The 125419-nt window shown below is 37.4% G+C and overlaps 1 long non-coding RNA gene and 1 pseudogene across 1 annotated transcript; both read left to right on the top strand.

Moving 5' to 3' along the window:
* Window positions 1-33022: 33022 nt before the first annotated feature.
* On the top strand, window positions 33023-77168 carry LOC118801078 (annotated as a pseudogene).
* Window positions 77169-86596: 9428 nt separating this feature from the next.
* LOC118801079 lies at window positions 86597-92876 on the top strand. The gene is made up of 3 exons (XR_005006447.1): window positions 86597-86649; window positions 88134-88169; window positions 92819-92876. It is a non-coding gene; the product is annotated as an uncharacterized LOC118801079 (long non-coding RNA).
* Window positions 92877-125419: the final 32543 nt, after the last annotated feature.

The raw sequence follows: 125419 nt of genomic DNA on the forward strand, positions 1-125419 counted from the left end.
TTACATTATATATATTTTAATGTGCTTTAACACCCAATTAGAGATTACTCAATGTGACAGGTCAGGAAAAAGAGGCTTTAAATAACATCTCAACATTTAACTGTTCATCTATGCTGTGTGTCAGTCAGTGCAGTTCTAGTAGTCTTTTAGTCCGTCTGACAGAACAGATCCACTTCTGAGAGGAAAAGGAGCTAAAATCCTCCTGAAGCAGTGGAATGTGATGCAGTTTGTGATGCAGTTCGTTGCAGTCTAAGTCAAGCTGATATGGATGCCTGGCAATATTTATGATATATTCATCTAAATCAGCTATGAATTATTTCTTGATTTTTTAATGTTTTTCTTTCTATTAAAAAATAACTGTTCTATCTAAAGACCTTCTGTGATGTAATTCATTTTAAGCTTCAATCACTTTGGCTTAAAAAGATAAAGCTTCTGAATAAAAATGGGTAGAGACAGAAATACCAAATTCATTCAAATTATTCAGGCCAGAATTATGATATATATTTATCTTATAAACTTTATACCTACTTTTCCTTGTTAAGTAATTATGTTTCTTCTTTGAGCTTCCTTTCATTTATATTTTTCTTGTTTAAGCTTTTTTTACTATTAGAAACACTGAACTTTCAGCAAAAATATTTGTTTTCACAAATTCAGTAACTGAGCGGTTTTCAATATTTATTTTGACTTTGTAAATGCAGTATTATTTTTTCACTTTTTGTTGTTTTTATGGAATTTTTATCATACTTCATTGTATTTTACCTGTAGTAACTATCTTTTTTTCTCAGAAATATGATAGACTTGTTTTTTTGTAATCTTTCTAAGAAACGTTCTGTTTTATTATTGGTTCAATAAAGATAAAATGAATAATCTGAATGATAAATTGTGTTGATTGTGTCTATTCTGAGTGACTCAGTCATGGGAAATATCTTTATTTAGTGTCCAGATTCTGGTAACTTCTAAGGGCCTTGTTTGTTCTACTTTCACTGTATTCGAAAGTTCAGAACTGACATCTCTGTTCAGTAACATCCCATTTTCCAAAGATTCATAACAAACGACAACCATCATCTTCTACTCAACAGAATGAGGCCTACAGTAAAAACTGCACACTGCAGGAGGAGCATGTATGCAAACTGAGCTCACTGTCAAAAGTGACGTCCAGATTCTTGATATATTTTTCAGTTTTCATTGAATAATTACATTTAGATAAATGATTTCAGACATTTTTGTTTTACTTCCAGTGCATATATGCACTTGAAATTTACATATGTAATGTCTTTAGACACTGTATTGATACAAGTTATCAAACACGTATGTATTCATCAGCATGAGCAAAGACATTTTAATTAACAGCATTTGTACTTTTGAAAATTCTGCAGAATACAAAATGTTTCCATTGTGTATCAGTCCATTTAAGATGATCTTGAGCTCAGAGATGTCAGCAGCATTTCTGGACAGTCTAGACATAATACAATATTGAACACATTATGCCTTCGGCTATGCAAAGCTCAGTCTTAACATGCATTTGCGGAAGCAGTGATGAAAAGTGTTTATTGGCAATTAGTCAAAGAGTTCTCCAGCCCATGTCGTGATTTTCATCACAGAGACATGGCTGTTTTTAATGCAGTGTTGTCTGGGGGATCATAGGTCACAGGTGTGCAGTTGTGGTTTCTGGCCTTTCTAGCACTTCACCACAAGACAGGTGGAAAATATGTACTATTTAAGGCATGGTGCGACTGTCTGAGTGCTGCTGACTGTGTGTGTCTCCAGAGTTGATATGATCTTACACTGACCATTGTCTCTCTCTCAGGTGGGGACCATTTAGGGGGTCCTTTCTTTCCCTTTCTTTCACTATTTCTCTATTTCTATTAAAAGGAAGTAACAAAATTATCCAGCATATTGGAGCACTATTCTATACCTGGGCAATAGATACCCTGTATGATAATAAACAAATTGAATAGTTGCCTATCATCAGAACAGTTGCTTCCAGAGGCAGTTTGGAGCTCTGTAGAGAGTGATTTAACAGAAGATGTAGTGCGCTTCAGTACTCGTCAGCCTTGCTCCGTGTATTAGCCTGGTCTACCACTTTGTGGCTGAGCTATTGCTGCGCTTAAACACTTCCATTTCACAATAGTAGCACTTGCAGTTGACTGAGGCAGATCTGGCAGGACAGAGACTTCACAAACTGACTTGTGGCAAAGGTGGTGTCCTATGGCAATCCACATTTAAAATCTCAATCTTTTCAGGACAATCCATTCTACTGCCAGTGTTTGTGTAGTGAGACTGCAAGGCTATGTACTTAATTTTATCCTCCTGTTAATAATGGGTGTGGCTGAAACACCTGAACTCAATAATTAGGAGGAGCGTCCACATAATTTTGACTATATAGTGTATGAGGAAGATTAATTTGATTAGCTAGGCTCTGAATGATCACAGACAAAAAAAGCAGCAGGTTCTATGCAGAACTGGACCTTAGCATCATTGTGACAGTGTGGATGGGGCAAGCCAGCGAACTCTTTTTTCTTGTGTTCAGGTAATCTGTAGGGGCAGCTGAAGGTGTTTGGAACCTTCAGCCCCAAGTCAGCTCTCTCTAGGACGGCCATCATCAGAGCAACAGCGACCACCTTCCTCCAAGGTTTAAGGCAGTTGAGGTGGTATGCCTGGAGTGAACCACCTCAGTGGGACCATTTTACCTCATATTCGACCTCTCTTACTTGTCATGCAACCTCAAAGAGCCCTTGCCACTTGCTGAGTAATTTATAGCTTGTCGTGGGCAGAACTTTATCTCCCAGTGTAAATTTCTCCTCTCACTCTGAAGCCACAATGTCACACACCATCTCCCACCACGGGACCCATCCTCTATTAATTCCTTAATTAACATCTTGTGGCCTAAGGACTAAATGCAACCTTGAGACTAGGTTTTTCTCCCTGAAAATCAAAAGTGACCAACATCAGTGGATATTCATGTATATCCCTGTGAATACAAATACACTTTCACGTTTCGAACCAGGCATTGATGGTCTGGTTGCAACCCAAAACCACCAAGGCTTGATATGTACCCCCTTTCATACTCACTGCTATACAGTACGTTCCAGTTCGATTGGGAGAGGTTTGTAGTGAGTCAGGGATCCAGATCAGAGTCTCCACCTCCATGTGATGACATTCATCCTGGAAATGGCTCGGCTCCCCGCACTGTTATATCTTTTTTTACTTCAGCTAACATTACTGGCTTAGTCACATTTTACCTTGAGTTTGTGAAGAATTAGTTCATTAGTTGGTTTATCAAAATTAATGTCCTGAATATAAAATGTAAACTTATACTGAACGTGAGCTCGTATGTACTGTACTATAGCTGCTGTCCAATCTGCTGTGTGATGTTGCGCTGCTTCTTCGATAGAGCCTCGGTAAAACCATTAACATCACCAAAACAACAAACTGTAGTCTACTATTTGATCTGCTTCAAATATAAAGGTCAAAGGATTATCTTGTAAGAACATCACGTCAAGGTCTTGGACATATTAGACAGTTAGCAAACAGTTCTCACTGTCGACGTGTTGGATCTGTTAGAAATAGGCAGGTTTGAAGAGCTGAGCTGTTTTAAGAAGGATCAAATCATTGTGGTCATATAACTGAGTCAGAGCATGTCCAAAACAACAAGGCTTGTGCAGTATAAGTATATAACGACAGTGGTCTGAGGTGGGACAAACCATGGACCAGTGACAGGCTGTTAGGTCTCATCTATGTACAAACACAACAAAGAGGGCAACACCTGGTCAGAACTGACAGAAGGGCTACTGTGATATTGCAAGAAAAGTTTAATGATGGTTACAGGTGCCTACAATGGACAGGTGAGCATCACAACTGGACCGAGGAACAATAGAAGACAGTCCTTTTTCTCTTTCGTCATGTGAATGGCCGAGTATGTACGCTCTGTTTAAGTGATGGCACCAGGATGCACTGTGAGAAGAAGTCAAGCCAGTTGAGGGAGTGAAATATTCTGGGCAATGTTCTGCTGAGAACAAAACTCTGGGTCCGGACCTTCATGTGGGTGTAAGTTTGACACATGCCACCAACCTAAACATTGCTGCAGTATAAGTCCATTTAAGATGATTTTGAGCCCAGAGAAGTCAGCAGCATTTCTGGACAGTGTTGACATAATACAATATTGAACATATTATGGCTTCAGCTGTGCAGAGCTCAGTCTTAACTTGCATTTGCGGAAGCAGTGACGAAACGTGTGTATTGGCAATGTTTAGTCAAAGTATTCTCCAGCCCATGTTCTGATTTCCATCACAGAGACATGGCTGTTGCAGACCAGGTATGCCCTTTCAGTGTAACAGTATTTTATGATTGCAGTGACCTCTTTCAGCTGGATAATGCACCCTGCCTTTGACTGAAAATATCTAATAATTATAATTTTTAATTTCATTAAAATGTGTTCAACAGTATTTTTTGTTCTACATTACAGTGATTATACTGTTTGTGTATCAGGTGTATGCAGTTCAGGAGCTCCAGCTGCAGCGCTCAGTCTGCTCAGTCTGCTCAGTCTGCTCAGTAGTTTATTGGCAGCGCCTCCATATTTGCTGGTGTCCATTGTGCTGGGGGTCAAATGCTACAGAGCTCGAGGTAAGAACTCAGTCTCCCTGTGTGTTTCTTCAAAGTGTCAGTAGTGTTTTTTACTACTATATAAAATTTGATGAAAGACTGATGTGAAATGTTGATCATTGTGTTTTTCACAGCTAAACCTGATGAAGAGACTAGAATATAAGCAGTAATGGAAGCTGGAGCGTCTTGAGTGCTGAATACCAAGTTTGTACATTATAGTTATAATGATTAGAAACTGCTCAACAGGCACGAGTGACAAGTAGTGGTTCTAAACTATAAAGATTTCTTATACAGATATACAGATTTTTCATTATTCAGTTGTTGAGATGCAATGTTAATAACACAAATATAGCCATTTTATTTACTATTCAAAGGGCTGGAGAATCTATGTGTTTTTGTAAGTAAAGTTGATAATGGTAAAATCTGTTCAAAAAATATGTTTTCTTTGGGGAGGGGTGTTTCAAAAATACGTATTAGCCCAAAACTATCATAAAACAATGTCTCAGGCATGAAGCTGTGCATTCATTAGCATTTTATGTAGTAACTCTCTGTGCAGCGGCTTTTAGAGGCATTAAACTCTTACGATATCTGGGGCCGAATTACAGAAAAATCCTAACCCTGAAATCTTATGTGTTTAGTCCCCAAGATCACCTCAGTCAGGACTGAATTTAGGACAGCAGCTACTAGTTACACCTCCCTCTGGCTCTGTAGTCTCCAACATTACACTCTCCAATCCTCTTTCGAACTCCAACTCCCAGAGACCCCCGGGAGACCATCTGACCATCACACCACAGAAATCATCCAATCACAGATCCTCATCACCTAATGTGAGGTCCTAATGTGATGCACCTGTAACCAGCCCTGTAAAGACTGTTTGTTGGACTCATTCTTTGTGAACTATTTCCACAGATCCTCTGAGCAAACTGAGCGGTTTTGTTTCATGTTTATTCCTCTGTGTTTTGTCCTGACTCGTATTCGTGAATCTGTTTTTTGGCTTTTCCCTTTTTGGCTCTGTTTGCTATTTTTGTACTCTGTGGTTTTTGTTCTCGCTTTGCCCTTGACCACTGTTTTGATGTCTGTGTTATTAGGTACTGATTTGTTCTGGTTTTGACCTTGGCCTGTTTCTTGACAACATGTTTGGGTTGTCCTTTTACAATTAAAGCCTCAAAGCTTTCTGTCACTTTACACTTTGATAGAATAACAGTTCTTAAATTTATATCTTACACAGACAAAATTTCCTAAGTCCTATCCTCACTTTAGGACAACTGAAGTGCTAACTTCTGTTTATCCTTCTTAGTTAATGTTCATAAAAAGTCATCAAATAAAATACTGCAGTGACGGGGCTGAATAATGAGGAGAGTTGAATATGTGGCTGTTTATTTGGAGGAATAATGTTCTAAAGGCTAAAGTTTTATGAAATGGAAACTGAAACTGCAGAGCTGAGATGCCTTGTTAGGCAGAGGGTGGCGCTGTCACAGTATTTTTAACTTTCAGTTCATTAGACTTTTTTTAACATTGTTTTGATTATGTGTTGTTCGAGTACTGTGATTGAGTAGTTTCCAGACTCTAAGATCAGATATAATCCCTAAATTAAGACAAGATTTGTTTCCTGGTTTGGGTTCTAAAGAGTGCAAACAGAAGAGAACCTGAAAACATTTAGACTTAAGAAATGATCTTTACTAAGTATAAATAGATATTCTAAACTGACATTGGAACAGCAACGTCATTCATGCTGATATTTGAGTGTATTAGGTAGTAAAATTTAAGGATGTAGTGATTTTAACGAAGTATGAAAAAAAAAAGATTGTTTGTGCATCAAAATGTAAAACCGTATTGTTGCTCACCCCTCTGAGTTTTTCAGTTTCTCAGACTTAGATTAAGCTTAATACTCAACTCAGAAGTCTTTTCAGTGATAAATCACCATTAACATTACAGTTTAGATCTAGACTTAATCTCTGTCCAGGAGACAGACTCAAAATATTGAGTGTTAATTGAATGTTGACCTCAGAATCGAAAATTGCATCAAACCTGAAAATACAGATGTATGTAAGGTTTAGGCACCCCTGGTCAAATGACATTTTTCTAAGTGAAAATGAGTCACAGATCCTCAGAACACACTTATACACATTTTAATGCACAATTACTGTTTATTAGCCGAATTTAACAGACTGGAAAAAAAATATGTTTTAATATTCTCATTCTTGTATTGTATTGCATGCATTTATAGTAAATTAACTGTTGATGCTTTTTAATGCAGCTAAATTACATTTATAATAAAGTTATTTTTTCATGAAAGAAAACTTTGATCTTTTATCTAGTTTAAGTGAAACATCAGTGTAAACAAAATAGAAGTAATTTTTTATAATTAGCTTTGATTACTAATTTACATGTGAGAAAACGTCAAGATCTTCTAAGCCTTCAGAGGAGGCCTATTGATTTCTGGGAGGTGAAAAATACTCGTCTGTAATTTTAATACTCTTTTTATATATCCTTTATAGTTGTTGTATTTAAACTCTGCAATGACAAAAGTCTTATTTCATTGTTAAGGTTGGAAACAAAGTGTTAAACTCTTGAAACAGAAAATGACACTTTGTTCTCCTCTGTGAAAGTTCTGGCTGCACTCCAGCTCACCACCCAGCATTTTACCACTGCAGTGATACAAACCCAACTGGAACAGAAGGTAAAATGCAAATACACACAAAGCAGTGATCTGTTAAATGTTTTACTGGTATTTCAATAAAAAGAAGCAGCACAAAGAAGAGATATAATTTTATTAAGTCAAATACTTTATTGATTTTTGTAATTATATGCTAATTCCAAATTTAATGGCTGCAACACATTCCTAAAATGTTGGGGTGTAAGACTGTGAAGTTTGTGGAAAGATCAAAATCACCTGTTTTGAAACTTTCCACAGGTAACAGGTGATCATGACCAGATATAAAAAAAGCTTTAAGGAAAGACTCAGTCGTTATGACCACAGATTAGTCGAGTTTCACTACTTAACAGTTTTACTTCAATGATTCTCAACACATGATTGCAAAGGTTGGAAGGTGAGCATAAGAGATGGTGACTCTGTATGTGAAAGAGAGAAATGTCTCTTTTATGCTTTATATCAAATATTGTATTGTCTATTTAATACATTAATGTATAACAAAATCTAAAAATGTATGTATAATTTTCCACTATACCTTGTTGGTGTTATTATTATAAACTTCATACTAACCTATAAAACAACAACAACAAGAATAATAATGATAATCATAATAATAGGTCTAATGTCTTTTTAAAAAATTGAACTAGCATTTAACACTCGTTTGATCTAATGAGTATATCAGCATATAAATCTTGTTATTAGCATTTTCTTAAAGCCTCATTTGGTAGATTTTGTTTTTTTAAATTAGAAAGATTAAACACACTTTTAACACAATACTAAAGGGACTTAGCATTCATGCACACACACATACACACGCACACACACACACACACACACACACACACACACACACACACACCCACACACACACACAAACACAGACACACATTCACACACACATTTTTTAAACTGCTTCTCCCTCTGGGTTGCATGGAGTGCTGGGGCCTATCCCAGCAGTCATTGGGCAGAAGTCAGGATACACCCTGGACAGGTGACTTTGCATTCAAATAAACAAAAATGGCTTTAAATGTTCTTAAATTAAAACTGCAATGCTTAGAATAATTTCAATTTAAAGAATGAAGAAATGAATTTTTTCTCAAAATGAGGAATAAACGATGCAAAAACACTCATATTAATATAATTAAACAACTTTATTGACTCTGAGACATAGAAAACACATTAAATACAAAAACAAATAATTCAGTTGCTAGTGTGGCTGTATGGCACTGAAAATATTAAGAGAAGTCATTCAACACAGAATATTAATAAATAAACAATATTGGTAATATACCAAACATATGTTCCTTTTCAATGTCATGGTCTACATTTTAGAGATACCCTACATCTGCAGGTATGCAGGGAGGTGCAATAGATCCTAACAAAATCTGTTTCTGGAAAAAAACAGCTCTTTCTAGTAAAGTGATTGTTCGCTCTGGGCTTTGAGAACATGAGAAAAAGCATGGTTATAGATGATCATTATACTTTTCTATTTTTAACATTCAAACTCTTTCTCAAAGTATCAGCATCTTTCATAAACAACAGAAGCAATTCCCTAAATCTATGTTCTGGATGCAACACTGAAAGAAACTGCTGTATCACCATGGGACGTTTCATCACTCTCCAGTGAACTTTTTCCACTCTGATAGGGCTTTTTTATGATGAAGTTGCATCCTGATCATGAATTGCATCCTGCAGGATTTTTGTCTGAAGTACTGACAGGAGTGTGGCAATGCAGGTACATAACACTGATAAAATCCTGCTGTAAGTATGTCATGGCAGATGTTATATGCTCTCTTATGTCCATTAATATGATACTAAAACAGGGGTTCCCAAAGCCATGGATATGACCCCATGTGGGGTTGCTTGATTCACAAATAGGGTCATGTTCAACATAGAGCATGAAGCCAAGCAAGTTTTAAAGACATTTATAGCCCACTCATAAAGAACATGTTTTTTTAAGAACACTTGATGAGTTAATAAGACAGTAAAATGGTCCATGACTGCGACAGGTACAGCACTGGAAGCAGTTTTTAAGTCAGCTTGGGCTTCAGAAAATTCCAATGTTCTTTTGGGGTTGTTTGTCCAAAAAGTTTCAAAAACCTACACTGAAATGTTTAGTGTAATAACTAAATTAGCATGTGACGTATTATAGCATTGTAGCATCAGTAATGAAAATGACCGGTAATGTTAACATGACATGGTTATATTAGTGGACATAATCTGCCATCTTCCATAACATGTTTATGTTATGGAAGATGGCAGAAATACATCAAGAATTATGTTTGCTAGCAATAAAACAGATGTGAAAAATTCTGTTTGAAACAGTTGAAAATTGAAAACAGTAAAAAACATGATACATGATGTTTTTCTTTATGAATTTTTTATTAATTAATAGTTTTATTTTTTAATTATTTTTGTAATTAGACACTTATTCCAAATGATACCTGCAATATCAATTGAAAACATTGATACAGGAGCATGTTTAATCCTATGTTACATCACTTTTCCTTTTAACAACACTTGACAGTTATTTGGAGACATCGTTTGATCCAATTCTGAGAGTGGATATTTTTGCCATTCATCCACTACACATGTCTTCAGCTGTACACAGGGCCTCTGTTGTGTTTTGCACTTCATAATGCAAGCAGGCCAGTCTAGCATCCACACTCTCTGATTATACAACCATGCTTTTGTAACATGTCCAGAATGTGGCATGTTGAAATAAGCATGGATTTTCCTAAAAAAGACACCATCTAGAAAACAGCATATATTGCTCCAAAATGTGTGTATATCATTCAGGATTAATGGTGCCTACACAGACAGTGCAGTTACCCATGCCTTGGGTACTAATACCCTCATACTATGACAGGCCCAGCCATCAGACTTTACGCAGGTAACGATCTGTATGGTCCTTTCTTCTTTGACCTGTGAACACAACATCCATTACTTCCATAAAACAATCTGAATGATTGACTTGTTAGACCAAAATACATGTTTCCACTCCACATAAGTCTGAGCTTGAGGTCACTGACATATAGCATAAAAATTACAATCTTAATTTGCATCTGTGGATATAAATAATTACTTTGCATTTATTTTGATTTTTGGTTTATTTGATTATTAGAAATTGAAAAGCAACGTCTCTGATCCTGTGTGGGTTTAAATATGTAGTTACATTTTTGGGAGAAAAAAGAAATTAAAATTTTAAGTCTCCAGGTGGCGTAGTGAGGTTTATCATTTGTTGTAGTTCCTCTCTTTAGCCACAGTAAGAGCTACCTGTGCTCTGGTCACACTTGCTTTAGCATTTCACCACAAGATCAGGGGAGCATATGTGTTATTTAAAGCCTGATGTGACTGGCTGAGTGCTGCGGTTTGTTTGTTTATCCAGAGTTGAAGTTGAACTTGTCACTGTGTCTGATGATTTGGATTGCTGAGATCAATTAAGTGTTCATTTCCTTTCTTCTCTTCTGTTTTACCATCTACCTGTTTGCTACTGAAATGATATTTTAAATAATATTACATTGAACACTACTCCACACCTGAGTGATGGATTCCCAGTATAGAAATAAAAAAGTAATACTAGTCTATCATCAAAACAGTCTGTGATAAATATGACTCTATATTTAAATAAAGGATATAAAAGCTGTAACTTTATAAAAGCATTACTGTTGGGTGTCGGTTTTTCATCAGCAGATGATGTCATTGCTGCTGTTATAGATGTCTTACCACACACACATCTAACTCCTCTCTGTTCTCAGGCCTCTGAAACTGTGTACTCTGGGTAAGAGTTTGACTGATAAAGTGTATAACAGCTCTATTCTCAACTTATTAATGATCACAGTGAGATGCTCCCATAGTCTCATTACATTTTAATACAAACGGTAAATTATGCAAATATGGGCTGCTGTCCAATTTATTTTAGAACAATTTATTATTATTATTATTATTATTATTATTATTATTATTATTAGTAGTAGTAGTAGTAGTAGTAGTATTAGTATATTTATTATTGTCAATATCTGGTATATTTCTTGCATCGTCTCAGGCCCTGATGTATTTGTAACTTTTTTTTGACAAAAAGTTGTTTCATTTAACAGCACATTGTTAACAAATGAACACTCTATTACAACATCTTACTCACAAAGACAGACACAAAAAACTATAGGAGCATCTCATTGGTCATGTATCTCTTATCTATATGTAGAACTACTGAGGAAATACAACGCCCGAGTGCTGAGAGCAGAGTTAGATGTGTGTTTCCATTCAAGTGGCAATGATATCATCAGCTAAAGAGGAACTGAAACCCATCCATGCTGTTTTTTAGACACTTTTAATATAACCTTTGGTTGAAGCTTCACAGCAGAGGTGGAAACTGAGGCCCGGAGTTCAGCACAGTTTGGTGTTTTATCTGCTCTAGTAATCCAATTGAATCTGGTGATTAACAGATTAGTTCAATTAGTTGCCCTCCAGGACCCCCATCCCATCTCTAAAGTCACATAAACAGTCAGCTGGAGAGTTTAACCCCAGGCTTTCCAGGCATACTACACACTAAGGTCTATTATTCAGTAACTACAGGGACTTCAGTGCAAACTGGCTGAGCTATTTTTGCTTATCCTTCTGGGTCGCGGTGGGGTGCTGGAGCCTATCCCAGCTGTCATTGGGCGGAAGGCAGGATACACCCTGGACAGGTCACCAGTCCATCGCAGGGCTGAGACAGTTTAACAAAATTGCACTGAAATGCCAAATAGGTTCTAGATATTAACTGAACTGTGGGAAAACTCCCCAAAGTGCTGTGCAATTATTCCCGTGCTTCATGGACCTGGCTTAACTCACACTCGTTTAAATTTAGCAGGCTGAAGGTTCTGCTCATGGGGAAGCTAATAGCACTCAAGTAGCTGTTGTGTGCATCATTAGAATGGTGGAACTAAACTACATATATAACTTAATAAGAGTTATAGAAACATTTAAGGACGACGTCAAGCAAAAAAGCAGCAGGGTTGGTATGGAAGAGTGTAACTTAGCATCAGTGATGCAGTGTGGACACGACCACACTGTCCTATCTGAGTGCGGTATGAGACTGGGTCACTGTAATAGAGCGAGGAAAGATGGCAAAACTACATCAGAACACTGTGTTCACTTTGTCTCTAAACAGCTACTCACAGACCTTTTCTGAAGAGAACAACTTCTTAATTCTTAATGAATCTTAAAAAAATATTACAGCCTGGTTTTCAGGGCTCATATAGCACTGAAACAAAACTTAAATAAACATAAATAAGCGTTAACAGGGATTCAGGAACCTCTCTGGTTCTCCTACATCTCGGTGCTGCCTTTGAAGTAGCTGACTATGACTATGGGGTTCTACTTGACTGGTTGCAGAACTGGCTCACATCTCTGGCTTAGTGCTGGACTGGTTCAGATTTGCACTAACATGACTAATATGTTGCACTGGACACTCAGACAGCAACTTGTGTCAGTTATTTATCTTTCATTAAACACTTTTTCTCAGCTAAAGGTTTTTTGATAAATAAAATACATACATATATACATATAAAAATAGATTTAAGGGACTAAATTGTAGTTAATTAGAGTTCATACTGTTTTGATAAATTTACGGGTCAATGCAGTGCTCAGGTGAAATATACTGTGATGCTGATATCTCTCTCTTTGCTCTCTCTCTCACTCTCTGTCAGATGTGTACAGTGTGTGTGTAAGAACACAGGAAATGCTGAGTGTTGAACACAGAATAGTCAGTCAGTCAGTCATTACTGGGACAGTATGGAGCTCAGTTCACTCTCTGTGATGCTCTGTGAGTAAAGCTTCTCTTCATATCTTCATTAGATTCAGTGCTGCTGTATGAAGTTGTTGATAAAGTAATTGTCTGTAATTCAGCTGCTTTACTAGCTTTTCTTTGATGTTAAAGTCAGTATCAGGAGTTTCAGTTCGAGGTCCTTTGATGTTAAAAATTCATAAGTCTGGTCTTCTGAGATGTGAACAAACTTATGAGCATTAACTACAGAACATTAACTATATTAACTACATTAAACAGTGTATTTTTAGGTTCTATGGTGTGTCCACTTTCCCCTGTTTGTATTTTAGGACTAAATATATTTTCTGTAGGATTATTAATAGTGTAGGGGGAGAATCTGGCACAATATACTGGCAGAAAATTTATTATACAAGCAACATAAAAATCTCTGCTACAAACTGAAACATTACCTTTGTTTTGAGCTCTTAGCATGTCTGAACAAAGTCAGGTTAAGTTCTGTGATGAACTTATAAAAAGTCTCTAATGTAGTATCATCTGTAAGGTGAAATCCAGAGGTTAATTTATCTTTGTTAATGCATATTTAATAGTTAATGTATACATGAAGATTTCCCTTCACTGAAACTAAGGGGTCTAGGCCAACCTCTGAAAAACAGCCCCATAGCATTATTCCTCCTCCACCAAACTTTACAGTTGGCACAGTGCAGTCATGCAGGTAGCATTCTCCTGACATTCACCAAACCCAGACTCGTCCATCAGACTGCCAGATAGAGAAGCGTGATTCATCACTCCACAGAATACATTTCCACTGCTCCAGGGTCCAGTGGTGGTGTGCTTTACACCACTCCTTCCAGTGCTTGGCTTAGTGATATAAGGCTTGCATGCAGCTGCTCAGCCATGGATACCTGTGCCATGAAGCTCCCAGCAGAGAGTTTTTGTGCTGATGTTAATGCCAGAGGAGGTTTAAACCTCTGCGGTTATTGAGTCAGCAGAGCGTTGGTGACTTTTATGCCCTATGCACCTCAGCACGTAGCGACCCGCTCTTTAACTTAATGTGGTCTGACACTTAGTGGCTGAGTTGCTGTGATTCCTCAACACTTCCACTTTTCAATAATATCACTCACAGTTGATCGTGGAATATCTAGGAAGAAAAGAAATTTCGCGAAATGACTTGCAACAGTGGCATCCTATTACAGTACCACCATCGAATTCAGTGAGCTCTTTAGAACAACCCATTCTTTCGCTAATGTTTGTGAAGACAGACTGTATGGCTAAGTGCTTGATTTAATAAACCTGTGGCAATGGGTCTGAATGAAACACCAGAATGTTTTGTTCTCAGTAATACGATGGAAACAGAACTGTAAATTAAAGTGTAACTTTGTACATAGTATTTACACAGCAACTATTTGTGTTCTCGTCTTTGTGACATGTATACATAATGTTCATAACCATATGTCCGGTGCATACAGCTGCACTGAGATTATGTATCTAATCTAGATTAAAACACAGCAGCGGTAAGTGGTGTCTTCATTGTAAATGGATGAATAAAGCAAAACATACCGGATTAAAGCAAAAATGGAAATGTACTAATTTTGTGAACTACAGTGCACAACTAGTTGGATTTCAGGCATCCAGTTTGACCCACACACAAAATAAATAATATTCCAATAACGTGCTTAACCTATACAAGGAAAACAGACAAAAGACACAAAAACTTCCTTTTGTCTTTGAATTCCAAACAGACACACACCGACAGTCACACCCATATATATACCAAATATCTACAAAACACTGAAGAATCCAAAGGGCAGAGCAAACAGCACAGCAGGGACACAAATGTAGAGTAACGAGTCCAGCTGCAGAAGCTAACGGGACAGTGACACATCTTAAACGAGATGCGAGAAGACATGGAAGACGTGGACTAGAGTACAGGATTGTACTGGATGAGCTGTTATTTATTAATAACTGAGTACAACTGAGGACAGTACACTTTGTCGGTGAAATGCTTCTGCATTCTAAAATTAAACAAAGTGATTAGAAACTATTTGAACTTTATGTTTTTAGCCATTTAGCTCCATTCACCCCTCTGGCATTTTGCAGCCATGTTTTTGATATAGGAAGGAGTCATGTTTTTGAAATAGGAAGAGGCCAGGCTCCTCATAAACCAGTTCTGGCTGTAGTTTTGTGCTTGTTCGCTTGTTAGATTCTGTTCTGAACTCTGTGTTTGAATTGTTTGTGAATTTTGCTGTCAGTTTTTTCGATTGAGTATCTTGATTGTTCGTTGTAGTTGTAGTACAGCTGTAGTTGAATGTCCTCTAAAGCCAGACATACACATACTCTGTGATTTTTGAAATTTAGTTCTTTGTCTTTCAGTAACATTTCTTTGTGTGAGCAGATCCTCCTTCACTGTGTTTCTTTATTAGTGCAGCGCTGTACACTTGGCTTATGTCAGATGGTATCAGCAGGTATCGGAATGTTTGTATCAATGAATTTTTAGAGTACGAGCAAGGCCCAATGCCATTTTTATTTTTACCCCTACCCCTTGAATTCGAGTGTTATCTTGCCCCTTGGAACTGAGTTATAAGAGATAGTGGTTGAAATATTCCTCATATTTCTCAGTTAGTTCATCTGTACTTATATATTAAACTTGCAAGGTATGCACAAAGTATTTATCACTTGTAAATACTACATATTTTCCATTCAATTCTGAGAAAGTTCTGCTGTATATACCTGGGACATTATTAATTTCTTAAATTTAAAATTTCAATGATTTTTTTTTTTTTTTTACCAGAAATCTTAGCAAAAATCTTCTTGTCTTGTCTTGACTTGTCTTCTATAGAGCCGCTACCTCTTAATGACCATCTACAGGAATTCAAGGAAATAAAACTGTGTTTCGATCAACACAACACCAGCATTATCTATATATAGTAAAAATAATATAGAGATAATATTGGTGTGATTCTTGAAATACTTAATAGAAACATGAATTAGTCGAGAATCGAATTGGTCCTTTCTAATATGGTTTAACTAAGCAGATCAGAATGTTTAAAATTGAATAATAAAAACGAATGTTTGTGGTTTGGTTTATATTTAGTTGACTTTAGGAGGTGATTGGTCTCAAGACCCTGAGACCAAGTCTGTTAATGTACTGCAACACTACATTTCAGTGTAATTTACTCAGACTGCTTTAGTGTAGATCATTTTAACAAAAATAATTACTTTGAACTTTGGAGTTTGAAGCTGTTAATATGCTGTCTGATGGTTTTGGGTGATGAAGTAATTTTCTGATACTTTACTATCTTTTCAGATTTTCAGAGTTTCTGTTTAAGGTTGGATTTTATTAAAAATCATGAGTTCTAGTCTTGTTATGAAGTGAATGAAATAAACGTAAACAGCTTGTATCTTTTTTGCGATCATGTGTGGTGTCCAAATTTGGCAGAACCTAAAGTTTTCTGTTTTATATATCATTAATAAATATTGCATTTGTAGAATTTATTTAATATTAGTAGAATTGGTTGTGGTGGTGAAAATTGCAGGAGCAGATGTGGTGGTAGTAAACAATGTGATTGTAGTTGTAGTAGTGGTGAACAGTGTGGTTGTAGACATGATGGTGGTGAATTGTGTGGTTGTAGGTGTGCTGATGGTGAACAGTGTGGTTATAGGTGTGGTGGTGATGAACAGCTGATGTAGGTGTGGTGAACAGTGTGGTTGTAGACATGATGGTGGTGAATTGTGTGGTTGTAGGTGTGCTGATGGTGAACAGTGTGGTTATAGGTGTGGTGGTGATGAACAGCTGATGTAGGTGTGGTGAACAGTGTGGTTGTAGACATGATGGTGGTGAATTGTGTGGTTGCAGGTGTGATGGTGGTGAACAGTGTGGTTGTAGATATGGTGGTGGAGAACAGTTGTTGTAGGTGTGGTGAACAGTGTGGTTGTAGACATGATGGTGGTGAATTGTGTGGTTGCAGGTGTGATGGTGGTGAACAGTGTGGTTGTAGATATGGTGGTGGAGAACAGTGTGGTTGTGGAGAACAGTATGCTTGTAGGTGTGGTGCTGGTGAACAGTGTGGTTGTGAATATGATGGTGGTGAACAGTGTGGTTGTAGATGTGGTGATGGTGAACAGTGTGGTTATAGGTGTGGTGGTGGGGAACAGTGTGGTGTAGACATGGCAGTGATGAACAGTGTGGTTGTAGGTGTAGTGGTGGTGAACAGTGCGGTTGTAGATATGATGGTGGAGAACAGTTTGGTTGTAGGCATGGTGGTGGTAAACAGTGTGGTTGTAGGTGTGATGGAGGTGAACAGTGTTGTAGGTGTGATGGTGGTGAACAGTGTGGTTGTAGGTGTGATGTTGGTGAACAGCGTGTTTGCAGGCATGGTGGTGGGGAACAGTGTGGCTGTGGATGTGGTGGTAAACAGTGTGGTTATGGTGTGAAGGTAGTGAACGGTTGGTTGGTTGTAGGCATGAAGGCAGTGAAGAGAGTGGTAGAAAGTCTGGTAGTAGTGAACAGTGTAGGTGTAGACGTGCTGTGAAATTGTATAGTGCTGAAAGTACTGGTGTAGCGGTAATATGTCACAGTAGGACAGAAAATGAGAGGTCAATCAGTTTGTAAACAAAAGAGGTCTATAGTCACACTGACAAACTACACTGTGTGAAAAATGGAAAAATGGGATGAAAATAAACAGGTGTCTATTTTTCATCTCATTTTTCCATTTTTTCAGATGAATTATACATGGTGATGATTACACATTATCTGAACTGATTGTCCTGCTGTGCCCAAGCCTTTTCAGATTTATTCATTCTAACTGTGATACTAGTAAATATTTCACATTAATGCATCATGTTCTCTGTTTCTCTTCTACTTTAGTGCTGAGTGTGCTCATCCACCATGGACAAACTCAAGGTGAATCATTACATGAACATCTGCTGGATTATTTCATTTGCATTGTTGTTCATTTGCATATAATTCCATTCCTTTAATAGATGATTTTGACAAGACTGGCTAAAATCAATAAAATCATAAATGATAACACATTCATTATACACGACAGACCAGTGCATTCATAAATTAATGTGTTCTTGTCAATGTGTGGTTAATAATATAGATTATAGATACATTTCACTGAAAGATACATAATACATTAAAGTACAATCTGGCTTAACAGAAACATTCATAGAACACAGACACATTAAACTCATTAGGCTCATTATGCTTAAGATGATTAAACTACTTCTTATATTGAGAAAAGCAGCTCTGCTCACTTTATCATTTCATACCAACAGCACAACCTAAACTGAGTGTGAAGCCTCAGAGCTCAGTCTACACTGGAGACACAGTTACTCTGAGCTGTGAGCCGCCACAGAGTACTGGATTGGAGATTCACTGGTGGAAAGAGTCACAGTATTTAGAACATTTTGAAAATATGAACACAATCAATGTCACAGAGTCTGATCCAGGAGAAGCAGAGTACCAGTGTGTAGTGCTAAACAAAAACACACTGTATTTAGAAAACAGTGATCCAGTCAAGATTACAGTGAGAGGTATGACATGTATATCTTATATCTATCTATCTTATATCTTACAAATAATTTGATTTTACATTAACTGTGGAAAAAAAACATGATGCATTTGAATAATTTCATGAATCTTCAGGAGTACGTTTTGAAAGTATTTCTCTTCTTTGAACAGAGAGACCAAAAGCTACAGTGAAAGTCCAGCCAGCTGATCATGTGTTCATCAGAGAGAGAGTCACTCTGACATGTGAAATAGAAAGTGGAGATGACTGGAATTATGAATGGTATAAGAATAATAATCTTCTCAGAGATGCTCAAAGGAAGAAATATGAAATCTCTATTGTTGATCAGTCTCATGCAGGTGTTTATACCTGTAAGGGAACACAGTCAACAGGCCGAATATACACACACACCAGTGAAGCTGTTACACTGACTGTATCAGGTGAGTGTGGCGACTTTCTCACTGTATTTCTGCCATTGAGAGTGTGAAGCGTAGAGGTGCATTACTTCTATAAAACATCATCCTGCACTGCATATCAGCAAATTTCTCTTTACAATACCTAAGACCTAAAAGTTATTCATAGTTCTGCTGTGGAAAACAGAAACAAGTAAATGTAATCTCAAAATGTTCAGTATTTAGTGTGCCCATGCAGTCTTTGACTTTATTACAGCTTCCATTATTTTCAGGAGTTCCCTAAAGTTTAGTCTTAGGCTTTGTCCTTACATAGGGTCAAAGTAGCCTACTGACCTACAGTTCACTTTGAAGAGTGAGCATTTCCTGTGCACCCAATCCCCAGCCAATAAACGCTTCGACCTCTCCTCTTAGTCATTTAGCATGCCACTACCATACAGAGTTTTTACATGTGGCCCTATTTTTGGGCAAAAAAGAAAGTGCATGCAGAATGTTGTCATTTTCTTGTATCATAAATCTATTGTCAGAAAGTCTTTGTCATACAATCTGACATGTAGCATAACTGAATTCGCACAGTTTCACATGGAGTTTGCAGTGTGCCCTGCAATAAAGATATACAATTACTGTAATCACACAGTGTAAAGCTTCAGTTATGTTACTATTTATAGACGCATTTTGGGGAAAAGTGTAAATGGAATCCACTAAAAGTTTATCCAGATACGATCATTACTGAGTTATCCACACTGTCTGTTTTCTGTATTGTCTCATGCTCTCCTACAGATGGTGATGTGATTCTGGACAGTCCTGTCCATCCTGTGACTGAGGGAGATTCTTTGACTCTCCGCTGTTTATGTCGCTCCACAAAGCCCTCAAACCTCACAGCTGATTTCTATAAAGATGGATCACTGCTCCAGACCCAGACTACAGGAGAGATGATCATCCGTACTGTCTCAAAGTCAGATGAAGGTCTCTACCACTGTAAACACCCAGAGAAAGGAGAGTCACCAAAGAGCTGGCTCTCAGTCAGAGGTCTGCTGCTTTTAATACAAAAAAAAATGTAATATATATATATTTATTAGAAAGCATTCAACAGCCATTTCTGTTCTACATTACAGTGATTTTATTGTGTGTGTATCAGGTTTGTCCAGTTCAGGAGCTCCAGTCTCAGCGCTCAGTCTGCTCAGTAGTTTAATGGCAGTGTCTCCATATTTGCTGGTGTCCATCGTGCTGGGGGTCAAATGTCACAGAGCTCGAGGTAAGAACTCAGTCTCTCTGTGTGTTTCTTCAAAGTGTAAGTAGTGGGTCACTTAAGCTGGGTGTACAGTACACAATCTAAAAGATTTCAAAAAAGTAGAGCACCAAACACCAAACACGTCACTCTTTCACAGAAGTTGTTTTATTTTTTGTCAATTTGTGTCATTATTATTTATTTACACCATATGCAATGAGTTTCAGCTACGAATACAAACTCTGCCTACACTCACTGAATAATTGCTTTGTCTGATTTAAGTCTGGTGCACTGCTATTTTTGTTGTTGCTACTTGTGAAGCCCTTAACTTGCTGTCTGAAGTGTTAGCACAATAAAGTAACCAACGTAAGATGGTGTAAGGTAGAAGATGGTGAAGTTTGAAACAGGCATGTTAAAAACAGTAATGAAATAGAGGGCAGATGTTGTCATTGTGATTCCATTGTGAACATAAATGTCAACATTAGTAATGATTTGAAATTCTGGTGATATTTTAAATATTCCAAATAGACTTGTGCCTGAAAATGTTTACATGCTGCTTGCCTTTTAACACAAACTCATTATACTTTTGAATCTACCAGATCATACACGTGCCAGTCACTTCAGATTGTGATAATATGTTGGAAAGAGCAAATTGGGTTTAAAGTCAGGCTAAAATCATGTATCATAAACACACTTTTAGCTTTACTGGATCAGACATTTCTCTACTAGCCTGCAAAATCTGATGAAAGACTAATATGTAATGTTGATCATTGTGTTTTTCACAGCTGAACCTGATGAGGAGAGTAGAACATAAGCAGTGATGGAAGCTGGAGCATCTTGCTGAGTGTTAAATACCAAGATTTTACATTTTATAGTATATATATATAGTTCAGAAAAAAGAAGCTTTACATAACAGAATAACATCCTTTAGGTTCATCTATGCTCTGTGTCAGTAAGTACAGTTCTAGTAAGCAGCTGTTGCTGAGTCCTTGAATATAAATGATAATTAGTGCTTCTGTTTTTTAATACATAAATGGATGAATATTTTGATACATTAGTTGTAACATTTTACAGGCTTTGCATACTTGTTAATTTTCCTGAGTTCTCAAATACTTGTTCTCAAAACAACCCAATTTATTTTCTTGTGAGTGAAGTATAAACTCCATAGAGACACAGTTAAATCACACACTCCCATTGTCTGTATTGTTCTAAACTGTATTTAAAATAATGTACTTAAATGTGATGATCCTGTTAGTGTGGTATTTGCAGAGCAGCTGCTGTACTGTAGTAACTATACAGCAGACTAAAGGAAAGGAAAACATAATAGCTCCCCATTAACACCATATACTTTTGTCAGTAGTGGGGGCAGTGTACTCAATGCTCCACCTCAAGCTCCACCTACAAGCAAAGCCATTGGCTCACAAGTTGATGAATTCTGTCATGTTATTGGCTAAGTGCTGAAACATCTTCATGTAAATTATATGTAAATTAGGTGCTTGTAGGCTTGCACTGCAGTTGATTCATCATTTGCACTCAGTTATCTGCTTGTTTCCACATTATACAAAAAAAATCATGTATTGAGGACAGAGTACTTCATACATCATTAAAAGTGGTCCAATCTGCCCTCTTTTTATACAGCTCTGATGAATAAAGGCCAATGTGTGGAGTTTATGTACACTATATGGTCACAAGTATGTGGACACCCCTTTAAATTATTGAGTTCAGGTGTTGCAGCCACACCCATTGCTAACAGGTGGCTAAAGCTGCCATCTCATGCCATCTCCATAAACAAACACTGGCAGTAGAATGGGTCTTACTAAAAAGCACAGTGACTTTGTCAGTTTGTGAAATGTCTTCCATTTAAACTGTATTTAAAATAATGTACTTAAATGAGATAATCCTGTTAGTGTGGTATTTGCAGAGCAGCTGCTGTACTGTAGTAATATTAGCTCTTATTCATCAAAGCTGCGTAAAATCTGATCTGGTGAAATCTGATCATAAAATGAGCACACGCAAATTTTGCACTTTAGTATAAACAAATGCTGCAAGTATTCCATGTTCCATGTAAAGACGTATTACACTGTGCTTTTGTTTTATACTACTGACAATGCCCAAAAAACAAACAATACAAAACACAACTAGTGCAGAAGCATCTCATACACTGCAGTAATACAGCAATTAAATATGTTGTTTTAGGCAATAATCACTCTACAGTTTTTAAAAATTAATCTCACATTTTGGAAACACATAATACATAAAGTACACCTAAAGTAAAGCACATTACAAGATTTAAATGTCAGATTTTAAATTAGTGCTGCTATCAGTAGTGTTTTACCCAATGAGAGAAAGTTCATGTACACCCCTGTTAGCTTGGTGCTAACCTAACACTGTATATCCAATAGAATGTTAGCAGAAATTAGCATTACTGTAGTGTAGTGTAGTGTAGTGATGTTACAGATTGATGGTTTCAAGTGGTTAATGTTAAAACAAGTGAGGGAATTGCAATGATAGCACTGTACCAACTTGCTTCTTACTCTCCATGCCTTCAGTTTTCAGGTGAAGAGCCTGATGGATACTTTGATTGCTGTGATGTAATGTAATTTTTAAAGTTAGGGTGCTGGTTAAGAAAAGCGCATTGTAGTAATATCTTAGGAACTCTGGGCTGGCATCTAAGTATTCAGGACTTAAGCCCCAAAGGCCCAGCCCTAACAACACCCATGGTGAGAAACAAAGTATTGGAAATGCCATGGCTTAAATAAACTTACTTGTCTCACTTTACATTCTGCAAGCTGGGACTGACTTCTGTGGCACTGACAATATGACATGTTATTATCACTACTTATAATGCATTATGTTAACAATTTATAAAACATGATAAACATGGCTGTGAAATGTTATTTGTTTTTATTAATATTTCTAGCCATGTTCATAGTGCCTTAGGAATGCATTATAATATGTTATGAATGCTCATAGACATGGTATCCATAGAAAGTGTTACCAACATTTTCTTATTCTTTCCAGTCATCGTAAGTTGAAAGGGGACCTATTATGCTCATTTTCACTGTTCATAATTTTGTCTGTGGGGTCTAGAATAGATTTACAAGCTTCTATGTTCCAAAACCACATTATTTATTCACCCTCAGTCTGAAATGCTCTGTTAGAGACCCCCCCCTCACCTAAGCCCACTGTGCTCTAATTGGTCAGCTTGCCCACTCTGTTCTAATTGGTCAATGGCCAGAGTGGTTCCGCCTCTATACGGTCTGTCCCCGTCTTGCAGTCTGTAGACTGACCCTTCTCTCCTGAACAGCTATAACACCGGTTCTGATATCAGTTCTGCCATATCAGTTTGAGTCAGAGTCTGATGCTCAAAGTCAGGACACAGCTACAAACTCTTCCCAGCCTCCCGTAGGTGATGTGCGTTGTGTGTGGGTGTACCAAGCTTGCCAGTAAACGAGCAGTAAGGATTGTGTTATGAAATTGTGTCATCTTGTGACAAAGGAAAAGGGCTGGAATCCCAAGGCGGCTTTTCAGGCAGCTGAGAAAAGTGGTTTCTGTGGGAGAGAATTACTCCCTCTGGTGTGTACTTTGAGCTTTGTGACATTGCAGACCATTTACATGCATACAAAGAACTATATAGCAGACTAAAGGAAAGGAAAACATAATAGCTCCCTATTAACACCATATAGTTTGGTCAGTGGTGGCGGCAGTGTACTCAATGCTCCACCTTAAGCTCCACCTACAAGCAAAGCCATTGGCTCACAAGTTGATGAATTCTGTCATGTTATTGGCTAAGTGCTGAAACATCTTCATGTAAATTATATGTAAATTAGGTGCTTGTAGGCTTGCACTGCAGTTGATTCATCATTTGCACTCAGTTATCTGCTTGTTTCCACATTATACAAAAAAAATCATGTATTGAGGACAGAGTACTTCATACATCATTAAAAGTGGTCCAATCTGCCCTCTTTTTATACAGCTCTGATGAATAAAGGCCAATGTGTGGAGTTTATGTACACTACATGGTCACAAGTATGTGGACACCCCTTTAAATTATTGAGTTCAGGTGTTGCAGCCACACCCATTGCTAACAGGTGGATAAAGTTGCCATCTATCTATCTATCTATCTATCTATCTATCTCTGTCATCCTCTAGTCCTTCATCAGTGGTCACAGGACGCTGTTAGCTGGATATTTTTGGTTGGTGGACTATTCTCAGTCCAGCAGTGACACTGAGGTGTTTAAAAACTCCAGCAGCTCTCACTCAGACCAGCGCAACACACACTAACACACCACCACCACCACATTTATTCAAACACAATTTGAATAATAAATTGTGTTGACTTTCTATTTTGAATGACTGAGTCATGGGAAATGCCTGTAACAGTTCAGCTTCATATGCTCACATGCATTTAAGAGGATTTTTGTTCTACCTTTTTTGATCTGCTTGTATTTTTTGGTCAGTTCAAGAGGCACTTCCCTAATACCAAACATCTACAACAAACAACAACCATTTAATTCCACCCAAAACAATGAGGCCTACAGAGAATACTATATGTTACAGAAAAGAGGATGCATGCAAAGTTAGGTTGCTCTCAAAAATGATGCCTTTTGAAATTACAATCAGACACAAGACACTGAGACACGCTTCTGTGTGTGCACAGGTACTTTCCAGAACACACTGTAACGTGGCAGAATAACTCAGACGCTCGCGGTTAAAAAACAAGAGTGAGGCTTTAATGTTAGAGTCGTAATCCAAAATCGTGGTCAAAAAACAGGCAAAGGTCAAATCCAGCAAAGACAACCAACACCAAAAGACAAACATAGGGCAAACAAAGTCCAAAGGGCAAAGGCAAAAGAGCAAAAGTCAAAAACAGCAAACAGAGTCCAAAAAACGGAAAAATCACAATAGAGAGAAGAATATAATGGTCAGTAGCTCTTGGGGGAAAAGAAACAATACCTCGCAACAAACTAGACTGAAAGCCCGGGCTTTATACTAAACTAACTCTGTTAGAACAGGTGTAACCAGTTAATACTCAGGAGACTGAGAGCGGTGATTGGAGCAAGATGGAGGACTGAGAACCATGTGATCCCCCTGGGGATTCTGGGAATTGGAGTCCCTAGAGGCCTCTGAGGCTGAGGGACGTGTGACACACGCCTTAAACAACGCCACACTGCTGATGACTCTTTGGAGTTGAGAATGAGTGCAGATGGAAACAGTAACACTAAATGTTAATCGGGTAACATATTTACCCACCCACTGGTGCATGGTGGTGTAATCAAAACTCAGAAGACACTGTAGAGATGGGCGATATGTGTTATATTTGTGTGCAGTTGCAAACATTCTCACAGTGTTAATATTCTTCCCATTAATGGATAATTTTAGATATGAAACATTGTGTGCATGCACATGCAAGAGACTGATTTTCTGAAATTTATTCCTTGCTTGTTTGACCCAGTGAATACAACCTCTATTATTTACATAAAACAATCTGAATGGTTGACTTATTAGACCAAAATGAATGTTTCCATGAGACTGAGCTCAATCACTCTGAGAAAAAAAGCTAAAAAATTGTCACTGGGGAAGCACCCTCGGGGGAACATCATTTGGGAAAATAAAAAGAGAGATTCAAATTTTAAGTCTCCAGGTGGCGTTTACAGGTTTACAGTTTATCTATAGTTTCTCTCTTTAGCACTTCACCACAAGATGGGAGTAGCATATGTGTTATTTAAAGCATGGTGTGACTGAGTGCTGCTGTTTTAAGTGTTCATTTCCTTTCTTCTCTTCTGTTTTACTATCTACCTGTTTGCTACTGAAATGATTTTTTAAATAATATTACAGAGCATGTTTGAACACTGATCCACACCTGAGTGATGGATTCCCAGTATAGGAATAAAGAAGTAATACTAGTCTACCATCAAAACAGTCTGCAATAAATTTGACTGTATATTTAAATAAAGGATGTAAAAACTGTGACTTTATAAAAACTGACTGTTGGGTGTCGGTTCTTCATCAGTAGATGATGTCGTTTTTGCTGTTATACTGAAATAGAAGTCAGACCACATCTCTAACTCCTCTCTGTTCTCAGGCCTCTGAAACTGTGTACTCTGGGTATGAGTTTGGCTGATAAGGTGTATAACAGCTCTATTCATAGCTTATTGATGCTCCCAGTGAGATGCTCCCATAGTTCTGTATCGGTCTCGTGGATATGGTTTTCTGTTATCTGCTAATTGTCTCATTATACATTATTACAAATGATAAATGATGCAAATATGGGCTGCTGTTCTCCTGACTGAGCTTTACAGATATTTATCTGTTTGATTGTTCAATTCAAGTAAATGTAACAGATAGGAGCTAAGAGAACTAGAAGAGGGCACTAGGACCCAGCAGCCGTAGCTAATGCAACGGCAGTAAGACCCGGCAGCACTATAGTTAACTGAGGGACAGTAGGACCCAGCGGCATGGTAGCTCTACAAACTAACGCCGTTTCATTACTTCTTTATTAAGCTCACCTGTGGCTCACTTGAGTTGGTAGCTCGTGGCGTGTGCGTGCATGGGAAAAACGTGTTCCCCTGTCCTGTGAGACTGGTGTGCCTGCAGGGAAAAGGGAAAAATATTCTGTTTCAAAGGTTGCAGTTGCCTTCTGCCGTCAAGGTGGTTGAAACTTGAGTTTGAGCTAGTGGAAGGCCAGTAAAGGCCTCGGATGATCAGTGCTGTTCCCAGTGTAGAGACTCAGATGACTCCTGTTCTCAGATGACTCCAACTAGAGTTCAATAAAATCTCCATGACTGTTCATTGTGCTCCTGGGATGCTGGGAGGGTATCCAGGTGGTAAATAGTTGCAGCTGTTAAAGGGGCAGTTGAACTACACAGGAGCGTGTATGTAGCTAAGCACTAGCCACTGTTTGTGTTCGTTTTTTTGCTGCGTTTTATTTTGCCTGACCAGTTGCTTTATGGTTTGGTTTCTTTATGGTTCTGGAATTTGTGCTCTGGAAGTCATTGTAATTTCTTTTGGTTTGTTTATTTTGGCCTGCTATTACTGTTGGTATTTAAATAACGACTTTGTAATGTTTTAACTTTGTCTTTTAAATTAGAATTGTAAAATTATAAAGTCTTCCACATTGCAACATACCATTCCCCTTGTTAAAACCCATTGGTATATCAAGTGAGTCTTGAGTTGGGATTGAGGATTTGTGTTTATTTATTTTGTTGTGGTTTATTTACTGGTTGCTTGGGTTTTGTTTTTTTTTTGTGTGTGTGTCACTTGAGGTGGAGTGCTGTGCTTTAAACCCAGTGGGTACTCCTTAAATGCTTGGGAATCATTGAAGGTTGTAATATAAGTGTGTTTAAGAACCTGATTGCCATTAAGCTTTTATTTGTTTAGTTGTTTTTATGAATTAGTTTAATAAAGTGTTATTTTATTGTACATCTGCCATCTGATGTTCATTTATTTGAGCAGACTTCGTGGGGAAAACAATAAATGGTGTTAGTGTATAACAGTCCATTCTTTATATAATTTTTAACTCATAGGTTGCTCTCATCCCTTAATTGAGAGTGGCGTAGTTGGATAATTTGGGCTTATAAGAGGACAAGCGCCGTCGCTTGCGCCCACATAAACCTACATGTTTGCATTTCTTAATACTTTTTAATGCTTTTGTAAAATTTACAGACATAACAGACCCATTTGCAGTCCTATTTGTTTTTGTTATTAATATCTAGTTACATGATCCATAGATTATTTATAGGTGATTGTAGCCTGTTGCCTGTTGCCCCTGATACAATTATGACTTGCTCCAGCCAGTGTAACAATGTAGCTTTAGGAATTTATTTTACTTGTGCGTAATCATTAATGTGACAGGGTTAGCTTGTTGATTCAAAGTACTGAATATGCCTTTGGTAACTGTTCATGGGAACTCAATATGCGATCCAAAGAGGTGTCAATGCAAGTGAAGGGGGTCATTATTAGAAAAAAGTAGAATGCATTAGAAAAAGAAGGAATGCACTGGTGAGCTCGGCAGCACCAAAAGGCCTGGAAGACCACGGACGACAACTGAAGTGGATGATTGGAAAATTCCTACCATTGTGAAGAAAACCCCCTTTAAAACATCTATTCAAGTCAAGAACACTCTAGAAGAGGTTGGCATATCATTGTCAAAGTCTACAATCAAGAGACGCAAGATGAACTTGTACAAAAGGATGACAAGAGAAGAGTATGGATAAGGAAAGGAAGGGCTCATGATCTGAAGCACCACATCATCTGTCAAACATGGTGGAGGCAATATTATCACATGGGCATGTATGGCCGCCAATAGAACTGGGTCACTAGTGTTTGTTGATGATGTGACTGCTGACAGAAGTAGCACATGTGATAGAGCAGAGGACAAACTAATCCTCTGAACGTTTGTAAGAAAGTAAGAGCTCCTACCCCCAGAGACAACAATGACTGGTCATTGAGTTCATGTTGATTAAGAAAGTTTACAAAACCTAAACAGAGGGTGAATAATATTTTATTTTCACCTAAAACCACATATTCATTCAACCATTCATATGCAAGATGACATCAGTTCATCCCTTCTTCTAATTAATTTATTGAGGTCCAAATAAATTATGCGAACAAACTGTACTCTTTGTGTAAAAACTTTTACAATAGCTCGAGGAAGGAACCTCACTCACATCTTGGCCAGCAGTGAACGGGCACCAGCCTGAAATCGCCTATAAATTTGTAAATGAAATGAACAGATCTTAGTTAAATCAATAGAACTGAAGTGCAAAAGGTATATTTCTTGCAGGGTTTCAGACCTTGATGTGTTTGTAACTTTTTATCTGGTCAAAAATTTGTGTCATTCAACAGCACATTGTGTTAACAAATTAACGCTCTATCGCAACATCTTACTCACAAAGATGAACACAAAAAAACTATAGGAGCATCTCACTGCTCACGTATCTATAATCTATTAGTAGATACAACGCCCAAGTGCTGAGAGCAGAGAGGAGTGAGATATGTGGTTGGGGTCTGATTTCTATTCAAGTGGCAATGACATCATCAGCTAAAGAGGAACTGAAACCCAACCATGCTGTTTTTAATTACTTTTAATATAGCACTTGACCGAAGATCTACAGCAAAAGGTGGAAACTGAGGCCCAGAGTTCAGAACAGTTTGGCCTTTATTCTGCTCTAGGACTCCAACCAAACCTGGTGATTAACTGATTAGTTGAATCAGGTGTGTTTGAGCAGGAAAATCACCCAACTGTTCAGGAATCTGGCCCACCAGGACCCCCACCCCTGCTCTGAAGTCACATAAACAATAGGCAGGAGAGTTTAACCCCTTAAATTCCAGGCTTATTACATACTTAGACTTATTATTCAGCAACTACAGGGACTTCAATGCAAATGGGCTGAGCTATTATTAGGTTAAAGAAGTGTATAAGAAAACTTTAACATTTAAGGGCTTAAAGTCAATAAAAAACTGTTCACCAGACTACACCACACTTTCAAAACATGGATAATGAAATGATGTTTGGTAAGAACATTTTACTTCTGAAGCCTGATTAAAAAAACCCTAAAATTTCTTATTCCACAATAGATAGATGGATTTATTTCTTTTATAACTTCTTAATCTGAACATCTGAATTATTCTCAACTTATAAATGTAAAGAGTTTGCCTCATTCTGCCATAAGAGAAAACATATATACAATGCATTCGGAAAGTCTTTAGACCCTTTCACTTTTTGCACATTTTGTTATGTTGCGGCCGTGTACTAATATTAAAAAAAGAATTCAAGTTTTTCCCCATCATTTTGCACTCAAAAAACTAAAATATTGCATTTTACAACAAGTATTCAGACCCTTTACTCAGTACTTAGTTGAAGCACCTTTGGCAGCGATTACAACCTCCAGTCTTCTTGGGTTTGATGCCATATGGTTTGCACACTTGGATTTGGGGATTTTCTGCCATTCTTCTCTGCAGATCCTCTCAAGCTCTGTCAGGTAGGATGGAGACCATTGGTGGACAGCCATTTTAGGCCTCTCCACAGATGTTCGACTGGGTTCAAGTCAGGGCTCTGGATGGGCTATTCAAGGACATTCACAGAGTTGTCCCTAAGCCACTACTTTGTTGTCTTGGCTGTGTGCTTAGGGTCATTGTCTTGTTGGAAGGTGAACCTTCAGCCCAGTCTGAGGTCCCAAGCTCTCTGGATCAGAGTTTCATTGAAAATATCTGTATTTTGCTCCATTCAGCTTTCCCTCAAACCTGACCAGTCTCCCTGTTCCAGCTGCTGAAAAACAACCCCACAGCATGATGCTGCCACCACCATGCTTCACTGTAGGGATGGTATTAGGCAGGTGATGAGCAGTGCCTGGTTTCCTCCAGACATGATGCTTAGAATTGAGGCCAAAAAAGTTAGATCTTGGTTTAATCAGACCAGAGAATCTTGTTTCTCACAGTCTTTAGGTGCTTTTTTGCAAACTCCAGTATGGCTTTCATGTGTCTTTTACTGAGAAGAGGCTTCTGTCTAGCCACTCTGCCATATAACGCCCAGATTGGTGGAGTGCTGCAGTGATGGTTGACCTTCTGGAAGTTTCTTGCATCTGCACACAGGATCTTTGGGGCTTAGACAGAGTGACCATTGGGTTCTTGGTCTCCTCTCTTACCAAGGCCCTTCTCCTCCGATTACTTAGTTTGGTGGGGCAGCCAGCACTAGGAAGAGTCTTGGTTGTTCCAGATGTCTTCTGTTTAAGGATTATGGAGGCCACTGTGCTCTTGGGAACTTTCAGTGCAGCAGATTTTTTTGTAGACTTCTCCAGATCTGTGCCTTCACACAATCCTGTCTCTGAGTACTACAGGCAGTTCTTTCCTCCTCGAGGCTTGGCTTTTGCTCTGATATGCATTGTCAGCTATGAGATCTTACATAAACAGGTGTGTGTCTTTCCAAATCATGTCCAAACACCTGAATTTACCACAGGTTGACTCCAATCAAGGTGTAGAAACATCTCAAAGACAATATATATATATATACTATATATGTTAATTAGAGATCATATAGAAATCATACAGTTTTGATGCTAGTGCTCAGGTGAATTTACTCTGATGCTGATATCTCTCTCTCTCCCTCTCTCAGACGTGTGCTCTGAGTGTAAGAACACAGGAAATGCTGAGTGTTTAACACAGAATAGTCAGTCAGTCATTACTGGGACAGTATGGAGCTCAGTTCACTCTCTGTGACGCTCTGTGAGTAAAGCTTCTCTTCATATCTTCGTTAGAGTCAGTTCTGCTATGAAGTTATTGATAAAGTAATTGTCTGTAATTCAGCTGCTTTATTAGCTTTTCTTTGATGTTAAAGAGTATCAGGAGTTTCAGTTTGAGGTCCTTTGACGTTAACAATTCTGGTCTTCTGAGATGTGAACAAACTTGTAAGCATTAAATACAGAGCATTAGCTACATTAACATTAACTACAGTGTATTTTTAGATTCTATGGTGTGTCCACATTCCACTGTTTATATTTCAGGATTAAATATATTTTCTGTTGGATTATTAATAGTGTAGGGGACAATCTGACACAATATACTGGCATAATATTCCTTATACAAGCAACAAAAATATCTCTGCTTTAGTAATTAAAACATAAACTTTGTAATTCATTATCATACTTAGATTTGATTGGCTCTTTTTACAAAAAACAAGGGTATGAAGCTGACAGTCAAATGCAAAAGTTTGAGCACCCCCAGTCAAATTACACTTTGTTGATTTTCTATTTGAATGTAAGTTAACACCAGGGGTGAGATGGGCCCTAAAATCCCTGCTACAGTAAGACTATTGTTAGTCTAGTGATAATTTACTTGAGTACAAGTAAAAGGAAATTGCACAAGAGTAAAAAAGTTTTCTATAAAAAACTACTAAAGTAATTACTTTGGTTATCTTTTTTGCATGTTCGCAATCACAGTCTGAAAATATTTCTGGTGATGTCATTGAAAATAATCTGCAAAAGCAAAATATGAGAAAGTCTTGAGTCTGATTACTGTATGCTCTGTTAATGAAAATTTATACATCTTTCTGTGTACCGTGTAAGGTCTGTGTTACACTACATACATTTCTTGGTTACATGATTATATAAAGCATTCTAGTTTGTCTGTTACTAACAAAGTAGTTTAGGATCCCTCTGCATAGTTTGTTACTGTTTAACTGTTTAAAAGTCTATTTTTCAGTATAGCACACAGATTGCTTGATTATGAGTGAAAATAACAGGTAGATCAATCAATTAATAATGTAATTTTTAGTAAAAGCCCTGCTGGCCATTAGCTCCTACACTAATGAGGCCCTATGATTCCTGTGATGTGGTGAATGAACCTGAGGCAAAATGGATTTCAGATATAAGGACAGAAATATGCAGAATTTCTTACGCAGAAAACAATAAAAAGAAACCCAATGTTCTTGTACTGTCCAGAAACTGTGAATCTGTGAATTTGTTTTTAAGCGTCTGTGCTTACTACAAATCCTGAAATGCTAGTGCACGTTCATCACTATGTGCGTGAGATCACCAGCTAATGTTAACTAGTTTGTGTAGGAATAATGTTGAAGAGAGTAACTTCAGGTACAACAGGACCCCAATGATTTTTATGAATTGGGGCAACAGCTTTTCCGCAAGTTTTTCGGACATACTAGACCGGGCACAAAAAGACACTTGCAGTGACCAGGTCAATTCCAGAACACATTAAGAACAAGGCTAAATCAAGCTCAATGAGTATGACCTTCCAAATAACAACAGAGGAATCAACACCATTGCCGGACGCAAGGTGTAAGTTTTTGTTCCTGATAGCTGTGATAGGATCACATCAAATGAAGAAGAAAGTCCTATCATGGTTAAAGACTGTAAACATGGAGGCGCACTGCCAGAAGATGAGAGCAATCTTCGTCAAACTCACTTGTCACGGCTCTGTGAACAACACATGGATGCAATTCTTTTAAAGATCTGTGGAAAGAAAATGTCTGATAACAGACACTACAGCGTTTCTTAACAATGTGACAAGTGAGTAAAGTTTGGTTATCCAGTACTTACATTAACTGCAGACCATGTGCTACATTTGAGTAATTGAACCGATGTACAGTGCTACTGCTGCCCTCTTGTGGAGAAACGGTAAACCAAAAGATGTATAGATGTATGAATGCACATTTTCTGCAATTCTGTAAACAGCCAGGCTATATTTATGTTTTAGAAATCAATAAAAATTAGTTACATCTTTAGTTTTCCATTTTTCTCTATTGATTTCTTGGCATTTCTACAGGTACTGAAGTAATGTCTAACAGATGTGATTTTCATGGAGAGCTGCAACTTCACCTTCTCACAGTCAATACTTCAGAGACGCCCCGTTGATGCACGTTGTTTGTGTTTTGATTACAGCTCCCTGAGACTGTCTGACGGGTTTTGATGTGTTAGACTGATGAGATAATGAACAGAGATGCTCATCAGGTCTGATTTTGATTTGGGGGTTATGAGGAAACTCCAGCTCCTCTTCACAGCGAACGGCCCACGGTGTTTCTGCTCCCGGTCAAGCTGCGGTGTTAGGGACCATCACACAATTACAGGACGAAATGATCAGCGTTTCAACATCTTCACATTAATATATCACATCTAATCCATAGATCTATTAAACTCTCTCGCCATTTGACGTCATTCCACGTGCATGTTTCTGTGTGTGTTCAATTTGAGTTTGTTGAAACGTCGACGCTGTTCATTTCTTCCTGTAATTGTGTGATGATCTCTAACACCGCAGATTGTGGTTGTAGTTTATTGTCTTCCTTCATTTCACCACCAAACTGCAGCTGCACTGATGAATCTGAGGGCCGTTTGTTGTGAAGAGGAGCTGCAGTTTCCTCATAACGACTCAAATCAGAATCAGACCTGATGAGCGTCTCTGTTCATTATCTCATCAATCTAACTCATCAAAACCCGTCAGACAGTGTCAGGGAGCTGTTATTTACTTCTGCACCAGACAAATAACACGACCTGTATCTACTACATTGATTTTGCGCACGAATAAAAAAAAAATAAACAACGTGCGTTCAGTTAAAAATAAAACATGACAACCATTAAAAGAAAACGAGAGAACGAATTAGAAAATCGTGATCACGAATAAACAAAAACGTACCCACGAAGTAAAGAAAACGTGCGCACGTTTAAAAGAAAAGGAGGGAAGGATTTAAGAAATCGTGACCACGAATAAAGGAAAACGTGTGTACGAACTGCAATAATTTCGCTCGAATTATTATTTATTTATTTTTTTTACCTCCGTCCCCTCCGGGGCTCCGTACATTTCAACCATTTGAAATCATTAAAACAATAGCAAATAATCCAGTGTTGATTTGTTTACTGATTTGCATTTCTTCAGTAATCATACAGATTACTAGATCTGACATTTTTTACTTTGACAAAGTTTAACAATCTCTCACAGTTAAAGACACATACAGACACAAAGACAACTAGAGAGTGAGAGAGAGAGAGAGAGAGAGAGAGAGAGAGAGCAGACAACTGACAAAAAAAGTCTCTAATGTAGTATCATCTGTAAGGTGAAATCAAGAGGTTAATGTAAAGTATTTTTTCTGTCTGTGCTGGTAATGTTCTCCTCTTTTTTGAGGCCGGAAGCCAGGGTTGCCAGATTCCTGCTATAGTTTCTAGCCAAAAAATGTTTAAAAACCCATCAAAATGCACAAAAAAATGTAAACGTCAAAAACAGTTTAAGGCCATTGTAGCCATAATACTAAATAATACAAATAATTTAATCAACATGACATCAATAAGCTTCTGGGTATATTAACTGCTGGCGGTTATCATAGATAAATATTTATTTTGTATGTATTTTTTAATGTGTACCCTAGGTGTGAATTCTATGACTTATTCACTCTGTAAACAAAAACATTTTGGTAGCCCTTTATTTTGTGGTACAGTATGTAGCTATATTTAACAGGCAAATATGCGGTGCTTACAAATAATTTTCTGGTACATGCTTTGCAAAAACTTAACAAGCATATGAAAAGTATCAGGTATATACAACAGTACTTAGAATTTAATGGTAAATATACAGCACTTACTCAGAATTTTATTAAGTATTACAAGCTGTACTTGGTGCACAATCAGCACATTCAGAATACAGAGTAACTAATGTTAGAAATAACAGGTATATTTCAGCTTTTAATGATTGTCTTTCAGTCCATGCATATGTGATAGAGAAATACAGAGTAAGACAGAGTAATTACCTGAGTACAATAATTAATTCCATATGACTGTAAAATAAAGTGTAACTTTATTAAGTATGTAGTACTTAATAGTACAAATTAACTGCCTATTCTCTTATAGTCATCATATGCAGAATGACCAGACATACTACTAGGTACATAATGGTCAAATCAAAATCAAATCAAATCACGTTTATTGTCACATCACATTTTATTTTTTTTATTTATATTTATATTCGTACATATTATTTACAAAGCAAATTTGCTTTATAACATGCAGACATGATGTACATAATCATATATCAGGTACATACAGCTGCACGTACTGAGATTATGCATCTAATCTAGATTAAAACACAGCAGTTGTAAGTGGCATCTTTATTGTACTGGGAAATATGGACGAATGAAGCAAAACACGCAAGATTAAAGCAAAAAAGCAGTGAATTACAATGCACAACTAGTTGGATTTCAGGGTTCCAGTTTGACCCACAGACAAAATAAGCAATGTTCTAAATATTTCAAACAGGGGCTAACCTACAAAAACTACAAAACACTGAAGAGCAGAACAGAACAAATGTAGAGTAACGAGTCCAGCTGCAGAAAGTTAACAGGTCAGTGACACATCTTAAACAGGATGTGAGAAAATGTGGACTAGAGTGCTGGATTGATTAATTACTGAGTACAACTGAGTAAAATCTGATACAGTTCAATCCAGAACTCCAGTTCACATCCTCCAGGTTTTTGTCTTGATGTCGTCACTGTGGGACAGATGAGAACTGTACCAGACTCTGTAATGTCTTCTGGGTTTTCAAACACTAGAGGGCGCTCGTGAGCAAGTCCAAAATGAATGGGTTATGATGGAGCATTTGAGCAAAATCATAGTTTATAAATGCTTAAACTTTTTTAATGTAAAAGAATACATTAATTTCCTGAACACACAACAGCATAAAACAATTTAACACTGCTGTTATATTTTTAAGAGCTTTTAAACTCGAGTTATAGGAGTTTAAAATGGCGCCTCATTTACGTCCATGACGTCAGTGAGCGTCAGCCAATGAGCTGCTCCACTCGCTAACCAATCAGCACTCAGTAGCAGTAATGTTAGCATCCTGCTGCCCAAAATCCATTACTTGTAGAAAAAAGGAAACAAACAGGTGCATTTTCTTTGTTTTTTTAGTAAAAAATATGCTTCTACTTTCTAAAATTATAGGAAAGTTCTGGGAAAGTGATTAGAAACTATTTTAACTTTTTGTTTTTAGCCGTTTAGCTCCATTTACTCCCATTCATTGAGGACTCGCTCGCGGGGGCCCTCTGGCGCTCATTACTTAACTCTGCTGTCTGCTTTTTGAATTTAGTAGTTTAGTAGTACTTTTGTACAGCTGTAAGTAGTGGCGTTCATGTGTGGAGTTTATTGTTTGGCTGGTTGAGCTGTAGCTGAAGGTCCAGAAATAAAGCCAGAAATACACTGTGTGGTTTTAGAAATCTACACAGACAAAGCCTGTGATTTTATATACTCACCCTCGGTCTGATTGACAAGCAACATGAACACAGCTCTACAGACAGCTCTGTCCATGGACAATTTCAAATGAAGCTGTTTCATTCAAAATAACACACTGTACTCTGTGTACTGAGCAGAAATGCTAAGAGCAGCACTGCTAATATTAAGCACTGAAGCTAAAAGCAGGCTGTGATGTAACGGTAGAACAATACAGTAAGTCTACAGCCTAATTTACAAAATTCACCATATTAATGTTCATAACTTGCTATTCTATTCATTCAAACAGAGTAAAGTCAGTATATACAGACTTTGGTAGCAAATATCAACTTTTCTTTCTCCATTCAGCTGGCCTACGTGTCTCCACCCATACTGGGGAAGCGGTTTTGATTGTATGTGTTTACAAATGGGCCAAAATCACAGTGAATTCCTGGTGGGAATGTTTAAAGTGACTGACTGTTTTGTGTCAGACCACCACAGATTCAGTAACAATTGCATGTATGAGCAGAGCCTATTACACTTTTGACCATAGACTACTATAGCTATAGTTTATGATAACAGGTAGAAATCTGGTCTTAACCATTTGATTTTGTAAAGGGTCGACATATTAACAACTGTATATGACTAATTTTAGACTTTTTTTTTAGACAAATTCAGTACACGCTAAAGCTATTATTCTCTTTCTGGACCTCTATAAAACCTTTAACACTATTGAGCATAACTTTCTTTTGAAGTCTCTCCAATTATTTGGATTTAATGATAGATTTATTGATATGATTAGTATGTTTTATAAAGGAATTAATAGTTCTGTAATTGTTTATTTATAGCTCAGCTTTTTCTCAAGCTTCAGGTTTAAAATTGAACCAGGCCAAATGTGAGATAACGTCTCTTCATGACTGCCGATATCTTAATGCGTGATATTCCAGTTAAAAACAATGTTAAGTACCTGGGCATTTATATAACTAAAACACTTTCAGCCAGACAACATTTGAACATATCTGGAAGAATCTTTATATCCTTATTCTGTTATTTAAAGCTGAGGGATTGCCTCGTTTTGTATATCCCACTATCTATCAGTGTTGGTGAGTTATCTGCTTATGAAATCAATAAAATATTTTTGGACTTCATCTGAAAAAATAAATAAAATAAAAAAATAAATCACACAAGCTTAAAAGAAAAGAATGTGAGCAGAAGGTAGTTTGGAAGTATTAGATTTAATATTCTTAAGTACCCTAAGAATGAATTGGCTCAGAAGGTCTCATAAACCCAAGTTTTGTGTGGTTTTCATCTCCAATCATATTTAAAGTTTGGAGGCTTATCTTTTCTTTGAAATGTAATTATTGCCAAATACATTCCCTATTTCTCTTTCCAAGTCTTTCCAAGCTATTCCTGATGGCATCATTCACCTTGTAAAAAGTCATTTAAGTCATTTGGTACTACTGAAATGATGCTACCCTCATTGCTTTTGGGTGGTATAAATATACTTGATAAAAAATGTTATAATAAATCATATTCAGTATATCCTTCAGGGAAGAAATAAAATATCCCCCAGTGATTAAGTTCTATTGGATATCCTTTATTGAGGACATAATTTGCAAAAGCCTGTGGCTTTTGCTTCATAAATTTTGTATGTCTAATAAGACCAAAGAAGCCCATTTTAAAATTTTACATAATATACCCTGTGAATTCTGTTCAAAGTTTCTAGACAATAATAGCTGTTGCTCCTTCTGCTGATGAAACTTTGACTCACCTATTTTTTCAGTGTGAGGTAACTAACAGATTTTGGTCCAACTTATGTGTTCACATTATTAATTCTGTCAAAATTATTTACACCTTTTATGTCAAAGATATTATTTGTCACTATAATAACTTCATTAACAAGCCTCTAGATTACATTGTTAATTTTTTCATTCTACATGCTAAATTCTTTATTCACAAACAGAAGTTCAAATTCTCAGCCAACCCTGTACCTCCTCTTAATGGAATTTAAATCACTTCTCCAGTCCTTACATCAGGTGGAAACTATGAAAAGTAATAGATTTTTGAATTACTATGATCAGCTTTATGGGGAGAAACTTGATAAATGGCCTTTCTTCTTGTATGTTTAGGTCTGTATGTATGTATGTATGTGTGTGTGTGTGTGTGTGTGTGTGTGTGTGTGTGTTTATGTATGTGTATTTGAACATCCTCCTTTTGGTATACAAGTGTTCTATGCAAATTGTTAGATTATATCTTTACTCTTTTGGTATCATAGTGTGCTTAAATGGTATGATGATATTGCAGAGAATACTGTTCACATACTCTGGGTCACATGTTCTGGTAAAAAAAGTAGGAACTGCCAAAAAAATAGCAACCGCTGAAAATTTTAAAATAGAAAATATATAATTGCACTGTGTGAAAAATGACAAACAAACAGCTGAAACATAAACAAGCGTTGTTTTAATAAAGTCTACATGCTGATTATTACACGTTATCTGAATTGATTCTTCAACTGTGCATGGGCCTTTTCAGATTTATGAGTTTTACTTGTGATAGTAGTGAATATTTCACATTAATACATCATGTTCTCTGTTTCTCTCCTACTTTAGTGCTGATTGTGCTCATCAACTTTGAACAAACTGAAGGTGAATTACATGAACATTACTGCATTATTTCAATGTAGTCATGTACATTTTCATATAATTCCTTTAATAGATGGTTTTGACATGTGGCTAAAATCAGTAACATCACATTCATTGCACATGAAAGAGAAGTGAATTCATAAATTAATTCGGTCTTGTCAATGTGTAGTTAAATATATATAAAGATATATGATACATTAAAGTACAATCTGTCTGCACAGAAACATTCATAGAACACAGACACATTAAACTCATTAGGCTCATTATGATTAAGATGATTAAACTACTTCTTATATTGAGAAAAGCAGCTCTGCTCACTTCATCATTTCACAGCAACACCCAACAAACCCAGACTGAGAGTGGAGCCTCAGAGCTCAGTCTACACTGGAGATACAGTTACTCTGAGCTGTGAGCCGCCGCAGAGTACTGGATTGGAGATTCACTGGTGGAAAAACAATCAGAATTTAAAACATTTAGAAAATCTGACCACAATCAGTGTTACAGCATCTGATCTAGGAGAAGCAAAGTACCAGTGTACATCGCTAAAGAAAGACACCCTGTTAACAGAAAACAGTGATCCAGTCAAGATTACAGTGAGAGGTTTGTCATGTTTTCTGTATTTTTTTTTCACATAATTAGATTTTAGACTGACTGAGGGAGAAAAGTATTCCACATTATTTCATGATGCTTTTGAATCATTTTATGAATCTTTAGAGAATATATTTCAAAAGTATTTGTAATCTTTGAACAGAGAGACCAAAAGCTACAGTGAAAGTCCAGCCAGCTGATCATGTGTTCATCAGAAAGAGAGTCACTCTGACATGTGAAATAGAAAGTGGAGATGACTGGAATTATGAATGGTATAAGAATAATAATCTTCTCAGAGATGCTCAAAGGAAGGAATATGAAATCTCTATTGTTGATCAGTCTCATGCAGGTGATTATACCTGTAAGGGAACACAGTCAACAGGCCGAATATACACACACACCAGTGAAGCTGTTACACTGACTGTATCAGGTGAGTGTGGCGACTTTCTCACTTTGTTTCTGTCAGTTAAAAGTTCAGAGCTGCATCACTACTAAATGTCATTCAGCTGTAGACACTTTAGAAGTAACAGAGGAGAATCAGCAGATTTTCTCTTTAAATCTCACAGAGCCAGAAGTATGTAAGAGCACAGCTGCAGCGTAGAATGTGACTTGATGCTTCCACAGTGAGCCTAAAATTTTAATTTAAAAGTTTTGTTTAAGTGTGGTTGAATAGTAGGGATCCCACATTTATAATAATAATAATAATAATAATGATAATAATAATAATAATAATAACAGAAAAAAATATGCTTGGACATGTAGATGCTTCAATGAATAAAACCACTGTGTCAATTTATTAACATTAAATGAATTGATTTAAAGTTAAATATTATTACTGATGGTGTTTTTGTAAACAGTTACAATGTCATCTTAGCTCATTTACATAACAGCAGTAAATAAGCAGTTAAGCTGGGAATATTGCACTTTATGTCTAGTATGAATTGTGCACACAAATATGAATACAAAGTGGTTCGTTGTTTGACTCACTGAGCTCTGTTTAGATGCAGTAGCTGTTATTTTGAGACCTACATAGTGCACTTTGTAGGGAGAAGGGAGCTGTTTGAGATTCTGCCTAAAACAGTTAGCGGAAGTGCTGCATCACCTGACCCAAATACTGCTCGCTGATTCAGTGAATGGATTTATGGGGCTCTGCTCAAGAACGGCGCTGGTGTTTGACTGTTTCTGCTGTAAAACATGAACTTGTAATGGCTTGACAATGGACAACAATGGCTTTTGTGACAAAATGTATTTAGGGTTCAGAATGAGCTGAGAGTTTAGAATAACTCACCACAGTCAGCCTGTTTTTGACATTTGTTGTTGTTTTTTTTGCATTTGTTGTTGTTTGCAAATGAGCTCGTCTGTTGCCGTTCCATTTTGAGATCAAGTTGCCAGTGTATGACGCTGTCTATTTTCACTAATCCGATACACTAATCTGGTGCACTTTAAACTGCTTGTGCTAAAGGCGGTTATCAGCCTATGTAGTTACACACAGCGTCCACAAACACAAAACCTTTGTCTTTAATGAAGGTGCTCACATGACTACGACTTCCAGTACTGCCATTCAATCATTTTTACGTTACCACACAAACTTAAATGAAGCTGAATTTGGCTTCATATCCGCAAGAGTATTTTTTAAGTTTGCCGTTCCACCTTAAATTGTGCTGCAACTGCATTCTGATGCCTGCAACTGCCGCACCATTTAAGGCGGAACGGAAATATTTGAATAGGAAGCTGGTTTAGAGTGTAATGATTTGATTGGCTATAATACAGTGACATCAATCAGAGAAATCAAATAAAATTTCATTACGTGAAAAAGTCAACTTAATAAATATTCTTTCCATCATTTGATTGAGTAGGCCTGTTATCAGTCTGGGTAGGGAAAAATAATAATCAGAGGCCCTGAATTACTTGGGGACCCTGGGCTTCAGTCCAGGTAAACCTTAACCTTTGGATTGAATTATCCCAGACCAATCTTATTTCTTTTGATGAACAGATTTTTATGTACTTTATTAATGAATTGTGTTTGCAAGCTGCTTTCTCCTTCGGTTCCATCAAAACAAACATCAAATTTACAACTTGGGAGGGAAAATCTTAAATTGCTGTAATGAAAGAAGCATCTGATCCTGAGAGTTTAATTAATATTATTGTGTTGGTAAACATTAAGCACATGTGTGAGAGCCTTGTGCCTCCATCTATATTTGCTCTTAGCAACACGTCAGAGTCAATGTCAGCAATATGTGTACATCCACTACTCATGTTCCAGTGCAGTGACTGCTCTCCTGCAGCTCCAAGACCCAACAAAACTCTGAGCAAGTAATATATGCATTTCTAGATTTGTTAACAGTGCTTTTAAGAAGGTTTATTACATCATTATTTGTAGCATAGCTAGATGCTGCTTCCTTGCATTAGCCACCAGTTGCAGGATCCTATTATAAGCGATTAACTTAATTTACTAGAATGTGATAGCTAGCAGTCCACCTTAACTGTAGGACTAAAATCATAACCTATATTAGCTACCCTGTAACTTCAAGGAATACAGTGTTTCCTTACAATTACATTCACATTACAATTAAAGGCATGATTTGAAATAAAAAATGAGAAATTTCTCCGCTGTGACTGGAGATAAACTCTACAGGGTGGTAGCTCTCCAGGACCAGGATTACGTACCTTTAATATAGAATAAATCAGTTCATTGAGTTCAACAACTCAACTCAAACAAGTCATGTTGAAAAATTGTACTGCTTTCCAGTTTGCTTTCCAATATAACATATTGCTTACTATACAAGGTCAAATGGTGTATCCAAAGTTTGTCACACATCTATTTGTCACACATCTACTGTTGAGATCTTTCTTCAACAGTTACTATAAATAAAGGCCATTCTAATAACTCTGCCCATCATTGGTGATCTATCTGCTGAAAGGCCTATACTGGCTCGGTAAGGCATGAAGTGCTTGGACCCTGATGATCACCACGTGCAATGTTTTTGCAAACATTCACTTGGTTAATAGCGGTTAAAACAGTCCACAGAAATAAGTGTTTTCTACATTAATTTTCAGAAAAAAACAAATTAGCAATTGACGGTTTAGATTGCAAATGATGATATTACACATATTTGCATTTTGCGCCAGACTTTCTAAAGCTATTGAAGAAATGTCATATTTGTAAAAATGAAACCAAGTGCTCAGGAAATTCCTGTTCCACTGAGATTCTACTTATCAGTACAATTAATGCACCTTCTTCCAATAAATTTACCTAAACATTAATGTTTATGTTGATATTTAGTTATGCTTGAAACTTGTGAAGCAGATCTCATTTCTGCAATATCCTGTAGACAAGAGGTCAATATAAGTAAAATCATAAGTGATAACACCTTCATTTAGTATTTAGAACAAGTGCAAATTGTAATTTAAGCTAATGTTGTAAATACATAGTAGATCAAAGGTGAAAAAGCGTTCTTAAAGAAGAGAAAAAGTCAGAAGTTAAAGTGCAGCCTGAATAAACAAACACATTCATAGAACACAGAAACATTAAACTCATTAGTCTCGAAGCACGTGATTAGAACGATAATCTATGAGAAAAGCAGCTCTGCTGACTTCATTATTTTATATCAACAGAAAAACCCAAACCAACTGTGAGAGTGGATCCTCAGAGCTCAGTCTATACTGGAGACACAGTTACTCTGAGCTGTGAGCTGCTGCAGGGTACTGGATGGGAGATTGTCTGGAAGAAAGACTCTCAGTATTTAGAAAATCAGCTGAACACAATCAGTGTTACAGAGTCTGATCCAGGAGAAGAAGATTACCAGTGTGCAGCTCGCTGGAGAGGCTATTATACAGAGGACAGTGATCCCATCAGGATTACGGTGAGAGGTACGTCATGTTCTCTGCTTTCTCTTTTACAGATGACTTGATTTAAATGACTGTGAAAAATATTCTAAAATTATTCCACATTATTCTAAAAGGTTTTAAAATAATTTCACAAATGTATATAGTATATGTATATACATTAAAAAGGTAGTTGTCATCTTTGAACAGAGAGAACAAAAGCTACAGTGAAAGTCCAGCCAGCTGATCATGTGTTCATCAGAGAGAGAGTCACTCTGACATGTGAAATAGAAAGTGGAGATGACTGGAATTATGAATGGTATAAGAATAATAATCTTCTCAGAGATGCTCAAAGGAAGGAATATGAAATCTCTAATGTTGATCAGTCTCATGCAGGTGTTTATGCCTGTAAGGGAACACAGTCAACAGACCGAATATACACACACACCAGTGAAGCTGTTACACTGACTGTATCAGGTGAGTGTGGCGACTTTCTGGCAAAAAAAAATTCCACTTTCAAAACTGGATCCTTTCGTGCCTTCAGTCACCAAACATTCATTATGTGCTATTAAAATGAAAGGTGATGTAACACAGAGGGAATCTTGCTCCTGTCCCAACTTTTTTGGACTGTGTGGCAAGCGTCAAATTTTGAATGAGTCCATATTTATGAAATAATGAAGTTCATAAGGTAAAACATTAAATTGTTTTAAACCATTTTCAAATGAAAACAGCTCATCGCTAGTTTCTGGAACTGGGTTTGTAAGATATTTTGTTCAATTTGAAAGAAGTAGCAGGAAAATACGGTGTGTGTGCAGTGATGCAAGCTGCTCTGTAAAGCCTGAAATAATAAATTTAAAAGTCAGAGGCGTCGGTTTAGATTTTGTGAGGGTTTTTCTGACCACATCATATGTCTTTGCATACTAACATAACAAGCACAGACTCTAACAGAAGGCCTGGCTCGATATTTAGGTTTCAAATGCAAAATCAACAGATGAAGATATGATGACAACAGTGAATAATTCCCTTACATCCTCAGAAGACATGTCCTTCACCAAGTTTTGACTGAGTTTTCTTTGTGTACTCTCTGAACATGCTCGGTACCACCACATTCATCCGCTCGGGGGTCCAAGCACAACAACGATTTACAAATCTTATTACTCGCATTGGGTGCAATTACAGATTTCCACCAGAGAGGTCTCCAAATCCCTAAAACTTACATCGGCCAGTTTTCCATTCAAACGTTTCACAAATTTTATACAAATTTACAAAATATTGGCAGAAGAAAAATGCACATTGCAAGTAATTTTTCCTTCCACTGCAGTTATGCAAAGAAAGATCACATAGGCTACCATCACTTCACTGGGCTGCCCTGAAATAAGCAAGATGGAGAGATTTAACTTCGTTTTTGCCTCAAGTAGAATTATCTTTACAGCCATTTGCCATCTTTTTATGGCCGTGTTTTTTGCAGCTTAGAGACTCCAGGCGAGACAAGCAGTGCCCAACCTAATGAGGCTGTGCCACTCGGCAATGTCGACCTTGCATCTGGGAACACAAATGTACCAGACAGTTGTGGAGCACATTGCGCAGAGTCACTATCAAATGAGCTTTTATTAGGCATTTCAGAACTTTGAGCAAAAAACGGGTGGATGGAACACCTGCTATAGTGTAGCTTAAGCAGTTAAATGTGCAAAAGTGCATTGGTACTATGAAAATATCATCCTAATCTAAATAATTAAGAAGTAACAAAGGAGAACAAATTTCTCTTTAAAATTGATCTTTGAAGTATCAGTGTGTTCATGCAGCTTATATCATAAACACTGGTGACATATTGTCATGCATGTTCAGAGAGAGTGTAAGTTTTAAATGTATTTCTTGTATATCTTTGAACAGAGAGACCAAAAGCTACAGTGAAAGTCCAGCCAGCTGATCATGTGTTCATCAGAGAGAGAGTCACTCTGACATGTGAAATAGAAAGTGGAGATCACTGGAATTATGAATGGTATAAGAATAATAATCTTCTCAGAGATGCTAAAAGCAAGAAATATGAAATCTCTAATGTTGATCAGTCTCATGCAGGTGTTTATACCTGTAAGGGAACACAGTCAACAGACCGAATATACACACACACCAGTGAAGCTGTTACACTGACTGTATCAGGTGAGTGTGGCATATTTCTTACTTTATTATACCATCATTCAGAGTTTAAAGTGTAGAGGTGCATTACTACTATAAAACAACATCTTGCAGTAAACGTAGCAAGTTTGTCTTCAAAAACACACAGAATCTCAGAAGCCTAAGTCAGAAGCCTGAGTCAGAGACCACTCTTCATTTACCTTATTTCCACTCAAAATGGTCATATCATAGGTTGTCAGTTATTAATTTTTCTGTTTTGGGAAAACTGCAGAAAAAGTTTCCACACTTTGCCTTTAATCCAGCTTCCATTCCTTTTGAGAGTTTTTAAAAGAGTTTTCAAAAGTTCAATCCTTGTTTGTCCACAGGTATTATATTTTTTTAAAGTCCTCATCCACCCAACAGCAAAAAAAACTATCCATCCACGCAGAACGCAAAAGCAACTTAAAAACATTCACTTGAGCTTGCAAGCCCAGTACAGTGACAGCACAGAATTTACATTTTCATTTTGTATCAGATATGTAAAGATCGCTCGTATAAACCTTATTTGTCTTGCTGACATATATTTTTAAAATTTGTCAAAAAATAAAATGTGTTAGAATGTGGCCAGAGCTCAGCAAATCAAAGCTGCTTCCTTCTTCTGTTCCCAATCAATTACAAGTGTAATATTTTTGAACCTGCAGCAAAATGTTGCCAAACTGCTTTAGTGAAAGAGGCACCTGATCCTGAGAGTTTAAATAATATTATTGTGTTGGTAAATGTACTTTCAGCACACATGAAAGTCTCTTGCTTCCATCTACACCAGAAGTCTTTAAATCCAGACATTTAAGTGAGTGTGTTTTCCTGGATTTTGTAATAACTGGTAGTTAACTGAACTGTTGATGCCACTGATTGACCACCAAGTGTCATACCTACTAACAATAACAAAATCCAGGACTGGAATTAGATTCAAGGTCCAGATTTGAAGACCTCTGGTCTAGGCTGAGTGTACTCTTAGAAAAAAGGTCTTTTAACGCTATGTAACAAATTTAAGTAACACTTTATAACAGAGCCTGTGTTCTAGAGTGTAATTTTCTGAAACTTGAGGTGTAACTTCCCTCCATTTAATGAATCAGTATGTCGGCACTGTCCAAAGAAAAACATTAAACATAAAAATTATGGGGTCAGGACATTTTCCAATCTGACTTTGGTTAGTGATCACCAAGTCTCAGATCTTTAGAATCATTATGATAATTTTAATTAACAGATGAATTAGCAATCCGTAGTTCTGAGAACACCAGCAGCTTCATTGTTTAATAAGCAAATATATATATATATTTTTATTTGATGGAGGAATGAACATTTAGACACAATTGTGATTGGATGCATGAAGGTGTGTTAATCACACTGTCAATCTGTTTCCTCTGTAACGATGACTAAAATAAGAGTGTTCAGTTGTCATGTGTGGGTGATCTTAAAACTTCATCTGTGTACTGCATTAGAGACATTTCAGTCTTGCAGGAGAGGTTACATTCTTGTTACATTAAACATGAAAGTTGCATTACTAAATAACATAAAGCTGATTGGCTAAAATCTGTCCAGGGTGTATCCTGCCTTCTGCCCAGTGACAGCTGAGATAGGCTCCACCACCCCACTGCGACCCAGAAGGATAAGCTGTTTAGATGATGTGTGTGTGTGTGTGATTGGCTGAATTCTGTGAGCTGAACTTTGTTCTTTATCAACAGTAAAAGTCAGACCTACAATCACCTCAAATCATGAAGGAGCTGCCCTGACAGGAAACACAGTGACTCTGTACTGTAACCTCCCTCAGTCTGCTGGATGGACGTTTTACTGGTCCAAACACACACAGAATTCTGAGAAGGAGACCATCACCAACGTCTACACCATCAGCTCAGTTAGTCTCTCTGATGGAGGTCAGTACTGGTGCAGAGCTGGCAGAGGAAACCCAGTCTACTACACACACTACAGTGATACACTCTGGGTAAACGTTACTGGTGAGTAAGAGATTTTCACTGAGTGATATTTTGTAGTTCTGAGGGTTAACAGCATAGATAGGACTAAATAATTAATATTACAGATACATCTATTTAAAGTCATCATAAATCTGAGGGTCAGTTTATGTAGCAGTTTGGTTCAAATCAAAGCAGAAGATACATTGTTTCTTTTTAGTTCTGTTAACTTACTGTGCACACTGACATATTTGAAATTAAACCATAAAATGTCAACAAAAGTTACTGATTATTAAGATTTCATGACATGCATTTGGAGAAAATAATTGCAGTAATATCCAACAAACTTGTACTATTATCTAATCAAGCCTGTGGGTTTTATGAATGTCCTGTGATGTTCTAAAGAAATCTACTACAGGAGGCTGTACATTATCACAGTTTTCCCAAGACGTGAAGCAGAGTAACATCATTATAGCATATGCTCGCAAGTGTCTCACTGCTTTTAGAAAACATTGAAAACTTGATGCATTAATACATAATGATTTATGTGTATATGGAGTATTTTCATGGTTTCAAATCTGTTTCTGTGATAAGATGACAAAACATGGCCATGTCTCAAAATAGCACCAGAAAGTCATGTGTTGTCATACCAAAGAAATTTTGCAGAAAAGAATTTTAAGAGGTTTATGCTGTGTTTGGTCTGTTTTGCGTTCATATTTTAAACAGACTGCTTTATGGTTTGTTTAGAAGTGAACTGAAACAGACCTCCTCTGAGGACCTGCACCAGGGTTTGAATGGCAGTGTTCTCACTTGTTTTGTAACAAATCACACTAACAGAGTAATCACACCAGTATTCATTTTAATTTACCCAAACCTGCCAGGTGTGACCAAATGCAGTGGTGGAGGATCAGTGCACATCTGGGAATGCAAAACACAATCTGGAGTTGGTGAACTGTTTTTGATATCATGAATGCTGATAGATACAAGCTAATTTTATTACATACTGCTGTAATCTTGGAAAACCATTTCATTGGGAAGAGATTAGCTCTACAGCAAGATAACAACCTCAAGCACACTGCTGAGAAGATTAGGAAGACTAGTGTTTTGAGAACAGTGAGCTGGTCACTTCAGAGTCCAGACCTCAACATCACTGAATTTTTTGAGGATTACTTGAATTATGAGAAGAAGAAAATGCAACTAACTCTCACTTTTAGAACTTTGAAGGAGCAAACCTGCGGATTTCTTTGGAAAACTCAAAGCAACTTTCCTGGAAACATGAAACACAAAAGACTCTAAATACTGAAATATTGTAATATTATACTTAGCTGTTGATTCTTCTGTTAAATCCATGTTTCTTTTTTCCTGATGCTGAAAGATGAATAACTTAAAAAAGAAATAAGTCATGGTCTCTGAGCTTTGCACAGTACTGTGCATTAGATAATGAGAAAATTACTAATTAATATGAGAACATTTCCACCTATTTTAATAACAGTGCTGGGAACTGTGATTTTGTTACAGACAGCACTAAAGCTGTGGTGTCCATAAAGCCTGATAAACAGGTGTTTAAAGGAGAGGCGGTCACTCTGAGATGTGACATACAGGCAGGAGGAGACACTGAGTGGACTTACAGCTGGTATAAAGATGACCGTTTGTCCTCAAACAGAAGAACACAGGAGTTGACAATCAGCTCTGTTACAGAGTCTAACGGTGGTAAATACACCTGCAGAGGAGAAAGAAAACATGACTCTCAGAGCTCAGAGATCAGTGATGCTGTTACACTGACTGTGTCTGGTGAGTCTGTGGATTTGTTTTAATATTCTCATTAATTATACTGTATGTAATGATCTTATCACTGTGTATAAACTTGATTTAGTCTATTATATTCTCCATGTTCTCTCTGTCAGATGTAGCTCAGGCAGTATTGAGTGTGTCTCCACAGAGCTGGCTGACTGAAGGAGACTCAGTGACTCTAAGCTGTGAGGTTACAGGCTCCTCTACAGGCTGGACATTCAGCTGGTACAGAGCTGTTCTCTACAGACAAGGCTTACAACAAATAAGAGACGTTCATGGCAATGTTCTGTATCATGTAGAGCTCCTGTCAGACAGCAGAAGAGAAGCTGGAGGCTCCTACACTCTCAGTCCTGCTGCTCTAAATCACACAGGAGTTTATGTGTGCAGAGCAGAGAGAGGAGAACCAGCCTATCAGACACAGTACAGCACTCCACAGACACTATGGATCACTGGTGAGGAAATATAGAAATGAGTTAGGTTGTTTATATATATGTCATATTCATCAAAACCATTCTTTTAGTGAACAGTATATTTGTTTAGCATTAGTATTGATCAACATGCTACATGTGTATCTTGTGTGCATGTTCAGGTTCATCTCCTCCAGCCTCTCTGATCATCAGTCCCAGCAGAACTCAACACTTTAGTGCTGGCTCTCTCTCACTGAGCTGTGAGGGACAGAGTGACTCTACTGGATGGAGAGTGAGACGATACACACACAGTAGGGAGGTGTCAGATTGTTCATCAGTTACAGGATCTACATGCAACATCAGCTCCCTCTACACATCCCTCACTGGAGTTTACTGGTGTCAGTCTGAATCTGGAGGAGGAAGTGATCCTCTCAACATCACAGTGCACAGTGAGTCTCCATTACATAGGGGTCCAATATAGAGGAATACAGAGATTTTTTAAAGCTATTTAATTACTGAATTAATTACTTAAAAATGAAACACTTTCATACCAGGTGATACTTCAGTAGATAAGGATTTTATAATGTGCATATAGAGCTCTTATTAAGTCTTAATAAGCCAGTAGCTGGTTGCTAACTGGCTGCTCATTTTTGCTTCATCAAGCAATAACTAAAATGAATTAAGATCATTTTTATTTGTGTATTTTATAACATTTAGTGTCACTGCTCCCAGCCTGTGAAATAACTTTCCTCAATGCATCTGTGAGTCCACTAGCTTATCTTTAGCTTAGCTTAGCAGACCAAAAACATCTTTTTGCTCAAGAATTCCACACTTCCAGAACAAATTGATTAAAGTGTTATTTGACTTTAAAGTTTCCACTACATCTGTTAAATATCTCACTGTGTCTGTATTATATTTTGTTTTTTTTTACCTTGTATAGTAATTTTAATCTAAGAAAGGCATTACATAATTAAACCTTCTATAAAAAATCATGTGTACAATCATTACCTGAGTAATGGGTTTATATGAATGTACTTATTAATGTACTTTAGTGATAAAATATCTAATAAGATACATTGCATCCCATCAGATTTGCGTTTAATCGTTTCTTTAAAACAAAATTTGTTTAGTGTTTCCTTTTGATTCTTAGTAAATTTCCAGCATCTAAATAAAAAAACTGACCCCCTACTCTGAACTGCAATTTCTAGTTAAAATGTAAACCTAAGAAGGCGTTACTTCAGGTTACTTCAGGTTAGTTACTCTCTCCTACAGATGGTGATGTGATTCTGGACAGTCCTGTCCATCCTGTGACTGAGGGAGATTCTCTGACTCTCCGCTGTTTATTTCGCTCCACAAAGCCCTCAAACCTCACAGCTGATTTCTATAAAGATGGATCACTGCTCCAGACCCAGACTACAGGAGAGATGATCATCCGTACTGTCTCAAAGTCAGATGAAGGTCTCTACCACTGTAAACACCCAGAGAAAGGAGAGTCACCAAAGAGCTGGCTCTCAGTCAGAGGTGAGGACACAGTTTTATGTTACTTGATTCATTCTGTAACTCTACAGTTCACACACTGTAAATACAAATTCACTGTTTCTTTCTCCAGTTTCAGTTTCTGGATCTGGATCTGGATTTGGATTTAAAATAGTAGGAGTGGCAGTGGGACTTACTTTTACCTTGTTCCTCATACTGGGCCTGATTTGCTGTTGCAAGAAGAACAAAGGTTGAAAACACACTTTGTTTGTTTCTGTCCTGTATCAGTTTATGCAGCTGACTAAAGACAGATTTCTGTGAGCTGTGCTGTTTGTACTGTAGCTGATATAAAAATATAGTTTATATCTCTTATTCAAAGATGTATTTTTGCTTCAGCAAATGCATGTAAGTGAAACAGCATCTAAGCTTTACTTTCACTGTGGAGCTGCAGGATCTCTGTCTCCCTCTACTGGAAATGAGCAGAAAACCAATGAAAGCCAGAGTCTCTCAGTGTCTGGGGGTCTCTCTCAAGAAAACCCACCACTGCAGGCTGATCAGTTTACATTACCAACATAATCACTAGCATTTAGCTTTCACAACAGTTACACTGTTTCACTAAAAGATCTTATTTGCTTTGTAATAGGCAGTGATTACATTCATGGATTATTGATTTCATATATAACAGGAACACAACTATATTTCCTGTTGTTCATTAATACTTGTTTTTAAGTGAGATATCTTTGATGATGTGATGATGAACACAGTGGCGTCTCTGATGAGTAACTTCTTCTGTTCCAGATGATTCTGCAGCTCAGCCCAGTGATGTAACTTACGCACAGATTGTGAAGCTCAAAGGAAACAGTAAGAACTGCATCTCTACAATAACAGAAATATATTCTTCTCTTTAATTGTCTTTGATATAATCTAAATTATATCTGTATCAGATGAAGCAGTGAAGAGACCAAATGATGTGACTTATTCCCAAATTAAGATGAAAAACTTGAAACACCACAGAGAAGGTATGAATTACCTAATATACATTTTTTTTATTCAAAAGATCATAAAAGACTGACTTTGTTAACACAAAGCATTAGCTGTTCCTCAGTCATTCAACATCATGAAATAAATTAATATCTAAATTTTAGTTTTAAAAACAGATACTATGTTGGGACCGAGTTATGTGCTTTACTCACACTTTTAAAACAAAAAATACAAACTCTAAAGGCAAATTTAAAAAAGTTATTTAAAAGGAAAAGTAGAATGATTTTGCATTTTACAGAAGTAAAAAGTTTACATAACACTAGTAAAATATGTAATGACAGCAAATTACAGTGATTATAAACATCTCATTTTTATACCTGTCGTATAATGTATACAGTTTCATTTCATCTCATTTTAATTGTTATAAAATTTACATCAGTGATATGAAGTGTTCATGAAACCGTTGTATGCAAAGGTTTGGGCACCTTTGGTCAAGTGATATATTTTGTTGTTTTTTTTTTATAAAAAGAAGTTAGCACAACCTATAATAATAATAACAATAATAATAATAATAATAATAATAATAACAACAACAACAACAACAACAACAACAACAACAATAATAATACATTTATTTATGGTGCACTTTTCATACCAGTGGTAGCTCAAAGCGCTTTAAGGACAAATGATAAAGGTTAAAAGTAATAAAGGAAATTAAATTGGAATTAGATTTTCTTCTATTTTATTATTATAGTTTCTGTGTCTCTCTCGGAGGATCTGAGCTCTCCTTTAATTTAAACACTGCATTAGGCTTAAAAAGATTTCAGAGCTATATTACAGACTCAATCTCCAGGTGAGTCAGAAAGTGAAGGTGGAAGCTGATTGTGTTTAAAATACAAGTGATTTTTTTGCAAAACAAATTTCTGCAGAATTGTGCTGAGGGGATTTTAACTGCCCTCCTTCTTCACTCATGATGTACAGAAACGTTCAGACTGTAAAGACACAATATGGATCTCTAATAGATTATACACACATCAGGTTTATCTGCTTCTATTTTTCAGATAAATTGAGTGTACTCCATTGTGAGCAGTGGATTGTTTTAACAACAGTTTACATGTACATTGAATAACACCTAAGCTTCGTCAACTGTCAAATATACACAAATATGTAATTCATAAAGTGCTTTTCTCTTGCAGGTCTATGAAGAAAACTGCTGCTGCTGTTTCAGTACAGAAAAGTAACCATTTACAGAAACTCCTGGTTCAATCTGCTAGAGTTTTATACTGATGGAATGAAAAGAGTCACCTTTTCTCATTTGCTGATTATAATTTCATTTTAACACTGACTAGGAAGTCTAGGAAAAATCAGATATGAACTCTGCTTGGAGTCTTTCATGATAATATCTGAGTGTATTATCTAGTGAAAGGATGTAATGGATTTAATGCAGTGTTAAACAAATCTAAAAAACTAGTGTTTGTGCACCAAAATCTAAAACTGTACAGGCGATACACTCCTCTGTTTCTGTCGACGGTCTTTCATGTGCTGTTCAATTGGATCTCATCTATTTTCGCATTGCTCAGTTTTATAAGATAATGTTTATAAGATTATTATTTTGCTACATTGCAATCATTTATTTTGAAATGAGTATATAAGTATAAAATTACAGCTCTGTGGAATCAACACACATATGTACATAAAACATTGGAAATCAAATTAAATCTTGATCTGAGAATCGAGAATTTTATCAAACCTGTAAATATGTCTATGATAGTTACACACCTCCTAAACTATAGTGTTATTACTACACAATTTAAAAATGTTTAATTTCTTAATCATAAATAATATTATTATAAAAAAGACTCATCAGTCTTGTCTCATCTCTCTTTTCCTCTGAGTTTAGTGAGTTGAATAGAGTTTAACACTCTCTGTTGTGAGTAATAATACACTGTACACGTACAGCAGCATACAGAGCGTTTATCATAGCAATGTTAAATTTAAAACATATTAGCACTGACAGTCACACAGTATCATCATAAACATACTACACCCTTAATAAAGATGGTTCTTCAAGGGTGCTTTCATCCATTTGCATGCTTAAAGGGTTCTTTGCTTGATGAAATGGTTCTTCAGACTGATGGAGAAGGTGTTGTGTGTGGTTCTGTATAGAACCTTTTTGGAATTGTTTCTATGGAGCACCAAGAACGGTTCTTCTATTGTCACAAGCTTGACATTGTAAGAATATAAGAACCCTTTTTGGGGCTATATTGAATCCTTAATGCTTGCAAATAGTTCTTCAAGTGTTCAAGGTTTTATACATAACTGTTGCATTTACTAAAGAACCGTTGAGAACCTTTATTAAAAAGTGATATGGTAGATTTGCAAATTGACAGGTGTTGTTTGTTTTTTGTATGATTATGTATTTTTTGTTGAGTTTTTATACTTAATGTGCTTTAGCTTGTTTACTTTTATATACTTTTTATCTTATTACTATGTCTAACCAAACTAAAACATTCATAAACTGATGTTCGTTGACAAAATGCAATGTGGTCATATGTGCTGATATTCTCATTCCTAATATATTGTTACACATTTCTTGATCTTTTATAAAACAGTTGACATCACAATAATAATCACATTACTGGTTTTAAGTAGCTTAAGAAATAAATCAATGTAATAAAAGTTATATTTTTATTATTTTTGCTGATGTCTGGAATTAACACAAATAAATATTTTTTCTAACCACAACTTCTCTGAAGTTCTGTTCTTTATTGAGAGACAGGAATTAGATTTGATCCAAGTACCAATTTATTCATGGGGAAACCTCAGAGTTTCTAGCCCTTTAGAGGAGGCCTAATGATTTCTGGGAACTAAAAAATACATGTCTGTAATTTTATCTCCTTTTTAAAAAATATATTCATGATGGTTGTATTAAATGCTGTAGATATAGTAATTTCCTTATTTCATTGTGCAGGTTTATTTGGAAACAAAGGGTTAAAATCTAAATCTAAAAAAAATGTACCATTGCTGCATTAAACTAAACCCAGAACCAGACCGCAAAACGTAACAGATCATATGTAGCTTTAAATTTACAGAGAGAAACCTGCTTATGGACTCAGGCGTTACAAGTGCTTGTGGGCCATACGAGTCTATTTAAATCCCATGAAATCAGGATCTCTCAACATGGACAAAATTATATCAGTTTCAATAAACATCACAGACAACATGCAGCGTCCAAAAACTCCATCATCTCTTTGTTACTGTATTACTATAAACCAACCAGAAAGCCATCAAATCACTGGAGGTTTCAAATTTACACCAGGAAGGAAGTTAAAGTGTTAATCATCTTTTTTTCAGGAATACCTTGAGTTTGCAAAGAATGAGTTCATTAGTTAATCAAAATTGATGTTCTGACTATAAAATGTAAACTTATCCTTCACTCAAGCTCATATGTGTTACAGCTGCTGTCCAATCTGCTGTGTGATGCTGCACTGCTTCTCCACCAGTGTGCAGTAGAGACTCAGTAAAACTATTAACATCACCAAAACCAAACTGTAGTCCACTATTTGATTTTAAAACAAAGGCCAAAGGATTATCTTGTAAGAACATCATATCAAGGTTTTGTACATATTAAGACAGTTAGCAAACAGACAACACACTGAGAACTGACATGCATTAGAAATGGGCAGGCATGAGGTCCTGAGCTGCTGGGCTGAGGCAGGTTGCAAGAGCTAAGTGACTTTATTAAGGGCATTCTGATACTCATTGTCATAGTAGGCAGGGGTCAACAGATGGGCAGGTAGGAAAAGATGCAGATCCATAACACAAGAAAAAGGCTCAGAACTCAGGTACTGAACACATGCAGCAACACAGAGTCTTAACAAACTCTGTGAAAACAAAGGGGTTTAAGTAGCAGTCTAAATGTTCTTGGAACTCCAGGTGTGTGGTAGAGGAGAGTGGGCAGAGCCAGGGAGAGTCCAAGTCAAGTCTCCCCAGAGGCTGAGCCAGGCACTGGGAAACTGGCTCTGGAAGATTTATTCTAAAAGCCAGCACTGGAGCAGCTGTGGGAGCCAGTGCAGGAGGAGCAATCCTAAAAGCTGGCAATGGAGCAGCTTCAGAACCTGACAGCAGATGAGTAGCTGCATGTGGAGCCAGCACTGGTCAGGACCAGGAGCAGGCACAGGAACAGGACACAGAGCAGCTTGGGAAGCTGGTACTGGAACACGACAGGTAGCTGACACAGGAGCTGCACAGGAGACCACAACATGGGGGAGCAGTAGCTCTGGAAACCAGCACCAGATCAGCACAGAGAGCCAGCACAGGAGCTGCACAAGAAACCAGTACTATAGGAGGAGCAGCTCAGGAAGCTGGCAGTGGATCAGTGCAGAGAGCTGGCACAGGAGCCCCACAGGAAAACAGCACTGGAGGAGACTAGAGGATTGGACCAGGAGCCACCTGGGGCGCAGGCACAAGAACTGGAGCCGCCCAGGGCGCAGGCACAAGAAATGAAGCTGCCCAGGGTGCAGGCACAAGAAATGGAGTGGCTCCAGTTGTGGATGTCACCCCAGGAGAGATGGCTAGAGGCAGGCATCGATGGGCCAGTGTCCTCCATAGCACTGAGTGAAGCCTCAAAACCCTCCTCTGCCTTAAGGGACTCTTCACTGTGTCCAGATCGGCCCACTGACACAGGGACTGGAGAGATATCCTTTTAGCCCTCCCCTAAAAATTCTTTGGGGAACCTCCTCCTCTTCTGGTAGTGGGCCAAAGGCAGACTGAAAGAGGCTCCAGAACGTTTCTAATGAGTAAGCCACCTCACAATGCGAGGCCCACATATGAGCCACCCAGTCTAAGGCAGATCCTCACAGCAACAACATTACGAAGGCCACTTTGAAATCCTCAGACTGGAACGACTCCTCAAAGTAGGCCAAATCGCAGAGGCACTCATCGATAAAGTTCCTCCACAGTCCTGGCTCCCCATGATAAAAGTTGGGGTAAGCTTGACACTTTAAGAAGGATCAAATTGTTATGACCATTTAACTGGGTCAGATCATCTCCGAAAAGACTTGTGGGGTGTAAGTCAATCCCGACAGAGGTCTCAGGTGGGACAAACCATGAACCAGTGACAGGCTGTTAGGCACCCTATCTATGTGCAAGGGCAACGAAGAGGGCAACGCCTGGTCAGAACTGACAGAAGGGCTACTGTGACACAACTCACAGAAAAGTTTAATGATGGTTACAGGAGAAATAAGGAATGTGTCACAACACTGCTGCATATGGAGTTCCGTAGCTGCAGACCAGTCAGAATGTCTGTGCTAACCCTTGTCCATCAAGTGCCTACAGTACACACGTGAGCATCACAACTGGGCCTGGGAACAATAAAACACTGTGGGAAGAACACAAGCCAGTTGAGGGCGTGTGATGTTCTAGGCAATGTTCTGCTGGGAAACTCTGGGTCCAAACATTCATTATGGGTAGAAGTTTGACACATGCCACCAACCTAAACATTACTGCAGACCAGGTACAGCCTTTTAGTGTAACAGTATTTCATGATTGCAGTGGCCTCTTTCAGCTGAATAATGCATCCCGCTAGACTGCACACACTGATCGGGAGTGATTTGAATAACTTGAACATTTCAAGGTGATGCCCTGGCCTCCAAACTCTCCAGATCTCAATCCAATCAAGTATCTGTGGGATGTGCTGGAACAACAGGTCCAGTCTACCTTGCAATTTATAGGACTTACATGATCTCCTGCTAACGTATTGGTGCCAGATACCACAGGGCACCTTCAGATGTATTGGAGAGATCATGCCTTGGCAGGTCTGAGTTGTTCTGTCAGCACAAAGACAACCAACCATCATGTTAGTTATAATGTAGGTTATAATGTTTTGGCACATCGGTGTAGATCAGAAACCAGATAATTACAGTAGATAGATAATGCTGTGTGTAGTACATTATTAAAAACTGTGTGCATTTTTTCTGTGTCTACACAACAATTTTAAAATAGCATTGAGGCACTTTCTTCCTAACTTGTATGTTGATTTGAAGGGAAAATAGATAAATACAAAAAGTCTGGTATGAAAAGCACACTCACACTGTGTGATGCAATATTGTTACTTGTATATTTCTTCCTGTGGGCTGGTAGAGCATTTGAGTACTTTGAGCATAATAGCCTAGATGTTAAAAGTCAGTTAAAAGTCACTCATTTTAAAGCTTTGTAGTTTTAGGAAAAAATATCAGATATCAGGTTTCAAAATCAGTACTAGAAAAAGAAAATGTGGCATCTCTAGTTTCAGTTGACAATTCAATGGTAACCTATAAAAAATGTCAGTAATGATTACACATGGATAAAAGAAGGAAAGTCGCAATAAAACTTACTACTCAATAAAAAATCAATAAAAATGTACATTCTCTTTACATTAGTGGTCACTTTGCAAGTTGACTGATAAACAGAGTATATGCAAGTCATTATAAATCATGTTCTCCAGTCTGAAGATCCTCCAGATTTACAATTTACAATGTTATGTAAATAGTTGTTTAGCTGATTATTTAGTAGAGGACAGAAAACCTCACACACACAAACAGACACAAAACTGTGGGAACATCTCACTGATCCTGTTTCTGTAGACTGTGAGTAAAATGTTTGTGCACTTTGAGCCACATTTAGTCTCAGAGGCCTGAGAACAGAGAGGAGTTAGAGATGTGTTTGTGGTCTGATTTCTATTCTAGTAAAATAGCAGTAATGATAACATCAACCAAATGAGGACCTGAAACCTAATGATGTTTTTGGGTTTTTTTTTAACTCACAATTATTACATCCTTTATGCAAAGCTATAAAGACACATTTATTACATGATAGTCTTTTCTTCATATATTTATAACAATACTGATATCCAAATTATGGGCTCATGTCCTTTGATAAAATCTAAGCACAGCTATAATGCTGAGTCTCTCTGCTTTGGTGTCTTTGTCCTCAGTGGTGGACTGAACGTTCCTCTCATTCACACTTATTTTTTTCAGATTCAGTACAATCTGCCAGAGAACACCAGGATTGGCAAATTCGCCACTGGCGCCCTGTGCTCTTCACAGATGAAAGCAGGTTCACACTGAGCACATGTGACAGACGTGACAGAGTCTGGAGACGATGTGGAGAGCGATCTGCTGTCTGCAACATCCTTCAGCATGACCGGTTTGGCAGTGGGTCAGTAATGGTGTGGGGTGGCATTTCTTTGGAGGGCCGCACAGCCCTCCATGTGCTCGCCAGAGGTAGCCTGACTGCCATAAGGTACCGAGATGAGATCCTCAGACCCCTTGTGAGACCATATGCTGGTGCGGTTGGCCCTGGGTTCCTCCTAATGCAGGACAATGCTAGACCTCATGTGGCTGGAGTGTGTCAGCAGTTCCTGCAAGATGAAGGCATTGAAGCTATGGACTGGCCCGCCTGTTCCCCAGACCTGAATCCGATTGAGCACATCTGGGACATCATGTCTCGCTCCATCCACCAACGTCACGTTGCACCACAGACTGTCCAGGAGTTGGCGGATGCTTTAGTCCAGGTCCGGGAGGAGATCCCTCAGGAGACCATCCGCCACCTCATCAGGAGCATGCCCAGGCGTTGTAGGGAGGTCATACAGGCACATGGAGGCCACACACAATACTGAGCCTCATTTTGACTTGTTTTAAGGACATTACATCAAAGTTGGATCAGCCTGTAGTGTGTTTTTCCACTTTAATTTTGTGTGTGACTCCAAATCCAGGCCTCCATTGGTTAATAAATTTGATTTCCATTGATGATTTTTGTGTGATTTTGTGTCAGCACATTCAACTTTGTACAGAACAAAGTATTCAATGAGAATATTTCATTCATTCAGATCTAGAATGTGTTATTTGAGTGTTCCCTTTATTTTTTTGAGCAGTGTATTTGTATACATTTTCATTACCGTATTAAGAGACAATTGCTATGACTGTTGTGATTGACTAAATGGGTGCAACTAGCATTTCATGGCCATAATAATAAAAAAGGGCTTGCTGCTGCAATTTTGTGCTTTTAACTTATAAACGACTACCAAAGAACATTATTCTTAATATTTTGATATAATTATAAAAAAATAAATATGCAAGCTATCATCAGTTCATCATCTGTTCTACTTCATTTATTGACTTCCAAAAAAAAAAATCACTCTGAGTGTAAAGGCCTTTACATTGGCTGGAGAAAGAACCTCGCTCACACCTTGGTCAGCAGTGAACAGGCACCAGCTTACTATCACCTTTAAATCTGTATAACAAATGAACAGATATTCATCAAGTCAACAGAACTGAACTGCAATGAGGTGTTCATAATGAGGTGTTCATGAGCTTTCATTTCTCAAAAAGCTGTTTTATTCAGCAGCACGATGTATTGACGAGTGAACACTCTTTTATAATATCTCACTCACACAGACAGACACAGAAAACTATAGGAGCTCACATATCTATAATCTATTAGTAGAACTGTTGTGCACTTCATCAGCCAAACTCACACCCAGAATACATCTGAGTGCTGAGAGCAGAGCGGAGTTAAATGTGTGTTTGTGGTCTGACTTCTGTTCTAGTGATGATGACATCATCAACGAATGAGGAACTGAAACCCATCCATGCTAATGTGGTCATATTTAATATAACCTTTGGCTGAAGCTCTACAGCAGGAGAGCAGAACTGAGGCCCAGAGTTCAGCACAGTTTGGTGTTTGTTCTGCTCTAGAGCTCCAACTAAACCTGGTGATTGACTGATTAGTTGAATCAGGTGTGTTTAAGCAGGAAAATCACCAACTGTGCAGGAATCCAGCCCTCCAGGACCCCCACCCTGCTCTAAAGTCACAGTTCACCAGATTAAACCACACTTTCAAAAACATTGATAATGAAGTGAAGTTTGGCAGGAATTATTACTTCTCAGGCCTAATTGACAAAACCAAGACTTCTTTTTCCACTATAGATAGATGACTTAACCTCTCTTAAACCATCTCACCCAAATTATTTTTAACTTCTGAAGCAAAATTGCTGGTGGATGTCCTAAATATTGTCAATTAATCACTAAAACATAATTTATTCACATATATGTCTGTAAAACTGGCTAAAGGTCACTGTGGTCTCTGTTTGCGCTGCTGGGTGGATTCTAAACTCACTTTGCTTAGCCCACCAGCATAGAACTAATGCCTCAGAGTGCTGGAGAAAATTACCTTGACCACTCTGGTCATTGGTAGTAGTGCTCGGTGCTTGGTATTTTCAGACCTCTCTCCGACATCCCATTTCTTGACAAAATTATTGACATAGCCCTCAGGATACTATCTTGGTTCTCCTACATGTAAGTGCTGCCTTAGAAACCGCTGTCTATGGTAATGGCATTTTACTTGAATGGTTGCAGAACTGTGCTCACATCTCTGGCTCAGTGCTAGACTGGCTCAGAGTTGAATGACGTGGTATTGACTACTACATTGCACTGGACACTCAGACAGCATCTTATGGTGTCCACAAGGTTCAATTCTGGATCCTTCATAATTTAATGTGTATTCTTCTCCTTGTGGGTGTAATTAATGAATAACTGCGCAGTGGGTAGCGCTGTCCCCTCACAGAGGGAAGGGCCTGGGTTTGACTCCTGGCTGAACGGCCGGGATCCTTCTGTGTGCTGTTCTCCCCGTGTCTGTGTGGGTTTCCTCCCACAGCCCTAGACATGCAGTCAGGCCAACTGGACATGCTAAATTGACCCTAGGTGTGAATGTGTGTGTGTGTGTGTGTATATGTCTGTGTGTCTGCCCTGCGATGTACTGGCGACCTGTCCAGGGTTTTTCCTGCCTTCTGCCCAATGACTGCTGGGATAAGCTCCAGCTCCCTCTGTGACCCAGAAGGATAAGCAGTTTAGAAAATGTGTGTGTTTGCTGACAACATCCAGCTACATGTGGCTGCCTCTAAACTTCCTACAAAAGAAATACAAAGAGAATTCTGAAATGAGACTCCAAAAAAACTAAACCTTTTTTAGACTCTTTCTCTGTGAAATGTTGGAAATCTACATCAACAGTGTTTTGACATTGATGTCAGCTTTAAGAACCACAGCAGTGCAAAACAGCACATTATCACCTCTGCATTATCTCCCAGGTCAGTAGCATCCTCTTCACTGCTGAGAGTGATGTTTGCAGGCTCTGTCTCAGCTAGACTGGATTACCACAGCTCTCTCTTGTCCGGCCTACTGAAGAGCTCTGAATGCAGAGTTCAGAATGCTGCTGCCAGAAACATCAGACACACCCGAATGAGAGATCACATTAAAATGGCCCTCATATCCCTTAACTGGCTACCTGTATCTTTTATAACTTCAATCATTTTATTCATTTTTTTAAAATGCGCTCATGGCATTCATAGTAAAATACATAGCTATGGTCCAGCAAGGTCAATCAGGTCATCAAAGAAATTCACTGATGCAGCTGAAGAGATCAGGTTTTAAGGTCTTGAATTCTCTACCGAAAAACCTATTTTTTAAAAGAATCTTAAAACACACTTACTTCATACGGCTTTTAAATCTAAATAGAATTAAATTGTCTGCTAAGAGCTGTATTTTACTGTCTTTTATTTTTTGTCAATTTTCTCAACTATTTTTATTTTCTTCACATATGGAAGCAGTGACAGCTCTATAAAACTTGCTATACTGAGACTTCTTGTCCTCATATTCAGACAAAAAGCATTTAAGGACTCTATTTCAGAGTGAAGATGCCCCTGAAAGGCCTTTAATGAGGACGACCCTCTTGACCCTTGTGATGACCCTCTAATGTGTCAGTTCTGTTTCTTTCATTAAACAGTTTCTCTCAGCTGCTGTACGAGTTTAGAAAGATTTTTGATAGAACATTTCATCCAGTTATAATCTGTCTAAAAACAGTACCACAGCTCTGTATTTAACTTTAACTGTCAATCTAACCTTCAGTGTTTAAAAGGAGTTACGTAGTTAATTAGAGATCATACAGTTTTGACAAATGCACAAGTCACTGACTTTTTTTCAACTAAATTTCCACCCCCACCTCCCTCTCTCCCTCTCTCTCTCTCTCTCCCTCTCCCTCTCTCTCTCTCTCTCTCTCTCTCTCTCTCTCTCTCTCTCTCTCTCTCTCAGACCTGTACATTGAGCGTAAGAACACAGGAAATGTGTAACACACCATAGTCAGTCAGTCATTACTGGGACAGCATGGCGCTCAGTTCACTCTCTGTGACGCTCTCTGTGAGTAAAGCTTCTCTTTATAATCTTCATTAGATTCAGTGCTGCTGTATGAAGTTGTTGATAAAGTAATTGTAATTCAACTGCTTTAAAAGCTGTTAATGTCAGAGTATTGAGAGTTTTAGTTTGAGGTCCTTTGATGATGAAAAATTCCTGAGCTCCTTTCTGGTCTTGTTGTGAGAAACTTGAGAATTAACTAGAGAAAGAGTGTATCTAGACTTTTTAGATGCTGTGGTGTCCACATTGCATTTTCTATTTCTATTTAACAAAGAAATGAATTTGTTATAAGATTAATGTTGGTATAGAGGAGAATCTGTCACAACCTGACAGGATATTTTGTACAAGCAACATATGAATCTCTGCTACAAATTAAAATGTAGACTTTGTTTTGAGCTCTTAGTGTTTGTGAACAACTCAGCCAAAAGTGTCTGTACTTCTACCTGTAGGTGGGGTCAGTAATAACAGGCTGAGCTGTAATATTTAGAAAGCAGATTGATTTTTGATACAAATTACAACAGCAAACACAAACTCTATAAATATATTTTATATATATATTTCATTAATATAAACATTAATTGTGTTGAAGCTGAACTTTCACCCAATTAGCTCTCAACAGTAAAATTATATTTAGTTAAATTTTTAAATTTTTTAAATGAGGGACACATCCTTTACACAGAACACACTTCTGCCCATTTTAATGCACAGTTACTGTTTATTTGCTGAATTTAACATGTTGGAAAAACATAAAACACAGGATGTGGCCTGTGCAAGATTATGGCATATTTTATATTGTATGTTTATATTTTCCAATATATTAAACTCTACAAATAAATAAACAATATGCATTCAAATGTGCAGAAGATTAAGTGCCATACACTATAAAAAAGAAAAAAAAACAAAACAAAAGTAAAAAAGGGTCAAATAATTGGCAGCAGAAGCTGCCAAATAGAAACCATAAAATTAAAGTAAAATATTCTAATTAAAAAAAGTCCAAAAACAATCATTTTATGAAAAATTTCAATAGATTCTGCAGATAAAAACTGTTATTTCACAGATTTGTCCTAAATTATTGTGATCAAAAACCTTCAATAAACTGCACAAAAAGTTCTACTGATAAAAACTCATATTACAGGTGTTTCTTAAATTACTGCGATCAAACACCTTCAACAAAGTAAAGCCACTAAAAGTTCTGCAGAGAAAGATATTTTGCATCTTTTTCCTAAATTATTGTCAGCAGAAATCTTCAATAAAGTGATAGCACAAATGGTTCTGCAGATAAAAACTGTTATTTTACAGATGTTTCTTAAATGACTTTGATCAAACACCTTCAACTAAGTAAAGCCATTAAAAGTTCTGCAGATAAAAACTGCTATTTTACAGATTTTTGGCTGCATTTGCCTTTTTGCTAAGACTGAGCGGACAGACACAGAATATATCATCTCTATTAAATTCCTTTGTTCTACTTATTTATAAACACAAGTGAGAAAATCTGCTTCAGGTACATTTATTGGCATCAACAATAACAATTAAGCAGTGACAAAGTTCCACATCTATTTTACTTACTCAAAAAATGTGCCAAGTTTGTGCCCCCACCAAATAAACCACTTTAGAAGTACATAAGGCATAATTGACCAAAAGTCACAACTTGAACAACCTGTCAATTATTCAAATTAAGCAGACAAAATATTAAATGATGTCATTCTGATGATGTATGACAAGGAATGCAACTTTTACCAACTATTGACTGAATGTCATTAGTTGATGGTCAACATTCAGTTTAAATTAAGTGTAGTGCAAAACGAACTCCTTTAAAATGCCATTTTAAATATCAGCATGAAGACAACTAAAACTTACTTTCCACCACATGTGAACATCTTAACCTTAAATTTTTCTGTTTAGCTTGTGTCCATCCAAATTCTTCAACTCATTCAAACTCAAGGTGTATTTCAAGTTGTCTGAAAGCTGAAAACAAGGGCATAAAGGAGCCCAAATACCACAATGAATGTATTTTTAAGACTGTTGGCCTTACAATGGCACAATGGCAGTGTCCCATAACCCAGCATCATCCTCATTGTATAAATCCCCAATTGTGCACTTGAATGTCCTTCTCCACATCACTAATGACAGATCTGAACATAAATACAAACACATAATCACTGACCGGTCAGAGAAGTGGACAAGCGGAAGTCTGTCTTTTCAAGGCTTGTGAGAAACACAACTGTAGCTTAGCTATTCACCACCATCAGCTCAAATTCAATCAAAATCAGATGTTAGCTGCTGTTAATTTTTGCCAATAATATTAGGAATATTAAAGAGCTAATTTACTGATGTACTTGTCATGATTTATCTTTAGATATATTTAGATTCTGAATCAACTGCAGGTAGAATGCATATGCTGATGTTGAAATAACATCTCATGGGACTTAGATAAGGTGAACATGTAGCCGCCCATCAGACGATCAATTTTAAAGCACACGTTCTGACATGTAAACCTTGTCCGAGTCCCTCTGAAAACATATAGAGCTTCATTAAGCTACATATTAATGGCTCTAGACATCAGACATCAAGGATGCACTTTGATATGCTATTTCAACATCAGTAGTAGGTGTTCTACGTGCAGAATCAGAGTCTGACCAAATCAATAAATCAAAGACCCATCTTGGTCCTTAATCATTACATTGGAATCATAACATCATTTTGTCAGTTCTAAAGTTTGTACAGCGCCACCTTCATGAAACTATTGCTTTCACTGTTATTGCACAGATTTAGTGAAAGTGCATATTTTAGTAAATGATTAATCTCTCTAATTACATGACATGCAGCAATTTTACCCCTAATTTGTAAATAACACATGGTGTAATTTCACTGCTAGCTTGAGATATCCTGAAAATCTAGTTATACCTAGTATCTTGACACATATTGTACATGTAACTTTTAATATAATAAACGAACCAAATATTGCTTGAAAAAAGGCTCTGGTCCTCGTTCAAATACATACAACAGGGGAAAAAAATCAAGACAGAATTAACACGTGGGAACGAGATGATTAAGTCGTGGTCAAATTATCTAACGTACCACCTTATATATGAAGATATTAAGAATATACTGCATTCATACCTAATATGTATTTATAAATACATCTTAAGAACTAACAGTGTATATAGCATTATGGTTCCTGTGAGTGACTCCCAAAATACAAAAAGGCTAAATGTCAAATTTGAACCAGGAACCACCTCTTTTCCACAGCATTAACACAATGTAGTGAGTGAATACGTTGAGCTACAGTGACTACGTGCTCAATTTGCACTTCTGGATATAAAGTCTTCTTTTTTAATAGTATAGAAATGAAATTATTGAAATTTGGGGCAATATTTTAAGATAGTAGCAAATCTTTTTGCAAACAGAATATTTAAATGTACTGAAATTAAACGGATGTAAACCAACCTCAAAGCTGTGGCCTAGACTGGCATATGTGTTTTAGTCAATTTTAATTTAAAAATAAAGTAACGAAATATGTGTATTTAGTTTATTTGTAGACTGTTTCATTTAAATAATTGGTGAAATAATGTTTTCATTGCAGTGTATGAATAAAAAAAACAGTAATGTGTGATAAAGTTTTTTTTAATACCTATAGGCTTAACCCTTTAATGTTCTGCTCAACCATTTGGTAGAGCACATTTTGAGTCACTATATGTGCCACAAAGTGCCATCTCAACCGTTTGGTAGACATGAATATTTTTAAATTTCTGGGGTCAAAAAAAAAAATGAAAAAAAAAGCACCAATTGTTTTTATTATTGCCCCCAAACAAATAAAAAATACAAAATATGAAAGTCCATTGCTTTTTTCTTGGTTAGAACATTAAAAGGTTTAATAGTACTAGTAGTAGTAGCAGTATTTCCTCAGTTAGCCTCAACACAAGCACAGAGAAGTATAGACCCTGTGTTTAGAAGTGGTTCTTCAAACAGAATCAAACACCCAAACATAAAAAAAGTTTCACTGCCATTTCCTGCACAAGAACCAAAATGAGCAACCGACAGCAAGCCTACAATCCTACAGCCACCACTGCTACAAACCACGTACAGAGCAAAGTGACATACTGTATGTAGGCCTATATGAAAAGCTAATGGCTGGTTTGACATCGTGGAGACGTTACAGTTCACAGAATGACCCTCATGGATTTGAACAAATTATTGAACTTTCCTTTAGAACCACTCTTAGGCCAAAATGCCAACTGACACATGACAATGACAATGACAGTGTTGCAGAGTTACACAGTCGTTTAGTTTAGTCTTAAGCCTCTGACCACAGTAATACTTTTTTGCCAACATTGCCATAATTTCATGTAAGTTACAACATTTGTCTTCAGACTTTTATTTAAATGCATAGAGAAGTAAATCTGTCACAAAGCCGTTTCCTCCTCTTCGTGTCTTTACTCTTGCCTGGTTCTGGGCCGGCCAGGTCCAAAGTGTCGACTGCAGTGGTCTGACCAGCAAGGTCAATTCAACAGCTATGGTGCAGTGTGATACTGCATGCATTATCATTTATTTCAACACTGTAATAATGTTGTACTTGAGTGGCACATGTATTAGTGCCTGCTGTGGCCTGATGGTTCAGTGGTCAGCACCGTCACCTCACAGCAAGAAGGACCTGGGTTCAGCTTTAAACTGGGTACCTTTTCAATTTTGAACAGCAGATAATTCCTATTCCAGTTTAATGCAATACATGGAAATTATTTAAAGCTATATTATCATTTATGAATAATAACCCAGTCTTAGCCTTTCCTTGTGAAATAATCATTGTTTTTTCAGCAATGTGCTCACTGGTAATCGCGTTTTACCATCAACAAGCAGAAACTTAAACTAATAAGTTCACACTAAATCACATATGGCAAAGGGTTTCTGCTTCACTGCTCTCTGAAGCTTAAGCATGTTGCTGCTCTAAAGGACTTAAAGCTTATCATTCCTGCTTCTACTACTTCCTCCCTAGACTATTGCAATGCCTTGTTTTCCTGACTTTGCCTTTACTCATTTTACTTTTGTCAGATTTATTGGCATATATGTGCTTAAACTCACAGTGACCTTAAGAGTAGTGCAAAAAAGCATTATCTTTAAAAAGACTACACAATATGTTTGCTAAATTTGTATCCAGGATTACCGAGTTTGAATGTGAAAGTACACAAAAATATAAAACTAATAAGATTTACCTTAAAAGAACAAAGAAAAAACATTAAATTGTTAGTATGGACAAAAACCTTTATATAATGTGCTACATATTTGTAATATATAAGATAATTATTGTCTTTTTACAGAAATTTTAATGTACTTTAAAAAGCAGAAAACTACTGTATAAATAATACAGTCATATTTCTGTAAAAAAAAGAAATAAATTTAATTTTTCATTACTGTCATGATCCATAAAATAACAGTTGAGCTGTAAATGTACATATATTGTTGAGTTTTGTATACAATTAAAAAAAAACAGAAAGAAAAACTACTGTAAAAACTTAGGGTTATTTTCTGTAAAATTAGGACCTTTTTACAGTGTATTTAACTGTGTTCTTTACAGAGGACGTGTTCATTTATTTACACTTAGCAGCAGTATTGAAATTTTTGCATATGACAATGTTCTCCTCTTAATGTCCAACTTTATTTAGCTGCAGCCACTCTAGTTGTGAATTCTATCACTTACACTCAGTAAATATTTTTTTTAATAAAAAGGTCATGAATGTCATACAAAAACTTCTAAAAAATCTTTATTGTTTGTTAAGTGTGAATCTTGAGGAATCTTGAGGAATCTTGAGATGTCTGTCAAACATAGCAGATGATGTGACTGTGAAACACGAGAAAGTGACCAAAAACCGTGTTCTCTTTAAACCTTTTTGATTTATTCTTGAGCTAAAAACAGGCCTGTGTTTTTAACTGTAGATTTTCAATGTTTTATTTATTTGTGTCTTTTGAAACATGTACATAGATTTTTTTCTATATTCTTATCATGTGATAGTGATAGTAGTTGTGGTGAATAGTGCGCTTTTACATGATGTTCATGTTGATTCTTACTCACACTGTGTGATTTGATCTGATTCTCTAGCTGTACACAGCCTTTTCAGACTTATTCTTTCTACCTGTGATACCAGATAATACTTCACAATAATGCATCATGTTCTCTGTTTCTCTCCTACTTTAGTGCTGATTGTGCTCATCCACTGTGGACAAACTCAAGGTGAATCATTACATGATTCTACTGCAGTATTTCATTCACTTTAATGCACACTTTCATCTTATTCTTCACATTTAATACACAAACATTAAAACTAGCTAGGAGGACAGGATGTTTTGTAAATGTTGTTTTTGGTTGAGTGTAGTCGCTTTGTGGACAACCTTGTTTTACAAAATGATCCAAGCAGCAGTAATGCGACTGATTCTCTACTGGCCTTAGAGGTGGTTTGCTCATAGACTTATCGGCCACTATGTTTAGCTCTACAAGAGGCTACACTACCCAGACCGACTGTGACTTTTTGTTAAGATGTACAAATAAGCAACTCTGTAGGCTATAACTATGATATAAATGAGAAAGGTATGTTAGAAATTGGTTAAGACTACTTGTAACACTGATAGCTAAATCTGCATGTGAATCTACATTTGGTGGCATAAAGATTTGCTTCCAAAAGACACAATGACAGATTCACTAACAGGTTATAGAAAATCAGCTTAGACTGATGGTAACAGTTTTACAAACAAACCTCTGAGGCAGCATTATCAGAGCAAAATGTGTAGGTGTTGTTGTAATTTCAATAATAAATCCTACTAATAGAAAGTTGTTAACATGCAGGAAATCCACAGAGATCATCCTAGAGTCTGGAAAAATGACACTGTAGAGTTATTATGCTCACAAACTGAGAAGACAGATTAATTTGGTCTTCTCTGCCAGCGCAGGATAACAAAGTAGGCAACAGGGGCGTCACTAGAGATTCATGGATAGAGGGGCTAAGCATGTACTACAGGGGTCTGGGTGCAGGGTCCCTAAAAAGATTTTTTAATGGCCCCAAAACATCAAGTACAACAGCCGTGTTAAGTATTTCAAAAAAAATGGTTATTTGGTCAAAGTGGCACACAGCAGATCTGTCTCTTCATAGTTTGTATTAAACACAGAGCTAATATAACAAACACTACATCCATCCACTTATAACAGACACAGATTAAGCAAAGGTGCTGAAGCAGCAATGCTGTCTCTCCTCTCTTAGATCAGCTGCAAAGTCCTAAATATATTATTCAAACACACAGATTATATATCAGTTGAGTCTCGGTTGGTGCAATCAGAAAGAGTGTGATTTTGCTCTGTAGCCATGTTTAATAAGCTATGTGAATTTTATGGTCACAGTGACAAATATTATATTTTCCCAGTTCAATTAAATTCAGTATTAATTTTAACTGAAAGCTTATACAGCTCTCCCTCACTTTCTTCTACATCACTAACCTCCATCAGATCTGCTCCTTCAGTCCTGTGAGTCTCCTTCAGCTTCTTTCTCTCCCTCTCTTCCTGTGTTTAGTAATATATTCCTTTTATTAATTTATAAATAATGCTCAATCAATTTTATTGTTCTTTTTATTACTTTTTTTTACTCGTAAAAATCTTCTCATCTCACTGACCTTCGACAGAGCTGCTACCTCTACTATTTGCTGCTATCTACAGGTTGAGAAATTGAAGGATATAAATCTATGTTGTCCTGATCTTTTCACTCAAAGCTGAATCAGCTTCTTGTTTTAATTTTCCACCTTAAATGCTGAAGCAGTTTCATTCTGGTGCTTCACAGCAGAAAATTCAAACAAGAATCTGGAGAACAGGAAGCAGCTTCAGCCTCGACCTTTTCACTGACATTAACTTACTGTAAACAACAGTATATGACAAATACTGGTGTCATTGGTGTCAGAAGAGAAATCTACAAAGAATATAAAAAGCTATCACTAACATTATTTCTGTCCCTCTTATTCGTTCCCATTCAAGCACTCACTATAAAGTGAGATTAAACTAGTTGGCTTGTTAGCTAGTTAGCTAATGCTAGTGTTAGCCTAGCCTCTTTTCTTTACTTCTTTACAGACCCAAAGTTAGCTAAAGTTATCTAGCTAGAGTTAAGCAACCAAGTAAAAAAAAAGATATCCAGCTATACTGACCACAATTTACCACAAATATCATAATGAAGGTGGACAAATTTACTGTGTTTACACTGTTCCACTCTGTATATTATAGATTTTGAATAAGGTCTAATGTTTATTTTAGTAAGCTTTTGGCCAAAATCCTGTCTTCAGCTCAGTTACTGATTACTTTGCAGTGCATAAACAGAGACCCACCCCCAGATCTGACATGATTGGCTTACAACCTATAAGGTCTCATATGATAGGTAGTACAGCAGAGGCAGCACTGCATTAGAGCGGCAGCAGCGCCTCCCCCAGGTTGTGCCCTGCCATAACAGGACACTGTGAATGGGAAAAAAGTATAAAGTGTTTGGACTAGTAATGTACCTTTACTTAGGAAGTGGTGGCTAAATAACATTTAGGAGGGGTTACAGCCCCCTAAATTAGGCCTAGCAAAACCCATGGGGGACGACCTCATCTCGTTGAAACAGAAATGCAACTGCTATCACAATAATGCTGCATTTACACTGCTCTGACACGACAAGAGAGGGATGTGAACTTTTTTGAGTAAACTGAAAGTCGACATAGCTTGTATCAGTAAACTAATATTTTCCAAAATGTTGATAAGGTTTAACTTAAGATTTAGGTCACTGGTTAACACATGCAGTCAACATCCCTCATTATAGTTTATTAATGCCCAACCAATCATTTCCTGCCCTGGTTTTAAATTTTGGATGATAAAGAGCTTGTGACCAGTTATATTAGCTTTTGCTGGTGGTCTTCCATGTCGCATGAGAACATCTGAAAAGTGGAGCAAATGTTTCATGTTGAGCTGCAGATACAAAGCACACAAACACCATCTGCCTCTTAAATGGGTGAATGCATCGCTTTAGCCAGATTAATTCACATGAAGTTCAGCTCTGCTCAGGAATAATCAATCACTTCACAGCCTCGACAGATGAAACTGGTACTTCTAGGCGTGGCGGTAGGGGAGCGTGCCCCCTAAAAATTGGTCTTTTCCTATCAATTACATAAATGTAATTAGGCTACAAGTTTATAAATCTTTGCAACTCGCAACTTGCTATACATCATTGCTTTGAGCCAGTTCATTATCAGCACAACACAGTGTGATGTTTTCTACCTATTTAAAACAATACAAAAATATTTTATATTTAAACATTTTTGTTCATTTTGTACTTTCAATGCTCTTCAACTACAAAAGCTAAAATAGTCTGTGTCAAAATGTCAAACAAAATTCTACTTTACTGCAAGCAGTTATCAAAAGCAAGACATAAGCATCTTTTCATGCTTGCTAAGGCAGCATGCTTTAGCCTAGGATATTTAAGTTTAAATTTGCCATGTTGTTTCTCTACATCTTTGTACATCTCAGTTGTATGACTGATTTTAACTCAATATGGCATCTTTGTTTGGTAGAAATTGTGCCTGTGATGAACAGATGCATGCTTCATAGGGAAAGGTACTGCTGGTTGTGAAGTGTTAGATATGTGACGTGTTAGATATGTTTATGGTTGATGTGCACTCAGTCTTGCTATTGTTATGTATCACTATAGAGTGAATGCAGGGGAGTAGGCAGGGTACAACTGTTAGCAATAAGCTATAGCCTGATGTCATTATATTGCAAGACATGGTGCTTTTGTAAATTGTATCTACCAAATTGGGCCCACCATCTTTTTCACAGGCCCACGCAAAATGTATTTATGGCTACACCACTGGTGTGATCATTTATGTTAAGTTTTGAAGAGCAAAGGAACATGCAGAGTTGAAGGATAATCTAAGTCCTGATAAAACGCAGGTGACAACAATAGCCTTAGATTCCTATTAAATATTGAAACTTGATAAAGAATTTTCTCTCAACTGAAATACTAAATAAATAATTAACTGAATAAAGTTAAACTGTAACACTGGAGTGAAAGTAGCTTAAGAAAGACGAGCAGCTGTTTATGGAAGAAAGGAGGGAAAGAAATTTCCACAGTGCTCCATGTATGTATATAAAATATATTTGAAGAGTTTTACTACAAAACTTCAGAATTTAGTTTCTTTTCATGATAAACATTATTCAGTGTGGTCTTTACACATGCAAGAAATTTCAATGTCATATTATTTTTAATACCACCTATATTATAATAGATATAAAAAATAAATAATGTTTTCCATCAAAGTCAGTTGTTATTCATTTTAAAACTTGTTACATCCAAAATAGATACATAGAACATACAGCATTTTGCAATGAAGCTCTTCATGTATACATTACAGCAGTATATAACATCTTTGACCAAAAGCTACAGTGAAAGTCCAGCCAGCTGATCATGTGTTCATCAGAGAGAGAGTCACTCTGACATGTGAAATAGAAAGTAGAGATTTCTGGAATTATGAATGGTGGAAGAAAAATAACTTCCAAATGTATAGGTTTCAGTGCATGTAGCTCATCTTATCAGCTGGTGGCAATATAGTTGGTGAAAAATGTGTTTGATTTTGTTCACTGTAAAGTTTGTAAACTTGAGCAACAGGGAGTGAATGTTTCAGAACTTGGACAGATCAGATAAGGAATGAATACTTAAATCAGTAATGAATTGTGAAAAAAGCATAAAGGAGAAATCAGAACTTGGTATTCTGCCCATATTTAGCAGTGTGGGTTACTCACTGTGTGAAGTCTGTCACATTTCTGCTAAATTAACCTCTCTGAAATCTTAATCCTCATTATACTCCTGTAGATTGGTGTTCCATATATGTAAAATCATGAGCAATAACACATTTTCTATTTAAAACAACTACAAATTGTAGTTTGAGCAAATGTTGTCAATGCATAATTAATCAAAGATATAAATGGGCTCTTAAAGAAGAGACAAAATCAGAAGTTAAAGAAAAAACACATTCATAGAACATAGAAACATTAAACTCATTAGTCTCAAATCATGTGATTAGGATGATAATCTACTTCTTATATTATAAAGAGTAAAGCAGCTCTGCTGACTTCATCCTTTTATATCAACAGGTAAACCCAGACTGAGTTTGGATCCTCAGAGCTCAGTCTATACTGGAGACACAGTTACTCTGAGCTGTGATCCGCCGTATCAGTCTACTGACTGGAACTTTTACTGGAAGAGAGACTCTCAGTATATACAGAATCATCATCTGAAAACATACAGTATAACAGTGTCTAATCCAGGAGAAGCAGAGTTTAGGTGTAGAGCACCGAGGCTAAACTATCAGTCAGAGGACAGTGATCCCATCAGGATTACAGTGAGAGGTATGACATGTTTTCTGTTCCTACCAATAACTTGATTTCAGAATGAATGTGTTATTTTAATATTACACTTTTCAAAAAATTATTTCAAATATATTAGCAAATTATTTCACAATATTGTATAAAGTTGTAAAATAATGTCACAAATCTTCAGAGAATTAATGGACAATTACACCAAATGAATTCTACAAAACTGCAGTCCCATTGTAAAATTAATAAATAAATAAATGAATAAAAATTCAGACCTTAGATATTTACAATGATTATGTTTTCATCTATTAAAATTCAAGATAAAGTAATTAATCCAAGATAACATAAATATTTACAAATCAACATTTAGAGGGACTTTCTATTGAGAGCTGTCTGTCCCAAACCCTCATATCTACATTTACACTTGTGTAGACAATATTTTCTCATTTTTGTCCCTTTTTTTAAACAACTATTTGATCAATTTTAAAATAAAAAAAAACTTCATTCAAAAATGTTGTCCTTCATCTTCATGCCATTAACGAAACACAGAGTCCTTATTTTAGCCACACTCCTGCATTTTAGAGCAGGAAGTGAGACTGAATCCCTTTCTCTCATGACCACAGAGAGAGCAGTTAGATCTCATTGTTTTGGGGTAAATGTGCCCCAAATCTGAAAATCAGTGTGTAACATTAGGAATTATCACTACTGAAACACATATTTTCTGCAGTTAAGTAAACTGTTTTATATTTAAATGAAAAATATTATGATTGTATGTGTGTACAGCTGTTCAATGCTGTGCTTGCTAACCACGTAATAATCATGTAGAAAATATTTTTGAGTAAAATCACTACTGAAACATTCACCATGAAAACGTTCGGTAAAGTCCTGGTAGTGTTATGAATATTTTCTTGGTGACAAAATGGAATTATTAATTATTTGTTTTAATAAAATAAAATAATTGAGCATTAAGGTCATTCAAGACAAACTGTTTTCAGTCTAAATTCCACATCAGTTCAAATAATCCATATAATCCATTTAAACTCCATCAGTCTGCTGGATGGACGTTTTACTGGTCCAAACACACACAGAACTCTGAGAAAGAGACCATCACCAACGTCTACACCATCAGCTCAGTTAGTCTCTCTGATGGAGGTCAGTACTGGTGCAGAGCTGGCAGAGGAAACCCAGTCTACTACACACACTACAGTGATGCACTCTGGGTAAACGTTACTGGTGAGTAAGAGATTCACTGAATGATGGAAACGTCATACTATTGGCTTATATGTAATGTAAGTTTAAAGAACCTCTGTGTAACATATAAAGGTTCTATACACCATTAAGAATTATTTTCTAGCACTTTACATCCAAACCTAGAACCATTCAGGAACCTTTATTTTATCCAAGGAGAATCCCTTAATTTACATTATTTAAAGTTTCATTAAAACTGTAAAAGGCTCTTCATGTTCACAAATCTCTTTTCCAAACATGGTTCTTTAAGACTAGAAAGTGGTTTTACTACAACATCACTCAAAGAGCTCTTAGGCACCTTTTTATTTTTAAAGAGTTTCAAACAAAAAAAAGTCTGAATACTGTAGGAGCTCAGGAGATTCATTCACTAAATGCTGTAATCCTGTTAGGGGAAAGAAAGGAGAGTCACCAAAGAGCTGGTCTCAGTCAGAGGTCTGCTGCTTTAACAGAAAACTCTAATGATTATAATACTATAATCTAAATTATATATAATTAAAATGTAGTCAGTAGTAGTTTCTGATTTACATTACATTGATTATACTGTGTGTGTATCAGGTTTGTCCAGTTCAGGAGCTCCAGTCTCAGTGCTCAGTCTGCTCAGTAGTTTAATGGTAGTGTCTCCATATTTGCTGGTGTCCATCATGCTGGAATGAAAATGCTACGGAGCTTGAGGTAAGAACTCTGTCTTCCTTTGTGTTTCTTTAAAGTGCCAGTAGTGCGTCACTTAAGCTGGGTGTACAATACACAACTCATGCTTTTAACAAGTTTTCAAAAATGTAGAGCACTACACACTGAACGTCAGTCTTTCACAGGATTTCCTGTATTTTTGCTGTGATGCTGTGCACACTAGATAAATACACAAAAAAAGGGCCACCAAAAACACTACAAACCTCAAATCTCCACCGTTATCATTGGTACCAACAAAGCTAAACTGGACTGGAGCTTTATGTGCTTGAGAAAAGCAGATATCCTTCTATTCTACAGGGGAGCTGGAGAAACGTTTTACTTCAATTTTTTTGTGTTTTGAAGCATCGCCAACCCTAATTCAGTGTTAAAAAGTAGCCAAAAAAGGGTTAATGACTCTTTATCGCCTTTGTAAGGTGAAAGGGGCTGTTGCTGCTTTTTGCGGATTTGCTTCTTTGCATAAGCATTTAAAGGAGTTTCCCTCTCAAAGCACAAAATACTGGGATGTGGCTTCTGTTACAGAAATGTCAAGCCTAAGATTAACATCATGGGGTCATCAGAGGTCATACAGGGAACAATAACAAGCAAATTTGTCAATAGGAAGGCACTTTGCCCCAACTAGGCTAGCCTCAGTGAGCTAAATAGCTATCTACACAGAGTGGTTTTGAGCAGTCAGAGAGTGGAATACATCAACATTAAGAATAATAGCTTCGTCTGATTGAAGTCTGGTGCTTATTTTGTTGTCACTATTTTTGTAGCTCTTAGCTGGTTAACTAGCGAGTTAGCAGAATGAAGTAAACTTGAGATGGCGTAAGGAGAAACGCTGAAGGCAAGTTGACAAGAGCATGTTAGAAACAGTACTGAAATGGAGGATAGATGATGTCATTGAGGAAGTGCTCAAAGATTACTCTGTTAGCACAAAAGCCGACTTTGATAGGGTTTTGCAACTTTGTAAATATTTTAGTTCAAATAAAATTTTGACTAAAACTGTTGACTGAGTAGATTCTCACTGTTGCTAACTGAGTTGTTCAGTCAGTTTTAAGGGAAGCAGCATCTACATAAACCCAGTGTCAGATTTTATTTACTGAACATATAATATCAGAATATGCACATCTGTAAGTCTCCTAGAGGCAGACGTTACTCTTAATTTCATGTTGAGGAAATATGATTGAGGCATCATGGGGGCACAGAGCAATTTCACATGAAAATTTAAATTAGAGAACATGGAGCCATGAAGCTGATTCTAACATTACAGTGAGGAAACACAGGCCCGGCGGAACATAGGGCTGTTTCCTGGACAATTAATCATCCACACTGCCAGTGGCTTCAGATTGAGCTCCTGACCTGGAAAATCTAGCTGTAAAGAGCAAGTTGGGTTTAAAAACAGTATAAAAATCATGTAGTGACACTTTCAGCTTCACTGGAACAGACATTTCTTCACAAGCCTGTAAAATCTGAGGAAAGACTGATGTGAAATGTTGATCATTGTGTTTTTCACAGCTAAACCTGATGAGGAGAACAGAACATAACCAGTGATGGAAGCTGAAGCATCTTGCTGAGTGAATACCAGGATTTTACATTATCTATATATTATCATGTGTTTTAACATTCAATTAGAGATTGCTCAATCTGACAGGCCAGAAAAAGAGGCTGTAAATAACAGCTCAGCATCTAACTGTTCATCTATGCTGTGTGTCAGTCAGTGCAGTTCTAGTAGTCTTTTAGTCCGTCTGACAGAACAGATCCACTTCTGAGAGGAAAAGGAGCTAAAATCCCCCTGAAGCAGCTCACTGAGCAGAGTGGATACATTACATGTGCTGCATTGTATGTGATGGTGTTTATCTGTAGTGGCTCTGTCAAACAAACAGACAAGCAAACAAATAAATGAATGAATGAGTGAACAAATGAATGAATGATTGAAAATATGGAATATAATGCAGTTTGTTACAGTCTTAGTTGAGTTGATATGGATGCCTGGCAATATTTATGATATTTTCAGCTACACCAGCTATGAATTATTTCTTTATTTTTTAACATTTTTCTTTACATTAACAATAACTGTTCTATCTAAAGGCCTTTTGTGATATAATTAATTTTATACAACAGTTAGTTCCGGCCACGCAAGCTGATTGGTTGAGAAGCCTTCTAACTGTGTTGTTATTTCACCATAACATCACGTTTTTTATCACTCCGCTGAGACGCCATTGCTAAGCAACGACTTTGACAGCTGTCGGAGATGCTCAAGCCATTTGAACATTGTTACTTCTTACTTTTTGCACAAACAGAAAATGGATACTTTTAAGATCACATTTGACCGACAGCCGATTTGGTCAGACTGAAGATGAGACCACACTAAATTCTGAAACTGTCATTATCACTGAGCAAGCTTTTCAGTTGGCAGCTGTGACAGAACACCTAAACAACCTGGAAATAGCCAGAAGTGAACTGAATACCATTCACCAGATAAAATAGTCTGTAAGATGCTTTACAGACTGGCTGGAATAAAACAACGTTAATATTGATCTAGCAAAAATTGACAAAACTGAGCTAAACTTGATATTGCGGCAGTTTTGTGGCTCAGTCAGTACTTCAAAAAGTGAGGTTTACAGCAGACTGTGCAGCGATGAGCGGACTTCATTACTCTGACGTAGCAACAAGCTGCTTGTTAAGGAACTACAATTTGGCGGAAGGAATCACTAAAATTAAAACATATAAATGCCACATTCACAATCCAACTTATTTATTTATTTCTTTATTTATTTAACTGTTGTATAAAAGCAATAGAACACTTGAGGTTGTGTGTTACTGCGAATAACATCACGGCTTGGAGGATCTATGACCAAATCACAGCCGTGATGTTATTTCTCTCTCATGTTCTAATGCTTAATTAAGCTACAGTCTCTTTGACTTGAAAAGATGAAGCTTCTGAACAAAAAAGAATAGAGAAAGAAATACCGAATTAATTCTAATTATTCAGGCCAGAACTATGATATATATTCATCTTCTACACTTTATACCTACATTTCTTTGTTAGTTTTAATTTGTCAATTAAGTGTGTTTCCTCTTTGATCTTCCTTTCCTTGATATTTGTCTTGGTTAAGCTTTTTGTACTGTAAGAAATCATTTTTTTCACCAGAATTTTTTTTCACAAATTCCATAACTGAGTGGTTTTCAATATTTATTTTTACTTTGTACATTCAGTCTTATTTTTTCACTTTTTATTGTTTTATAGTATTTTTATCATACTTCATTGTATTTGTCTTTTTCCTCAGAAATATGATAAACATACCTGAAGTGTGATTTGTTCTTTGTAAACTTTCTGAGAAACTTAGGTCCTGTTTTGTCAGTGTTTCAATAAAAATAGAATGAATAAATTGAATAATCAGTTGTGTTGACTGTCTCTGTTGGGAGTCATGGTAAATAGCTTGATTGAGGATCCAGATTCGGGTAACTGCACTTCAGAACTTCTATGGGAATACAGCACCATCTGCTCACATGGGTTTAAGAGGATTTTTGTTCTACTTTTAGCCTTTTTTGTTCTATTTTCACTTTATTGGATGGTTCAGTTTTCACAGAACTGACATCCCTGTTCAGTAACATCCGATATTCCAAAGATCCACAACAAACAACAACTATTTTCTTCTGCTCAACAGAATGAGGCCTACAATAAAACTGTATGCATGTATACAACCTGAGGTCACTGTCAAAAGTGATGTCTAGATTCTTGATGTAATTTTCTGCCTTCGCTGAATAATTTAGAGAAAAGATTTCAGACATTTCCAGTATATATTTCCACTTGAAATTTACATATGCAACGTCTTCAGACACTGTATTGATGCAATTTATCAAAAATGCATGCATTCATAAGAATAAACAAAGACATTTAAAAAATGATTATTAACATTAGTATTTTGTTGCAAATTCTGCAGACTACAATACATGTTTCCATTGTGCATCAGTCCATGGCTTCGGCTATGCAAAGTATAGTCTTAACATGCATTTGCAGATGCAGTGATGAAAAGTGTTTATTGACAATGGTTAGTCAAAGTGTTCTCCAGCCCATGTTGTGATTTCCATCACAGAGACATGGCTGTTTTTAATGCAGTGCTGTCTGAGGGATCATAGGTCACATGTGTGCAGTTGTGGTTGCTGGCCTTTCTAGCACTTCACCACAAGACAGGTGGAAAATATGTACTATGTAAAGCATAGTGCGACTGTCTGAGTGCTGCTGTCTGTGTGTGTCTCCAGAGTTGATATGATCTTACACTGACCATTGTCTCTCAGGTGGGGACGATTGCTGAGGCCATTTAAGGGTTGATTTCCTTTCTTCCCCTCTGTTTTACTATTTCTCTATTTCTATTAAAATGAAGTTTTAAATAAAATTGTCCAGCATATTGGAGCACTACTCTATACCTGGACAATAGATACTCTGTATGATTATAATTAAATTGAATAGCAGTCTACCATCAAAACAGTCTGCTATAAATATTTGGTTTCAGGTTTCATTAGATGAAGTCATTGTTCCTGTTATACTAGAATAGAAGTGAGTCCACAAACACATATCTAACGTCTTGCGGTTCTCAGGCAGAACTGAGTATTCTGGAAGTGAGATTGACTGATAAAGTGCAGAGTAGGTCTATTCATAGCTTATGGATTTATAACCAGATCTCTGTAACCAGAGATGCCCCCATAGTTTTGTTGCTAATGTTTTACATCGTTGTAATTTAGACATTAAAAATTAAGACACGAGAGAGTGTTTATATACACACATACTTATTTTATTATAAAAACATATGTAAACACCTGTAACATTTTCTTCACTTGATGAGGAAAATAAAAAAGATAAAACCAAATAGTTTTAGGAAAACAAACTAAAATCTCCTAAATAACAGGCTTTGCCTAAATAATGACTTGATTGTTTTCTTTTCCAAAAGACTGTTAAAGGCACAAGTTGAAACTCGTTTGACAGTTCAGTGTCTGCTTTACTACAGCTACTGTTGCTTTATTTGTGTCACAGTCCAGTGACAAAGGTGTCCTCTGCTTGTCAGAAAAAGGTCAAACAGTAACATTGTGTAAACTACTTTCCATTTTGGAAAAGCAAAAGGAGCACTAGAAATTTTACGCCTCACTCATGAGCTGAAACTTCACAAACACTTTTGTATAACTGGGTTGTCTGCATCTCAGTTTAAGTTGCTTTTAGAGATGATTGCTGCACACATGACTGAGCAACCAGTAGGTCATGTTGGTTGTTGCTATGTCAACCGAAGAGACAACAGTGATTGGTCATTGAGTTCATGTGTGTGAAATTAGTCAAAAATGAACAGAGAGCGAATAAGACAATGTTTCCTTTTCACCAAGAAATCACGTTTGTTATGCAAGATATCATTAGTTATACATTTGTACTTTGTATCATAACCAAATGGAATGTTTATCAACTGAGGTATTGAGACGGTTTGAGCAAACTAGCTCAACCGTCTAGCTGATGATGACAAGAAGGCCTGGCTCATGATCAAAGTTCCAGTTCATCCCAAATGTGTTCAGTGGGGTTGAGATCAGGACTCTTTACAGGCCACTTGGACTCGTCCACACCAAACTCATCAAACCATGTCTTTATGGAGCTCAGTTTGTGCACAAGGGCTCAGTCATGCTGGAACAGGAAAAGGTCTTCAACAAACTGTTGCCACAAAGTTGGAAGCATTTAATTGTCGAAAATGTCTTTGTATGTTGTAGCATTAATATCACCCTTCACTGGAACTAAGGAGCCCAAATTTTCCCACAACTTCAGAATATCACAACTTTATTGGACCGTTCTGCAGGCATCAATTTCAGAATGAGCTTATAATTACAAAAAGAAAAAAACGTCTGAAAATGATAAAGTGAAAAATCACTGATCGTAAAACAGCGTATTATCACCTCTGCAGTGTCTCTGAGGTTGATAACATCGTCTGTCTGACAATGAAAAACTCAACCATGCCTCTATCTCCTCTGGACTGGATTACTGCAACAAAACAATCCCTAGATATGATCCTACAAGGTCCCTCAGGTCATTAAGGAAATTCAACTGAAGAGGGTAAACCTTATGAAGAGACAGTTTTTCTTCGCATATAAAAACAGCAATAGTTTTTTTCAAAACCTGTTATAACAAGACTCCTCCCCCTACATTTATTTAAAAAAAAACATTTTACTTAAATGTAACTGTTGCGATTGACTAAATGGGTGCCACTAGCATTTTATAACCATAATAACACAAAAGGGGTTGTTGCTGCAATTTTGTGCTTTTATATTGTAAATGCCTACCAAGGTACATTATTCTTAATTTGATATAATTATTAAAAAAAAACAAATATGCAAGAAATCATCAGTTCATCATCTGTTCTAATTCATTTATTCACTTCCAAAAAAATCACCTGGATAAATTGTGCTCTGTGTGTAAAGGCCTTTACATTCACTGGAGAAAGAACCTCACTCACACCTTGGTCAGCAGTGAACAGGCACGAGCTTACAGTAACCTATGAATTTGTTCATCAAAGGAACAGACATTAATCAAGTCAACAGAATAAAAAAAATTCATGCAGCAGCACCCTGCGTTTAGAAGTGAACACTCAATTACAATATCTCTTTCACAAAGACAGACACAGAAAACTATGGGAGCGTCTCACTGCTCACATATGTATAATCTATTAGTAGAACTGTTGTGCACGTCATCAGTCAAACTCACACCCAGAATATGTCTGAGTGCTGAGAGCAGAGAGAAATTAAATGTGTTTGTGGTCTGACTTCTGTTCTAGTGGTGATGACATCATTAACGAATGAGGAACTGAATCCATCCATGCTATTTTTATAAGGTGACATTTAATACAACCTTTGGTTGGTCTAAAGTAGTGGAGCAGAGCTGAGGGTCCAGCACAGTTTGGTGTTTTTTCTGCTCCAGCTAAACCTGGTGATTGACTGATTAGTTGAATCAGGTGTGTTTGAGCAGGAAAATCACCCAACTGTTCAGGAATCCAGCCCTCCAGGACCCCCACCCTGCTCTAAAGTCAGTAGTGGGTAGTGCTGTCGCCTCACAGCAAGAACCACCTGACTTCGGTTCCCTGGCTGGGCGACCAGGGTCCTTTCTGTGTGGAGTTTACATGTTCTCCCCATGTCTGTGTGGGTTTCCTCTGGGTGCTCCAGTTACCTCCCGCAGTCCAAACACATGCAGTCAGGCCAATTGGACATGCTAAATTGCCCACAGGTGTGATTGTGTGTTAGCGTGTATGTCTGTCTGTCTGCCCTGCGATGGACTGGCGACCTGTCCAGGATGTATCCTGCCTTCCACTCAGTGACTGCTGGGATAGGCTCCAGCTCCCCCCACGACCCAGAAGGATAAGCGGTTTAGAAAAGGTGTGTGTGTGTGTGTATGTGTGTGTGTGAAGTTTGGCAGGAATTCTTACTTCTCAAGCCAATTGGCAAAACCAAAATTGCTTTTTCCACTATAGATAGATGGCTTAATTTCTCTTATAATGTCTCACCTGAATTATTCTCAACGTATATGAATTTGTGTCATTCACTCAATTACAATATCTCTTTCACAAAGACAGACACAGAAAACTATGGGAGCGTCTCACTGCTTACATATGTATAATCTATTAGTAGAACTGTTGTGCACGTCATCAGTCAAATTCACACCCAGAATATGTTGCTGGTGGGTGTATAATCTATTAGTAGAACTGTTGTGCACGTCATCAGTCAAACTCACACCCAGAATATGTTACTTGTGGGTGTCCTAAATATTGTCAATTTACCTCTGAAACTTAGGATGTATTCACAACTATGTCTCTGGCTGCAGGTCACTTTGGTCTCTGTTTGTGCTACTGGTTGGATTCTAAACTCTCTGTTCAGTCCACTTTGTTTAGCCCACAAGCAGCGCATAAAAGTACTGCATCAGAGTGCTGGAGAAAATGACTCAGTGGTCATTGCTAGGCAAAATAGTGCTCAGTGCTTGGTATTTTCAGATCTCTGTCCAAAATCCAATTTCTTGACAAAATTATTGACATAGGACTCAGGATATGATCTTGGTTCTCCTACACATAAGAAACCGCAGAACTGTGCTCATATCTCCGGCTCAGTGCTAGACTCATTCAGATTTGAATGAAGTGGTCATGACTACTATGTTGCACTGGACACTCAGGCAGCATGTTATGGTGTCCCACAAGGCTCAATTTTATATATATATATATATATATATATATATATATATATATATATATTATCAGCACGCAGACAACACCCAGCTACATGAGGCTGCCTCTGAACTTCCTGCAAAGGGAATACAAATGAGACAGAAAATTCTGAAATGAGATTCCAAGAAAACTAAACCTTTTTTAGAGTCATTCTCTGTGAAGGTAGAAATCTACATCAACATTGTTTCTGACATTGACATCACCCCTTCAGTATCTCCCAGGTCTGTAACATTCTCTTCATTGCTAAGAGTGAAACATATATGCAGCCTCGGTCTCTTCTAGACTGGATTACTGCAGCACTGTCTTATCCGGCCTACCGAAGAGCTCTGAATGCAGAGTTCAAAATGCTGTTGCCAGAAACCTCAGACACACCAGAATGAGAGATCACATTAAATCGGCCCTCATATCCCTTCATTGGCTACCTGTATCTTTTAGAATTAACTTTAATTCTTTTATTCATTTTTTTTAAATGTACTTCATAGTAAAATATATAGCTATGGTCCAGCAAGGTCACTCAGGTTATCAAAGAAATTCAGCAATTCAGCTGAAGAGATCAGATTTGAAGCTCTTGAATTTTCTACCCGAATCTAAATAGATCTAAAAAAAATAGAAAAATCTAAATAGAATTAAATTGTTTCTGCTAACAGCTGTATTTTACTCAGCTATTTTTATTTTCTTCACATATGGAAGCAGCGACAGCTCTATAAAACTTGCTATACCAAGACTCTTTGCCCTCATATTCAGACAAAAAGCATTTCAGGACTCTATTTCAGAGTGAAGATGCCCCTGAAAGGCCTTTAATGAGGAGAGAAGAAATCTTGTGACAACCTTCTAATGTGTCAGTTCTGTTTCTTTCATTAAACAGTTTCTCTTAGCTGCTCTACGAGTTTAGAAAGATTTTTGATGGAACATTTCATCCAGTTATAATCTGTCAAAAAACAGTACCACAGCTCTGTATTTAACTTTAACTGTCAATCTAACCTTCAGTGTTTTAAAGGAGTTACGTAGTTAATTAGAGATCATACAGTTTTGACAAATGCACAAGTCGTTGCAGTGATCAAGTGTTTGTCTTTTGACTCTTTTTTCAACTAAATTTCCACCACCACCCCCACCACTCTCTCACTCTCTCTCTCTCTCTGAGACATGTATTTCGTGTGTAAGAACAGAGGAAATGTGTTTCGCACAGATTAGTCAGTCAGTCATTACTGGGACAGTATGGAGCTCAGTTCACTCTCTGTGACGCTCTGTAAGTAAAGCTTCTCTTTATATCTTCATTAGATTCAGTGCTGCTGTATGAAGTTGTTGATAAAGTTATTGAATGTAATTCGGCTGCTTTACAAGCTTTTATTTAATGTTAAAATGAGAGTATTAAGTGTTTTAGTTCAAGGTCCTTTGATGATAAAATTCCTGAGCTCCTTTCTGGTCTTGTTGTGAGAAACTTGTGAGAATTAACTACAGAAAGAGTTTATTTAGACTTTTTAGATTCTATGCTGTCCACATTGCATTTTCTATTTCTCTTTAATGATGAAATATATTATCTGTAAGATAATATCGGTAATATGATAGAGGAGAATCTGGCACTGCCTGACAGAATATTTTATACAAGCAACATATTAATCTCTGCTACAAATTAAAATATAAACTTAATTTTGAGCTCTTAGTGTTTGTGAACAATTCAGTCAAAATTGTCTGTATTTCTCACATAGGCGGGGTCAGTTATAACAGGCTGAGGGTCTGGCTGTAATAGCTAGAAAAGTCTAGCAAATTGATTTTTGACTACAAAATACAACAGCAAACACAAACTCTATAAAACTCAAATATTTTATTAATATAACATCACTTTTTGTGTTGAGGCTGAACTTTAGCCTGATTAGCTCAATAGTCAAATTATGTTAAGTTGATTTTTTATGTGAAAGAACATAAAGTTAACACATCCTGTACACAGAACACACTTCTGACCATTTTAATGCACAGTTACTGTTTCTTTGCTGAATTTAACACATTGGAAAAAAATAAAATTAAAAAAATAAAATAAAATAAACATTATGCTTTAAAATGTACAGAAGATTATGTTAAATGTCATATTTAAGTGTGTTCCCTGTAGAGGATGTGTTCATTTATTTCACATTTAGCTGCAATGTTTAAATTTTTGACCCTTGATATGACTGTATGAACTCCATTTTGCTTGATGTCCCACTTTATTTAGCTGCACCCACCTGAGGTTTGACTTCTATCACTTACACTCAGTAATAGATTTTTTAAATATAAAGGTCATTAATATAATACAAAAAGAATTTTTTTTATTTGTTTAGTGTGAATCTTGAGAAATGTCTTTTTAGATTGCTGTCAAACAAAGCAGATGACGCGACTGTGTGAACACGAGAAAGTGACCAAAAGCCTGTTCTCTTTAAACCTGTTTGATTTGTTCTCATGCTAAAAGCAGGCCTGTGTTTTTAACTGTAGATTTTCAGTGCTTTATTTATTGTATGTTTTTGAAATGTACATTGATTTTTTTTCTTAATTCTAATCTTGTGATGGTAACAGCAGTCATGGTGATGGTAAAGAGCGAACGCTTTGTTTGTGATGTTCATGGTGATTCTTACTTACATTGTCTGATTTGATCTGATTCTCTAGCTGTACACAGCCTTTTCAGACTTATTCTTTCTACCTGTGATACCAGATAATACTTCACAATAATGCATCATGTTCTCTGTTTCTCTCCTTCTTTAGTGCTGATTGTGCTCATCCACTGTGGACAAACTCAAGGTGAATCATTACATGATTCTACTGCAGTATTTCATTCTCTTTAATGCATACTTTCATCTTATTATTCACATTTAATACACAAACATTATCATAACCAGCTAAGAGGACTGGATGTTTTTGTAAATGTAGTTTTTGGGTGAGTATAGTCTGTGTAGTGTAGTGAGTTTGTGGAAAAGCTTGTTTTTCCAACCAGCAGTGACGTGGCTGACTCTCTACTGGCCTTAGAGGTGGTTTGCTCATAGACTTATTGGCCGCTATATTAGCTCTACAAGAGGCTACACCACCCAGACCAACTGTGACGTCTTGTTAGGTTGTGTAAGTATGCAACTCTGTAGGCTATAGCTATGATATAAATGAGAGAGTTATGTGAGAAATTAATTAAGACCACGTGTAGCACTGCTAGCTAAATCAGCATGTAAATCTACATTTGGTGACATAAACACTTGCTTCACTTAACAGACTCTATGGCAAATGCACAGGTTATAGAAAATCAACTTAAACGGATGGTAACACTGTTACAAACCTCTGAGGCAGCATTATCAAAGCAAAATGTGTAGACATTGCTGTAATTTCAATAATAAATCCTGCTAATAGAGAGTAGCTAACATGCAGGAAATCCACAGAGATCATCTAAGAGTCTGGAAAAATGACACTGTAGAGTTATTATGCTCACAAACTGAAAAGACCGATCAATTTGGTCTTCTCTGCCAGAACAGGATGAGAATTGTATAATAAAGTGGACAACAGGGGCCTCACTAGATGTTCATGGATAGAGGGGCTAAGCATGTACTACAGGGGTCTGCGTGCAGGGTCCCTAAAGATAATTTTTTTAATGGCCCCAAAATGTCAAATACATCAGTGTTAAGCATATCAAAAAAATGGTTCTTTGGTCGAATTGGTACACAGTAGATCCGTCTCTTTGTAGTTTGTATTAAGCACACAGTTTGTACTATAACAAAGACTACATCCATCCACTTACAACAGGCACAGATCAAGCAAAGGTACTGAAGGCCAGCAATGCTGTCTCTTCTCTCTCTTAGATCAGCTGCAAAGTCCTAAATATATTATTCAAACATAGATTATAGATCAGTTCAGAAGGAGTGTGATTTTGCTCTGTAGAGATGTTTAATAAGCTAGATGACAGAATTTCATGGTCATGGTGAAAAATATTAGATTTTCTCAGTTAAATTAAATTCAGTATTAGTTTTATTTTTTTTCTCCCTCTCTTCATGTGTTTAGAAATACATTAATTTTATTAAACTCAGATATACAAGAACTCAAGGAAATAATGATCAATCAATTAATTAAAAAAAAATTTAACTGATAAAAATCATTTAACTGGTAATAAACAGATATCCAGCTATACTGACCATAATTTGCCACAAATCCATATTGTTGGTGGAAATATTCGCTGTTCATGATTGGCTTACAACCTCTAAGGTCTCATATGATTGGCTGAACGCTATGTAAGTCAATCTCTGGTAGTACAGCAGAGGCAGCACTGCATTAGAGCGGCAGCAGCGCCTCCCCCAGGTTGTGCCCTGCCATAACAGGACACTGTGAATGGGAAAAAAGTATAAAGTGTTTGGACTAGTAATGTACCTTTACTTAGGAAGTGGTGGCTAAATAACATTTAGGAGGGGTTACAGCCCCCTAAATTAGGCCTAGCAAAACCCATGGGGGACGACCTCATCTCGTTGAAACAGAAATGCAACTGCTATCACAATAATGCTGCATTTACACTGCTCTGACACGACAAGAGAGGGATGTGAACTTTTTTGAGTAAACTGAAAGTCGACATAGCTTGTATCAGTAAACTAATATTTTCCAAAATGTTGATAAGGTTTAACTTAAGATTTAGGTCACTGGTTAACACATGCAGTCAACATCCCTCATTATAGTTTATTAATGCCCAACCAATCATTTCCTGCCCTGGTTTTAAATTTTGGATGATAAAGAGCTTGTGACCAGTTATATTAGCTTTTGCTGGTGGTCTTCCATGTCGCATGAGAACATCTGAAAAGTGGAGCAAATGTTTCATCCACTGAGCTGCAGATACAAACCACACAAACACCATCAGCCGTCTGATTGGGTGAACGCATGGCTTTGGCCAGATTCACTGGCATTAAGTTCAACTGTACTCAGGACCAAACATTCACTACACAGCTGTGTTGGATGAAACCACCGCTTCTGGGTGTGGTGCTAGAGGGGTGCTAGAGGGTGTTCAGGCATCCCTGGTAGCACCATCAAAAAATGTTGATTGGCCTTTTCTTGTTAAGTGTATAAATGTAATTAGGCTACCAGCTTATACATCTTAGGAACTGCTGCTGTCCGCTAGAGGTCTGCAGTCCCGCGGACCCGACACAATACCTTGCAGCGCAGGGCGATCTTTTCAGTCGGAAATTAGACCCCTTCAGGCGGAGCTGTCGGAAGCACGCAAATAGAGAAAATTAAATTAAGAGCCTAACTTAAGTAGAACGATCACTAAAACATGTAAACAGTAGTAAAACAGGTAAAATGAATAAAGTCATTCTGGAGCAACCGATCACGTGAACACCACGTGAATTCTCAGAGGCCTGATTCACATATACTGCGTCTGTGTGGCGCGAGCGACGCGGAAAGTCTTGCTTTTCATTTCGGCAGCAATGTTAAGTGATCAGCGCTTCACACAGGCCGCGCGTGCGAAGACGCCGCACTGAAGCGCCGCGGTGTTGAGAGAATAGACCCGGGGCAGACTTTTTCCGCGCGCTGCCCACGTCACGCAGCTAAATACACTGAAATAAGTCATGAAAATAAATGAAAATTAAACAGAATATACTTAATTATATTTAACAGACCGTATAAAAGCGTTAAAAGGCGATTTTTATGTCATTCATGAGGAAATACTAGTTAAACGTTCTGTGCTGCAGACAGATTTCTCGGTTGTTCTACCAGGCTTGAAAATGTTTTTTCTAATCAGAAGTCAGAACGCTGTCCATAATGAACAGAAATACCCTGTACATTTATACATGATATTTCTATTAATCAGAGTGACTGAAGTGACCATTTGTCCATCTGGAAACAGGGATGTCTTTCACTGTCTCGCTGCTCCGCAGCATAAACGCTGTATGTATGATTCACTCTCGCCACGCAGAGGCAGCATTTGTGAATCCGGCGTTAGAGAGATGGCCGCAGCAGCCCAACAAAACACCAAAAATTGAAAAAAACAGTCCCGCCAGACTTCTACTACTTTTGTTGTCGGTGAATTTTGTACTTTCAATGCTCTTTTATTATTAAAGCTAAAACTGTCTGTGTCAAAATGTCAAAACAAAATTCTACTTCAGTGCAAGCAGTTATCAAAGGTAACATTAGCATTTTTTCATGCTCACCAAGGCAGCATGCTTTAGCCTAGAATATTCAGATTTAGGTTTTTGTCATGTTGTTTTTCCTCATTTTTCTCAGTTGCATGACTTTTTAACTCAATATGGCATCTTTGTTTGGTAGAAATCAAGCCTGTGATGAGTGGATGCATGCTTTAGGGAAGGGTACTGCTGGTTGTGAAGTGTTAGATATGTTTATGGTTGATGTGAACACAGTCTGGCTGTTGTGTTTTATCACCACAGAGCGAATACATGGAAATAGGCAGGGTGATGACAGCACTGCTGTTAGCAATAAGCTTTAGCCTGATGTCATTATATTGCAAGACATGGTGCATTTGTAAATTGTATCTACCAAACTGGACCCACCCTCTTTTTCACATACAGTAAAACCACCTTTATTAAATAAAATCAACAAATTAAAATGTATTTTCCATTAAAGTCAGCTGATATTCTTTTCAAAAAAATTATTATACCCAAAATCGTTATATATAAAGATACATACAGCATTTTGGAATGAAACTCTTCATATATTCATTACAACAGTATTAATCATCTTTGAACAGAGAGACCAAACGCTACAGTGAAAGTCCAGCCAGCTGACCATGAGTTCATCAGAGAGAGAGTCACTCTGACATGTGAAATAGAAAGTGGAGATTACTGGAATTATGAATGGTGGAAGGAAAATAACTTCCACATTTTTAGATGTTTCAGTTCATGTAGCTCATCTTATCAGCTAGTGGCAATATAGTGGGACTTTGTGTGAAATGTTTGATTTTGTTCATTGTAAAGTTTGTAAACTTGGTAATGGAGTGAATGTTTTAGAATTTGGACAGATCAGATAAGGAATGACTCCTTAAAGCAGTAATGAAGTGTTGAAAGTGCAGAAAAGGAGAAATCAGTATTTGGAGTTCTGCACATATTCAGCAGTGTGGTTTACTCACTGTGTGAAGTCTGTCACATTTCTACTAAATTAACCTCTCTGAGCTCTTAATCCCCATTACACTCCTGTAGACCAGTGTTCCATATAAGTAAAATCACGAGCAATACTACATTGCTACAAATTGTAGTTTGAGCTAAAGTTATCAATGCATAATTAATCAAAGATATAAAGCGTTCTTAAAGAAGAGACAAAGTCAAAAGTTAAAGTGCAGCCTGACTGAACAAACACATTCACAGAACATAGAAACATTAAACTAATTCGTCTTAAATCATGTGATTAGGATGATAAACTACTTCTTATATTATAAAGAGTAAAGCAGATCTGCTGACTTCATCATTTTATATCAACAGATAAACCCAGACTGAGTGTGGATCCTCAGAGCTCAGTCTATACTGGAGACACAGTGACTCTGAGCTGTGAGCCGCCGTATCAGTCTAGTGACTGGAACTTTTACTGGATGAAAGACTCTGATTATGTACAACCAAGTCATCATCTGAAAACATACAGTATAACAGTGTCTCATCCAGGAGAAGCAGAGTTTAGATGTATAACATGGAGGCTAAACTATCAGTCAGAGGACAGTGATCCCGTCAGGATTACAGTGAGAGGTATGACATGTTTTCTGTTTCCTTTTTTTACCAATGACTTGATTTCATAATGACTGTGTTATTTTAATATTACATTTTTCAAAATTGTATTTTAATTATGTTATAAAAATATTTTACAATATTCTATAAAGTTGTAAAATAATGTCATGAATCTTCAGAGTATTAATGGACCATTACACCAGATGAATTCTACAAAACTGCAGTCTCATTTTAAATAAATGAATAAATAATTAAATAAATAAAAATTCAGACCTTATATATATTAACAGTAATTATGTTTTGATGTATTTAAATCCAAGGTAAAGTAATAAATCCAAGATAGTAATAAGATAAATATTTACAATCAACATTTATAGGGACTTCCTATTGAGAGATGTCTGTCCCAAACCCTCACATCTACATTTACACTTGTGTAGATAATATTTTCTCTTTTCTTTTCCTTTTTCAAAAACATCTATCTGATGAATTAAAAAAAAATGTTGTCCCTCATCTTCATGTCATTACTGTAACACAGAGTCCTTATTTTAGCCACACCCCTGCATTTTAGAGTAAGAAGTGAGACTGTATCTCTGTCCCTTATGGTGAGCAGTTAGATCTCACTGTTTTGAGGTAAATGTGCCCCAAATCTGAAAATCAGTGTGTAACATTAGGAATTGTCACTACTATTATGATTTTATGTGTGTACAGCTGTTCGAAGCTGTGTTTGCTAATCATGTAGAAAGCATTTTTGAGTAAAATCACTACTGAAACACTCACATTGAAAACATTTGGTAAAGTCCTGGGAGTGTTATGAATGTTTTTCTAGTGACAAAATGGAATTATTAATAATTTTGTTTTAATAAAATAAACTATAAAACAATTAAGCTATAGGGTCATTCAAGACTAAATGTTTTCAGTCTAAATTCCACATCAGTTAAAATAATCCATTTACATTAAAAGTATTTGTCATCTTTGAACAGAGAGACCAAAAGATTCCATTAAAATCAGTTGTTATTCTTTTTGAAAATTATACAAATATCCAGTGATTTGGAAAGAAACTCTTCATATATACATTATATTTGTCATCTTTGAACAGAGAGACCAAAAGGAGACAGAAGCCCTACTTGTTTAATCAGTTGGTCTCAGTCTTCAACAGCTGACCATAAACTCTGCTACACTGAACATAAGCTGTGATACTCTAAATATTAAACCAACATTAAAGTTACATTTCTAAATAACATAAAGCTGATTGTCTAAATTCTATCGACTGAACTTTGTTCTTCATCAACAGTAAGTCAAACCTACAATCACCTCAAACCATGAAGGAGCTGTACTGACAGGAAACACAGTGACTCTGTACTGTAACCTCCCTCAGTCTGCTGGAGCTTTTAACATCAATGTGAATCCAAGTCATAATGCATTTTCCTTCCATACTGTCATGCATTTCTGAGGGAAACGTGATAACATGGAAGGTCTCTGAGTTAACTGAGCATTTCACTCAATAACAGGTGTGGATGGTGGGGGGGGGGGGGGGGGGTGCAGTGAAACAAGATATAATTGGCCAAAAAATATTGTAGCTAGTTCAGAAAATGTTCATTTGGGTTGATTTCCCCCAGTGCTTTTTTTTGGGGTTTATTCTAGAAGGACTCTTATAGTGAAGGTGGACCTTTTCTTTGTTTTATTGGTTTATGCTTAGTTCAGGAACAGCAGGGAGTGTATCACTGGTGGCTGAGCAACCTAGATGCAGTGAGGCATCGAGTGAACTGTTAGCAAAAATAATATAATAAAAATAATATAATAATAACTGTGCTTAATATGTCCAGGGATGTTAGCTAAGAAGGAAAAAAAGTCAAGTTTGGCTTCAAGTTGACTTTAAAATGAAATGGAACACCTTGAACCTTATTAGTTTAACTGTTATTTGAAACTAAGTTGCTTGCAAACCTGTAATAAAGCCGGTTTTGTTACTATCTAAAAAAAACTGAACAAAAAAAGTAACAAATAAACAAACAAAAAACCCAAAACAAAGAGTCTTACAAAAGCAATGTTCAGACTGTGAGTGCAAGTCTGATTTTTGGTAGCTCCAGATTGTATCCAGATTGATTTTTGACAGTTTGGACAGCAAAAAAACATGAAATTCAATTTTTGAAAATCAGATCTAAACCACATTGGAATTCCAGTTGGATTTTTACAGATGCTCTCAGTCTGGATGCTCTGGATGCTCAAATTGTATTTCAAAGTGTCATTTGCCTCATTTGCAACATGACAAGCAACAACAATGTCAAATCCAGAGTGAGGGAAGTGCTGGTATCGAAGAAGAGCACCAAAGACTTGTGGTCATTTCAGAGAATTTCTAAGAGTTTAGGGGCGAGATGATGCACCTCCATCTCTGCTGCATCTGTGTTTGAAATGCGCAGCCAGCGTAGTTTCATAGTCATCACCTATGTCGTTACCACAGCAACCCATGCAGATAGACTGGTGATGTCTGGAAACACAAATCCGATCTAATCACTTGCAAATAACAGTACAGACAGTCTCTCAAAAGATCTGATTTGAGAAACAAATAAGATTTGCCTGCAGTCTAAACACAGCTAAAATAATGATAAACTAAATAACGGATGAATAACAAACTACAATTCCACTCTTAAAACTAAAGGAAGCAAAAATCGTCCTTTGTGTGATGCCAAAGATGAACCACATCTTTAAAAAAAACTTTGTCAGTGGTTCTTTGGAGAACCATTTATGTGAAGGAGATATGCAATGTACATTTAAAGAACCTCCATGCAAATATAAAGGTTCTATACCCATTAAAAATGATTTTCTAGAAATTCACCTCCAAACTTAGATCTATTTAGGAGCTCTTCTTTTATCTAGGAAGAATCCTTCAATTATTAACATTATTTAAAGGTTCATTAAAACTTCAAAAAAAAGGCTCTTCATGCTCACAAATCTCTTTTCCAAACATGGTCCTGTGAACAGAAAGTGGTTTTACTATGACATCACTAAAATAATTATTAAAGAGTGTCAAACATGTAAAAGTCTGAATACAGCAGAACCTCAGGAGATACTCTGCAGTTCATTAATGTGAATCATTGAACTGATTCATTACTGAATCCTGCAGACTATTTAGTTCTAATTAAACTATTAAGAGTCACAAATTAATTGATAACTATTATACTATTATACAACTAATAGCTGCTTATTTACCTGCTAATGAACTGATGAATGTTTACTTATATAAATAATATGAGAAATAACAAGTACTTATTTGTTAATCATGTTAATTATCTGTTAAGTGATCTACTGATTTATTGATATTAATTAATTAACTCTTTGTGTTCTTCCCAGTAAAGTGATTATTCTCACTGCTAATTCTACTATGAACTCATGATTAGGACTTGAATAGTAACTGATATCTTCTTTACTCTCTACTTGTTTTTGTGTCCCCACGAGTTCAGTAGAAAATATACATACATCAACTTATATGCTAAATGATTCTAGGCAATAAACTGAACATTTCCATTTTTTATTCATTGAAAACAAGTCCTTCATACTTGCACATTTCATCCATGATAGGTTTTTAGGGATCAAGATTGGTTTTCCATGGTTTCAATTCAAAAACAATGCTTGTGGCACCTTAAAATTCAAGATATAAAGATAATAGTGGATCTGTCTACATACGTCTTTGATTAAGCAGCCTGTGTTGTAGGCCTGACCTGTATGTCCACTTCAGTTTCTACAGTGATTCACAGTGAAATGTATTTCTGCTGCTTTTAATCATGAATTTGTAGTGTAAATTAGTAAATTAGCATTGAAGATCACTTTACTTGGTCAATTTACTTGGTGGGACACACAAAGTAGTAATTAATGGTTAAGTAATATGAAGTAAGGAGTAATCCATGGTGAAAATCTAGAAACAGTTGTGAGGATAGAGAAGCATCAGAATATGTGGAGGTGAAGGAAAGTTATACAAGCTGTGACCTGATGACTAAACTATCAGTTAACAATGTACTCAAGTACTGATTATTAAGTGCTTAATCAGTAACTAATGCTTAATAAGCAAGTACATAATACATAAATAATGAGTATTGTAGTATTTAATAGCACATAATTATCAATTAATGTGTGACCTGTAATATAAAGAGTTACCATTTAATTTAAAGTCAAAATGGCCAATAAGTATACGTTATTCATTTTTTCAGGAGACATTTCTGAGTAAGTTACATACAAGATAATCCACATGCATAAGTAGAGGAAAGTCAAAGAAAAACAAATGGAAAAAACAGCTAGACCACCAACACTGTCACTATCAGATAACTGCTTTCTTCTTTGAGAGACGAGAAAAACAAGCTCCACACTTCCTTCAGCTCTGAAAAGAATGCACAGATGAGTGGCTGTCAAGAAACTATTACTGAGAAAAGGAAGAAGACAAAAAGAAGAAAGTTTGTACTAGAAAGCATAAACTGAACATCTGAGATGAGAAAAGGTTTTATGGACTGATGAGTCTAAAAGTAACAGAAAGCAGTATGTAAATCACTGAACAGGACAACATTGTTTAATACAAATTCATTCATATTTCAAATTCATCTTTCTCTCTCCAGCTTCAGGTTCTGGATCTGGATCTACTGAAGTAACAGTCGGAGTGTCAGTGGCACTGAGTTTAACCTTGTTCCTCATCATCATGCTGGGCCTGATTTGCTGTTACAAGAAGAACAAAGGTTTGAAAACACACTTTGTCTGTCCTGTATCAGTTTATTCAGCTGACTAAAGACAGATTTCTGTGAGCTGTGCTGTTTGTACTGTAGCTGATATAAAATAAAGTTTAAATCTCTTATTCAAAGATGTATTATCACTTCAACAAATGCATGTAAGTGAAAAAGCATGTAAGCAGTGTTTTCACTTTCACTGTGGAGCTGCAGGATCTCTGTCTCCCTCTACTGGAAATCAGCAGAACACCAATGAAAGTCAGAGTCTGTCAGGGTCTGGGGGTCTCTCTCAGGAAACCCACCACTTCAGGCTGATCAGTTTTCATTACCAACATACAGTTACACTGTTTCACTAAAAGATCTTATTTGCTCTGTAATAAGTAGTGATCACATTTATGGATTGTTGATTTCATATTTAACAGGAACCCAGCTATATTTCATCTCTTCTTTGTTAAAACCTATGTTTAAGTGAGATATCTTTGAGAGTTTAGGGGACGAGATGATACACCTCCATCTCTGCTGCATCCGTGTTTGAAATGCGCAGCCAGCGTAGTTTCATAGTCATCACCTACGTTGATGTTGATGTTACCACAGCAACCCATGCAGATAGACTGGTGATGTCTGGAAACACAAATCCAATCTAATCACTTGCAAATTCATTAAAACTTCAAAAAAAGGCTCTTCATGCTCACAAATCTCTTTTCCAAACATGAAACTCTGTCTCCCTCTACTGGAAATCAGCAGAACACCAATCAAAGCCAGAGTCTGTCAGGGTCTGGGGGGTCTCTCTCAGAAACCACTGCAGGCTGCTCAGTTTGCATCACCAACATAATCACTAGCATTTAGTTTTTACAATGATTACACTGTTTCAGTAAAAGATCTTATTCGCTCTGTAATAGTTAGTTATCACACTTCTGGATTATTGATTTCATGTTTAAGCTGTATTTCATCTTGTTTCTTAATACTTGTTTCTAAGTGAGATATCTTTGATGATGTGAGAACACAGTAGCGTCTCTGATGAGTAACTTCTTCTGTTCCAGATGATTCTGCAGCTCAGCCCAGTGATGTAACCTACGCTCAGATTGTCACTAAAAAGAACCGCAAAGGAAACAGTAAGAACTGCATCTCTACAGTAACAAAGATATATTTTCTCTTTAATTGGTTTTGTTATTAATGTGAATTTATTTCTCTATCAGATGAAGGAGTGACAAGACCAAACGATGTGATTTATTCCCAAATTCAGAAAAACCTGGAACGTCATGAAAAAGGTACATAATACCAACTGCCCGTTTTTTAGAAGAACACACCAGACTGACTGTTGTAACACAGCTTTGGCTGTTGCTCTACCATGGGACCCAAACATTACTGAATGAATAAATGATTTGAATAGATTTGAATGAATTCATTTATATTCCAAAGACGATATTGTGCTGGGCAGAGTGATGTTCTTTATTCACATGTTGAGACAAAAACATGAGGATGGTTTTTTAAAAGAAAAGATGAATGAAAACAGTTTCTATAATGTTCTAGACAAATACGTAATGTACAAATATGTAACAAGTACTTAATGTCCTGTATTCATGTCTAATTTTTATCCCTGTTCTATTACATACATACATAGTCTGGGTAATGACTGTGAGCTGTGTACAAGTTTCCTTCATCTAATTTACATTTAATAAATGTTGTCAGGTCATCATCAGTGATATTAAGTGGGTGTCAGAGACGTCCACATTTAATTTGGGAGCTTTTTTGTGAACAGTTTTAAATGGTTTGTCATGCACTGTAGCCTTTAGAGAACGACAATGTTGGTCACCTTTCATTTTGAGGATCCTTAATATCTTAATGCTCACAAATGCCAACACTGTTAACAAACTAATTCATTAATTGAAGCTTCTTCTGGCTGCCCTGTAATTTAAATACTGCATGAGACAAAAGATTTCAGAGCTTTATTAAAGCGTAGACTTGATCTCCAGATGACAGTAATGCCTGATCAGAGTCAGTAAAGAAAGGTGAGCATGTTTAAAATACAATTTAAACACATTCACAGTAATTTTATTCTGACAAATAAAAACTGCTGGATAAGTTCATTTATGTAAATGAGCTGGTTTTTAGTGACATCACAGAAACAATTAATTCAAAAGGCTGTTTTTGCAGCATTCTTTCTGTATATGGACAACTTCTTTATTAAAAAAAAAGCAAGGGAAATTTGATTTATGATATATCCGCACTGATACTGCTGTTCTAACAACAAAAACATGTCAAAACCTTGAACAAAATCTGATTTTTGTAGACTGTCAATTATACACAAATATGTAATTCATAAAGTGCTTTTCTCTTGTAGGTCTATGAGGAAAGCTGCTGCTGTTTCAGTACAGAAAAATAACCATTTACAGAAACTCTTGGTTGGGGTTTTAAGGAGTGCAGACAGAAGAGGATCTGAACACAGTTAGACTGTCAGAACTTTAATACATGATTTGAATAACTTCATTTAATAATAATAACAATTTTCTTTTGGAATAAAATTAGTATTTATGTGAACAAAACCAATCTGAGCAGTACATAATTAGAGCTTTGTACAATCAAAACACATAAAAGCTCAGTTTCTCAGACTGAGATTAAGCTTAATCCTCATCTAAAAACTCTGTTCAAAGATAATCTCTGTCCAGAAAACAGACTCAAACATATCAAGAGTTGTTTCTCTAAGCGAAAATAAGCACACCTCAGTCATGTCCGTCAGCTCAGGGGATCAAATCGGCAACCTTCCGGTCACAAGGCTGGTTCCCTAACCACCAGCCCACGATGATTTGAATAGGGTTTTGATGTTTAATGTGTTTAAATTTTATTTTTTATCATTTATATTATTCTTTTGCCTAACCCAACTAACAATATTCATACAATAATGGTGATGACAAAAAGCAGTCTGGTCATATGCTGTGATATTCTTCTTGTATTGTGTTGCATTCATGTATTGTTACATATTTCTTTTTTTTGATCCAGTGGATTTACAGTTATAATAGTCATGTTTTCATAAAATAAAACATTACTTTGATCTTTTAGCAAGCTGAAGCTATACATCTCTACACGCTATATTTTTATTATATTTGCTGATGCCAGACAGTAACACAAATAAATCTATTTTCCAACCACAACAACTTCTGTTCTTTATTCAGAGACAGAAATGAGCTTTGATCAAAAATCTAATGGAACATTACACATCTAATTTTAGTTCCTAAATATGCAGTATATATATATATATATATATATATATATATATATATATATATATATATACCCTGCAGGCACAGGACGTCAATTTGTCCTCTTCTCTTTTCTCTTTACACTAGCTCTCTTGGCAATGTAATATCATCTCATGGCTTCTCTTATCACTGTTATGCTGATGACACTCAACTAATGCTTTCTTTCTCACCCTCTGACACACAGGTTTCAAGTCGGATCTCGGCATGTCTGTGTGACATCTCTTCATGGATGGCAGCTCACCACCTGAAGCTCAATCCTAGCAAGACTGAGCTGCTATTCATCCCTGCAACTACAGGTCCTCATCATGATCTTGCCATCTCATTCGAGAACTCTCTGATTGTCCCGTCAGCAGAGGCAAGAAGTCTTGGTGTGGTTCTGGATGGCCAGTTATCGTTCTCGACTCACATTGCGAACCTAACTCGGTCATGCAGATTTCTCCTGTTCAACATCCGGAGGATCCGACCCTTTCTCTCGAGAGAGGCCACCCAGGTGCTAGTGCAGTCTCTTGTCATCTCAAGGCTTGACTACTGCAACTCGCTCTTGGCTGGTCTTCCGATGCAGGCCATCAGGCCTCTGCAACTCATCCAGAATGCAGCAGCAAGACTCATCTTCAGTCTCCCAAAGTTCAGCCACGTCACCCCACTGCTGCGCTCCCTTCACTGGCTTCCTGTAGCTGCATGCATCAGATTTAAAACCCTTATGCTTGCCTACAAAGTCTCTTGCTGTCTTCAAACGCAGACTGAAGACACATCTCTTTATACAGCACTTAAATGAGCACTGAATTAAGTATTGATTGTAATGTATTGTACAGCACTTATGTATTGTATTGTATTGCACTGTTCTGTGTTTAACTCTGTCCCTTTTCACTAGGTGTCAATGACCTTCTGATTCTACCAGTATCTGAGTTTAGGACTGGCTTTCTCTCTAACCTATTGGTAGCTAGCGAAGATTCTTTCTCTGGATAGGCAAAGCACTTTTTGTAAGTCGCTCTGGATAAGAGCGTCTGCTAAATGATGTAAATGTAAATGTAAATGTAAATTTGCCATCAGAAAGACGTTTGACTCCAGTGTTGGGCAGACGTTGAATTTTAATCAAAAATGAAAATCGGGCTGATGCCCAAACCCAACATTGGCTTGATGTCAATCTCCAACGTTGGACAGACGTTGAATTTTGGTTAAAAATTAAAATTGGGCTGACGCCAAAACCCAACGTTGGCTTGACGTCAACCACCAACGTTGGACAGAGGTTGAATTTTGGTTGAAAATGAAAATCGGGCTGACGTCAAAGCCCAGCGTTGGCTTGATGTCAACCCCCGACATTGGAGAGACATTGAATAACCCCCGAAGCTGGACAGACGTTGAATTTTGGTTGAAAATGAAAATGGAGCTGACATTAAATACCCAACGTTGGCTTGATGTCAACCCCCGAAGCTGGACAGACACACACACAACAAACAACAACAACAAAAAAAACACACACAAAGCAACAACTCCTGGAAAACACGTCTTTTTCAGGCTGTTCGGACTGACGTCAAAACCCAACTTTGTTCAGCGACTTGAATTCAACCTAATTTCAATTCATGCTTACATATTATATTCATTATATCACATATTCATAATTGCTCTCAAAATAAGACAGCTGACAAAAAAGTACCAATAAAACATTTGCTTATTTATTTTAGCAACACAACTAAAGACAACATCTTTCAAAGAGACAGAAAAAAACACAGTTAAATTTAATAAATATTGTGCTCATAACTGTTTTGAGTTGGACGTGTAGCCTCCACTGCCAAACTGTCCAGGGGCTTGTTAAAGGTGGTCTGCCACGGCACAGGATATATGTTCTGGTCCTTGCTGTACCACTTTTTGACAGCAGCTGCAATGACAAAGAAAAACTAATCAGTCTTTGTTTAATGATGATTACAGACTACAATCAGAGGAGCCAAAAAATACAAACACTGTAATGGACCGTGACATAGGGTGCAGGTAAGTAATTAGCCTAAGCTAGCGCTGCTTATATGCAATGCAGAAAATTAGGATTATTAACAGCCTATTAAGATGGTACTCGTAACTACCCACACTCAAATGCTCTTAAAGTTGATGCGAATTGGAAATCAAAACGCATTTTTCTTTCTTAACGTAACATATTTCCAAGTGAAACAGACTACTTGATCAGGAAATAACTGTGGGGAAACTGTTGTCATTTCTGAAATCTGATTCATTATCAGCTGAAAGCTTTATTTTAAGGGTTTTTTTTCTTTCAAATACATAGACGAGGCAAAATACTGGATAGCAGGCTAGCCTGTTAGCATCCGTTTTGCTCTCGCTTTTCTTAGACTTTCATGACAAAAGCAAAAGAAAAAACTTCAGGAGAAAGAAGTCAAGTTAAACAATTCCATATATGAGTGCAATTGCCTAACATTTGAGCAAGAGATGGACTGAGTGTGTGTGTGTGTGTGTGTGTGTGTGTGTAACTGTGCATGTCACTCCTTTACCAGCTAATTTATATATTTATATCACCAGTTAAAATATGTAAATATATACATCACATATTGCAAGAGTAGGCCCCCACATATCACTGTATTGAAAATTTCCCAAAAATGACATTTTCCAACAAAACTGTTCAGTTTTGTTATCTTGTGGGCCTTCCTGCTTTCTAGTGGTAAACAGGTGGGCCTTGAGGTGGACAAGGTTAAGCATTACAATGTATTCAGAAAACATTTGGAATACATCTACATTAGAGTATCTGAGAAAACCTCTGCAGTAATTTTTATTCCACACTGTTCCTCACTCTTACTGCTGGCAGTATTTACAACTGAGCTGTATAAGAAAACAATGAGCTCTTACACTTTTCTTATGGAAATATTATTCCGCTCAGACTGAGGTGAGATGAGTCACAGAAGAGTTCATCCATATGTGTGACAGTATTTTGGTCAAAGAAAATCTGAGCTTTATTTCTCAGGAGTCGAATGTCAGAAACAGGAGAAAATGGTTTAAGTCTCACTCTGTTTGTTTAACGCTATTGAAAAACAATAGAGATGTAGAGAGAAGGTAGGAATTAGCTATCTGATGTTTTTTAATCTAGCAAGCTGATGTGGCAGGTTGTCAATCAACCACTGTCCACTCTTTGAATTTGAGTGAGAGAAGCGAGCTGTTGTGGCATTGGTAGGCCTTTGTGTTGATACTAACCTCTTCAACTCCTTGAGACCACCGGTGGTTCCAAAACACACTTCGTCATATTCTTCATAACTTTCATGTTTCATAAGCTTCATTGAAAAGGTGGGTGTCACATGAGAGCTGTAACCCTTATAATAATAGAAGCTAAACTCACAGTTTTATTTTCTACTGAAAGTCAACCCATTTTTCACAAATCTGGACTATAAACTATAAACAGATGGCGTCTCTTCAGTGATCTGCTCTGTAAAAATTATTTTTATAAAATAATACAAAGAGCATCTAAGATTTTTGGCTTTCAGCAGTAAATTGTAAGCATATAGCGATATGTGTTGATCATAAAACACATTTTCTGTTAATTTGAGGGGACCTTTTACAAAAAATAAATAAATAACAAAAATGTACTTTTATTTCATGCAGTTACTGAATAATTTGCCTTATGATTTGGTCATGTAAATTCAGATGGACAAGCGAAAATATACCCTGGAGAATAAGAGGTTAAAGCCAATGCGCTATATTAGTACTGCATGTATGTGTATCAGTTAATCAATGTAATAGAATGATAGAAGATATGAAAAAAAATGTGGAGGGGGTCTCAGTGGGTGTAATTGCTCTCATTGAGCTCTGATCTTAGAATCGTCCCTGGGCCTACCAAACATTTGAGCCCAGGGGCCGATATCGTGATGATCCAGGCCTGGCTATGGCTAGCTATTAACTTTACATAAAGAGATGTAAGGAGAGCTGCAGATTTTTGGTGGACATTAATTAAATTTGATTTATTTTAAAATTGATGTTGACATCTTGAAGGAGAGTGTGTGCAGCAGGCTGAATGAACTTTGCCAGGTTAGCTAGAAGCAAGCTATCTCCTTAGCTCAGGGTCAGCAACATGCAGCTCTTTTACTGCCCTGTTGTGGCTCCACAGCAGAATTAGATTTGTAGGTAAAATAAAATAATCCTTCTTTGCAGTAAAATAAAGCTCTGCTGATTGTTCAACACAGTTTAACAGTAAATGGTCTTAAACTCTGGAGTTAATGTAGAACTGCTAATTCACCCTTTAACCCTGAAGATCAGCACACAAAAAGACAAAGAGAAAGATTTAAGACGAACATTGATAATTTGGAGAAAGAATGGACTTGTTTGCGTTTATAATCACTCCAGCTGGTTTCCTATTACGTTTAATCTGCAACGAGAAGCTGACGATCACTAAAAAGTCACAAAGCTGAAGTCATTTCCTTGTTTCGCCAGCTTGAATTAAATGGCGCCTCAGGCACCATTTAAGGTGGAATGGGAAAATTTGAGCAAGAAGCTGACGAATGTGAAGCGACTTCAGCCACGTAAAAAGTCAAAAATGGACATTTTACAAGAAATTATTCTACTTTTGTGGAAAAGTTTTCTGCCGTAGATGTGAAAAAGCGGCTATAGCTGAGCTAAAGCTTAAAGCAGAGCAAAGTAAGTCTGTGTTTTTGTTTGTTTTTAGCTTATATTTGTACATCAGCACATACTGAGACATATTTACAGCCAAGATGGTAAAATGGACATAAAATGTTGTGGCTCCCAAGGTGGTTTGATTATTTTTATTTTTTTTTGAAAGTACAAAATGGCTCTTCTTAACATTTGGGTTGCTGACACCTGCCTTAGCTATTAAGCAGGGGAAAATCAAGTGAACCTTCCGCAGGACCAAAGTTGCATAGAAAGGAGTGCAGATTTGACCAGTTTGACATACAACCTACTCCTGCCTGACCCCAAACTCCACCTGTGAGGACAGCTATTGGCTCATGAGCTGCTGAATATTTTTGTTTTTTGTTTTTCGCTTACTGGTAAAACATCTCCATGAAATAGGGTGTGCTTTGTGTAAATTATGTGTACAGGAGGGCAGTTTGGGACGTGTCCATTCCATTTTCTTCAGCTTGCACCCACATAGTGAAAATGTAAGCTCCGCCCCTGCTGACAGATTTTGAAATGATGTTCACTGTGATTGGCTGTTTGTTTGCAATTGAAGAGCTGAATGGACTGTTGGGTCATTGTAAATAAGAATATGTTCTTAATGGCTTGTCTGGTTAAATTAAAGGCTAAATAAATAAATAAAAAGCTTGATGTTGTAACAATAGAAGAACTCTTTTGGATGCTCTACAAAACCATTTTCTAAAAGGTTCTATATAGAACCATCCACAGCACATTCTCTATCAGTTTAAAACCCTTTCATGATGCAAAGAACCCTTTAATCATGCAAAGGGTTCTTTGAGTGTTCATGGGTCTATTTAGAACCAATGCACCCGGAAATCATTTCACTGTAACAGCACTGATGACGTGTATACACTTCGCCATTCGTTTTGTGGCTAAATACCATGGTGGGGGGGCAACAACCAGGGGCAACCACAGCAGAGACTGCTGCACTGCTGCGTAATTTACTTGGTTCCTCTGTATTAATTAACTCCATTGAATTTCAGTTGAGAAAAGAGTTTTGACACCTGTAAGTCGTTCAGATGAAACTGAATCAGACCTCAGCAGTTTGTTCCAGCCTAACGTTACATCATGGAATATGGGACCAAGAAACGTAGCGGCAGCTCAGCCCAGTACACCGGCGGCGAATAACTCTCTCCAGCCAGCCGTGGAGTCAAGTTTTCATCAGTCGCAGTCTAAATGCTTTCAGACTCTACAAAGGTATGGGAGCAGGGGGTCAAAAGGAAAGAAAAGGTAGGGAAGATTGTATTGTTTTTTCTTTATAAGCCCACACTGTGAAATGATACTGAAAATGCTTAAAATGTAACATAAATGTTAGTTAGCTGCCTAGTCACTTAACTAGATGTTTGCTTTGGCTGAAGCACACCGCGTATCTCCGTGCAGGACAGAAAATCGACTGGTAAGTGATAATATTAATATTAATTGGAGTCTGCACTGAATTAATGTTAAAAAGACAACAAAGTGTTTGAAACATTAAATTACTGCACTATAGTAATGATATGCGCATGCTCAGTAGGACCGCTCGGTGGGTAGGACAGGTTGATAGCTCTACAGAGCCATGTAATGGAGAACAACACGTTCTCCGTTAATCTGAAGAACCATTTCACCATGTAATGAACAAATTATGGACAAAATGGTTCTTATTTTATAAAGCAGCCTCCTGCTATATCCGGTTCAGTCCGGTTTTGCCACTGAAGAGATATGGTAGGCTCAGACGTCTTCTCCTCTCTATTTAAGTATTTATGAGTTTTGCTGTTGTATTTTCAGGCAATAATCAGTACGTTGAAGTAACACAGTATGTATGTTTTTAGTTTTTATTGGTATTGCTTCGTTTGTGTTATTAAAAAGGTTGCTAAGTATGAGCTGTAACTATTTTTCAACCACAGCTAGCTATGCTAGCTCTGTGCCCCATGTGGTCTGAATGCTATATTGAACTGATGTGATTTCTTTGGTGCCTTATAGCTGTTAGAGTGGAGAAGCACAATACTGACTAGCTGCTGTATTTCCTCTGATTATACTCAAACAGGCTCCAGCAGATGTGATTCCAGTAAAAGCTCAGAACCAACTTCTTGTTGCACTTGCCTTATCGATTTTCAACAGTGAGGGAAAAGCTTTTCTATGATATGGAGCCTTTAAATAAATAACAGCCCTAATAAATTCTGAATTCTCTCAGCGGGTTATTCAATAAAATATCTGAAAAATTGATTATACAGTAACAATGAAGAATAAAGAGGCTAAAAGATATTTTTAATATTTTATTTTATTTTTGTTTTTTTATGCTTTTGTGTGTGTGAGAGAGTGTGTGTGTGTTTGTGTGTGTGTTCCATTTTTTCAATAAGTGTGTCAGTTTTTCTGTATGTGTGTCATTTCTTTGCTCTGTGTATGTGATTTCTTGTTTTCAATGTGTGTGTGTGTGTGAATATGTGTGTGTGAGTGTCTGATTTTGTGTTTGTTTGTGTGTGTGTGAATGTTTTCTTTTCAGTGTGTGTGATTTTTTTTCTTTTCAATATGTGTGTGTGAGAGAGATTTTTTTTCAATGTGTTTTTCTGATTTTGTGTGTGTGTGTGTGGGTGTGTGTGAATGTGTGTGTGTTTAGTTTTGAGTGTGTGTGAATTTTTCTTTTCAATATGTGTGTGTGAGAGAGAGAGAGATTTTTTCAATGTGTGTTCGTAATTGTGTGTGTGTGTGTGAGTTTTCTTTTGAATGTGTGAATTTTTCTTTTCAATATGTGTGTGTGTGTGAGAGAGAGATTTTTTTTCAATTTGTGTTTGTAAATTTGTGTGAGTGTGTGTGTGGTTGTGTGCTTGTATGTCGTTTTTTCTGTGCGTTTGTGTGTCTCATTTTGTGCATGTGATTTCTTTATTCTGAGTGTGTGTGAGTGTATGTGTGGTATTTTGTGTATGTAATTTAATATTTTCAATGTGTGTGTTTATGTGTGTCATTTTGTGTGTGTATGTCGTTTCTTTTTTCTGTGTGAGTGTTATTTTGTGTGTGTCCTGTTTTTCTGTGTATTATTTCTTCTTTTTAAATGTGTGTTATTCTGTGTGTGAGAGGGTCAGTTCTTTTTTCTGTGTGTGTCACTGTGTGTGTGTGTGTGTGTGTGTGTGAGATGTCTATGGGTGGCCGTTTAGGGTGAAATACACTGAAACATTCACACAACATTGAAGCACTCGCACACACCACCGAAACACTCGCACACACCACCGAAACACTCGCACACACTGCTGAAACACTCGCACACACCGCTGGAACACTCGCACACACCGCTGGAACACTCGCACACACCGCTGGAACACTCGCACACACCGCTGGAACACTCACACACACCGCCGGAACACTCGCACACACCACTGGAACACTCACACACACCGCAGAAACACTCGCACACACCGGCAAAACACTCGCACACGCCACCGACACACTCGCGCACACCGTCGAAACACTCGCACACGCCACCGAAACACTCACACACGTCACTGAAGCACACGCCGATGAAGCACTCACAGACATCACTGAAACACACATACGCACTACTGAAACACACACACACCACTGAAACACTTGCACATGGCATTGAAACACACACACACCGCCAAAACTCACACACACCACGAAAACACACACCGCCAAAACACTCGCACACACCACCGAAACACTCACACACACCACAGAAACACTCACACACACCACTGAAACACTCACACACACTGCCGAAACACTCGTACACACCGCCAAAACAATCACACACGCTGCCGAAACACTCACACACGGCATTGAAACACTCACACACGCCAATGAAACACACAGACGCCACTGAAACACACACACACATGCTACTGAAACATACACACACCACTGAAACACTCACACACAGCACTGAAACACACACCGCCGAAACACACACACACACTGCCAAAACACTCCAACACACTGCCGAAACACTCGCACACGCCACGAAAACACACACCCACCGCCGAAACACTCGCGAACACCACCGCCAAAACACTCCCACACGCCACAAAAACACACACACACCGCCGAAACACCTGCAAACACCGCCAAAACACTCGCACACCACCGAAACACTCGCACACACCACAAAAACACTCACACGCACCACAAAAACACTCGCACACACCACAGAAACACACACACACCAAAGAAACACTTGCACACACGAAAGAAACACTCGCACATGCCACCAAAACACTCACACACGCCACTGAAACACACACAAATGGCAATGAAACACATACACACACACGCTACTGAAACATACACACACCACTCAAACACTCACACACACCAAAGAAACACTCACACACATCATAGAAATACTCACACACACCGGCGAAACACTCCCACACACCACCGAAACACTCGCACACACTGCCGAAACACTCACACACACCACTGAAACACTCGCACACACACCGAAACACTCGCACACAACACCGAAACACTCACACACACTACCGAAACACTCGCGCACCCCACTGAAACACTCGCTTACACCACCGAAACACTCGCGCACACCACCGAAACACTCACGCACACCACCGAAACACTCATGCACACCACCGAAACACTCACGCACACCACTGAAACACTCACGCACACCACTGAAACACTCAGCAATTTCTTCTTTTAAATATGTTTGTGTGTCAGTTTTTGTGTATGTGTGTCATTTCTTTGTTCTGTGTTTGTGTCTGTGTGGGTGTCATTTTGAGTGTGTGTGATTTCTTCTTTTAAATGTGTTTTACATTTATAAAAAAAATTTGTGTGGGTGTGTGTGTGTCTGTGTGTGAGTTTTTTTCTTTTAAATATGTGTGTGAGCTTTCCTTTCAAAGTGTGTTTGTGTGTGATTTTGTTCTGTGTGTGTTTGTGTATGTCATTTTGGGTATGTACACTATATTTCCAAAAGTATTCAGTCACCCATCCAAATCATTGAATTCAGGTGTTCCTATCATTTCCATGGCCGCAAGTGTATAAAACCAAGCACACAGGCATGCAGACTGCTTCTATAAACATTTGTGAAAGAATGGTTCGCTCTCAGGAGCTCAGTGAATTCCAGTGTGACACCGCGATAGGATGCCACCTGTGCAACAAGTGCAGTCGTGAAATTTCCTCACTACTAAATATTCCACAGCCAACTGTCAGTGGTATTACAACAAAGTGGAAGAGAATGGGAACGAGAGCAACTCACAGGCAAGGTAAAATGGCAGAGCGGGGTCAGCGAATGTTGAGGCGCAGAGGTCGCCAACTTTCTGCAGAGTCAATCGCTACAGACCTCCAAACTTCATGTGGACTTCAGATTAGCTCAAGAACAGCGTAGAGAGCTTCATGGAATGAGTTTCCAAGGCCGAGCAGCTGCATCCAAGCCTTACATTACCAAGTGCAATGCAAAGCGTTGAATGCAGTGGTGTAAAGCGCCACCACTGGACTCTAGAGCAGTGGAGATGTGTTCACTGGAGTGATGAATCACGCTTCTCCGTCTGTAAATCCGATGGATGACTCTGGGTTTGGCGGTTGCCAGGAGAACGGTACTTGTCTGACTACATTGTGCCAAGTGTAAAGTTTGGTGGAGGGGGGAAAATGGTGTGGTGTTGTTTTTCAGAAGTTGGGCTTGGCCACAAGTGTATAAAACCAAGCACCTAGGCATGCAGACTGCTTCTACAAACATTTGTGAAAGAATGGGTCGCTCTCAGGAGCTCAGTGAATTCCAGCATGGTATCATGATAGGATGCCACCTGTGCAACAAGTCCAGTCGTGAAATTTCCTCGCTACTAAATATTTCACAGTCAACTGTCAGTGGTATTATAACAAAGTTGAAGCGAATGGGAACGATAGCAACTCAGCCACGAAGTGGTAGTCCACGTAAAATGACAGAGCAGGGTCAGCGGATGCTGAGGCACATAGTGTGCAGAGGTCGCCAACTTTCTTCAGAGTCAATCGCTACAGACCTCCAAACTTCATGTGGCCTTCAGATTGGCTCAAGAACAGTGCATAGAGAGTTTCATGGAATGAGTTTCCAAGGCCAAGCAAATGGATCCAAGTCTTACATCACCAAGTGCAATGCAAAGCGCTGAATGCAGTGGTGTAAAGCGTCGCCACTGTACTCCAGAGCAGTGGAGATGTGGTCTCTGGAGTGACGAATCACGCTTCTCCGTCTGGCAATCTGATGGATGACTCTGGGTTTAGCGGTTGCCAGGAGAACAGTACTTGTCTGACCTCATTGTGCCAAGTGTAAAGTTTGGTGGAGGGGGGATTATGGTGTGGGGTTGTTTTTCAGGAGTTGGACTCGGCCCCTTAGTTCCAGTGAAATGAACTCTTAATGCTTCAGCATACCAAGAGATTTTGGACAATTCCATGCTCCAAACTTTGTGGGAACAGTTTGGGGATGGCCCCTTCCTGTTCCAACATGACTGCGCACCAGTACATAAAGACATGGATGAGTGAGTTTGGTGTGGAAGAACTTGACTGGCCTGCAAAGAGTCCCGACGTCAACCCGATAGAACACCTTTGGGATGAATTAGAGTGGAGACAGCGAGCCAGGCCTTCTTGTCCAACATCAGTGTAATGTAATAACCCATAAACACACCCCTAAACCTTGTGGAAAGCCTTGCCAGAAAGTTGAAGCTGTTATAGCTGCAAAGGGTGGGCCGACATCATATTAAACCCTATGGATTAAGAAAGGGATGTCACTCAAGTTGATATGCGTGTGAAGGCAGACGAGCGAATACGTTTAGAAATATAGTGTATGTCAATTCTTTTTTTTCTTTCACTTCACTTTTTTCTTCAGTGGTGTCTGTGAGTGTTTCAGTGGCGTGCGCGAGTGCTTCAGTGGTGTGCTTGAGTGTTGCGGTGGTGTGTGCGAGTGTTTTGGTGGTGTGTGTGAATCTTTCGTTGGTGTGTGCGCAAGTGTTTTGTGGCGTGTGAGAGTGTTTCAGTGGCATGTGAGAGTGTTTCAGCGGCACGTGCAAGTGTTTCAGCGGCACGTGCAAGTGTTTCAGCGGCGCATGCGAGTGGTTCCGTGGCGCGTGCAAGTGGTTCCGCGGCATGCACGAGTGGTCCGCGGCATGCGCGAGTGTTTCCGGGGTGTGCGCGAGTGTTTCAGCGGTGTGTGTGAGTGTTTCGGTGGTGTGTGTGAGTGTTTCGGTGGTGTGTGAGAGTGTTTCAGTGGTGTGTGTGAGTGCAAGTATATCAGTGTATTTCAGTGTGAACAGCCACCCACAGATTTCTTCTTCCACTTTTTGTGTTTCTCCATTTGTTCCTCTTCTGTCCCTCTCAGGTTCTCTGTCTCTCTCAGGTTCTCTCTGTCTCTCTCAGGTTCTAATATCGATTGTCATACTGCCATCACTGGGGTCTCTTTTTTCTCAGTTCTCCTCCACGTCTCTCTCCCGCATTCCTCTCTGTCCATGGAGGAGTGGACTCCACTCTCGGACCTTCTCTCATTCTTCCCTCTGTCCATCCTGTCCTCCAGACTGTGAAGGTGCACGGCACTGTATTAGATCTGCTATGCGTCTGTTCCAGCACCCGTCTGGGACGGAACACCTGCCTGCATTCAGCACCACAGTTCTTTATGTCATTCTTCTGTCCAGAAAAACCTCTTGAAACAAAGACTTGTTGGGTTCTCTATGAAAATAATGTTTAATAGTTTAGTGACCGTGACTAGGATTAAAAGTTTCACAGTTTAGGCACCAAGACTAGGACTGAAAAATCCACAGATTACTGACCATCACCAGGAAAAAACCATCCACAGATCATAGACCATGACTAGGACTAAAAGATCCACAGATTACAGACCATGACTAGGCCTAAAAGATCCACATATTACGGACCATTACTAGAACTAAAACATCCACAGATTAGAGACCATGATTAGAACTAAAGGATCCACAAATCGGAGACAATGACTAAGACTAAAAGATCCTCAGTTTAGGGACCATGACTAAGACTAAAAGATCCACAGTTTAGGGACTATGACTAAGACTAAAAGATCCACAGTTTAGGTACTATGACTAAGAATAAATGATCCATAGTTTTGGTACCATGATTAGGACTAAAAGATCCACAGTTTAAGGACCATGACAAGGACTAAAAGCTCCATAGTTTAGGGACCATGACTAGGACTAAAAGCTGTACTTGTACCTGTTCTCTTTTCCAGTGAGGATGTTCTCTCTTCTCTTCGTGTTTCTCCATCATCCTCTGCTGATGAGGATGAATTTTGGGTCTCGGGGTATCTGGTGGGGTCATTCTCTTCTCTTGATGATTTTGACCTCTGAGCCCCTCTGCTCCTCCTCTATGTGCAGATACTCTGCTGTCATTCTTGTCTACATCTAGTTTGTCATTTGGTGGATCTTGGTCTTTGTTGTAGTTGATCCTGCGTCCTTTTCCAGTTTTTCTCTTTTTGTTCTCAGCTTCTTCTTCAGGAGGGTCGCTTTCCTTTACATCCATTTCAGCTAGAGAACAAAATCAGATAAATAAGTAACCAAGCTTTTCTCCCGTAGTCTGTTATGGAGCCCAGAAACAGTAGCCAGGATTTAAGTTACAACATATTTCAAATCAGTTTATCTAAATGTTATATTTATATTTATTGTGACTTATCTTGCAGTTTTTTAGACTCAAGAACAAACGACTCAATTTTCACTCTGATTGTGAGAGGTGTGCTTTTTCAGATTGGACACACAGGTTCCTAGCAATCACCATAACAATTGCCTAGCAAATACCCGAGGTTCCACAGCAACTACACAGTAATTCCCTAACAACAACCTGGAATAACATTAACCAATAAACAGCACTCTGGCAACCATCTGGGATAACATAGCAACGACCTAACCACTCCATAGCAATGACCAAAACACGACAACAAATACAATAGTAACATCCTATGAACTATCTTGGATACTTTAGCGACCCCATAGCAACACCCTAGCAACCATTTAAAATACTGTAACGTTTAATGCTATTGAAGGACACACACAGCTGATGCACAAGTCGATGTGCTTTGTACTCCGTACAATCAGCAAGGCTTTAGCAAACAGCTCTACATTCAGCTCACATCTGCACTCTATCAGCACTCAACTCTGACTGACACCCAGTTCCTGTCTGATCTGACACACAAACCCCCCAAAGGTGAACTACCTTCCTTCATATTAAGAGTCTTTGTCAGAAAAAACCCAGAGAACAAGGCTCAATCCCATTTTTTATCTTTTTACCCCTACCCCTTGTTTTCGAGTGTCACCCTAACCCCTTGGAACGGAGTTACAAAGGGTAGTGGTTGAAATCTTGCCCTACGAAATGGGACCCTCAAATTACAAAAAAACCCCAAAAACATTGCTTCATTAACAGCTATTAGCGGTGCTCTGTAGGCGACCCGGCCCGTCTTCAGTGATAGCAGAGGAGGGTAAAGTTCAGCTCCTCACTGCTGGGCTTTAGTTACATTTAGGGCATCATATGCCTTCAAAGAGGGGGTATAACACAATTATTTATTCTCGCCCACCGCTAATTCTTTGGTGATACGAAGCTGAATATCAGATATTCTTGTTAAAATTTTCCCGTTCCACCTTAAATGGTGCAGCAGTTACATTCTGGCGAAGAAAACGACCATAATACATTGAAACAACATTAAACCAAGATAATACAGTGGTTATTATAATTTTTTGGGTTTCTTTGGTCTCTTGTTCAGCCATCTTGCCGTTTTTTCTTTCTTTTCTCATAACACTCTGTTCAGAGTGTCTCTGAAAAACCTCCGTTTGGAGGGTCATGTAGCCCTAACACTTCATCCTACCCCTCTATCTCAACAAGAATTGGGACACCCTATCCCTAGACGTGTACCTGCAAAACAGAGGGCTAAGGGCTAAGAGGACAAAATTAGATAAACCATCAAACAAGCTTTTCTCCAATAGTCTTTCCTAGAACAGAATTAATGGTCAGCATTCAAAAATATATTTTCAAATTAATTTACGTTATATTTGCATTAATCATGAATCACCCCTCAGTTTTTGAGATATCAACACCAAACTAACTCATTAGTGTTTATTTTGGTTGTTTGAGATTTGCTTTCATAGATTTTTCAGGTTGGACATACAGTTTTCTAGCAATCAACAGAAACAACATAGCAACCCCCTAGCAACCACCAGAAATACCATGGCAACCACATCACAACTCTTTAGCAGTAACCTGGAATAAAATATTAATTAGCAACACCCCAGCAACCACTGGGGGTTTTATAGCAAACTCTTAGCAACACCCTCGCAACCACTTGGGATACCACAGAAACCTATTAACAACACCCTAGCAATCACTTGAGATACGACAGCTACCTCTTAGCAACAACCTAGGAACCATTTGGGTACCATAGAAAACCCTAGCAACACCCTAGCAATCACTTGGGATACCACTATTAGCAACACCCTAGTGACTACTTGGGATACCAGAGCAACCTCTTAGCAACACCCTAGCAACCACTTGGGTACCACAGAAAACTCTCATCAATACCCTAGCAATCACTTGGGATATGACAGCCACCTCTTAGCAACAACCTAGTGACCACTTGGGATACCACAGCCACTTGGATACCACAGCAATCTCTGGGCAACACCCTCGCAACCACTTGGGATACCACAGAAACCTATGAGCAACACCACAGAAAAACCATAGCAACCATATAGCAACCGCGCAGCAACAACCTGAAATAACATATTAACCCATGAGCAACACATTAGCCACCATCTGGGATGACATACCAACTGACTGGTCACTCTGTAGCAATGACTGGACACCAGAACAACTACAAAAATAACATCCTACCAACTACTCTGGTCTCACCAACTCCTTAGAAACACCCTGGCAACATCCTAGAATTCCCGTTTTAACATGAACTAAATATATTTCCATCATTACATCTGTTCATTTCATTTACTCACCCAGAGGTTCCCCCTCAAGTTCCTCCTCAGGGTCCTCCAGGGTGATCTCTATGAGGTCTTTCAGGGCTTCAGTTGCCGACATCATCAACTCCCTCATCATCTCATTCTCTGCTTTCACATCAATAAATCTGATTAGTTTTCCAGCTGATATCGTTCCTGATATTTTTTCCACACACACACATATATATATATATATATATATATATATATATATATATATTCCAATATATATATTTTTTCCAGTTTATTCATTTTTATTGTATTTGTTATGTCCTTTACTCACTCAGACACTGGACACTCGCTGATACATCTTTATCCAGCTGGATCTCCAGGAGCTCACTGGTGATTCCTGTTTTGTCTTCAGTGTTGCTCACTAGATTATCTTAAATAAATTAATTAAAACTAATTAGAATTTCTACTTTAACATTAATTAAATGTATTTTTTTTATGATATTAGTTCATGTCTTTACCTACCCAGCTGTATCACCAGAGGTTCCTCCTCAGAGTCCTCCAGAGAGATGCTCATGGGTTCGTTTGTGGCTTCTGCCTCCATCATTGGCTTCATCAGCCATCATCTTCATCTCATTTTCTGCTTTAATACAAATAAATATGGTCAGTTTTCCAGCTTTTTCAATTTTATTGCAGTTTTTCATGTTCTTTAGACACCCTGAGGCTGGACACTTGCTGGATACTCCAGCTGGATCTCCGGGAGCTCACTGATGGCTTCAGTCTTGTCATCAGTTCTACTCACTAGATTATATTGAATGAATGAATTACAACAGATTATAACTCACGTTTTAATATGAAATAAATGTATTTCCACCATGACATCGTTCATTTCTTTACTTACCCAGAGGTTCCTCCCGATGTTCCTCCTCATTGTCCTCCACTGAGATGCTCAGTGAGTATCATCAAACAGGATGTCTAGGAGCTCACGGACTCACAGCCACCATCATCATCACTGTCTCAGTTTCTGTTGTGGTAAATATTCTAGTCAGTTTTCCAGCTCATTCATTTTTCTTTCTTTATTTTTTTATTTCCTTTACTCACCCAGAGGCTGGACACTCGCTGATAGAGCATCATCAAACAGGATGTCCAGGAGCTCACGGATGGCTTTAGCTGCGTCATCATTGGAGCTCACTAGATGATGTTGAGTGAATTCAGACAGATTAGAGCTCATATTAAGCTTTAATATTGACTAAATGTGTTATTATCATCTCACTATCTGTTCATTTTCTATACTCACCCAGATGTTTCTCCAGAGGTTCCTCCTCAGAGCCCTCCAGACAGATGCTCATGGGTTCGTTGGTGGCTTCAGCCTCCGCTTCATCAGCCATTCACATGCACTACAAATTATTGAATGCCCACTATGAATTAGTCAGTATCTATTTTAAATGATTATATAATTACTATGAATTATTTCATATGCACTATAAATTATTTACTGTCGACTATGAATATTCAGTATTCACTATGAATTTTTTAGTATTAGCAGTGAATATTTAGTGACTACAAATTAATCAGTACTTGCTGTGATTTATACAGTATCCAAAATGGATTATTTAGTGTCTACTATTAATATTTAGTGACTACTATGAATTATTCAGTCTTCATTCTGAATTATTTAGTATCTGCTATGAATTATTCAGTATATACTAGGAATTTTACAGTGTCTACCATGAACATGTGGTGACTCCTATGAATTGTTCCGTATGCACTATGAATTATTCAGCATCCACTATGAACTGTGTACTGTCCACTATGAATATTCAGTATCCATGGTGGATTATTTAGTATGTACTTTGAATATTTAGTAACAGCTATAAATTATTCAGTACCGACTCTGAATTTTACAGTGTCTACTACGAATATGTGGTGACTACTATGAATTTCTCAGTATGTGCTATGAATTATTCTGTATCCACTTTGAATGTTTCAGTATCTACTGTGAATATTTAGTGACTACTATGAATTATTCATTGTCTGCTGTAAATTATTCAGTATCCACTTTGAATTATTCAGTACATACCATGAATTGTTGGTAACACTTTATTTGAAGGCTACCTACATGAGGGCTTCACAACACATTCATAAGCACTGAATAATGTGTTTATGAAGCACTACTTGAACATTTATTAAGAGCTTATGCCAGTACTCGCAACATGACATAAGATGTTTTATGAAATAAATGACATTGTACTGACATAATATGAATAAGCATTGAACATATTTACAGCACTAAACATATTTAAAACACTATACATAACTATTTATGTCAGCATTCTCAAGATGACATTGTATTGATATCAAGTGAAATATGCCTGGAAACCACTCCCTCTTCCCTCCATGGTATGGATAAGATGATGGTAATTTTTTATCACATCAGAAGGTAGATTATGACAGAGAACAAAAAGGGATGAATACATAAAGGTTGTTTTTTATACTTTATGTATGAATTTGCTTTTGCTTCATGTCATCCTTTTTCTCTTAAACCACATATATGAAGTCTTGGTCTCGCAGTAGTGTCACCAGGACAGTGCTTACCTGTTAAGAAGTATGTTTGTCGGCTTCATGATGGAATTTGATACCCTTAAACTAAAGTGATGGATATTTGCTTCATTTATAGCACTGTTATGAAGTATGATTCCCACAAGATGTAGAGTTTATAAGACAGATGGCTATTTATGAACAATACATATCAGTTCTATGAATGATTTTAAGGCCCTCAAACTAAAGTGGTAACACATTTTCACTCATAACACCTTCATTAAGAAGAATTCACTAGACATGGTGAGTGGGAAAATGAAGATAATGTTAAAATGAAAAAAAGACAACAAATAGAATGCTACATTCCTTGATTTATTTACAGTAAACACACAAATGTCACAAATACAGCTCAAAGTCACATCCTTATCCATATTACTGACTGCAAAGGGCATCAAACACAACAAACACAACTTGCCTTGGAAAACACAAATATATGTGCCTTATACATTTTATGCCTGTATATTTCTTTCCTTTGCAACAAAAAAAGCAGTATCAAGCTCACAACTGGCACCTTTTACTGGTTATAACAACTGATTCATTTGTTTGATATCATGAGCTTCCTAATACATAATGACAATGACTTTTGGCCAGCTTTTAGTAAACTAATCCAATGACGTAACAGCAGTACAGGAGCAATACAACTATATTTTTAATATTCTCTTTAATTAATCAAATACATATTAAGTAGGTGTCTACACAGCACTTTTAAAGACACTTTAGAAAACGTTTTAATACTGTGCTCATGCACTTTTAGCGACGCCACCCACCCACGCAGTCTTTACCAGCCTCCAGCAACGAGCACGAATCATCCTGAAAAGACACGAAAAAAGGCTCTGAAGATAAATGTAAGTACGCTGTGCGCTGTACTTTTAAAGCTCTTTTACACTTTTATTGTCGTGTGATTGATTTGATAGCTACATATAACATTACGCAGAAGTAAAGAAACGTTATTATGCTTAAACAGGTATTCAGGTAACTGAGCCCGATTAGCTAGCTAACGTTAGCTGGCTAAGCAAACTGCACTGACTCGTATGATGCACTGACTAACGGGATTGTCAGACGACTAGCGAGCTAAACTTTCAGAGAATTGAGAGATTGTGCTGCAGGCCAGAGGAAAATGCCGAGCAGTGAATGGAAAGGGCCACTGAGCAAGTAATCCAGCTACAGAAACAGAGTTGTTAGCGAGCTGTCGACCTTGCTAATTTATATGTTTATCGCTAGCTTGACTTTTAACTTCATCAGCTAGCTAGCGTTAGCTAACTTTGTTTGAATGTAAGAAACGTTGCTACGGTAAGTACTGTTAATTTGAACAGTGTTTGGATATGTATATCGAAGTTAAAATCGTATTATTGTATAGCTAAACTTTTTAAAGAGTCCTTATTACGTTGAAAGATCGTATTTATTTCAAAGAGCAGTCGAAGATGGATACCCGAAAGCGTCGCTGCGTAAGGTCCGCCACAGCACCAGCTGAGACTGAGGCTGAATCCGAGAGCTGCTGCGGGAGCAACTTCCACCGAGTCAGACCAGCCGTTTGCTAAGACAAAAGGTTTGTGTGCTGGAAATAACAAAATGACTTCGCTCTCTGTCTCATTTATTAGTCTTTGTAATAAATATCAATGGAAACGTTTCATTTATTGACACTGCAGTCCAGAAATGCCTTAACCTACAGCTTTTTAACTTTTGCCATTAGTTCTATGGGCATTTCACTGAGCTTGGCACCATGTGTTAGCCTGAGTTTTTTCTCCCGTGTCAGATTCTCCTTCTGCAGTTCTGGAGCTGCAAAAATGTGAAGGCCCAGCTTCAGACTGAAAAGACAAAGTGTTCTGTTCTTGAAGACAAGGTTGAAGAGCTTCAAGCTGATAAAGCTTTCCTCCAGAGCCAGTGGACATCACAAGGGAACGGCCAGTCCTCAAGTTCAGGTATGTTGAGTCTTTTGTTTGTTTGTTTATTTACAATTTCTTGCACTGCAGTGATTCCATTTAGGAGACCCGTAGTGTAGATTTTATTTAAACAGTTCATTTACATTTAGTTTAAAGCACCAAACCCATTATATGATGTTTTTTATGCTAAATATTGACACTAAAGATGAGTTACACTAGGAATGTCCCAATAAATGGTTATTCAATATACAAAACTTTCTTGCCTTGAACACTTCAAAGTGCTCCAATAATATTTTAAATCTATTTTAATATCTCTCCCACTCAACAGATCACATTTATGATGCAGCATTATGACAGCGTTGTAACAACATCAACTTGTATATAAAATGGTTCACCAATCTCAGCAATGGAAAGTTATCATTACGTGCACTTCATTGTCATAAGGTCAAGTAAACTTATTCAATACAATACACTTCTATCCAAAAACCTTTTTTCTTTTTTGTTTTAGCAGCAGTATATTCATAAGAAAGACTCATATTTTTTATTTTCTTAAGCATAATGTATTTGTTGTTTTGTTTTGTTTTTTTTGGCAAGAAATATACAGGCATAAAATGTATAAGGCACATATATTTGTGTTTTCTAAGGCACGTTGTCTTTGTTTTTAGATGCCCTTTGCAGTCAGTAATATGGATAAGGATGTGACTTTGAGCTGTATTTGTGACATTTGTGTGTTTCCTGTAAATAAATCAAGGAATGTAGCATTCTATTTGTTGTTTTTATCTTTTTTCATTTTAGCATTATCTTCATTTTCCCACTCACCATGTCTAGTGAATTCTTCTTAATGAAGGTGTTATGAATGGAAAATGTGTTACCACTTTAGTTTGAAGGCCTTAAAATCATTCATAGAACTGATATGTATTGTTCATAAATAGCCATCTGTCTTATAAACTCTACATCTTGTGGGAATCATACTTCATAACAGTGCTATAAATGAAGCAAATATCCATCACTTTAGTTTAAGGGGTATCAAATTCCTTCATGAAGCCGGCAAACTTACTTCTCAACAGATAAGCACTGTCCTGGTGACACTACTGCGAGACCAAGACTTCATATATGTGGTTTAAGAGAAAAAGGATGACATGAAGCAAAAGCAAATTCATACATGAAAGTATAAAAAACAACCTTTATGTATTTATCCCTTTTTGTTCTCTGTCATAATCTACCTTCTGATGTGATATAAAATTACATCAATCATCTTATTCATACCGTAGAGGGAAGAGGGGGTGGTTTCCAGGCATATTTCACCTGATATCAATACAATGTCATCTTGAGAATGCTGACATAAATAGTTATGTATAGTGTTTTAAATATGTTTAGTGCTGTAAATATGTTCAATGCTTATTCATATTATGTCAGTACAATGTCATTTATTTCATTAAACATCTTATGTCATGTTGTGAGTACTGGCATAAGCTGTTAATAAATGTTCAAGTAGTGCTTCATAAACACATTATTCAGTGGTAATGAATGTATTATGAAGCCCTTATGTAGGTAGCCTTCAAATAAAGTGTTACCGAATTGTTGAACATCCCCTGTGATTTATTCACCATCTATTATGATTTTTTTAGTATCTGCTATGAATTATTCAGTATCTACTATGAATATTTGGTGATCTCTACTATTATTCAGTGTCTATAATGAATTTTTCCTCATTAACTCACTCAGGAGCTGCTCCATGTTTGCCTCAACCTCATCCAGCAGCGTTTTCATCAGATGGTTTATGGTTTCCTCCATCCCTCCAGTGAGGTTCTCCTGTAGTGGAGGTGCCGTGTTCTCCAGCGTCTCAGCCGAGACACTTTTAAGACTGCCGGACACGAGGCCTACTGGCAGGTCCAGAACATTGGCCACTTCCTCCACCTTTGCTGGCTGCTGGTTTGTTTGGCTTTCTTCTTCTTCTTCTTCTTTGTCCATGTTGGTCTTCCTCTCTTTCTTCCACTGAATCTTCCATTTCCTCCTGCTCCTCTCCTTCTTTCCTCTCTTTCTCTTCTCACTCTGCTCCTCCTTTCTGTCCGCGTCATCCTCATGGACTCGGCAGCACCAGAACCAGAGGCAGCTCATTTTAGCAGCTGTTCTGTTCGGGGCTCCACATAGAATGTTGTGAAACGGCAGTGTGACGGAACTTATCTGCATCACCTTTATGACTTCACACCGTGTAGCCTTTAGTCCATCATGACATCATAGAGCAACTTCAAACAACATTCTACAGTCTGTTATGCTCACTGACCAATGAGGGACAGACTACAGTCTAGTGGACAAACTGTAGTGACCCTTGAGGAAGAGAAATACATTCAAGTGAACTTTTCAAAAGTGTATTTAATATGAAAAGTACAAAATTCAAAGATTCTTTAGTTCAGACTGAATGTATTGTTTTTGTCCATCTTATGATAATGCATGTGTTTAAGTTGGAATTTAGCTGTAATTAAATATATTAAATGCATTTAGTTTTGTTTTGTAGTGCTTTTTTTGAACATCTTATGAGCTGTTATTACATGTGAAATATATTTTAAATATTCTGCTTGATTTACTGAAACACGTCAGTCCTACTTACTGAATTAAACTGCAACCAAAATATACTTAAATGCATTTGAAATCACATAAATATACTTAAGTACATTAAACACATAAAATATGTATTCAAGTATACTTTCAAAAACAGTTAATGTATAAACTTTGAGTTTAAAATATATTAGAAATGGCTAAATACAACTTATACCCACTTTAATTATGTTTAACTAATGTTGAAATTCATCTTCTTTGCCTACAAGTGCTTTTCTGTTCTAAACTAGGACTTGCATGCACTAAATATATTAAAATACAAATTACAAACATTAAAAATGAAACATATTTTAAATATGAACTCTTAGGTGTATCAATATCAAAATGATTGGTATTTAATTTGAAATACAAAAATATATTACAAAATGTAATTAAAAATCCACATGTAGGTTGATGGCATTCAAAAATAAATTTAAGCGTGTTGTGTTTCATAACAGCATGTTAGGAAATACAGTAACACTTTACTGTAAGGTGCTGTTCATAAGGCTATATGACACCTACATAAACTTGTCATGACAACTGACATACATAAACCCTACATAAATGTTTATACTTATTCCAATAGGCGTCATTCACTATAAAAGTTACATTTGCCAATTTTCATCAAAGTTAGCTAAAGTAGCCTTTATGACGGATGGCGCCTGTCGGAATGAGCTTTTGTAAACAGTTATGTAGGCTTATGTCAGTTGCCATAAGCTTATGTAGGTGTCATGTGGTCTTATGAACAGCACCCTACAGTAAAGTGTCACCGGAAATACATTTATTCAAGTGTTTTCCTTTAATAATAATAATAATAATAATAATAAAGCACCGTTTGTTTAAAGATATACATTGTGAAAAATACAGAAATGTATATTTTGGGTGAATTTTCAAAAAATACATCAAATAAAAATGTACTTTTATTGTTCCCTGTATACTTCAGGTAAAATATTGCTGTATTAAATCTGCTTCATGTTCACAGCTCACAGTTCAAGCTGCTGTTTAATTACTCAGATCCCCCAACTATTTATCACATAATCAGAAAGAGTCAGAAAGAGTTTCTGCTGATTGACAGCTTTAAGATAAAGTGCTGTAACTCACACTTTCATCACCCTTACAGTACAAATCTAGAGTGACACTGTAATAAACTCTATAGTTGTGTATAATCCTGCTGTAATAATCTATATCCTCCTCTGTGTGACGCTCCTGTAGAGCTGTTTTACAGTAATCTGTAGTACGGGTGGAGTTTCCTGCAGTAAACTGCAGTAAATGTTTGAATTTACTTTAAGCAGAGGAGGAAAAAGGACGGAGAAGCTCTACTTCAGTGAAGGAGGAGATGAAATCTCTGGATGGACATTTTGTGTCAAACTTTTACTGATTAAAATGAAATGTGGAGCCAAAATATATACTTTAGTGAAAGTCAAAAAGAAGCTACATTTAAATATCAGTCCAGTGGGGTCCAAAAGTCTGACAGCACTAGAAAAAAGGCTTCTGTTTGGCATTCGTTTACTAATGTAATGTACCTTTTTCATTACAAATCAGCAACAGTAGAATCTTTGAAATTTTAACATGAATTTCAGAATGTCTCAGTATTTGGTGGGGTGTCCCTGTCCCTTTAATGACAGCGTGCACTCAAGTCCACAAGTCTGTCTAAAAGACTCTGCTGAGCAGATCAGATCCACCTGAACAGGAGCTTCACTGAAAGAGACGAGACTAAAAACAAACCTGAGCTTTTAGTACAAAGAGCTTAACATGGTCAGCGTCTCAGATCTGCTCCAGTTTAAATAGTGATCTAGAACCAGAGCAGAACCTTCAACAT

The sequence above is a fragment of the Colossoma macropomum genome, unplaced genomic scaffold, assembly GCF_904425465.1.
Source record: "Colossoma macropomum unplaced genomic scaffold, Colossoma_macropomum, whole genome shotgun sequence".
Taxonomy (NCBI): Eukaryota; Metazoa; Chordata; class Actinopteri; order Characiformes; family Serrasalmidae; genus Colossoma; species Colossoma macropomum.